Genomic DNA, 116,717 nt, shown 5'->3' with positions numbered 1-116,717 from the left:
GTCAATATTTTTGCCCACATGGTTGAAGCCTACGCTGGGTAAATACAGGCTGAAGTGTGGTATGTATGACTGTAGATGAATACAAATAACACCATAAAAAACACATACCAGGCCTAATAGGGAGTCTGATCTATACTGGTTCCCTCAGAGGACTGATTTTTTCCCCTTTTCTTTTCCCTTTTATTATTTTTTAGTCTTCATTTTTAAACACCCTTAGAATTCAATTAACACTCAAGATTTTGCCTTTTAATAGGCTTAAAGGACCATACTGGCATACAGTATATGGCATTGTCTATTCTGTTCACAACTTTGGACATATTAAAGACTTTTTTTGTTGTTAAGGTCTTTTTTCTCCAAAGTCATAAAAATGTTACCGAATTTACTTGAATAATTGACTCATGTTGGCTAAACATCTCTGCGCGATAATACTGCGTTTTAATGCTGGCGTGAATTGGATTTAATAAATCAATCTTTCCTCCAGGGACAATTTTTAGATAGACTTTCAAAATAAATCACATGCTTTTTTATATGTTTTACTTCAAGAAAGTTTCAAGTTGCTGTTCAAGTTGATTTCCATATCGTTCAGTGGCTTCCTTCCTTGGAAATCAAACAATCCAACGAGCTTTGGAAAAAATGGTCAGAGTGAATGCCATGAGTCATAGTCAAAGGGCTAAGCAGTGTCATCATCACCCATCAGGTATGGTCCTGGGAACCACATGAACCCTATTCTGGGCAAAGTAGCAGATCTACAAGTGCAGCAATGCATCGCAACACAACACGCTGTAAGGTTGTAGATCTTATTTTCGGCAAAGAGATTTTATGTAGATGTAAAATGAAGGGGTACAGAACCCTTGGATAGTCGGTACTGATCCCTATATGTATGAAGTTTCCTGTGTTTACATGGCTGCTAGACCATTTCTCTATAGTAGCCTTTTTTTATTCAACTCTACAGCATACTGTATTTCAGATTAGGGCCCTATAAGACTACCCTACAGTGTATTTTATTTATTTAACCAATAAAAGCCACATTGAGACTAAAGTTTATTTTATGTGTGAGAACTGGCCAAGAGAAGAGGCAAATAATGTTACACAGCTCTGCCAGTAACAACAAATACAGGACAACAATATAACAACAGGTATATACCTGCAGTGTTATATTCAGCCAGGGACACAACACACACAAAGTAAAATGATTAATTGGGTGTCCCTTTGGAGGTTTATGTTTGGCTATAGTGCACTGGGAATGGCTTTTCCCTGGTCAAAATGAAGGATGGTACTGAGGACCAATACTCTTAGTAGACTGAGACCCAACTAGCATTCTCCTTTGTCTTAAAAGCCAAATTCTCTGTTTACTAATAAAAATAAACGATGTCCAATGTGCTTTTTTTTAAAAGAAAAATAACGATGATACAGTAGTATCACAGTTTGGTAACTTTTAGGACAGTGGTTCTCAACCTTTTCAGGCCGTGACCAAACAAAATAAATAATAATCATATGAGGCATTACATTTTGTTTGACTTGGTTCGACAGATAACTATTGTGAAAATAGGCTTTTCAAAATGTTTGTCTTTCTCTTATTATTTGACAATCATGTTTGATAATTTTTTTTTATTATAGTAGGCTATAGTTAGTTGATTACCTTTGATGCAGTAATGATCTCTTTCTTTCATTATTATTATTATTTTTTGGCATTAAAAATGTCTTAAAAGTCTCACCCGAAGTCCAGGCCCTTAGGGATTTTTCGCAAATTTGTCTAACAGCGCCAAATTGTGCACAGATGTAACCCAGGGCATGCATTGGGTCTAATAATTTAGCTAGGCTGGCCGAGTCAGTGACCTTGGGAAACTTTGTGGCAGCTGCTGAAAGTTGGGGTACCAAAATAACAACCTATATAAGGCAACATTTTCTAGATTTCACTATACTTTAAGTAGCATGTGCACGTGTCAAACTAGGGGGTTTTGCAAGAAAAACACTCATTGGGCTATAAACAGCCAGGTCATCACATTTGGGCAAGTGGCTATGGCCGAACCCTATGGTTGAACCAGACTACATTTTTACATCAGAAAGTTAGACTACTATGATAAAACAATACTATCTTGCCGAGTGACAGATCCTGATTTGTTTAATATGTATGTTTTGACCATTTGACTGCACTTGAATGGCTGCCGCAAAGAGACTTCATGTATGGTTGACTTGACTTGTAGTTAAGCCTATTAAAACTGAGCACATATTTCTTTGAACCAAAAGAGCTCACCATTATTCACAGTCGGGGTAAATGGGAACAGCAATGCTGCCCTCTTCTGGCACAACAGGGAATGGACAGTCCTCTTTTGTACCAATGTTGGTGCTACTGCTGAAATCTGTGCTCACCAGCAACTTCTTGCACAACACAAGAACACTACCAACCTATATTAACTTGTGAGAAATCATGCCCATCCAGGTGTGTGTGTGTGTGTGTGTGTGTGTGTGTGTGTGTGTGAGAGAGAGAGAGAGAGAGAGAGAGAGAGAGAGTGAGAGTGTGTGTGTGTGTGTGTGTGTGTGTGTGTGTGTGTGTGTGTGTGTGTGTGTGTGTGTGTGTGTGTGTGTGGCTATATTTATATTATCTTGACATGTAGGCTGGCTGTGGGACAATGGGTTCTAACTCCTAATCTTATAAAAGCTTCAGTACATCCACTCTTTGGATTTGGTGGGTGATAGTATAAAACAGTTTTGTGTGGGTTTTCTCTAATATGTTGTAATGCATGCATTTCATTATTTGTGACTGATCCACACCATACTCAGTCACTACAGTCCTCCCCATGCCCTTGGGACACATTGTGCATGTGCTCCTCCCTCCTTCGCTAGCTCACGCACTCACTCACTCACTCTCTCTCTCTCTCTCTCTCTCTCTCTCTCTCTCTCTCTCTCACACACACACACACACACACACACACACACACACACACACACACACACACACACACACACACACACACACACACACACACACACACACACAGGTCATCATGGGTCACAACTTACTTGACATCAAAGGCAGAGCACCAGAACAATGCTTGGTTTTGATTTCCATGTAAATACTTACTGTTCCATTCCTACATAACAGAGCAAGTCAGTCAAAACAGTTTAACCAATCATTACAAAACACTCCTTGGCCACTAGGGCCTAGTAAACCAAATCGCCTGCGGTCCCCAGGCTTGGCCTAACCACCCAAGTAGGCTATATACTGTAGGCATGCATGTTTGATGCTTCACAATGCAAACATATTTGATTTAAAACACCATGCTTATTGAGAATGAGAATCCAGTCTATGAGTTTACACAGACAGGACCAGAGAAAGGCCTGCACATAAGACAAATCTTGTTTATCATGCATGGAAGCCCACCTGCCCCAGCCCAGTGTGTCTGCGGTGGCATGCACAGGAGGCGATCTAATTAGCTTTTTCTTAAAGGTTGTGTTTATTAGTATCCATCATCGCTGTCGTTACATCAATTAATACTGTTGACGGCGGAGGAGGAATTGTCACTGGGGTGGGCATGGCTAGAACAACCCCCACCCCTTCAGGGGAAGAAGAACCTCCTCTCTTTGGCATTAAAAGACCTGTCATCCCTGCCTCGCGCCCCCGCCCCAGCCCAGCGGTGTCAATTAAATTTGATTGACTGAGTAAAAGAAGCACACAAATAAGCCAAAACAACAGACACAAAAATCTATACACGACTCCCCCAACTGTCAAATCAAGCGCTCGTCTCGTCCGTTTTAGTGGCGTGCGCTGCCCGCCAGCACCACCACGCGCCCCGCTCGCCTCGCACCCTAAACGCTTCCTTCCCCTCACAGCATGCACCAATTAGCCGGCTCCCGCGCCTTCCTTCCAAGGTGTGTGGACGAGAGAGGCACCCTGGGTATTGACTCAGACTGTTGTCCAATAAATGAGGTCTAATTTATCAGTTTAACTTCAACCCCCCGTCCCCGTCCCCCCTCCATCCCACTAAGGAAAGGAAAGGAAAGGAAAGGAGGAAGAGGAAGATAGTGGAGCAGAGAGAAAAAGAATAGCTCTTGTTTTTTGTTACATGAACTGGGGGAGTGGATGGTGCTGTGGTGGGTGGAAAATGTCTGCGGGCAGGGGTGACTATAGGAAGTGTGTGTGTGTGTGTGTGTGTGTATGTGTGCGCGCGCTTCTGCATTCCTTAACCCTTACATACCATGTCCTCACATCTCTCAGTGTTGTTTTGCTAATTGTCAGGCAATAAGACCATGTTTCATATTCCAGACTATGATTGAGGGACACTATTAGTGCGAGACCCATTAGGTTCCGCAGGGAGAACCCATGGGCTGTGAGAGAAGCATCAAAGGCCAATTTGCTACACAAACACCATAAATCCTGCCCTGTTAAGTGACTGTTTTTGATACTGTGAAGCTCAGAGAAATAAATATATCGTCCATTATGTATTGTCCATTAAATAACCAGAAGACACAATTCACAGATGAAATCAATCTAGATGTCAGGGGAGTTTCTCACTCAGACCGGATGTAACCTATACATCAGGACAATTTTTACTTCTAATATTAGAAAATAGTAAACAAACCCCAAAAGAAACTAAACAATATATGTCATAGACTTATGTGATATGGGAAAAGCAGGATCTAGCAGTACTTGTTATAATTTTACAGATGGATCCTAAATGACTGACTGATTAAATGACTAGACTGTAGCTCCAATAAGGATTTCCCCCATACAAAAATTGCATTTTGAAAAGCTTCATATGCCAATACAAACTGCAGTTTTATTAGGTTATGGCAGATGGCTAGATGACATTAATTCACATCCGTGACATTCTGCAAAACTGGACAAATCAACACTCAAAAGGCAAGAAATAGAATTAATGAAAAATGAATGTGAAGAGCAGCATGCACTATGGATTACAAGCACAATCTGGGATATTGAACATAAATTAGGGATATATTCTAGTGTTTGATTGGTAGATGGGAAATATGATATTTGGAACTTTCTATCAAAATATAGGTGTGTTTTACTCCAATGTCAATCTGCGAACCCTTGAGAGATTACTCAAACATAACCAAATCTATTACAGCCACAAAATACTGTTTCAAACTTGTGTGTTTAGTGTTAGTCCATCATTCAACTATAGAGAACATGTCCCCGGTGATCCTGCACATTTGTTTTAATTTGTATCACTGATTGGGTCTTTAAAGCCAACTATGGATACTATTATTAGCACTATTATTACTATTAACTGGGGTGACATTTTGTCAAATTCCACATGCCTCCTTATGACACATATAACTAAAGCTCCGCTCATATTGCCACTGACAGCTGTCAACAACCCCATCTCCCCTGGGTCTCTGACCAATTTTAGAGCTGTTTTGACAGCACTTTGATCTTTTCCAAATGGTTGTAGTATTAAGACTTTACACAAAACATGAAGCTATAACATCGACTAAGACATCACTCCAAGCCTCTGACTTAGCTCACAATGTGTTGTATCAATCACCAAGTTGATACGATAAGCAATGTCATGCACATTAGTTTAACGGGAAATTTTAATTTACTGACATTTTATGTCCTGCCTTCTAAGATTTGAGTTGAGACAAGATATCTGTGTTGCAATTAACTATCAGACATTTAAACACAAGTATCCAGTGAAATGAAAACATTTTGTACACGGAGAACAAAGTTACAGTTTATTTTAGTTCTGCGTTGATCAACAAAATGTTTAAATAATTAAAGGATATTAAAGAGAACATTGTGTTTGCTCAATGTTGAGCTCTGTCTGTCTCGGTACAGTATATGTAGGTTATTAAGAAACAAGACTAAAAGAAAGATATCACTAAGGTCAGACAATCATGATACAACTATTGCAATAGTAGTGTAATAACTTGTCTTTGTTTGTTTTTTTGCATTGAGAGTAAACATCCAAGTGGCTGGGTATACTGATGTCAATCAATCCTATAAGGCCAGGCACCGAAAAGTCGATCACAATCTCATGTAAATCAGGTATTTTTGGTTAAAAAACAAAAACAAAAAATGTAACAAAACAAAATCACCTCTGTTGAAAATCCCATGATTTGAAACAGGAAATATTCTATTTCCTATGGCTATAAAACTGATATTAATTCAAACAAAGACTGCATTCCAAGTAAATCTCAACAGACATTAATCATACTGATCTGTAAGGCTGAGACACACATTCTCCAGGCAATGTGGAGGGGCAATTTCACCAATAATACATTTCTGACTAAGTATTCTATCAATCAATCAAGACAATATTTAATGTCACCCATAATGTCTTTATCCCCGTTTGTCAGTATCAAACTCCTAAAATCAACTGTTATCACTTACATTTCCAGTCTTACATGTCAATTTTTACATTCCTCAAGATTCTGAGATATACGTACCATGACCCAAAATATTGGGTTAGGGTCATTGCACTGCAGAGATCCTAAAACCTTGAACTTATGGAATAAATGCTTAAGATTGCCCTGTGTAAAATTGAAATGTCTTTCAAATATTACAGATCTCAATTGCCTCAAAAGATGCACCATCACTCATGAACTATGGACACAAAACCAATGGCAGTGTTTAAACACAAGAGTAGACCGCACAAAGGCGCACATAGTACCCTTACTCATCCAAACTTCTGACTTCTGAATTTAGCAGACTACTGAACAGTTACATTGAACACCACATGCAGTCATTTAAAAGTAAATGCTATAAATTGTGCTTGGTTATTGGACTAGTTTAAGGGACAAACAATATTTTAACTGTGTGTGTGCATGCATGTTTTATATTGTGTGTTTTGAAGCTGTTTTCTATGATATCGGTATATACCAGTAAGGTACAGCAACTATTCTTGAAGAGATTGTCATTTTAAAAAAGCCTACCGGTAATTTGTGAACATGAGTCATGTCATTAAAACAACTTCATTATGTGAATAGGAACGTGCATATCACAAAATTAGAGGTAAAATAACTAAGATGCTAAGCATGGCATTTAAAGAAAAACTTTGTTAACTTGTGGTTACATCATGCTGATGTACAAACGGTCGACAGTTGGGGCCAGGTACCGAACTTGAAATAGTGGTGAGCAGCCAAGTGACCACATACACCGATATAATATCATTTGTCATTTGACAAAAATCTAAAAACATTTGTATAACTCTTCTCAGGGGTCAATAGGCTAACAACACAGTTCCACTGACAGGACAGAGTGCACATTCTCTGGATTCTCAATCTGTATTTTCTGTCAGCTTGCTGGTCAACTACAGTCCTTTGTTAATAGAAGGTGCATCCCACAACCTCCCAATCTCACTTAATAGTCACAACACCCAACTAAATTCTACTTAATGCCAAACAAATACTGCATAGATAATAACCAAGAGAATAAAAAATAGTGGAATACAATATAAAAACTAAACAAAAAAAACTTTAAATACTGTTAAACATATACAGTGGTTTCAAATACATTTGCTGTGCTGGTGAACATAACCACGTTATTTGTAAACGTTCCAATTCTATAATTGTGTGCATAAAACATAAATACTAATATTTTACAATTTCATCTTTAGTGTTGAGTGGACAATGTCCAAAATGTGTGGTTACAGTATGTTACAGCATCCTGACCAAAACCTTGACTTTTTCTACCTTTAGACATATAAAATCTACCACAGTGGTTCTCAACCTGTAGGCCGGGGCCCACTGGTTGGCCATGGGGATATTGCAAGTGGGCCCAAAAATAATCAGCAAAACACCAAGATTTGAATGTAATGTAAAAAAAAGGAAAGAAAAGTAGAGAACCACTGGTCTATCACAAAAAAGATATTGCATGCAACATGTAATTTCTGATTACATGCGCTGATAATTCTATTCTCCTATATTATGATCATGGGTCTAATGATTTATACCAATATCTACTGTACAAGCTCATAACATGTCACGCTGCGATGAATTGTGTACTTGTAGTGAGCTTGTAAGAGTGGCTATATATTTCGGGTGCTTGGTACAGCACACATTATAAGTATAACTTAGGCTCAAGTCAAAACTATGTGTAAATGTATGTATATGAATAAGAACATCAATTTGTTTTCCTATTCAAAGTTCTGTTCTGGAGATATGGTTTCTGTAGGACTGGACTGACAAGCAAATGGAAACAAACCATCATAACATCCATAAGATAATCTGCTTAAATGTCTCAAAGTGGTATGAAATACACATTCTCATTCACCTCTTACAGTTAACATCATATCAAATACATCATGCCAACGATAACATAGAAACAACAGCCTAGAAACATGTTTCAGCCCCACATTGTATGAAAACACTGTAAACAGTTATTATACATGAGCAACATTTGGAGGGGAAAAGTCTTCCTATTGATTAACACTAAATTGAGCAGGGACCAGATGGATGATAAAAAGCCAATTTATTGCAATCTGCTAGTTACCAGTTAAAATTCCCAGACTGGCTGAGGAAGTCTGGGTTGTAAAACTGAAATTTGAAAACAGAGTGGACAATAAATAATAGAATGTTAGTTGGTCATAACTTTAGGTAGAATTAGCGAACTGCATTGTCTCTCAATGTTGCTCATGTATCTAAACCTTAATAAGCTGAATATTATAAAACCCACTGCTACAGTTTTGTTCCCTGCCCTTGAGTAGGCACTTATTCTGAACTAAACGTTAGTGGTCTTGTTCTTGCCCTTGGGACTGCCTTTACTTTCTGTTGACTTCCTGCCAGGCGAGTTTTGAGTGCTTCCGGACACGGAATGTTTAGTTGCAGGTGTTCCACCAACAGAATGTTTAACAGCAGTGGCTGACTGATTGCTACCACTGCTGTTGTTGTTGTTGTTGTTGTTGTGGTTTGTGTTGCCACTCAATGTTTCCATAATGGATCTAAATGTTCCAAATGGTCGTTTACCTTCAGAACCGCCTGCAGGAGTCCTCTCTTTCCCATGATGCCCCTTGGCTGGCTCTGCTTCCTGGTTGGAGCTCTTGTGGATCTGCTCGTCAAAGGTGACTCTCAATTTAAGATTCTGGGATGTCTTCCTGCGAGATGAAGGGGACTTCAGGGCACTTTTGGGACTAGTGGCAACTTTCTGACCATTGCTGTGGTCATGAAACTCACCAGAACCATCTGCCGGTTTACCATCCATAGTCTCTGGATCACAAGACGTTGGAGAACGGTTGCACCCAGCAACGTCAATGGATTTGGAAGCCCCATGAGCAGTAGAGGAAGAGGAAGACGAGGGGAGGTGCTTTTTTGTCACCAAATTGAGATTATTTGTGACTGGCTCCTCCTCTGTGATTGGCAGGTGGGTAGGTCTATCAGGGCGTGTCGCACCTGCAGATGGGGCTCCAGGGTTTTTACCCTCTTCTGGTGGGTAAGTGTCTGAATCTGATTCACTGAGAGAGCGCTGCATGATTTGTTTGAGTCTTGCTAGTTTGAGCTCTCTCTTCTCGACTAGACCTACTCTGCGGCCTCCAGGGGGACCCCCAGGAGCCACAGAGCCACCGGGACCCTCTCTGGCTAGGCTGCCAGCTGTGGGCAGCCTATCTCTGGGACATAGTGTCTCCGACATGTCCTTTCCCAGGAGCTGCCGTATCACTGAGTCTGGAGCTACACACCCTTGTCGAACAACCCAGTGGCTGTCTCCAGGAGTGCCCTCTGCTGTCAGTGTCATCTCTGACCACGCCTCCATTGAGGGCTGATGGGAACTGAAGTCCAGAGAGGGAGAGAGAACATCTCTCTTATTTTCACAAATCAGTGTTGGCAGGTAAGTTGTCAATGACATGCACAATTGCACACCTACAGTACTTCCACTGGCACTTGATACTATTACTACCAATTATAAATGTAAAATTATTCGGATGGCATTTGCCTAAATAAACCTTGTTTTGACCAAGAATGCCATCTAGGACAAGGAATAGGAGATACAGGCGATTGAAGACACAGATAGAAGGGGTGTTTATGGTGACGACGATCGAAGATGGCGCGACCCAGTGTTATGACAACAACAGCTAGCAACCCGATGCTAACGTGAGTAGCATTGTGACTTGATCAATCGAAAGCGCTATAAAAGCGCAATTGCCATTGATCTACGGCAATGGCGTTGAGGGAATCACCTATGCCATCATGCATAGCGGGGGTTGCATTTCCTTTGTTTTCATCATAGTTGTCTTTCACGCCTCTGAGTGTGACTAGTCTTTGTTTGATGATCTCTGACTGGGACCAAAAGGAAAACAACTAGCATGATGATCTCTGACTGGGACCAGAAGGAAAACTAGCATAAACACAACAGTTTTTACAAAATCTCATTGCTTATATACACCTTTCTTTGAGATTTACATTAGATAATAAAAAATCTGATCTTTTCTCCCCGTTTCCGATGTTTTGAAAATCATGTGATCTGAGCCGATTTCCGATCACCCGATCCGATCGGGACAACCCTAATATCGACAACTTTCGCTGTTTGATTTGTCCTAATCTCTCAAGAAGAGATTCTGCAAATTGAAAGGAAACAAGCAGCAGATTGGATTTGTCCTAATGTTGGTGCTAAATAACACTTAAAGTCACTGCCAGTGACTTTAAGCCGCTTTAGCTCTGAGCAGATCCACATGGGCACGCATGCAACTCCAGGACGCACGCAGATTTTTGGCAGAGAAAATTGGATCGCCTTGTCTTTTTTTGTTTGTTTTTTTCTTCATGGGACCCCAAGGCGGCTGGGCCCCGGTACAGCGCACCGGTTGCAATGTCGATATTTATGACACTGGCTGAGATATTATCGCAGCAAATTGTAGGTTGTGATTTTAATACCTTTGTGGTGTTTATTTATGATAATAACTGGACAGAATTGGCTAATTTCTTACATTCTTTCACAGATTTTACTGTAAGAGAGAGATAAGAATCTGCGTATTCTGTGAAGAATTTCCCTTTAATAGGACAATGACGTTTTTGTTTGAATTAAAACAGTTTTGGCATTTGGGAAAGTAAACTTTCTCAGCTAATGACACCATTTTGATAAGTAGTCTTTCACCCTGGGACCAGGGCTTAATAATACTGTATACTATAAACATACTCCATGGGAAGACCACTCCCATTTGGGGTTCTGATCTGCAGTGTAAGAAACCAGTGTTTTGTGAAGGTAGGCCAGAGGGGATGTGTGCTGTGCATGTGTGTGTTTGTTACCTGGGTGACCTGTTGGGTGTTCCTTCAGTCTTATTGGGATCCAGTAAACTCTGCAGTTGGTTCTGTAGAGCCAGCCTCTCTGTGGCTTGTCTGCAGGTGGGACAACACGCATGTGTTTATCGTTTTCAGCTTGTAGGTCAGCTATTTTACCTATATTTATATTTATCTCCGAAATGTTTTGAAAATGTACAAATCTACATTTTTTGAAAGTGGTAAACTCTTGTCCCTCTTCTGGGACTGGTACACGCTTCTCTCTCAGAAACATTGTCTATGCACTTTGGATATATTAGGGTTTTATGGCCACAGTGATAGTAAACCTACCATGCCATGTGTATTTTCGGCATATACAGTAGGTAACAATGTAATAGAACAAGTGAAAGAATAAACAAATCACACATTTGTAAAAAATAACGATCTACAAACAACGCATTGTGATGCGACACATTGTGAACTTTTAGATCTGCTATTTTTGATACTTTACTACAACTAAGTTTACATAGGGCAGACATGGTTAACAGTAATAGTGTCAGTGTGTGTGTGTGTGTGTGTGGGGTCGGGGGGACTCACTCATTGAGCTGCTTGGTAAGTTTGACCACCTGCGAGGCCAGAGACATGCAGGTTTCAACAACAACCAGGTAACGTGCACAAGTGGTGTGACCCTGCCGCTCGGCACTCTGGGAAGACCTCTCTCCCTGCTGGTTCTGCACTGTAACATTAGAGCCGTACTCTACCAGGGTCTGGAACGGACACACACACACACGGACACACACACACACGGACACACACACACACACACACACACACACACACACACACACACACACACACACACACACACACACACACACACACACACACACACACACACACACACACACACACACACACACACACACACACACACACACACACACACACACACACACACACACACACACACACACACACACAGTTTAGAACAGGGCTACTGTAGAATCACAATGTTTTGCTCAAGATCAGGTAGTCCGCACACTAATCTGACCACAGCAGCTGGACATACTTCCTGTCTGGCAGCTATTCAATAGTCTTATTCGCACTACAGTGCCAGCCAAGGCTCACTCATTATCCATTGTATTTAACTTTTATATTTCTGTCACTGCACTGTACACAGTAAAAATCCAACCAAATGGACCCATGAGCTCCCCACTGTCCCAGTTACACATACACACATAAATTAGCCCTAAGGGCTCTGAGAGTAAGACAGAGTTACGACATTGAGGGGGCAGAAAACCCCCTCAATGTATTCAGGTACTCGCGCGAGCCCATAAGCTCCAATGCATTCCGTAAACTTCCGGTTGTCCCTTTTCAATAGAAGTTTATGTAGAAGAGCCTGGCCCCATGAAGTGAACGGAGTTGTCGTAATTCTGTCTTACTCTATGGCTCTGGTCCTGTGGAGGTGAAGTATCGTCATTCCAGACATTTGATTGGTGGCCAGGTTGGCCCATGAGTAATCTCTCAAGAACAGATTTCGAGCTGCACTACTGATTCAGATTTCAAATTTAAATGGATACAAACAGCAGAAGGCGTTTTTTCCTTTTTTTTTGTAAACGGGTTCTCAGATTGGCCCACAGGAAACAGGCATGACTGATAACATCGGGCCCTCCAGACAGCCCAAAATAAAACACACCAGGCCTTTCACAGAACCCTGAGGTGTTAAAATGAATGCAGTTCTGTTGTAATATATTGTGTATTATTTGTGTGGTATATTGTATAAATCTGAATGCATTTAAGGCAGAATGCTGCTAACAATAGGAAATGCTGCTCACACGAGCTGTGGGTAAGAAAATATTGCATGGTTTCCATTTATACTGCAGCCACTGAGATGGAGACTTGAGTCTTACAGTATGAACCTCACTCTCCATATAACCACCTATTAGAGATCTGTGGATGAAGTTTTTTGTCACCCGCAACCGTAAATTAATTATCCGCCCGCTATCCAACCGCAACCCAAAAGGTTGAGTGCACCACTCAACCTCAAATAAACAAAACTACTTCTTCAAAACTACTTCTTCTACCTGTAAACAGGTGAGGTGTCCATACTGGGCTGCTACGTGAACTGCAGTGTTCCCATGCTGGTCTACTTCATCCAAAGAGATGGCCTGCTCCTGCATGAACTGCAGCAGCCACAGCAACACCTTTTCCTGGAGAGAGCAAGAGATGGAAATCACACACACAGACCTCATTAAAGTGTGTGTAACTAATTTAGTTAACCACTTACAATACATGTAACCACTCAAACCATAGTATATACATACATATTTTCACTGTTTTTCCTATAATGACATCTGCAAGCTGCCGCAATTCTTAGGGAAGAAAAGTATGCTGGTTACCTGCCCGTATCTGCCAGCATAGTGGATCAGACTGGGGTGTTCCCTGGTACAGCTGAGCTCTGCTATGGCCTCCGTTTCACTCACCATCCACCTCACACACTCCAAATGGCCATTCTGAAAGACATGTTTTTCAAGATTTCTCCAGCTTAATTGTTAAGTTTTAAATGACAACCTAGATTGTCTGCTGTCCCAATACAATGTATTGTTGTCTATTGCTCCTTTTGCCCTACCTTGACCCCCAGGCCTGCAGGAGTGAGTTGCTGGCTGTTGCGTTCATTGAGGCCGTCCTCCCCCATCAGGGAGGTGAGGTGCTGGAGACAATCGGCATGGCCCTGGGAGGCTGCGATATGGAGCAGGTTGTTCCCATCCTCGTCCCTGATCAACTCCAGGTTGTCTGCTGCTAGATGTGGCTACAGAATATAGTAGAGTAGAGTGCCCATTAACTGGCTTATGGCCAGCCTAATTAACAGTGGATTGTGCCTTCTGCCTGCACTATTCATATGTTTAATTCGCCATTTTAATGCCAATAGAAAAAGCTGTGATATACACACTACATCTCATTTTCACACGGCAATCCTATAGTATTAGACACTCAGTCCTGAAGGTGGCGGTAACGTCACCATTATGGCGATTTTGACCAAATGTCACACGATGTCACTTCCAGTTTAAGGAACAATAACATCCGGTACTAGCTTTGGACTGTGCAGCACTATCAGATGTCCAGGATGCTAAGTGATCATTGTTTTTTTTTATAACTAAGTCAAATTAAGCTCTAATCAAGCCCAAAATATCGCATTTTACGCAGCGATGCACATAAAGACCACGTGCGTGCGTGATCGACCGTGCACGCGCAGATTTCGGCTGGTTTTAGGTAGATTACATCGGCCGTTAGCCAAACAAGCTAAAAGTTGCTACATTTTGTTATATTAAGCTCCCAATTACAGGGGATTAAGATCTAAGACAGATTCTACAAATGTGTTCTATTTTTTATTTATTTTTAGAAAAAACCTATGTAGCTATATTAGTGGTCCTCAAAACCTTTTATGTCAAGGACCCCTAAAATTATATCTATTTGGTAGCTAACAGAGCCTCTCTTATGAAGGGCACATTCACCAGGAGCAAGATTTGTCCCTCTGTGATGATGTCACACTCACCAGCAGCGAGATCTGTCCCTCTCTGATGATGTTGATGATGTTCTGGTTTCTCTTTGTCTCCTCGTCCACCTCTCCTCCTCCTCCTCCTCCTCCTCCTCCTGCTCCGTAGCCCCTGGAGACTCCTAGTGCAGGGGGCCTGCCCTTGGAGCTGTCCTGCCTGCTCAGACTGCCGCCTGGCAGAGGGAACTTCATCCCCTGGAGCTGACCACCTGGAGCCTCCACACCAGGCCTCTGGCTCTGGGAGTCTGAGTAGACTCTCGCTGACAGCAGCTTATCTGGAAATGAATCGGCATTAGGTAAATATATGGCTACAGCTGGGTGATATACTGTATCAAATTATTATTTGAACGTTTATTTATTATAAACGTTAACTTTTACTGAATACGAAAAACATTGATATTAAAAATGGAAAAAGCTATCAAATAACAGACAGAAAAGAGATGCCTAGACTACAAAAAGTGCACCTCGCAGCACAAGTCCTTGCCAGGTCAGGTAGGTTATTGTGGGCCAGTATGTTCAGAATGCATCGGCCTCCTGGTCGTGCTATAACAGGCATGTGTGACTTTCACGGCAATTCGGATGATTTGAGGCAGTTTTGTAAAAAGTCAGCCTCTTGGTGGTGCTGTGATAGGCTAATGTGAAAAGGGTGGCATTTCTTCCTCAGCGTAGTGGAAATGTGCATGCAAGGTTTCACGACAATCGGACGCAGCATTCAAGATTTGAGGCATTTTGTTCGAAGCGAACCACCCCTGCAAACTTTATGCATTATCTTTCTTAGCCAATCAGAATTGAATATGACAAATCAGACAGATCCCTCTTGATCACATGACTATAGAGATACTGAGTACCGATTTGGACACAATCTGTAGGAGTCAAAGACATTGTTTTACAAAAGTCGGCCTCGTGGAGCTATTACAGGCCGATCTGAAGAATTTCTGTTCTGGCATCCAGGGAATGTGTGAGGTTTCATGCAGATCTGGCCAACGGAGCCAGAGGTTAGCTGTTCACAGACGGACTAACGGACTGACGGATAGACAGGGTGCTAAACATAGTCTCTGCCACGTGGAGAAAAAAATACCTGAAAATATCAAAACATCGGACTGATTCAACTTTGTGTTATGCTGATAACTATTAGTGTTATGAAACATACCTGCATCAGAGAAGGAGGAGAGAGAGGAGGAGCAGCTGAGGTGTCCAGGGGAGTGGTGGTCAGGGAGGTAGGCTCCTCCTGCACCCGGGGAGCGGTGGAGGTGATGGTGGTGGAAGTCTGGGTCCATGGATTTAGACTTCCTCAGGTCTGACCACTTCACTGGCGACAGCACACAGTACTACAGGGAAGTACAACACACATGTATCGTATGCTGCATAACCACACATCTAAAAGACAAGCTACCCTGGCCTAGGTACTGACAGGGATACTACATACACTATATTATAACAGTACAGTACTACAGAATGAACAGGAATATGGTGGTATAGAGGGTATGCACGCGACATCATCATTATACCCGGGTGTTATGCGGGAACGCTTACTGAGAGGCAAAAAACGACTTTCTGACCTTGACCCATACATCCAAACAGAAAAGTCCTGCCACTCACTTTGCCACAAAATTTGCCACTGACTTTATGCATGTGCAGGTAGATAAAAGGAAAATGAGAGAGGGGAGAGCGAGAGATTTGTAAATGCCACAGAATTACACAACTTACTGTAGAACCAGTTCAGATGAGACGGCATAATTATGGTTGGGCACATAATTGAATTGAATGACTCTTATTTGAAACTACCACTAACAAACACGAGAGGTCCAACATAGTTGTCAGATCTTAGCAAGTGCAGGTAGTGGTTTCAAGGAAGGATGTGTGTGTCATGACTCATGACTCATAGACCTCCTCACCTGTGTCTGGGCACTGAGAGGCTCGTTGTGGGGAAGGGCTGAGCTCTTCAGGCTCCCTCGTGGGTTCCTCTCCAGGGTGCCTCCTCCCAGGTTACTCCCAGTGATGGAGCGCTTGTCGTGGGGCACGCGGGGCAGCGTGGACATCTGCTGGCTGGATTTAATATAAGGCACATCCAGGATCTCATCCATGTCCAGATCGTAGTGCTCAAGCTCTCCAAACAGAGCCTGAGGGTTGATGCCTCCTCCTCCTCCCCCACCAACACCCAAGCCCCTTGCCTTCCCCCCCTGACCGTCAGAAGAGGTTGAAGGCTGGGGTGGTTTATCCGTGCCCGAGTCCTCTTTGCTGTCTTCCCCCTGCTCTGCCGGTGCCTGCCCCTGTCCTTGCCCCTGTCCCTGCCCCTGGACTTTGCCATCCGAGTCGGTGTCATTGGTCTCTGGCTGGTGTTTCAGAGGGGAGACCCTCTTCACCGGGCGGAACTTGCTGTGGACATCAGCGAGGCCTGTGGGTTTGATGCCTCCTCCAGAGTGAGACGAGACACCACGGCTCCAGTTGATGGCTGGCACTGGGTGAAGCCAGGGGAGAAGTTAAGACATTTATATTTCCCTTTTTATTTAATGTACAGTATTTGAGGGTAATTCTGGTACATAGGCCATGCAGTAGAAGGAGACAGGGAAGAGGGACACAGATCATGTGGTGAACACATTATCTGACTGTCACCAGGACACCTGAACTTTAGTGTCATTTAATTTAAACTAATCCACTTCAAGCTAGTCAACGGCACTCTAATTTGTGTGCACAAGGATTAATTACTGCATATACACACCAACATAAGATTAAGCTATGCACAGCTTTAGTTCAGCGTAAATATAACTTCATCCTTAGTGGCAAGAACACTAAATACAGAGGGGGAAATTAGGTCGATATAGCTGATCTACAAGCTCATGTTGCGATGCATTGTGATGTTATAGATCAACATTTTTTCTTTATAAAATAGTGCTTACAAATGGTTCATCGGACTAATCAATTTAGATTATTAAAGAAAATCAAGTAGAATGTATTTTTGCATCAATTTGCCGATATATTTAAAACTTAAGTAAATAAGAAAATTGCTTCTCAATTATTTGATTAATTGACAAAGTAATCGATAAGAAAAGAATGGATATCTACAGCCATACTGAATAACACCATAGAAGGAGGCTTCAAGGGAGCTATACCTGGTCTCTCTTCTCCCTGGACATCACTCCTCCTTGACAGCTCTGGAATGCTCTTTAGGGACGTCACAGAATACTGCAGAGAGCAACAGAGAAAGTAAGGCTAATGAATAGCTCAGTTCAAATGAAAGTTCTCTTTTTCCTTTCCAATCTAGGTGCTGCCAAATTCGTATAGTCTCCCTCACTGCCAACACCTTCGTCTTGGAGAGGGTGGTTCTCAACCTTCAGGCCATGACCCTCCAAAAATTATCATATTTGAACTGGGGACCCCCAACCCTGATAAGCACTTGGAATGTAGTAGTTGAGGCATTACATTTTGTTTCACTCGGTTCTACAGACAAATATTGTGAGAATAACCGATCTACAAGCACAACAATGCCTCACACTGCGAGGCGTTGTGAGCTTGTAGTAGATCAGCTTTTTCACATATTTGCCTCTTTCTTGTATTATTTGACAAGTTGGCCAGTTCTTACAGTATAGTTTGATAGATTCATTTTAAATTATCACTTCACTGTCATCTATTCTTGTGTTGCACCGATTATTGTGAATTATGTTGCGTGAAGCATATTTACCAATTTCCTGTGGGCAGATTTGACCAAAGGTTGGTTCAATTCATGCTGCATGTATTTTTCTTTAGGTCACTGTAATTAATACTGACCACTGCATCATCAGAGAAGTCAATCTCATCAAGGTCCAGGTATTCAGGAGCTTCCATCTTCACACACCATCATCAGCCACAGGACTGTATGTACTGTACAAAACATACACGACATTACTGATATATAGTAGTCAGTAAAACACAGGACTGTCACATTCAATAGCCTTTTCTTACTAAATAAATATGTTGTGTCATACTGATACAATAGTGACACACATTGTGATTCTATTTTCAGGCTAATTTAAGTATGCTGTGGCTTGCCATAAAGAACAGATCTACAAGCTCACAACACATTTGTGTTATTCGTAGATCTGTTCTTTTAACAAGTGAAACTGTTGCACGATGGAGCAATGAGCATACATTAGAGTGGATTGTCCCTATAGCAACCGATAAATTAAACACAAAACTATCCGCTTTCTGATCCTGGATGTAGAAAACCAGACCAATGCTGTACAAACTACTTAATCCTCTACAAACGGCTTAATCTCTAGATCAAAGCCAACACAAAATTCTAGGATAATCTGGTATAATTAGACAGCAGTGTGACACTTTAAAAGGAGCATTTGACCACCCTAACATACAAACACAGTAGAGGGACCTTTCTTTTTATTTAACAAGTATGTATATTTAACATTACAAGTCCAGTATGTTTTAAAACATTCCAAACACAGTGCAGCTGTTTCAACCACTAAATAGCATAGTTACCCTTGAATGGTTACAGTAGGCTATTTGCTAAAATGGCTGGTAGTGTACTATACACACTTGCCAACTATAGCTGAAGATTTTCCAGTAGTTGGCTGGCGACTAGTGTTATTTCCCACCCTATGCCTGTGCTCAAAACAAAAGGATGGGTTCTCTTGCCTTGTAACCCAAACATAAGACATGTTTTTAACTCCCTGAGTGATTGAGCTCTCGATACAATGGCAACAGCTGGACAGGAGTTTCTAATGTTAGGGTTGAAGCTTCCAGAGCTTTATTTAGGATTGTAGTGTTTTCAAACACTGATCCCGTGCTTAGAATGTTACCCAAAAAAAAGGCTGTTTTCCATTTCAGCTTCAATAATTTATATCAATCAGCCCCTACTGCACAACTAAATTAACCATTGTACTCAATTGCTGTAATCTACCTCCTAGCAATTTGTAATCTTATAACAATGGATAACTGTACAACTATACAAATAACTTCAAATGTTTAGGCCAATCAAAGCTCTGTGTTCAGTTTTGTTCGATGGCAAAGTTGATAAATATGTAGGGTAGCCAAAGAGAGAAAGCGTGTGTGTACGTGTAGTGTGTGTAAGACAGTTTGAATGTCTAATAATTTTAAAAGCTAGCCTACTGCAAGCTACCGGTAACTACAAAAGCATACCTGTAGTGAAACTACCGGTAACTTGGTGGAGAATGGAAAAAGAGCTGTCATCCGAATGAGTAAGCCTGACTGTTCTGCTGAGTCCATTGGGTCTAGTCAGCAATTTAACCAGTGACTGTCATTATAGTACTTTAATTAAATAAATAAAAACTATATAATATAGGCCTATATCATACCAAAAATTGACTAAATGTACAGATAAATAATATCCAATGTCATGGTATATAATATTTCACATTTGATTAACTAATCAAAATTGCAGAAGTGTAGGCCTACGTGACTTGCATGTCATCATGAATTACTTTGATCTGTGTTCACACAGAAACAAGTTACACCAAAAGTGTTCCAAAACATTTGCACAACATAAGCAGATACAATAACCATAGGCTGCCTTCAAGTATTTCTACCTTGCAAGTTTGCCAGCTACTGTACTGTAGAATCATATACCTTCACAGGAAACGGTACATTTGGATGTAGCCAGTTTAGCCATCATTTGCTTAGGTCTAGCAAAAAGCAAAAGCTGGCTGGCTAATTACTTGAGCTAGATGGCTGATCATGGCATCCCAATAAGCTAGCTAGTTAGCTTGCTGGCTAGCTATAATCAGGCACTTGGAAAATTAGGTCAAAACAGACATGGTTCAGGTAAAACCGTTCTACAACACATTGAGCACACCACAAGACGCACAGACACAGACACGCACACAAAGACTTACTTTTCCTGAAAACAATTGGAGGACTTTAATCTATCGTACCTTATTGAAGATGGTGAGATGAGGAAAGTAATAGCTTGATAAACTGAGAGCAAGCTAAAGCGCTAGCTAGAATCCTTGGATCCAGCTGTTTTTTTCCCTTCTTGCTGTCTTGAAGCACAAAGGCTTTGACATATGGGGAGTTGCTGAGAGAGCGGAAGTGGGTCGGTCCGTTACATAGGTCCGTTATCCTTAGAATAAAACGCACGAACGTTACTTACACCAAGGGCTATTCGAACAATTCGTTTTTTCTATCTTAAGATATTCAGGGGGGGGGGACCAAAAAACATTTCAATGTGGACAATCTTTTTTCGTATGTACATGCATACGATTTACTTATGAACTAACATTTAACTAATTTGAGTAATTAGTTAAGTAAATAAATTGTAATTAAAAAAAATATATATATATATATATATATATAGTAGAGAACCATTTTTTTACATTTAACAATATAAAGTTATATTTTGAATAGCGTGACAGGCCAACCAACACCAACGGCAGCTGTATATTATTCGACCAATGAAATAAGATCTTTCATATTGCCAATCGTACCATACTTTCATCGTGTCAGCAAAAAGAAAAAAAGTTGCACTGCATACGGACAGTGTTCCATAATTATAGCCTTCTGAATGCCTGTGGGTAAGATTGCTTGCAACATTAAGATTTTAAAGACAACAGTGCCATCTAGTGGTCACATCGAAAACGCCGGGTGCTCTTATCAGAGCCATAGAGTAAGACAGTTACAACATTGAGGGAGCAGAAAACAGCCCAGTCACGTGGATCATGTACTTGCGCGAGCCCATAGACTCCATTGCATTCCATAAACTTCCGGTGTCCCTATTCATCAATAGAAGTATGTAGAAGAGCCACTATTGGACTGGTCCCATGAAGTGATCGTAACTCAGTCTTAATCGATGGTTCTGGCTCTTATCATACATCATCTGAATTTGCTACATAAACAAAAGTTTCCTGGTTTTAATGGGTTAAGAAATCCATAGTATAAAGTGACAGACAAAGAAAAAGGCATCCAAGGCGCTCTGATCACATTAAAAATCCTTTATTGCTGGGGATTCTCACAAATACAATTCTTCAAATGGATCTGTGCAGTTCTATGACTGAATGTACAAATCGAACAATTTTAACATCTTTGGGACCTCGATCTACTGTGAAAGTCTGCGTTTTCATTTCAATTTACTTTTCTCCCATGAACTGTCAAGCCTCAGCTTTGTCCCATTGAGCATACAAAGCATCAACCTGTTCCTTGAAGGAGTCAACCATATCCTTGATCGGCTGGATCTGGTGTTCCGCTGTCAATGCCGACATGCCATGCATTTGTCTTTTCTGATTCTCTGTGAATTTCTGTTGATTGGAAGGGGTACAAGATCTCAGCTTAGACAAAGATAAGTTATAAAACCATGATTAAATACGCCATTTTGCAATGTTCAAATTTAACTTCCTACATGTAAACCATTTGATAATCATTTCAGCAATGCTTGTAATTTTCTTTAAAATAAATCTCACTGACCATGTTAAGTATAAATTAAGGCTTAAGTGGTTAAGGTAGAAGTTAATTAAATAATATTTGTTGTCCAAGTAACAAGTCAATGAACGTAAAAGAAAGATAGTATCATACTGAAAAGCCAGTCACTGGGGATCTCTTTGGTGTGAACAGATCTACACCATCTAGTCCAGTGGTACTGGAGTGGGGGTCTGGGGTCCCCAAATTATTTGATAAGCATCACTATCAGCTTTTTCTGATTTCACAATTGCCATTTTGAACATCATACTTATGGGGGCCCCTGGCACAACATTTTCAGATGGGGTGCATAATGCATATTAATTTGGGGGATGGGGGTCCTCAACATGAAAATGTTTGAAAACAACTGAAATGGTCTAGATCTGTGTACCATCTAGTCCAGTGCTACTCAACTGTGGGCTTAATATATCTGCAGCCCGTCGTTATTTAATTTGATTGTTTTGAACAAGATTGTAGGCATTTTATCGTTAGATCCAAGAGAAAGTGATATGGCCTTATGTCAGCCGAGTAAATACTGACATTTTTAGCTTGCGGCCCTTGGACTTTTGCAATTTTGCAGAGTGCCCTCTGAGCCATCTAAAGTTGAGTAGCCCTGATCTAGTCTAACGGTTCAGATAGTGTCGGTTCAGATAGTGTCAAGTCATTAAGTTAGCTATAGTTCACATATAGTTGTACTGTACCTCCAAAAGGGCCACGTGTTCGGCAGCAGCGGATAAAATAGTGGACAGGTTGTTACGCACTGTTAGTCTCTCTTCAGTGGTCTCAATCTGCACCAGGTGGTACCTAGGGTACAGATTAAGTCTAAAATCAGAGTTGGGTGTAAACACACCAAAATTAACTACCTTTGAAATATAATATACTGCAATTGCAAACATCTCCTCCACAACAATGATCAGTATTTAAAAAATAAAAACAGAAATCCTATTGCTAATGTATACACACACCACAACATCCACAATGACACAGAAGCTTTCCCGGTTTTAGAGGTACAGACTTTCCTAATCTTAAAGGGTTAAATGCAATAGGTTGACAGTAAATAGTGAGAAAACACCAACTGTTGCTTTGTGGCTTTCAGTTTCTGGACAGCTTCATCATGGCCACTTGTAAGCATTTTCTGCAGGAGTTCCTCCTGGTGTTCAATAGACTCCTTCTCCACTGTCAATTTCTGCTCCTCATATTCCATCTCCTACACACACACACACACACACACACGATTGATATTAAATCAAAGTGAGACCCAAAGAAACAATTTAACCAGACAGCGATGCATCAGAACAAACAGCACGGTTTTGACTTCCTTGTTCCCACAGAGGACCCACTCTCACACACCAGGGTGACAGACAGCTACGAGACCATTTAGGCCAGGGCCTTCACAACATTATACACTCGCACACACTTTACCTGCATGTCATGTTCCAACTGTTTATCGTGTTTGCCGTTGTTCTCTCTCAGTAGCTTCAACTCCTTCCTCTTGTGTAGGATTTGGCCTTCCGTCTGAGACAACCACATTTAACATGATTAATATCTGGCTGGTACAACCACATTTAAACTTAACAGATTGAAACAAGTTTTGATTTAACACAATTTAAACCATTTTGGACTGAGGACAATTCTAAAAACACCTTCTAAATCCTGACCCAAGTTCTGAAAAAACACTTTTATAGCATCAATTTTTGAATACTGTACATAACATTTTCAGACCATGTCCCAATATATGATTTGTAAAACGTTGTGAAAGGAGAACCGCCCAAACTTGCATCGGCCTACCCCTGTACTAGACAGGGATAAAAGTATGTGTAAGAGAAAAATAAATCAAATTAATAACATCCATTTTTGGGTTGGTAAAAAAGGTGTTTTCCCAAAGTTGCCTTTACCGAATGAGTGTGCCAATCCATGCGTCATGGATGGAAGCAGCTTTTGAAGTTCTGTTGTATTATATTGCTAGTCTGGTCAATCAATTCAAATACATATATCTTGAACTTACAGTCACATGGTGCATATAAGTGTGTTAAAGTTAAAAAGCCCAGAGGAAGACAATTATAGGCATGTAGCCTTCAGTAGTCCATTATGCACCTTGCTTAAGATTGCAAGCGAGAATAAAAGTAAATTAGGCTACAAGAGAGACAACCCATTGGTTTGGCAACTAAAATTGGATACAGGATAGGTGGGCACAATAGGACATCTGGGCACCTCGACATCTGGCATTTTATCAAAAATGAAAGAAAATATTTAATGTAATAAATTAATGTAAACACGCCTGGTACATTGTCAGACTTTAATTTGATCCTTCAACTTATAGTTTGTGCCCCAAAATATATATATTTCTTATGGTATATTTCCAGCCCAAATACTGTACAGTAAATTGCCATTGAATATTGTTCACACTGTCGGCCGTTTGTAAACTGCAGGAGGAGCACCCTCCACTAAACCTCCATGTTCTGTAGCTCCGCCTCCCCCGATTTACAAGACCACAACGCATCACGGATGCAATGCACTGTAGGCTTGTCCTGTTCCCTGCTGTGCAGCGAAGCGAGAAATGGCAGCTCAACACAGCAGACATACAGCGGTGAATGGGTCACAAACGAGAGCTTGCCGCATACACAACAGTAGAACATCAAGTGATCTGTGCAAAACATCCAGCGTAATCGTTAATTTGTTCACTGCAATGACATGTGTTGAAACCTGTACGTGTAGTGAAACAGATACACGGCCCAGTGTTCACATCAAACATCACCACTCAACGTAACTCAGCAGAGGCTGCAAAAGTGTACTAGTTTCCTCATGCAGATCGGCTACTTTCGGCGTTTGATAACTTTGATTTGTCCTAATGTTTGTTGTTCGTAGACCAGGGCAGGCCGTGTGGTTGCTTGAGCCCTGAGCAGCACGCATGCAACTAGGAGTCCGTGCACACGGGCACTCGCTCATTATTAATTAAGCGGCGGAGACAAAATTATTATTATTATTATTATTATAAGGATCGATAGGCACTTTGTTGCCCCCCTGAACCCCTCATATCACTTCACCAGCATAACAAGCATGCTGTGTTGTGACTGCTTCGGTCATGTCATTCACACCACGGCCATCTACTGTACACGTACATACCCCCTTAATATTAATTGCGGAACTACACCAATCTCATTAATGCACCCTACAAACCCTCCCGAGAGCTCAGATCAGCAGACGCAGGTAAGCTGGAAGTAGCCTCCCTAAACACACCGGGACAACGCTCCACACGCCCCAAACTCTTCTGGCTCCAAAACTATGGAATGCATTTCCCATTGCAATCAGAACGGCAGCTTCGCTCTCAATCTTCCGCCAGTCTGAAAACACACCTCTTCAGACTCCATCTTAGACCATAGCACTTTGCCGTAGTACTTGCTTTATGTAGCGTGTGACATGTCAAACTATGGTGTTCATGATTCTGAATTTCAATTAGTTTTGCACAAAACACTCCTTGGGCTAAAAACTGCCATAGCCACTTTTATGTACGTATTATTTGTGCAAAACTAAATGCTTGGAATGGGTACAGAATCATGGGGGAAAACTAGTTTAACACTCACAGGCTACTTAAAGCAAAATGAAATTTTGACATTTTGCCTTATAGGATATCACATATAAACCCCTATAAAAGAAATTGCTCAATACCAACAGCCGGTCGGCAAGTGGATTCATGAATGTATGTATATAGACAATATTTTAGGCCAATTAAAATAACTATACATCAAATTTCCCACTCCACACCCCCAGCTGCCAGACTACTAGTTAAAATAGTATTACTTCTCTTCCTCACTCTTGGTGGTTTAATATTTACCACGTAATAACTTGATTACCTCCTCATTAGTCCCCTAGTATAAATTAATAACTTTGCACCAGATTACCTCCTCATTAGTCGCCTGTAGACTGAGCTTCTTGTTGGCCATTTTCTCACTCTCTCTCTCCACGTCAGCGATCATTTTCTTCAGTGGCAACTAAACATATGACAGAATGACTAGATAAATATGTAGCATACAATAAATCTAAACATGCATCATACAAACTACACATCTTGGCTTACTACAATTATGCAATCTATGAATGCCATATAGTCTGTAACTACACCTCCCGAAAGCCAAGTGAGGAAGCTCAATATTACTTTATTTGTAGTAAAAACTAAAAAAATAACACAAATGTAAAGGCCGTTCAATAGCACAGGTAAAAAAGACAAAAACGATAGGTGGCTTTTACCAGACAATCAATATGGATTCAGATCCATAAGTTACATACCTGGATCTGTGCTTTGTACTTGACCATAGCACCGGGTTGATCCATGGATGTGGTCTGTATCTCAAAATCATGTCCACAGGCATTCTCTGCAGATGCTGGGATCAACTTTAGCTTACGGGCCATCTTATGGTACTCTGCCACTCTCAAGAGAACCTGTGATGGGGAAGCAATTTTGACCTTAAACAATAACATTAACACCAGTAAGACGCCCTGAGGGAGAGAAGCGATCTCACCCTAAAGGGCAAGGTTGCACTGAAACAGAGCTTCTTAATACGGCTCAGTTGAGAAGCGTTGAGATTACCTAATATGGTGTCAGTGAGGTCAGATGAAGAGTTACTGGCAGTCTGATTTGTGATGGAAGACTATGCAGCTCTTTCATTGCTCTATATATTTAATTACTGTGTGTTGCATTGCATTCGTTTTTGAGATGGGAAACGTAAAAAGACCTTGTGCTGAATGTCTGGTATTGTAGGTGTGTTCATCAGAGCTGATCTTCAGTCTGCAATACAGGACAGCCGGAACTTTAGATGCAATAATACCTCTGACAAAAGACAGCAGGGAAATATGAAGTCTGTCCTCCATCAGTGGCCATCCCAAAGTGGCATGTGTTGTGATCTTCATATATGGCGATTATAGTCGGCTCCACATACGGAGCTCCATGTGTTGTACCAACTTGGGTCAATTGCAAGTGTGACTCGCGTCGCGGCAACCACGACTGTCACAATTTGTCCATATATTTACATTCCCCCGTTTTTCATTGACCAAAAAATGCAATGAATGAGGGTGTAGAGGGTTTGATGAGGTCAGATCGACATCGTTGTGATCTTCATATATGGAGACAGACATATGGAGCAGACAGACATATGAAGGCGTGATGCACGGGCAATCATATATGGAGGCTTGATTGATGGAACCTACGGTTGAAATCAGTCAATTCATTAATTGATAGTTAGTTGACAATCTTACTTATTAAGCGGCATTTTTTTATTTTAATCTGATTATCTTAATTTCCCTCAATGTCAAACAAATTACATTTTGCTGCTACTATAAATGCGCCACGTCTGTGTGCGTGCATGCGCGTGTGTACGGTTGTAATGCACATAACTCGAGAACCGTTTGCCCCAGACTTCAAATAAGCCCAAGTGCCGACTTCAAATTCGACACATGTTCCACACCCCCACAGGGAGTGCAGTGCCCGGCCTCGAGTCAGTGGCATACACTGTTGTCCAGAAACACCACAAGGCTCTGGTCACCTGTCCTCTCACCTGTGCAATTCCTCTCACCTGTGCAAGTCCTCTCACCTGTGCAATTTCTAGCCTCAGCCAATTGATTGCCATGGCAACCCCACACCTGCCAATTGATTATTTAACCAGTCCACTTTTCACAGTCAGTTTGCACTCTTCAGACACAGGCACATACAGATCTCCATGTGGGACACCGACAGTTAAAATGGTCCACATGTGCGTTCCATTGAATTTGCGATTGTTAATTGTTCAGTTTAATTGAATAATTTAACAGCAATGAAACAATTAACTATTAACATCGCTAATATACATTGCTGTGCAGCACCACAACGGCATTGAGTTTTGTATCTAAATGAGCACTGAGGATTTCACCGTGTGTACTCTTGCGTGTATACGCACCTGTTCCTTTATCTTGGCCAGACCCATCTCTTCCTGCCACGTGTGTTGCTCTGCCTCCTCTTGAGTCTTGCCGAGGATGGAGATTTCCTTCTGGAGCTCCATCTTCTCCCGGTTGAGCCTCTCCACATCAGCTGGAGTGTAATTCTGATTATCCAGGAGGTGCTGCAGTCTGGCCCCCTCGTGGGTCAGAGAATCAAGATGGTGGCCTGTGAAGGTAGAGTGGGAAGGATGGCTAAGACACACCATCTTACTGTTTCAGTAGGTGGGGACGGAACTAATTATTTAAACTACAGTTCTTTTGCTTGCAGACTAGGGTACACATCCAGTTATCAAATGAACCCTAGTGTCAGTATATTCTTGCCATTATCATGGGTGAACATTTGGCAGAAATGGCTTATCTACCATCCCAACACAATGCAATTTGAGCTTGTGTCAAGCAACAGGCTAGGTACAAATGGAAGCTAATTTACCAACAGCCTGCAGCTCTTCAGCCAGTCTGGAGTCCTCCCTTTCTATACTAGTCATGAAGGTCTTAAGCTCACTAAGGTAGGTGAGCATTTTCTGGAGTTCTGTCTGGAGCTGATCCTTCTCGAGTCTCATCTTCATGAGCGGATCCTGGTGGTGAGAGTTCTGATTAATCTCTAAAATCTCTGTAAATGTTCTGCACAAAGTTAGGAGTCACTGTTTGCACCAAAAGCATGTACTGAGCATCAGTCTGAAATCATGGGTGCTACACACATGACATTCTTACAAAAGGCATGGATTGAGATGTTACTCTTTTGTGCCATCTCTGGCACCTACATTTCCCAGCGGGATCAATAAGGTATCCGTCAGTGGCATCATCAAAAGTAGTCTCAAGTCTACAACATGCAAATGAGATCCAAGGCACTCTGTTGCAGTAAAATTTAAAAAGACTATTTTAATGGCTTCAGCTCAGCAAAAACCTTCAATTTCTATGAATATGTCCCGAGGTCTATTATGTAAAATTTGGCTTAGGATATTTATATACAATTTCTAACGGCACTGGTGGAGCACTGTAAAGGTGCGTGAATTCAAAATACCAACCAAATGTTTCTCCTTCTCCAGCTGATCCACCTGTTCAGTCAGTGATGTGAATGTTTGCTCCATTAACATCAGCTGGGCCTCATCCACACTGTATGCCTTTTCTAATGACACAAGCAGACAAAACTGCAATCAATGTTTTCTTAGAATTGACCTCTGTACAACAAACTGTCAAGTTCACTAAAATAACTGTTCAAATAATTGCATGTTTCTTCTTAAAGATGTGCAACATCCCCCAAATACTTACTAAGTTCTGACAGGATTAGACAATCCTCCTCTTCAAATGAGTCTGCTCCCTGCATGAACTTGGTGTATGTGTCAGCAACCATGTCTACACACAGCTATGAAAGACATTCAGAGAACAAAAATGAGTGATCTTGTCATTTAGAACTAAAAAACATCCATCTAACAGATATTTAAAGCTATAAAAATATGTTTGATTACTTGTATTGTATTACATTAATGGTTACCTTGCTACACTCAACAAATTCTCCAGTTTCTTCAGAAAAATCCTTGAGCATGTCCTCACTCTCAAGACCACAGGAGATCTGACAGAAATAGAACATTTTAAATGTTATCGAGATCTGACATAGACAGCACATTTTAAATGTTATTCATGCCAGTACATATTCTTAGTTGTGTGACTGTGTTGCACTGAGAATAAAAGCAGCTCTTCTGCAATGCATTGTCGAGATCTGACAATCATTCAAAAATGACACCAGCCCAAAATAAAAGTCACCCAATGGTATGTAGTTGGGAGTTTCTAGTGTGTAATGTAATCCAATACATCTTACAAATACTGCAGGCAATCCTTTTCTTTGTGACGTCGAGGGTAAAATGGCCTCTGTCAGAACGTACAGGTTTGTGAATGCCATGCAATTCAGCATAGCACGCTGCCATTGTTATGCAGCATATTTTGCTTTGCAGTCGCTATTGTGCGGGAGGGAGACAGCTCACTCCTTAGCTACAACACTGGAAAAACTATTTTCTAGTTGAGAACACCCACGATTACTTGCAAAAGTCTTCAGCAATTAGTTGCAGATAAATTACTACATTGCTGGCAACCAGTTTAATAAGCGATTTGATTATGACCAATCATTGAACTCCTAGCGACACCAGTGCACATTTAAGCAATATTACACCACTTCAGTGATGCTGGCGGAACTCGACTTCGTCTCGTTCCTGACCGCATCACTGTCGTGGCAATAATCTTATAATTTTAATGACAGATGTAGTCACTACGACCCAAGAAACTAGTTAGCCTAGCCACCGAGTTTGCTAGCGCTTTGGGAAAACAGAGCGGCTGAATTCTTTGTTTTGATTAGGTGGTGAATGGTGCTGGTTTGATTTCAACAAATCAGATTGCTTCCTCGAAACGACCTGTTGTAGAATTAAGTATATAGCCAGCCTTACTTTGACCGTGTCAATGAGCCAGATGAGAGCTCCCAGCAGCTGAGGCCATGTGTGCGGAGCTCCAACAGAATACATGGAGCTCTTGGACAGAGGAATGGTATACCTTAAACCACAAAGAGACAAAGACGGTCAGCAGAACGGTATATATTAAACCACAGAGAGAAAGATGGTCAGAGCAGAGTTCAAGCAAATCTGGCAAGCCGCCCATTAGATTTTGAGTTACAGAATATTGTATGCAACCGGAAATCTTGGCCAAAGGCCTTGAATCAGTAGGGTTCAATCGTATTAGTAAAAATAATAAAATCTAAACACTCCCTTTAATACTGGTATATAGGCAAACTTTTAAAAAATTGTATAAAATGTTTTTATACATGTGTAGAAGTATGATGGTATTATTCAATTACCCTAGGTCTCTCAGCAAACGAGGTACCTCCTCCTCCACTTTGGATTTGGGAAGCACAAAGGTTGGGTCCAGTTGTTGAAAAAGGAACTCAAACACTTTGAGGAAATCCTTGGTAGAGGGAGACTGGAACGTTTTGGTGGACACCTCTCCATATGAGTTTTCTGAGAGGAACTAGAAATAAAAAGACAATCAAGATACACAGAACCAAAGAAATCTTAAGGCTGAAAAGGCTTGAATGTACAGGTCCAAGACATGGTCTTAGGCCCTAGGAAGTAAAGTCACTTCCAGAAGAGGCTAGGCCAAGTCTTTCTCAGCTTCCTTGACCCCAGGAAGAATAGAGGCAGTGACTAATGGGGGATTTAAAATAAACTTCCTCTTGAATGAGCAAAAGGAGGTTAGTTTTTCCCCACACAGGGGACCCAGGAATCCTAAGTGTTAAAAAGAATGGTCCCAGGACCATTGGTGGAAAGTAATAATACATTTCTACTTGCATAGTATTTCCACATTTGTTCTTAGTTTCTAGTTACTTGGCAGAATAAAAATACAAAACATTAACCATATTTTCAGTAATTAAAACTCAGTAAACAAACAGGACAGGATAACAATTTTATTAAAGCAGGGAAGAGAACTCTGATATGATATGAATGTTCTGTTTAAAGTGGTGGAAAGACAGGGAAATCCTAATACTGAACACGGTACCCATCAAGTATGACCACTATCAGAATACAGAGTTTAAAACTCTGTACACAAACCTTTAACAAAAACATCCTCCCTCCACCAATGGAGGTAATGAAGGGTCCATAGTACCTCACACAGCTTCCTGACGCACTGCTGCACGTAGGACTTGTCGTGCAGAGGTCTGGGGTCCTTCATTTTGTCGGCAGTTGCTCCAAACATGCTGTTGCGTCCTCCGATGCTGCTTTTACGGTTTAGACCTACTCCACTAGCCCTGTAGCGATCAAAGTCATATTAAAACATTCTAATGGATAAGTAGGTGCAAATCCAAAATGTTATCATTGAATATTATAGTCTAGTATAATTTCTTCTTTTGTGAGTTACATACCGAGCGCCAAAGAAGGTGGTTTTCTTCTCCGAGGTCCCAGACTGGGGTTTTCCGAGGTTGAGCTTTCCATAAGAGGGTTGTGCACTACTGTAAATAAATTAAACCCCAACTGATGAATTGAAAACACATTTGTGAGCAGGGGCTAAAATAAATACCTAAATGGGAGCAATGTAAATTATGTTGACACGATCCATTTCGAACGCTTCTAAAGAAATCAAAATTAAAACACAATGTAAATGTCCATACACCGTTTTAACTGGGCACATAAATTAAAGTTGATATGTAGCCGCAATTTGCAACTCTAGATTTTTTTTACAATGGGCTGAAAAATATTCCACAACTATTATTCTGCTCCCCCTCACATCTTGTTTTATGGCACGTTGAAAAAATCCAAGATGGCGGCTCGGAATAATAGTTGTGGAATATTTTGGACAGAAAGTAGCTCATAACTTTTTTTATGGGGACTTTTATGATAAACAAGCGACACCAGATTGAAAGAGGATAATTCAAGCTTGGACTGCAGCTGCAATGTTGGTGAGTTTAACGTCATTTAAGACCAGGAGATCACAAACCAAAAAACATGCATAGGAAGTTGATGGAGGTTATTGCAACTCTGGATTCAGCCCATTGTAAAAAAATCTAGAGTTGCAAATTGCGGCTAGTTGATATGTAGCAGCATCCTAGTAACTTTCCAGCTGCTTAGTGCTTAATGTCTGACACAACTCCATGAATATGGCAAATACAAATGCTTGTAACTTCACTGATGACGTAGGCACCACCATTGTTAAGGTTCCTTCGGGTATGGGACATTATGCACAAAAAGACAAATAGAAATAATGTTAAGCTGTGAATCATTTTCTTACTACTAGAAACTTTTGAGGACCCCCAGGGCCAAACCCACCTCTGTGGTGTGGCATACATGCTCTGCCTGCTTGGATCAGCCACCCTCAAAGGCTTCTCTGACATTCTGCTGCTAGAGACCTGAGTTTTCTTCTTTCTGGAAGAAGTGATTCTAGCATCATTAAGACTGGTGTCTGTCACAACAATTATTACATAATCTCCTAATCGCAATTATTTGAGATAAACAATTATTTTTGCATTAACAGTTTCCATGTTGAACATTTTTCAAAATTAGAAATGGTTGATCTGTTTTTCCTTATTTTGTACATTACATATGAAGATCGATTTGTTTTACAACAATAGAAATGGAATACCGATTTATAACAATCATGAACACTCAAATATGGGACCCTTAGTCTCCTGGGACTGTATGGCGGTAACATAATGAATGTTAATAGTTTAAAAAAATTAAGGAATGGTTGATCTACAAGCTTACAACACGTCACAAATGATGCGCTAGCGAGCTAGCGCACTTGAACTTCCTTCCAACTCAACATTGATACTATTACTGGACTTGTTGAAGTTCGAGGAAATATTAGTTAATGTGCCATTTCTACGGCAGCCATAATAGTGACTAAACACAACATACCAGATGTTACCAAAAACACTCATTGGACCAAAAACGACCATAGCCACTTGCCCAAATGTGCTGACATCACATTTGTGATGACGGATAGGCCTATGGCCGTTTTAGCCCAAGTCACATATTATGCCAATTGTGGAAATTGCTCAATATATGCAAGTTAGCATGTGGGCAGTTTCTACATGCTGGGGACCCATACTAAACATAACGTAAAACCTTGGTGTACTCAACATGCCTGGTTTCACATTCTGGCAAGTGGACTGTTATCTTAGCCCTGAAGCATGGCCGTCATAATGAGAATGAGCGTCACGTGTGAAGTTGAACCATGGTGGCTACTGGCTAATGTTAGCTAAGAAGACAGTAACACGGTCTGAAAATGCTATGATAGCAACGCAGTTCATTTATCATTAGCTTATGTTAGGCCTACTTACCGGTCCATTATTTCTTGTAAGTGAATATAGTTTTTTTTTTAACCGCGTGGCTCAACAAACTTGCCAGCTCAAGCCCACTGATGTGTTGCTCCCTGTGTGTGCGTTTAAAATACACCGCCTTGTTGGATTGAAGGGCGGTGCATTTCTTCTTCTTCTTCTTCTCTGAGTTTTACTGGCAGATCGCACCAATATAAAGGTGCATACCGCCACCTACTGTACTTTGTACTTGGATTTACTATATACAATTTACTAACCAATCATATGACATAACAATAATAATACATTATTCACATTCAAGCAAACTTTATTGATACCTGACAGCCAAGCCAATATACATGCTCTGCAGATATTATACTTTACAAGTACAGGCCTTCATGAAAATACATCTTGCACTATATACAGATTTCTCCTTATAGACTGACGTCCACATTCCAACCCTGATTTATGCTTCTGCAACAAAATGTTGTGCAAAATATGTCACTCAACAAAAATTAAATAAGGTATTTTGTGTCCTCCTAGGTAGGTGGTTGATTTAGGTTCGCACTGGCACAATTAGAAAACAATCCTTATAATGACACAATTACAGTAAACAAAATATTGTGTTTAAGCACCATTACTGAAATGCAACCAATGCAAAATATTTTAAATCTGAAAACTGTTAATGTTTATCTTCATGAAATTCACCAAATCTGGAAATGGCCTTTCTCTACACTTGAATACATTACATAGACATCAAAACAGTATATGTTTGACAATACACAAAGGCTTCTTGATTGAATACTTTATCTCTTTCTCCATTTTCTCATCTCCCCTCTAACGCCCCCTTTTACTGTAGGCCTATCTTTGTTTATTACTGTCACTCAATGTGTGTGTGTGTGTGTGTGTGTGTGTGTGTGTGTGTGTGTGTGTGTGTGTGTGTGTGTGTGTGTGTGTGTGTGTGTGCGTGTGCGTGCGTGCGTGCGTGCGTGCAAGCGACGTGCGTCTCTCTCTCTCTCTCTCTCTCTCTCTCTCTCTCTCTCTTTTTTTATTATTATATACCAACGTGTGCAGGGACCTTAACTCAAGAGTCACACTCAGAGTTAAATTAACACTCAAGATTTTACAGTGCATGCAGTGCTTGTGTAAAAACAGCCTTTGAGTGTCAACATGTTTAGCATAATTTCTCCTCTGCTCCACTGCGTTGGTTTATTTCAGGCTCAGTAGCTGTGAGAAAACAGAAAAACAGTTAAATCAGCAATGGACAGAATAATAATAATAATTTGTTTAGTACATTTCATGACATTAGGATATCATAATTTCCTCAAATTGCTGATCTACAAGCTCTTTTTGTATTTAAAGGGGGGGGGACAGACCAATTATAGAGCCCTGGGGGACTCCGGTTAAAGTTAAGTTGTTAATTATGGATGTTTTTGCTGATTTTACTTGTCTTCATTGTACAGAACTTTGGTCAAAATGTGTTGTTAAATAATGCTTTGTAAAGAAATCGACTTGACTTCAGGTCACCCTAAGGTCTTAAACCCCTCTGTTCCAAAGGTAACATTCAGTAGCTACTAGCTATACTGTAGCTACTAGCTACCCATTGCTCTGGGTAGCTGTGTAATATGTGTGTGCTGTTGAATTCAGTATCAGTGCCATGCCATGTGTAGTGGTGACTGGGGGGGTCGAGTCATCCCTTTGTTGTCTACAGCAGAAAGGAAACAGAAATGTAATAGAGATACAGAGGAGAAGCAAGTCTTACCTGGTGATACTGCAGCCAGAGACATGTGCTGCTGTGCCAGTGTACTGTACATCGCAACGTACTACGTTGTTGTTATAGTTGGACTCTGGAACCTGCTGATTTGGGTTTACCGTCAACTGATAAGACAAACACATAGTTTTTATATTGAAATCTATTGCCTACCACTGGCAATATGAGAATACAAACATAATTAGCTTGTCCACAAATTACATCATTCCTTAGTCAAAGGGCATGGTAATAGGTCCTATATATACTGAGCATGTCATAACAGGACAATCAACAAAAATAGGTAAATATTTGCCAAAAATAGCAGATCTAAATTCTCACAATGCGTAGATTTTAAGCAAAGAGATTTGGTATGCACTATGCAGACAAAAGGGGGACTGCTATAAGAACAGCAGTACAGTATATATTTATACTGTACTGTATACAGTCATTTAATCCTGGAGCCGAGCCTGCTTTGCTGTCCGTATGTAGCATTATGCAGAAGCGGGGATTAAACCCGGGGCTCCCACTCGCCAGACCAACGCGCAACCTACCGTGCCAATAGGGCTGCAGCCGATTGGCAGGGCTGTTGCGAGCTGGGTCTTGGCTGGGGGCTACATGTACAAAGTGCAAATAAAACAATATAAGGACTTTAAAGTGTTTAAAAAATTGGCCAGACAAAAGGGTTATCGGCATATAAATGTCATTGTACTAATTAAATTATATCTGTTCTTACGGCTACTGTTTTCGCTCAATATAAATACTGACAAATAAATAAGTCAGTGTGTCCAAAAACGTAGTTACTGCACTTTGGCTTTTAGGGGTTAGGGTATGTTAATAGGTCCTATTCTGGGCATGTCATAACAGGCAAACAATCAGCAAAAATGGACAAATAACAGATATAAAATCTCACAATGCCTCACAGTGTGCCACATTGTGAGATTGTAGATTGGCTATTTTCAGCAAAGCAAAAAAGGAGAGGAGTGGGGACCCAGTATACTGTAGACCCCTGGGGGACAGCAGTGAAAAGGTACATAGGATTTACATGGTTCAATGAAGTATACAGTATACTGTATGACCTTGAGTATGTATTTTCCTGGTGAGACATCGGTGATATCAATCCACTGGCAGTCAATGTCAGCATTGTAGGTATCATAGCAACCAGGACTCAGACCCTGGACAGAAACAATCATCATCATCATCATCATCATCATCATCATCATCATCATCATCATCATCATCATCATCATCATCATCAGATCAGATCAGATCAGATCTGATCTGTGTCTGTGTCTGTGTCTGTGTCTGTGTCTGTGTCTGTGTCTGTGTCTGTGTCTGTGTATAGGGAATCCCCTCTGGCAAAGAGAGATATTAGGCTTCTGGGCTTCTGGCAGGATTTTCATAGGTTACTGTACATGTGTATTATCCAAACCTGTGTGTGAGAGGTGCAGGCGTAGCGGCGGTAGTATCCAGGGTCGCAAGACGTGTCCTCCAAGCAGAAGCTAGCTTTGTGTCCCTCAGCAACCCGACTCTGGGTGCTTGCATCCAACAGCTCATACAGACTGAATTGATCCATACTGTGGAAGTGACTGACGTACAAGCACAGCATATGTAATTGTCATTTAGGGCTGTCCTCGACTAAACAAATTATTAGTCAATTAAAAGTGAGGGGCGCTCTTATCATTGTACAACACATACTTTGTGTAGGACGAAAATAGCCGATTTGCTTTGCTCTTATCATCGCACATCATGACGTAACATGTCGATTTGTCAGTTCACATATGACATAAATTCTCCATTCATTGTCAATGGCATTTAATGTTTGTGTTGTTGTGTTGTTGATTTCACAATGCCTACTGGCTACTGGCCTGCAGATTGATAGAATTAAAGGGTTATACATAAGTTTACACTATAGGGGCTCCATCTTGTGCCACCCTTATCCCTTATCCTTAATTTTCTTATTTGCCATTTCTTACTATTTTGAAAACCATTTTTAAATAGTTCAACTAGCCGATCTACATCGAGACGTTGTGAGCTTGTAGATCGGCTATTTGACCTATTTTAAAAGGTTTTTTAAATAGTAAAAATGGCAAATAAGTTTAGCGATATGTGCAGATAATTTAAGCAAGAAATATTTCGGCATAGGAAAAAAGCATAATAAATCACTAATGGTCTAACAAAGTTTTAACTTATTCTGATTAATATATATAAGATGATCAGAGGCATTATACATGACCATTTGTGTAGTGTGACTATAGTCTACTGCCGTATTACTGCACAATAATATAATGTCATGTAAAAGTATTTCCATTGTTTGTCTCAAAATGATTAAAGTCTCTGTGACTTACTGATGGCAGCTGTGCCATTCCCAAGCATAGCGAGGTCTACTGGGGAGGAAGTCCGCTGTTCCCTGATTCTTCACTCTCTGAGGAAACCTCAAGAGGACCCTGGTATCATAGTCTTGAGCATAACTTGCTGAACTGTATAGGACCGGAGAGGAGAGGAGAGGAGAGGAGAGGAGAGGAGAGGAGAGGAGAGGAGAGGAGAGGAGAGGAGAGGAGAGGAGAGGAGAGGAGAGGAGAGGAGAGGAGAGGAGAGGAGATTAGTAATGGATTGCAGAAGAGTTATTGGTCAAGTTATTGGACAAGGAATAGTTACATCGGGTCGTGCATATTGATAATTATCATAAATCTCATTGTACAATTTTGCTTCCTGCATGGATTAAATTAAAATTGCAAAGTACTCAGTCATCAATGCAAATGGTGCAGTTATGAATCGTGTGGTCACAGTAGCTTTGTGTTCAATAATAAAATACAATATATTCCCATACAATTAACATGAATGTATAGTGCAAAAGAAAACGAGGATGTGTAAGCCTGTGGGTGGAGTTAGGATATAGCAAAGCTGTGGCAGGATTTTAGTTTTTGTTTTGTGATGTATATATGAGCGCTCTTCTAATAGTATATTCAACACAACTCATTAGTATTGCACTGTATTCTTTAGTAGTGTATACAGAGAGAGTAGTACTGTATACCTGGCCAGGCAGTTCTCCTCTGAAGCACAGCGCAGGTTGTACATGGGGAGTCTCTGGATGTATGTAGAGATCTGGACGTAGTAGGGGTCAGGGTACAGGTCAGGGAGACCTCCTACACTCAGGAGAAGGACACATATATCCTTCAGCCAACATGACAGTTGAGAGAGAACAAACTAAAGGATCCCATCCAACTTTAATGACACTTACAGATCCACCCAGGCACTCAGAGGCTGACCAAGCCAGACCAAAGTGGTCTGAGCTGACTGTCATTGCGATCCTCATTCTCTTTAGTGGGGCTAGAATAAATAAAATAATAATAATAATAATAATTAAGGAGGTTAGTGTGGAATCAGTGGGTTCCTCAAGCTATTTTGTGGTTCCACATGGGAAAGCCCATTAACTTTTCACATAGAGATTTCCTAAATTATTTATATGAATTATTGCTAAGCCAGGGTGACCCGCTGGCCAAGTGGTCCAGGCGCGTGCCACATATACGCTCTGGCCTGACAATGTGTCGCATGTTCGAGTCCCGTTCATGACGACCTTTGCTGCATGTCTCTCCCCCTCTCTCCCTCCCACTTTCCTGTCTGTCTTCACTGATGACTATCAATAAAACTTTAAAGATAAAAATTATTGTTAAGCCTGGAACCAAGACATCCAGGCTCCTGGTAAATTATCATCATAAAATATTTGATTCTGTGTCAAAAAATAGTTTAATATTTAATTATATTATATAGTTCTACTATATTTAATAAATATCCTATTTTGCGGTTTTCAATTTTATTTTGACACAGATTCAAATGTTTTATGGTCATAAAAGTTTCATGAAATCTGTCCATTAGATGCATGCATGTGGACATTTTGGCTTTTCTCTTCACAGATGAGTAAGGCTGGGATTGAGGCTAACATTTTAGCCTAATTGTGGATTTGTGGTGCTATAGGAAAAGACATGGCATCACTACTGGCAGCAGATAGGCTACAATTCATCCACTGGGGAGCATGAATGCACTCATGGTAATCCAACCATTAGACTTATTATCTATCTTGTGTAAGTGGACATTTTGGTCTGTGGGTGGCACTAGACCAAAGTCAGTAGATTTCATCACTTGCAGAACACAAAGGTGCACACACAGTAGCCTACATTTCATGTGTGACCGGTGTCAAAATAGGTTCCTTTTTTATTTTTCTGTTATTCTTTATTTGTTTTGCATATATATAATATTGTATATCCGCTCAGTGACTTATGATGATCCTTCCTTATTAATATACCTACCACTGTCGATTGGATATGTGAGCAGAGACTTCCGGTTCCGCCGGACTAATGATGAACTGAAACTACTGAAGCTAAAAATAACTCAAATAATTAATGGTTGTATGTCTTATAAAGTAATAACGATAAAGAATATTCTATTGCCAAAGTATTGCGTGACAGATCCCATCAGGCAGAACAGGCAGTTGTCTAGGGCATCATGAGGGGAGGGGGGGCATCCACCAAGCAAAAAAACCCCACAGGCTTTAGAACACAAGGGGGCCATGGTCATTTTTCAAGGGGGCATCACGAAAAATCCTGCCTATGGCACAAAATTGCTCAGGGCCGGTACTGAGATTCAGCCTTGGTCACACATGCATGGCAACCCAGCCAAGTTTTCGAGATATCTTGTTTGGGAGACACAAGTTTGGGAGACACAAGGTTGCTGATCTGATCTGGAGTATAGGGGATGAGGAAACTGGCTTTTATTACCGGACAGGCGGACGCAGTAGCTCTAGACTGGATCAGAGCTCTGAGTAGCTCATAGAATTTAGAAACAGGCTTTCCACAGGTAGGCCTATACTGTCTAAAGCCTGCATGGTATTGCAAGGTTAGGGACCAGGGTTCTGTCATTGTCATCCATCTATATCTGTCAATCTACAATTTAATTGTAATACTTGCGTCAGTCTGGCAACTCCACAGTAAGCCATTTTTGTTGAGCAAAGTATTTACAATGTTGCAAATTACATGATTATTGCTGATGGGGAGATATGGGGAAATAGAGAACCTTATGCAACAGGTGTTGTAAAAGTGCAACACCTAGTGGCGTGCACAGACATTTAGAGGGGCAGGTGCTCAAGTGAAAAAGGACACTTTGTGCAGCGTGTGGAACCGGACGGTTGTCTTAATAGTGTGAGATTTATAGATTTTGGGGCATAAATAATATATTAGAAGCTTTTTTTATGTCACTATGGTCCAGTGGTACACTGTACTTTTTTCCCCTTTTTTTCAAAAGGGCACATTGCTGTCCAGAGGGCAAGGGCAGGTGGTGCTGTAGCACCCCCTAGTGTCTATCTGTGCACGCCACTAAATGCTGTCTACTGTCTGCCCCTTTTATTCTACTTCAGTATAAGCAAATTGTGATTAGTTTAAAAAGTGTTTGAGATTGGGGACAACATTGATTGCTGCCCCCATGCTAAATTCAAAAAAATATTAATAAAGTGAATGTGTTTTTCCAAACACTATGGAGCAAGCAGGACAACATGAGTGAGTAACATTTTTGACTAAATTGTCACTCTCAATTTGATGGAATTTCATCTAATCCATATGCATGTAGATATATGGCACAATCATAATCCACCTAAATTACAAAATCTAAAGTTAGGTAAATTGTGATGCATATCATCTTGACTGTATAACGGAAAATCTTTACCAAAAACTATTTTGAAGAGTGAATTAAATAGCCTAATGTGACAATTTCTGACAAAGAGTGTCAAAGTAGTAAAAACTTGCCAGTGCCTCAAATATATGAGTCACTAACACAGCACGGTGTTAAAGAACAATGCCACAACAATCTCATTTGACTATAGGCTACATGAAAATATTATAGAGTAGGTTAACAAAAACATGTAATCTTTTGAAATCGTGTGACTCAGCAAGCATGAAAGCACAGTGGTCTACGCTCATTTTATCACATGGGAAAAAAGAGAATAACATAAACTATGGGACGGGTAGTAAGCTACATTTACACGTTATAATGCGAGAATGGAATTCCCCCTACCAGCTTGGTGATAGCTGGTGCCTTGACCAGGTCTGGCTCTTGCAGCGGGCCTCGGTCTGTGGTAGGAGTTGTAGTAGTTGTAATAAGGATAATAATTCGACGCTTTATAGGGGTTGTATGGATCATCTCCGACCATCATGTCCTCCCGCCTAACAGCTGCAGGGTTGTCCTCAGCGCGGGGAGCTGCTGGTCGGTTTGGGCGCTGCTGACGCGCGGCGCGTAATTGCGCACCGCCGCTGCTAGCTGGGAGCCTCGGGGAGCCTCGAGAAGAAGGGGCCGCCAAGGTGTCGTTATTGTTGCTTACGACGACGACGGGATTCCGTTGATGGGCCGGGTCGCTATGTCTCCGGTTTGACGGCTGGTACTGAGAACCACCGCGGCTCCGAATGCTGAAGACCTGACCGTTATGTTGCCATGTTAAGCCCTGCCTCAGCGCACCTGTCCGGGAGCCGTCCTGACAGCGACCCTTATCTAAGAAACTACAAAGAAAGCATAGCTGTGTGATGGACAACAAAATTGCGTCGAATGACAGCCCCTTCATTCCTAAAGATGAGATTAAAAATAAATTAAACTATAACTAATGGTATAGGAAAAATATTCTATCCACTTGCACAGTTGCTGCTCACATATAGGCCTACTTTTCACAACTAAGGGTTCTATATATTGAAGTAAGAGGTCACTACATCTAACTTGCTGATGGAAAGTGGAGAGGAGGCAGAGGAGGAGTTCCAGTTTTAAACGGATTCCAAGTTACACAAACCACTGTGGGAAGATGATCTACTGTGAGATTAGATTTAATTTAGTGTCATCAATGTGAAACTTTTAATTTGACCATCATTCCCATTTTATTGAACTGCCATTTGTTTTATAGCCATGCTGAATATACGTTTACCAGAACAACACACAACCTTTTCTTTAATAGCCATGTTAATTCGGCATTTTCATGTAATTTATAAACAGATAGTTTTAGAATGGAATAAAATAGAATGGTATAAAAATAACTTGTTTTCTTTAAGCCTTATATTGTTTTCTTTCACTTTAGCTCACTATACAGTAGCTGCTCCTTTCTCCACACCAGGAGGTGTAATTTGTGACATTCTTTTGGTCACTCAGCTGTCTTGTTGTGACCTAGCTAATTATCTCTTTTGCAGTAGTATAGGTCTCTCATTTTAAACTCAGATGGATTTGTATGGTATAGTCCACAGTAGCCTATCCATGGTGTACTATTACACACTGTGTAGGCTATAGGTATAGTTATACTGCACTATAATGCAAGTTTTTTTTATACAAGATGCATATAGACTTGTTTCTACCCCCTCTCCATATTATGTTAAATTATAATTTAAAATATTTATTATTATCATTATTATTATTATCAATATTATTTGTTTTTGACAGTGGATGCTTCATGCTTGCAATCATTGTTCAATTGTAGTCAAGGTCAAAGTTGTCAGTAGTGTAGTGCTTAGATCTTTTCAGACCATCAGCAGACTGGCAACGTTTTGCTACCTTGTTTGCTTAGTTAGTCATTGGAAAGAGTTAGTGCTGTACATGTGGTCAGCCAGTTGTGTCCTCTTAGAGTTCTGCAATCCTGTCAAACACTCTGTCTACCTTACAACACGTACACTTAAAACACAGCTTTATATATTTAACAAGGACATTAGTATTCTGAAGTTGAAAACTGGTTAAATGGATTCGCTCAGTAAACTCCTTGTTATAAAGACAGTCCAGGCTTTTGTTTTATTTTATGAGTGGAACGCGTTCCCTCCTGCTCCCCATGTTTCATATTCCCGTCTCCCTGCTGAGACCTCAGGATGCTTTAAAAGGCACTTACCGACTGAGAGGTTTCCTCCAGTTGTGCTTCGTGCCACCCACGTGGCACAAAGCACACATAAACATGTTGCTTATCTGAATGTCTAACCCATCTATATGCTCATCACCTGCTTCAAACAGTATATGCCTAGGCACATTTATTGATTTATATGCTTCTTATAGCACTAATAAAAGGGGAAAATGCATGCATTGTATGCTCTTGTTTTATTTCACACATGCGCACACACACCTTACACACCTCGCACGCACGCACGCGCACACACACACACACACACACACACACACACACACACACACACACACATGCTTCTCAGCTTTCCTTTTAAAATTATACTGCGAGCTGCTTCAAACAAGTTACTTGTTTAAGTCGCTTAAAAATATTTTCAAGCTAGTCATTTAACAGTTATAGTTCATCTAAATTACCTGCCCAGGCCTAGAATGTCAACATGCACGTGCATACATAAAACCATGCAGGAAGCAACATTTTCAAATTCTGTCCAATGTATTTGTTTTATGAAACGGAACATAATCATAGCAATACAGTACCAGATATAGACAACTCACTTGTAACTAAGTCACTCTGAATAAGTAATGTCTACTAAAAACCTATAATTGTATAAAAATACTGCCTTAAGCAAGTCATATTGAAAAAAAAATGTGTCAATGACATAATATTGTGAAAGGCATAGAAAGAAAATATAATATATCATCATTACTGTTTGTGTTCTATAGTTGTCATGCATGCTGTTCCAAACGTACAGGTCAGGTTATATAATGATGCCGTGGTGATCCTGAATTTGATAAAGCAATGGCATTAGGACATCAGCTAACATTAACTGCTCTATCACTATTCCTTATCCAGCAGTGTAACGTTAGGCAGTAAAAAGGGGGGGAAAAGGTTTTGGGGTTTTCTAGTGGGTCAGTTTTTTGCATGAAACAATCCAGTATTTTTTATTGTTACATCTCATGCATGCATATGTCTCTGAGTAAGAGAGTAAGAGTAAGAGTATAGTAAAATTCTTTGGCTTTGGTTCCTCCCTTTTGTAGCAGCAAAAATAGCGTGATAAGTGTGTGTGTGTGTGTGTGTGTGTGTGTGTGTGTGTGTGTGTGTGTGTGTGTGTGTGTGTGTGTGTGTGTGTGTGTGTGTGTGTGTGTGTGTGTGTGTGTGTGTGTGTGTGTGTGTGTGTGTTTGTGTGTTTGTGTGTCTGTGGGTGGTAGACAGGTGTCAATCTTTCATAGCCTGCGGGGACTAGCATTTCCAGAGCTAATTGTTCTTCCTGGTCTTCTCATTGATGCGTGTTGCATATTTCTTGTGTGTCTTTTCCTGTCATCCTCACAGGTGAGATAGGGTCCGGGATATATTGTAATCAAACAATGTCACCTGAGCATGAATCTGGATGGACTGTGTCGGGGACTGTATCCATAGAAATGAACCCATTTCATGCTGGTGCTGATCAGTAGCCGGTATAGCTACTGTATACTGTATGCACTGTATGCCTGGCAACACCTAGGTAACAACATGTGTATGCACTTTACCGTTGCTGCCAGCCTCATGCAGCCAGCCCCTACTGCCTGCCACTAGGTAACAACATGTGTACACATTTTACCACCCTGTCCCTGCCAGCCACTACTGCCTGCCACTAGGAAAATGGCGATCAGGCCGAACAAAAGCTCATTTTTATAACATCTGTGTAAACATCAAAGGCAGGCTGTTCCCAATGAGATGCAGGTGTCAGGGGTTGATCTGAGGTTTTTCTTTAGAGGCTCCATAATGAGGGCCCCGCTGCCTGCAGGGGCCCTCACTCCAACAGGAACACATAAAGACTCATGGAAACTGTAGACACAGTAGCACTGCGTTTACCTTTATCATCATCAGCAGCAGCTGCAAGATTTAATAAAAGAGAAATGGAGAAAATTAGATTTGAAGTTAGGTACTTGCTATGTTGCAACTAATGCATGCATGCACACTGCATGCTTGCATGCAGTGTGCAAGCTTGTGTTCGCACACACGAATGCGCACGAAAACCAGAAACATGTTCATTGTGTGGGAGTGAGAGAGAGATTGAGAGTATGCTTTGTTGTCTTGCTTGTCTTGCATACCAACCCTGCCTGTAAAAAGGGACTAAACAACACTTGGTTGGTACAGTCATATACTTGTTGTGTAAATCAAACACAAACAGTACATCTACTAGTGATATTCTAGCAGCTTGTTTGGCCTTGTGTCTAATCAGACACATCATGGTTAGACTGGCTTGGCATTTCCCAGTATACAGTAGCTGATGTAACTATCCTCTGTTCTTTTTCCAGAACTAAAAACATATACAGTGTAGTAGCTGTTGCAAAAAGTCCACAGTGAGTCAATATCTTCTAATTAAAAGAAAGGGAAAGCCTTAGGTTAGGCTTTTATAGCGGAATTGGGTAAGCATCCCCTACAACAGTTGGTAAGCATCCCCTTCAACATTAATATCCAGTTGGTAAGCATCCCCTTCAACATTAATATCCAGTTGGTAAGCATCCCCTTCAACATTAATATCCAGTTGGTAAGCATCCCCTTCAACATTAATATCCAGTTGGTAAGCATCCCTTCAACATTAATATCCAGTTGCTGATTTGAATTTGCTGACTACTAGCTGTAGAGCCAATGGACAGGACATCCCGTAATGCTAGTATTTGATGTCATGCTTATAGCCGGCAATCTAATGCTCATTTGATCAACCAGATTGTCAATGAGCTTGTGAGTGAGTGAGTGAGTGAGTGAGTGAGTGAGTGAGGGCAGTTACAGCCAGTCATTTGAAAATTTGTATAAATAGTTGAATGTGTGTGTTTCCTTGCTGTAAATACTATAGTATAGATTAGAACACAGCATCTACGCAGCAACTGACCCCACATAAGCCTTGACCACTGTCCTCTAGGGGAAGCACTGATCACTGTGTGTGTGTGTGTGTGTGTGTGTGTGTGTGTGTGTGTGTGTGTGTGTGTGTGTGTGTGTGTGTGTGTGTGTGTGTGTGTGTGTGTGTGTGTGTGTGTGTGTGTGTGTGTGTGCGCGTGCGTGCGACACACTGTCATTGAACATATTTAAAACGGTTTTACAATTCAGCTGCGCCCTTGTTAGTCCAAATTATTAAAGTCATTCCTCACCTTAAAAAGGGACTAGTGATAAACATACAGGTGGAAAACACACTAATCACATCCCCAGACCTGGCCTTGTGCTGTTGGTACCTAAGGGAATTTGGGCAGGTAGCTGAAGGTAGCCTGGGCCCCTCAGGCATCTCCATTCTGAACCTCCAACCCAGTGAAACTCCATCCGGGCTTGCTGTACTCTGGTCAAACTGCCTATAAAACGATACAACCCCTCAGAATCAGAACCATGTGATTCTGCATCATGCGGATTCTGGTAGAGTGATGGCTCAAACCCCTGGGAAACAACCAACATACATATAATGTAGTCTAAAAAAGGAGGATATTTTCTTGCAACCAATAAAGATGGGTCTTTGCAACCCAAAAATGGTTCCCGACCCACAGTTTGGGAACCACTGACTTAAACCCTATATGCTGTACTTTGTTCAAGTTTGTTGACCAGGGTCCCCCAGCTGTCAGCTCTTTTTGGACTCCTTTTTCACATCCACGACCACACTAAAACTCTTTACTGAAAAGGCCTATTTCCATCTGAATTACATAAGGCACTGGGAAAGACTGTTGTTACATGTTGTCACCGGTTCATGCAAGCTGTCCTTTCCAGACCATATATTGATGTGATAAAGATGGCCTAGTCTTTCCAGTCTGTCCACAGAACCACCTCCTTCCCCTGGTGCGAGAAAAAATAAGAAGAAAAGAAAAAAAGAGAACCCTGACTTTGTGCTACGTGGCTCCAGCAGCACATGAGGACTTCTATACCAGAGCATCAAACAAAAGAAGACGTGTGTGGGGGAGACGGGATAGAGACAGAGCCAGAGAGGTGTGTAGACTTTACTGTAAGAAAGAACAAAGAACTTTCCTTGCAGAGTCCAGCAGCCTATAAAACTGGTTAAGAAGGAACATATACACCAGTTTGACGTTTCTACACTAAAATAGTGTCCGACATATACAGTTCAGGGGTAGATTAAGGTAGAGCTCAGTCTTTCTCCTGTAAGAGAGTGTCAGTTTATGTCTGTGGGGAATGGGAAATGATTTCTTATTTCTTATCCAAAACTTTAAAGAGAAGTGGAAGATGAAGATCTGTGTATGTGTGTCTATATTCCTTATAATTCCGCCCCATGTGGGTCAATACATCATCATCAGACGTCTTCACCATACGTCATCATCACGGCACCGCTCACTTCACACTGGGTGTGATTTAGTTTTGATCGATTGAATTTGGTAAATGATGCATTTACAATACAGCATCTTTATCCATAGCACTTTATGCAATGTACATTACATTCACCCATTCGCACACACATTCACACACTGACGATAGAGGAAACCATAAAAGGCACCAGCTTATCGGTAGCAGTTTGAGGGTTCAGTGTCTTGCTCAAGGACACTTCAAGTCTCTTTTGACTGGCTCTTTCCTACTGTTAACCTCTAGCCTTTAGTCTTAATATTTCTAGATATAATGATACTTTAGTTTGAACATATCCAGATCTATGCAACATTCTCACATTGGGACCACTCCTGTAGAATAAGAGTGCTCAATATGACAACACAATGACTGTTGCAGAAAGGGAAAATGTGAATGAGTTACATGATCACACACACACAAACACACACACACACACACACACACACACACACACACACACACACACACACACACATGCGCCCATGTGTCTGCGTGTGTAATCCTTGACCTGTTCTGGTCCACATATCAAACAGGTTTGAGTAGAGCTCAGGACACATTTCATATCTCGCATCTATCCTGAACATTTCTCTTACGTTGACCACCGGTCGATGTCGACGTGACAGAAATCACACATGTGGAGATTGTCTACTCCATGGCCAAGTTCTCTCTTTCACGTTGAAAAAAATAATTACAGCTAGGCTAGGGTTTTGGCAGGAACTACTCTAGCACACCACACTGAACATAAAAACTGTTGTCTCTTAGCACAATGGTATTGAAACCATATCCCTTGTGACCAACAGTTTCTAAAGAATTGCGCTTATAATGGTGTTTTATATTTAGACTAGGCTACTAACTATTGTAACTAATGTGGTTATTTTATTCGCTACTTTAAGGTTGCACTACAGGAACTTGGAAGTCATTCTACAGATTTTTCTAAAATATAACAGGCATTTGTGTGCAAATATAGCTGCTATAGTTGACCTTTTGGCTTCTGTCTGACCTTAGCTAGAGAGAGAGAGAGAGACGTGTCACACATACAGTATTTAGATGCAGGACTAAAGGCCTCGACATAATCCGTTTTGTTCCTTGCGTGGGGGAGTCAAACGGACACAAACAACGCAGTGGTAGATGAGAAATACACATAGTGGTGGTAATAGTATAATGTAATGTCATAGAATAATGTAGGCCAGTGATACTCAACCTCAGGCCCGCGGGACCATTATGACTGGCCCACCAATGAAAATCTAAAAAAAAGAAGAAAAACAAATCTGGAAAATGAAATAAAAATAAATAAATCTGAATGAAGTTATCTTTAATTACATTATTATAAGTAATACTATTAGAGAACGAAAATAAAAGCTTGGGGGGGGGGGGGGGAGATGCAATGCAAATGAAAGACATATACTGTGTATCCCTATTCCCTGACATAATTTTATAGCTAAACGGACAGAATTCTATTTTATTTGAATGATGAAACCCAGCTGCCATTAATAGTTGGAAATGGAAATGAAAATTGCGGAAATTGCGGAAATGGAAATTGCGGAAATTGCGGAAATTGTAATTGCGGAAATTGCGGAAATGGTGGAAATGGAAATTGCAGAAATTGCGGAAATTGAGGAAATGCGGAAATGGAAATTGCGGAAATTGCGGAAATGGTGGAAATGGAAATTGCGGAAATGGTGGAAATTGCGGAAATGGAAATTGAGGAAATTGCGGAAATTGCTCTTCACTTATAGCTATCTATTTTCAGGTAGATTGTTTTATTTTACTCAGTCAGCCATATCACTACTCATCAAGGTCATAGCTGGGTAATCTATTTTCAGGCAAATTGTGTTTATTGTATTTTATTTTACTCAGCCATAACAATTTATTTTCTGTTAACCAACTTGCTGGCTGGCAGGAAAGCAGACAGCTACTCATAGACAGGCAGACAGACAGACAGCTACTCATGGAGAATTGGACAGGCAGACAGACAGCTACTCATGGAGAATTGGACAGGCAGGCAGACAGCTACTCATGGACAATTGGACAGGCAGGAAGGCAGACAGCTACTCATAGACAGACAGACAGCTACTCATGGACAATTGGACAGGCAGGAAGGCAGACAGCTACTCATAGACAGACAGACAGCTACTCATAGACAATTGGGCAGGCAGGCAGACAGCTACTCATAGACAGACAGACAGCTATTCATGGACAATTGGACAGGCAGGAAGGCAGACAGCTACTCATAGACAGGCAGACAGACAGCTACTCATGGACAATTAGGCAGGCAGGCAGACAGCTACTCATAGACAGGCAGACAGACAGCTACTCATGGACAATTAGGCAGGCAGGCAGACAGCTACTCAGACAGCCAGACAGACAGCTACTCATGGACAATTGGACAGGCAGGCAGGCAGACAGACAGCTACTCATAGACAGGCAGGCAGACAGCTACTCATAGACAGGCAGACAGTAAGACAGCTACTCATTGACAGACAGACAAATAACTACTCATGGACAGACAGACAGACAGACAGACAGACAGACAGACAGACAGACAGACAGACAGGCAGGCAGGCAGGCAGGCAGGCAGGCAGGCAGTGAAATGATATATTTTAATACCAATTTATAAAAGGAGCCATAATTTTATTTTAAAATTAGTTATCATTTTACAAGCACACTTGTTCAAGTGGACTAGTGAAGTCAGAGCTAGCTCTCTACTGCCCCTTGCTGTTCTCCAACAGAAAAGCACATGGAATTATCCGGAATACATTTTCCATTTATATTTTAAACATTCAGCTGACCCTTTTTCCTGAGAAGCTTGTACAGCGACAGTAGAATAAAACTAGCGCTTATGTTTTGACATCCCTGGCCGGCCCAGTAGCCTACTTCAAATGTCAGCATGTCAGGCTGGTTCAAACCTCAAACAAATCAATGACTCAAGCATTCCTGAGCAGGATGTGACAGACCAAACCCTTTCCTCTTTGTCAGTCTCTGGACTTGTTTAAATATATTGATTAAATAACAAAATAGTTTCTGGATACCACCACTGTAGAGTTAAATGCCTAATTTGGAAAATTGAATACATGTAAGTTTCAAATGTAACACAACAAAGAGACGTGTAAATTGAGAAATCTGTTTATTATAAGAAACCAAACCGAGAAAGCATAGAAACCTACATGGGGGCCACAGAACGAAAAGTGCTCGGCTCCCAATATATTACTATACACAGCTACTCTGACTAGCATATGTACATGTCTGACACAATGCTGTAGATGAGACAGAATATCACACAGGGTGGAGTCATCTGGAGCAGGGATGTGTTTAGAAATATAATAGTTTTAAAATAAGCAGGAAGACAGGAAAGCTCCATTACAAATGAAAGAGCTCCAGCATGTCCAAACAACCTGAATTCCTGTAAAGAAGAAAAGTCACATGATTCAAGAGCAGACATGTTAAGAGAAAAAAAGCAGTATATAAATTCTGATAGATAATCAATAGTTATCACACTAAATCTGCATTCGCACACTGAGATTATAACTAATACACAGTCTAAAAGACCAGCCTTTCTCTCTCTCTCTCTGCATCTCTAATGAAACCAGAAAATTAAGGCACTAGGCTCACGATTGCAAAGGACTCTGGGAGACTGAGTTTAGTGGTTTCCTTATTACATCCAATTATTTTCTCTCCCCTTAAAACCCCCCACCCCCTCTTCAGTCTCTCCTTCTCTCCTGTTTTGGCTTTTTGCACAGCCAAGCAAAACTGGGCACCTCAATGCTTAGCGACTGCAGTCTCAAATATTTCCCAGTGCTCAAAGGAATGTCACTTATAAAATAATCTAATGTCTCTCCCAGACTCCCACATACCTAATACCTATCCATGCATACAAAAACATGCATCTACATTCTCACATACACCACGCATATCTAGAAGGGTTAGGATACAGTACAGATAACACAAACAAAATGCTACTGTATTATGACAACAATAACAGAAACAATGTAAAACACAATTCCGTCTTTGGACTCCCCTAATAAAATTGCCTCTCCTAGTCTCACACATGACAATGTCAATGGATGCCATTCCAATGCTCACTGGGAGGAACACAAGGTGATCAGAAAATGCCCTCCGAAAAACTGTGGGAGCAAACAATTGTTCTAAAAGAGAACACACAATACAAATATGGCACATTGACATTAACAAAATATATTTAACATAAAATGGGACACAGAATGATAAAATATAAAAAAAAAGGTCAAATGTGCTTTAACATTTTGTGATTATGAGGGAGATGACATCGGGGCGATCAGAGGGCAAGAATAGGCAGGTAATAGGCTGAAATGACACAGCTGGCTGAAACTGAATGAAGATAGTTCTTCTCAATACTATAATCATCATCATCATCCCCATTATCTTCTCTCTACTCCACTGTCTCTCCATATACTGTCGCACAAGTGTTGCGCGTTGAACATGAACAAGTGAACAAGCTCACAGTGTAGGCCTGCAATTTTCAATATGCGACACTGTTGTGCGACAGATCATACATTTGGATTTAGTATTAGCTGTATCCAGAGCAGAAGTCCCACATGCTGCTTCAATACTGCCATGGTAAACTTACTTTAACGTCCTTTATTTTACATGAAAGTGCACAGATGAAGAACTATATATATATTTGTTTTACATTTTACCCTGCACCATGACCCCAACTGAAATATGTGTGCGTGTGTTTTGTTTTTTATCTCAGCCACACTGAAGGCCAGGGACGGAGATGATGTTTTTGCCCATGTGTGTGTGCATGCATGCATGTGAATCCTGAGCTAATCTTAACCAACTGCTGGACTAATCAGCAGCAAACCACAGAAGATACGGCCCTCACATTGACCTCACTGCACTATACTTGAACCATAGGTTGTACAATGGTTTTTTCACTGATTATTTTAATGACACCACCGTTTTTGACCCAAAAAGGTCTGGATTTGAATCAAATATTGATTGGCCTCTAAACAAGTTAGAGACAAAACCAACGTCGCTTAGACCCATAGGGAGTGCCACAAATGTGACAAATGTCACTGTTGCAGAGACATAATTTTATTTTATTTTTTACACATTATAGGTATACATAATCACAGGAGTGGTGTCAATCAGAGCCATAGAGTAAGACAGGCCCCATGAAGTGAACAGAGTTGTCGTAACTCTGTGGCTCTGGTGTCAATGAGTTGGGGGGGGGGGGGGGGTTAGAAGAACTGTATGTTATTTCCCCCCATGACTTCCTTTGGCCTGGGCGGCTGCAAACCCAAGACTTACACAGCGCTGTGTATAGTAGGCCACCGTCCCGATGAAGATATGCGCTCTGTGGAAAACTCTTTTGTAGTTTGTTTTGTTTTTTCAGTTCACTGTGCCCTTGCTTAAATTATAAATACCGTAGTAATGTCTTTCTCAAACTCATTAGCAGATCATTACTTACAACGGTCAGTGTGGAGAATAATATGGAACCTTCTCTAGATAAATAATATAAAAGGTTAATACAGTTTACCAGGCAGATAAATGGTGCCTCGGTCATTGACTGGTGAGTGCAGGTTATGCAGTAAGTGGGACTTCTCCAATGGTTATTTCTCTTTGGCGTTTATTCCACCCACCTCAACAGTCCCTAGTGGCTCAGTGGCCCTCATCACAGAGGGCCCTGTTCTTACACAGTAGTTCTGCTGTGGCCCCTATATAGACACAGATATTTGTCTATATATCTACAGGCCACTACATACATATTAAGTTAACATATCTATATACTGTATGTACAGGCCCCTGCATATATAAACAGAATCTATAGCTACAGTTATCTGCATAGATACAAAAACTGAATATTTAAAGGTAGGGTAAGTGATTTTCTTTGGTTAAAATAAGTGTTAAAAAGCTCTATATTGTGATAGTACTCATTGCTATAGAGTATTTGTTCAGTAACAGGAGTCTCTACTCTGTCTCTGCAGCTTTTTATTCAACTGAAAATGTATTTTCAGGTCGGGATACAAATTTGATCCAATCAGTATAAATAAATCAGTCGTGATACAGATTAAACAAGTGGGATTGTAAGTGATGACACAAAGCAGACTAAATGGGAACTGGAACACTATACAAATTAAGATATGTGACAACCAGGTATAGTGTGGTGACCACTGACCACCGCAGAGACGGGTGACAGCCGGAATGTAGACGGCACCCGGGTGAACAGTATGGGTTAGTGCCCCAGCCTGTGTCCTCCGTGAGGAGGAAGCCCAACAAACCCTCGGTGAGGCCTTTAAGAGGGCCACTAAAGCCCAAAGCGGAGCCTGCAGCACCACCTCAGTGCTCAGGTGGAGTCTGCGGAACCATTACGGCTTAGGAATCCACCACTCCTGAATGAAGTGTCTGGTGCTGGGACTCTGGTGCAACGCACAGGTCCTGGGCCTGGTGAGAGCAGGAGTGGACCTGGTGAGACGTAGGAGGGGCCCGGACAGGAGTCAACCCACAGAGCCTAGTCCCTCCATGCACCAGAAGCATACCTCCCAGCCCTGGCAGAGTATTTCTGGAGTAGTACCAACGGATTGTGTGGCCCTGGTCTTTCCCTAATGGGACTGATCGAGGGTAGCTACTGGGACGTAAGTCGGGACTGGGCCGCCTGAGTGAGGGGTATGATGTTCGAGAGAAACCTCGATGACCTTGGGATACATCACTGAGGATACGTCCCAGGTGCATCCATGCAATGTTTTTGTTATTAAAGCTGATAAATGACAACTTTCTCCTGATTGGCTGAAATATTGTCACCTACCTGAAAATGTTCTGTTTATTAAAGAAGGACATGGAGACCCCTGTTACTGAACAAACAGCACTATTGCAATGATTAGTGCCTTCACCTTTCAACAAAAAAAACATTTTTTTTAACCAAACTAATTCACTTACCCTACCTTTAAACATTTACAGGCCCCTACAAAGACAAACAGTTGACACACCTATCTATATTTCTGACCTGAAACAGTACACAAATGAAGAGATACCTTGACATTAATCGAAGTTTTTTTCTTTATTTTTTTTGTTTAGTTTTGTTCTTTATTTATTATTTGGCCAGGCACTATTGATAGCTGTGAGCCTGTGACCACTGATTTCAATGAACAATGCTAGAATATTAAGAAGATGTTGACTGGAAACTTAAGCCAACACCATTATTGTGGCAAATGAGACAAATTGTCAAGGTATCACTTTGAAATCTGTCTCTATTTCTGACTCTCATCACATCAACAGAGCAAGAACTACACTGCAACACCATCCAATTGTTCTACAGTAAACAAAGTGCTGAATTGTTATTTTTTCTTTGGTATAAACAGTCCTGACAGCAAAGAAAATAAATGTTTAGGGCATATTTAACCAAATTACCCACAGCCAAGTGGAGTTCACTAGGCTACATACACACAAGCATTTTAGCACCATAGAAGAAATAATCTGTGTCTATACTACATGCCTGAAAATTCATATCACATTTGACAGCACTTTGACAACTAGTGTGGAAGGTATGTATAAATCATCAGTCATGATTTTGTTTTAGACTAACTTGTTGTAGCCCAACTGATTTTCTGCCTGTGATTCCCATAGGTTTCAATGCAGATTCTTACCACTGTGATGTGATGCTCACCTTTCATATCCATAACAATGACCAAGAAAATAAAAAATACAAATAAAATAGAATATCTAAAACAAAAACAGTTAGCTCCAGTGTGGGTGAATATGAACATGGATATGTGAAACAGACACATAGGTAAACACAGTGCTTTACAACAACAAACCACAGGGATAAGAGAAACAGACAAAGGCTGTCCAGTTGTTGGCATGTTCAAAGGTTCAACCAGAAGCAACTATATAATAAGATACAAAAGTCTTAAGTCAAGAAGAGAAACTGCAGAACAGAGCTCAACACACAGTTCAGAAAGAAACAGGAAAGAGAGTGTAACGTCTTGTTTCACTGAATGAGACAGAAGAGATTGTTTTTAAAAGACTGGATAGTCCGAGTCTCCCAGTAGAGTCGACCGGCATCAGCTATCCACCTCCATTTTGTTTATCAGGTTGAGCTGTTGAAATGCTATTTAAATGTTAATATCCTCACCACCTGACTCTGTTCACATCAGTCAGTCGGTCATCTCACAACAATCCAGAGATTGAACAACCCCCCCCAAGTGGGACATTCCCAGAGGCCTTGGCTCACTGGTTGACATGGGGCCTCAGAGCTTGGTAAAGCCCCTCGAAGGTTGGTCGCTCTGTGATGTCACGAGCCCAGCAACGCATCATCAGCTCAAAAAGAGAGGGAGGGCAGAGGGGAGGGGCATACAGGAAGATCTGAAGGAAAGCAGAATGAAGCAGACAGAGTTATTTGATTTCTTTATACACAGGTAGGAATCAGGCATGTTTTAATAACAAGATCATATTGAACACATGACTAGTCAAATGATGGCACTAAAAACTAAAACACACAATTCTCATTAATGTTAGCAATCAAATCTAAAACAAATGACTGTTGTTACTGTAAGCCAAAAATGTAAGTGTACAAGACAATGAAAAATACTTTTGGTCATGCTTGTGATTTACCTGCACCTTGCAAAAGATGAAAAAAAGAAACACATTATATTATAATAATATCTCTGAACAAATAACTATTACTACATTCCCTTTATCTTGGATCATCACACACACTCACACCAGCGAGACTTATTGTCATGACTTCTGTGCACTTTTTTGGGCTAGTACCTGGATATGTTTCTTGGTGCGTACTGCGGGCAGACGTCTCTACGTTACTTTAGCCAGCATGAGACAGATAAAATGAACTACTCACCAATGTCGCAGAGGTTCCATGTTTAACGTAATTCCAAAGTGTGTACGTTGTTTAGTCACATGGATGCGTGGTTTTCATATCGTAAATATTTTGGCTAAAAGCTTGTGTTTAATCCATGTGTGTTAGATTAGCGCTTCGAACGGCAGCAGCATCATAACAACTTTCACATTCAACAACTGTCATGGCAGCTTGGTTACAACCAAAACTGACTTCCTCTGGTACTAGCGTCAGTATACAATAGTGCTTCATTTTGTTTGATCTGCCGCACAACATTTATTTTGACCATGCATGCACATCTGTGCACCAGTTATGTGCACCCCTGCCTATAACCAACAATAACAGAAAATGGTATGAGGACAGAGCATAATTTCAAGCTTAAAACTTTGGGAACCCCTATAGAGACTATACAGGGCCCCTATGTACCTGCCCATGCACCCCTTGCTATGTGGGGGTGTTTATTTCAACTTGCCTGCCTGCCCTGGTTCCTGAAGAACTCTCCAGTGTTCTCTATGACCTGTTCATCTGACAGCAGACTGTACGGCTGCTCCTTGCACAGGGTGAAGATCTCCCACAGAGTCACTCCAAATGCCCACACGTCACTAGCTGTGGTGAACTTTCCCTGGGGGGTAAAACAGACATTGAGATCTTTATTAAATCACTTTCCACTACAGCCACCCATCTTGGACCCCCACCCCAGAATCTGAAATGGAAATATAATTAAATGTGTAAGCCTATATATTTGCAACGCAATTACTCTTATCCCTGAATTATACTTGGTTGAGTGCAGTATTGCACACCGAAAGCAGCTCACAACACATTGCGCTGACACGAGTCTAAAACAGAGCTGCTGTACAGTATGTACTGTATGTACCCCTATCCAGCTCTTACTGATTATAGTGTAGCCTATCTAGGTCTGTTGTAACAAATATCTTTCTTCAAAACTTAGATCATCTAAGCATTTTCTGAATTACTTAACACTTTCCCTCCCATTTACGAGTTAATTGATATAGAACAGCCTCCCTCCCGTTCACGAGTTATGTTTTCATTGTTTAATTTGCGTTTTTAATACGTTTTAAGGGTTTCCATCGGACAGAGTGGGATAGGTGTTACAGGTGGGATGGGCTCACAGGATCACACCATTTTAAGGCGGATTTTTATGAAAGAAACGATGATGTTGGTGCGGTGGTTCTCCAAAGGTTAGTGAAAAACTAGGCAGTCAAATGGGGATTGCGATGTTTTTATCCCGCAGTCAAACTGTTAGCCAATAAAAACAAATCTCTTTGCAGTGAGGTTATCTTCACAGAAGAAAACACATTACGGTAAATATGTGATGTCGCGTCTCGATAACTAATCACATTGGACGGACTTGTCTGTGTAAAACCAGGAAAAGTTTTATTGTAGGTGAAAAGTAATTTCTCACTACAACCTTAACAAGTGATTATTACTCGCTTCCTTCCACCTTTCCTCACCAATAGGATGCTCTCCCAGGCCATCCATCGTATAGGTAACACCGCTCGGCCCTGGATGCGGTAATAGTCACTGCTGTAAAGGTTCCGGCTCATTCCGAAGTCAGCGATCTTGATGGTGAGCCGGCGGTCCACCAGGCAGTTCCTGGTGGCCAGATCACGGTGGACAAAGTTCAGAGACGCCAGGTACTTCATCCCAGAGGAGATCTGCACCGACATGTGGAGCAGGTCTGATAGACTGCAGAGAGGGAGAGAGAGAAAGAGAGAGAGAGAGAAAGAGAGAGAGAGAGAGAGAGAGAGAGAGAGAGGGGTGGGGGGTGGAAGGGACAGAAAGGTGTTGTTAGCTTGGACATTTTTTTTCTTAAGTGATTGATTATCCCTTGCATAACAGTGACATACAGTATTAGAAAAAGGGTTGGGGCAAAATTATATTAATAGGTGCGTCGCAAAGTCGGTACAGCAACCACCTGGTTAAATAAAGATTGAATATATGGTTACATTGTGTGTACAGTATGTAAGGTGTACAGTATATGTACCTGACTGAAGGTATGTTGTTGGCATGTGTTAGCGTGCTCTCTATCTCGCGCTGGGACAGGAACATGTTAAGGTCACCGTTCTCCATGTACTCCGTCACCATGCACAGCGGGTCTGACGACACGCACACGCACAGCAGCTGGATGATGTTGGGGTCGTTGAGACGCGACATGATCTTTATCTCCTTAAGAAAGTCATTCCTGAGACAGACAGACAGACAGACAGGCAGACAGACAGACAGACAGACAGACAGACAAACAGACAGACAGAATGAAGAAACAATATCTCTATTGTTTGATTCTTGAACCAGCTCATTGGCCATGGCCAATCCTCATGCCAAAGACTATAACAATGGTACCCAATGCCCAAGTCCCTACCGACATACCGTATTGTACTAGTGTAACTCTTGATCTCGGCTCAGGAACTGTTCTCAAGGTCAAGGCTACATCCTATTAGAGTTAGACTACTGAATTTGGCACTTATGTTCAGTCAGTCAGTCAGTCAGTCAGTCAGTCAGTCGCACACACACACACACACACACACACACACACACACACACACACACACACACACACACACAATGTACCTGGCTTGGCTGGTGGCGTCCGCCCTCAGTTGTTTGACAGCCACTAGAACAGGTCTGCCGTCTCTGTCGGGAAGTGGGGAGCCCTCTCCAAGGAACTCTGGGAGACCCTCTGCCTCACACAGATGGACCTAGAACCCAGAGACGGAGAGTTGAACAATGCTGTTGAACAATTGCTTCTAGTCTCTGCACCCGTGTGAAATGAAGGGTGCTCTTATCATCATACATCATCTCATTCCGGCCAATCACAATTTGCGTCCTCACCTTTGTCTTCAATGTTTGTGCTTACACAAACACTCAAAGCTGGCAGGCCATTCTTTGTCAATGGCATTCAATGTTTGTGTTAACACAATGTGTGTGGTTTACACAAACTCTCAAAGCTGGAGATAGGAGGAGCTAGCGCCCCTCAAAAACAATCATATTTGTGTGAAGTGAGGGGCTCTTATCATAAGATGATAAGAGCGCCCACCAAAAAAGTGAATCTAGCAACAATAGGTGCAAAAGTTAATCAAAGTAATCGATTTAATCATTTATAAAAAATTGTAGTAATCGCTAAGGAAATAATCAATATTTTCAGCCCTAAAGTCTAGCTCCACCTCCTTTCCTCACCTCGCCAAACTGTCCCTCTCCCAGCTTCTCTCGGAACACCAGCTGTGTGCGTGGGAACTCTGCGGCAGAGATGTCCTTCCGGGTGAGCGAGTCCACGGTGAGAGCAGGAACGGCGTACATGTTGCTACCGGTAACACCCTGCAACCGCACGATGTCAGTCTCTGCGTAATGGGGGGCGTTGCTGTGGAAACACTGGTGTGGGGTGCACTGGGTGACATCGGGCTCAGCGTAGCCCCCTCCACATCCTGCCGGAGGTGGAGTATGGGAAAGACACAAAGCCATTACTTTCATGAAGTTTAATAACTTTATTATTATCTGAAGACCAGTGCTACTCAAAAAGGGGTCCAGGGACCCCCAGGGGTCCTTGAGGGCGTTCAAAAGTTGAACAAATTTAAAGTAGATCTGCTATTTTCAAAAAATCGTGAAAAGATTTGGAATATTTTGGAAACGTTTTAACAAGTCTTTACAGGTGGGGGTACTTGACAAGAAAACATTCGAGAATCACAGAAGTAGCTGGTAATCTTTTTCATTTAGTTTATATTGTTTATACATTTGTGCCTTTGATGAAAGGTTTTGGTCAGTTACAGTAACGTGTTTGTTTATATAGAAGAGTGTTATAGAAGAGTGTTCTTTACAGTAAAGTATATGATATTATACTGTACTGTCTACCAGTGGAAGTTAGTTACCGGTACTCATAATCACAGTAACAAACTCCCTCTGCTTTATTAAAGCGCACCATTATCTGTGCTTAAAGTGAAGAAACAGACTAAACTAGAGGATGAAGCCACACCTTTCAGCTCTTACCACTCAGCCAGCCTGAAGTCATGTGACAGGAAGTCAGCAGGAGCAGGTCATAGAAAGGGTTACCAAGTAGAAGGGCTGGAAAAGTAAACGTGAAAGGAATAGAGCGAGACAAGGACCGGAAAAGGCAGAGTATAAAGAATAGAAAAAATAAAAAGGATGGAGAGGGAGAAAACGGAGAGTACCGAGAGAAACACAGAAAGAATGAGAGGATACAAGAACACTGGAGGAGGAGGAAGAGTAGAGGACAACTGAGATAGAAAAAGGATAGAGTTAGCTAAATAGATAGAGGGGTTAATGGGTGGGAGAAGGAGACAGAAGTAAAAGATGCATATCAGGTCATGCACATACTTAACTATACTGTGTTTAACACAGCCTGACAAAGACAGCAGTAAAGCCTGAGGTATACTTTGTTGTATGGTGGTATCGTACACAACAAATAGCTGATATACTAGCTCACAAATTAAGCATGACAGCCTGGACACAACGTTTAGATTTGAACCCAGATGGCCTGGGAGAGTCTGTCTGACGTTTCCTCCTGAGAGACAACAGAGGTGGAGATGACTGACTGTACACACAGTAAACAAAACAAGCATGTAATCCATGGTAAACTGAGCTGAGGTAAACTGAGCCAAGCTTTCATTTTCTACTTGAAGTTCATGGACTGACTGGGCTGACCATCAGTGACTTGTACTAGCCACATACATACATACATACACACAGCGTTGTGTCATCAGGGGCATCAATATAGCTGGGGGGAGGAGCTTGGGTAAAGTTCAGAGTTCTCCCAACCGGAATAAACAGTGGGTGTTGGGTTTTCAAACACAGATGCTTTAAAATACTACTAATTTAAAAGTAGGCGACTAGGCGTCATGGCTTGCCAGATCACAGGCACAGATCCTTGTTGCCACTCGACAAGGAACTGAAAATGAAACAAGCTAGAGTCCGATTGGAATGTTTTCCTTAACTGCTGGACATGATCCAAGTCCAACACAACACAATGGCCTGATATATTCGCATGGTAAGAGACACCTTTCTATAGATATGATCACTGAAACTTAATATATAATATTTTAAAAAGCCATTAATTCATCAATGATGTTTATAGAACACGTTTTAGTGAATTTCAAATAGGCTACTGACACCATTCGTTTGGAAGTGGGGTATTATTATGCATGAGTTTATACACAAGCCAAACGATCTGGTTTCATAAAAAATACAGTTTAAAATGACAGTTTAAATACAGTTTAAAGCATGGCTTGGCAATGAATACGAGCTAAAGCAGTGTGTAAATCCTGCGTGATATGAAATAGTGAACGACCGCACTTTGCCAAACTATATCTATAGTGTCTTTGCCAGGCGCCAGTAACACAATGTTTTGTACATGGAGGGAGAGGGAGATCATGGAGAGGAAAACAGATCTCCAATTTCGGTGGCGCTTGCTTGTGCAACTTGACGCATGCAATAAAGTATAAAGAGATAAGGATACACTGACTATAAACCACTTGAACCCCAGGTCCTCAGCATAAACCAAAAATCTACAAACTCACAACACGTCGCAATGCGCTGTGAACTCATGGTAGCCCTGGACTGAAGTGTTTTACGCACATTCTCCATTTACAGTCCTTACGGCTTACGCCTACAGCCCTACACAGATGTTCAGATTACAAATATAAAGTGCTCACCCCAGGACCATAGATGTTACAATTCTGCTAGGGCGGGTATAAGTACCAGTATCTTCCGTATTGTTCAATAAAAAGCAAAGTTTAATCTGTTTTTGGCCATGTGCTTTCAACTATGCGCCCTTATCGGCTGGTGCATGCGGATACATTATAACTCTGATAAAATGGCCACCGATCGGATTAAAACGCTTTTTATTGAACAATGCGGACTTCTACCCACCCGAGGAGGATTGTAACATCCGTGGCTCTGGGGTGAGCACTTTATATTTGAAATCTGAACATGTATGTAGACGTTAACGTTGTGTAAAGTGTGTTGAAGTTCCGCCATGACAGACCAGCGCCATGTGAACCATGGCTAAATCGTCTCATATACTTAATAATAAGTCAACTTTCCGAGGGTGACTGAACGATTGCGTTCCAGATGTCCTTCTGATGGATTTTTCTTGGTTGTCAATATTTCTATCATCCAACAAATCGCTCTGAAAGTGATCCAAAGGATCGTACGCTATTATAACTCTATGGGGTAGACCATTTTCTTTACCCCAGGCTAAAACCTGATGTGACGTTTGTGGGTGTTCCTGTCTACCTTAGTGTCAGTGTATGGTTGCAGCTAAATGCCCTGTGAGAGGGCTTCAAATTGTCCACCAGGAGGCGTAGTATAGCAGTTCTGTTTCTTAATGAGCAGTTAAGATATTGTATTCCCTTAGTACTGCTCAGATATGTGCAATGTATTAGTGTGTTTTTCTGCACTGTCCCATAGCACTAAATGTGAGGTAATATACTAATATTGCAGATACCATGTGTGTCTGTGAGCAGCACAAAGGCCTGCACATTTCCTCTGCACCAATATAACAGAGAAAAAGGTATACAGTGATTGTACCTGTAGTGTAGAACGTTGTCGTTCTGGTCAGAATTGCCATTAAGAGTTAATTTACCTGAGGCCTCGGCGCTCTGTGACAGTTCTGGAAGTTTATTCCTGAGCGCCGCAGGGTTCTGGTATTGTGGGTCCAACAGGAACACTCTCTCATAGTGAGGGTCTGTCTGAGCCGAGCCTAGTCAGGGTCAGGGGATACATGTGGGAAGAATGGAAGTGCAGTAGCAATGAATGAGTGACACAATGCAGTAGGAATGCCTTACTCAGTGAACCAGTACCCAAAACACTCACTTTTGTGGAAGCCATTGAATACCATTGATCTTAATGGGTTGTATTGGTACCAGGTGCCTCTGGTCTTAATGGGTTGTACCTGGTACCAGGTACCTCTGGTCTTAATGGGTTGTACTTGGTACCAGGTGCCTCTGGTCTTAATGGGTTGTACCTGGTACCAGGTACCTCTGGTCTTAATGGGTTGTACCTGGTACCAGGTACCTCTGGTCTTAATGGGTTGTACCTGGTACCAGGTACCTCTGGTCTTAATGGGTTGTACTTGGTACCAGGTGCCTCTGGTCTTAATGGGTTGTACTTGGTACCAGGTGCCTCTGGTCTTAATGGGTTGTACTTGGTACCAGGTTCCTCTGGTCTTAATGGGTTGTACTTGGTACCAGGTGCCTCTGGTCTTAATGGGTTGTACCTGGTACCTGGTGTACGACATGGATTTCTAAACAAATTAGTTGAACGCAAAAAGCCATTCTCCTGATTGCTGCCTTCCGGCATGGCATGGAAAGGAGAGGAGTGGCATTTGCATTTCTTTCACCATAGTAAATGCTGCATTCGTGGTCTGGAAAGGGCAGTTGTTTTACAGACGGGTAAAAGGGCAGGGGCTGAAGCCCCCTTTGATGTCTACGTGTGCACGTCCCTGCCTGGTACCAGTGTAGTACCTGTGGGTCCAGAGCGGGGGGGCACAGGGGGGGTCTGGAGGATGATGGTATCACTGCAGGAGGACAGGCGAACCGTCACGTCCTCCTCTAGGATGCGACGAGGAGCCTGGAGGAGAAGAGAGAAGCACTTTGATTGATTCATGCATATACTGACTAACTGTACTATACAGCAGGCGTTCCCAAATGGTCCACGGTAGTGTTGATTTCACATTGATTTCACAACTATCAGAATATGTAACTCAGGTTACAGTTTAACTTAAAGTTTTACACCTGTCCAAAGTCATTTCTGTTGTGATGTAGTGATATAACAATATAAATAGCAGCCAGTCATTGACAGTCTGCGAGTCAGCTTGTGTATCTCGTCTTGTATTGGTACAATCGATGCACGACTACCGTGCAAGGGAACCCCTGCTGTATAGGACCATATTTGTAAGTATCTGTCTGAACACAAAAATGCTCAAGAGCGTATTGTCTCCACCAGGCCAAAGGCATGGGGAGAGTATGTTTTGCACTCCGTCCGTCCGTCTGTTACCAGCTAATCTCCGGCACCGTTAAATTTTGCACACACACTCCCTGGATGCCCCAGATTTTCCAGAACGGCCTGTTATAGTGCCACCAGGAGGCCGACTTTTGTTACACACTATCTCTATAGTAATGTGTTCAAGCCGGATCTGTCCGATATTTCATATTCCCTATTCTGGCCATGTCATAATAGGCGAACATTCAGCAATAATAAGTGAACGTTCTGCAAATAAAGGCAAACTCAGCACAAATAGCAGATTACAAGCTCACAACGCGACATGCTTGAAGATTGGCCATTTTTGTATCTGACGTACAATAACATGTAGGCCTATACAGGATTCAAGTGGTTAATGGCCTTACCTTCTCTAGAACTTTGCAGACATACTGGCACCACAGGATGAGAAAGATTATGACAACCAATAGCAGGATTATCGTCACCAGGCATCCAATCAGGATGGGCGTGTTTCCATCATCTGTCTGATCAGTTGCTGAGGGGCTAGTTGCTATGGAGACATGGGCGACAGGTTAGAGATGAAAAAAAGGAAGGAATGCATGGAAAACTTTCCCTGGATGTTAGAAAGCTATCAGTATATCAAGTGATTCTAATTATCAATGCTAATGATACTAACAAGGGTTAATATATAGGTTAACAACAAATGTTATGTAGTATCAACTTTATTCATTGTTAGCTATGGCAAATGCTTGGTTGAGAGGAAAAAACATGTGACTTCAATGAAGGTAACTCTTTTAAATATGGTAAATCTGTAAGCTCTTACCAGTCTTTGGTGTGGTTACAATGGGGCTGTTTTCACTTGACCACGTGGGAGTGGTTACTGGGGACATCTGTGTTGGACCTACGGTGTCCTCTGCAAGGCAAAAACAGTTGGCGAAGGCTAACCAAAATTAGAGATGCACAATATAATCGGTAGCGTATCGAAATCGGGCCATATCGGTCATAAAAATGCCATATCGGTACCGACATGACGCAATAATAATGTGACCGCCAATGGCTTTGTACTCGCAGAGCAGCCAGTCTACCTGTCTCTGTCTCTTTAAGAGCGTCAGCTGTTAGTGGGGAGGCAGGTTTACCATCTACTTTCACCAGCAAAACTCAAATAAAAAATGAAAGAATTCAGTATATCAAAAAGTTCAATATAAATAATTAAATATAATAGTGTAATATATCGGTATCAGTACCGGCCGATATGACCCTGCAAATAATCGGAGATCGGTCCTAATTTCAATATTGTGCATCCGGAATGTTTACTTAAAAGTTCATGAAAATAAGTCATTTGTGTGTCTCAGTTACTCGATGTGTACTTCTGTCCTGACTGTACCTGTACCTGACTGAAAGGAGATTTCGCTGAACATCATCCAGACATCAGCGAAGGAGAAGCGACAGCGCAGGGCTTTGGCCGCCCTGCGGTTTAGAGGCACTGTAACGTAGCGCGCACTGGGGTTCCGGTCGTCCAATACCGTGCGGAACTCCACTGGCTCCGCCTCCCAGCCCGCAATTAGGCGGGGCTTAAACCAACAGGAAACTGAGGAGAAGATCTTGACCCCTTTGGAGAACATGTTGTTACTGTGGACCTATGGGGAGGGAAGGAGGGGTGGGAGAGGATGGATAGATAGAGAGAATGAGGGTGTTTATCAATAATGATGATAAAATCAGTTAACAGATCAATTAATTATAACGGACACATTTTCATCAATCAATCCATTCATATGATTTGTTCTCTCTCTCTCTCTCTCTCTCTCTCTCTCTCTCTCTCTCTCTCTCTCCTACCTTCATGGAGGTAAAGTTCCTCTGTCTGTTGAAGACAAACTCCATCTCTACGTATCCCATGGTTCCTATGGAGTCATTCCTCCAGCCCAGGTAGTCGTAGCCGGGCCAGACGAAATATTCGCGCGTCAACAGGAAGTCATCTTGACCAATCACACCATCTGTCAGCTGGCCCAGCCCCCCAGACAGCTTCCTGTTGGCAGAGACAGACAGCCGTCAGTCATAGTATTAGCAATTATTTTATTATTTATTGCTTAACTTAACTTTATTTGTTTATTTAGACGGGACAATGCTAATTTACATCCGCAGTCCCCACACAAAACAAAACAGGCAGACAGTGGAATACATTACATTAGGAAACAAAGCATAGAAACACAAGAACAATGTACAAAGGCGGTGGTGGCTCAGGGGTGGCGGCGGTGGCCAGGGGTAGAGTGGCTGGATGGCAACCACAAGGTTGCCAGTTCGAACCCGGGCTCCCCCAGAGTTGGCGTCAAAGTGTCCTTGAGCAAGACACTGAACCCCTATTTGCTCCCGATTTGCTGGTTGGTGCCTTGCATGGTTTCCTCCGCCATCGGTGTGTGAATGTAATGCACAATCTATGTAAAGCGCCTTGAATAAAGGTGCTATATAAATGCACCATTTGCCATTAAAAGGCATAAATTGCATCTATATGGTTTAGCAGCCTTTTTATAGGGCAATAGAGGTTTGTAACGAGTGCAGTATTGCTTTCAAGACCATTTCTAATAGTGAAGGCAACATCCTCATGGCTAGGTTGTTTTATTACATGTCATGCAGATCAACAGAGCACATACTATGGCTGTACTCTGGTTCGTCTCCCTCTAATAGATTAAATCAATTGGTTCGAGTGTTGCACCCATAATGTACAGTATCTATGCATTATGTGTGTGTGTGTGTGTGTGTGTGTGTGTGTGTGTGTGTGTGTGTGTGTGTGTGTGTGTGTGTGTGTGTGCGTGTGCGCGCGATCCACCTCCTCTCGTTCACTCCATCGTATGTTGAGTCGTTGAGGCTGGCAATAGGGAATCCTGGAGGCATCATCAACTGGCCCTCTGGAGCACTATAGGAGATCAGCCCATCTAGAGAGAGAATTCAGAGATTACCTTCTAAATACACTGTATATGTTTGTGAACCCTGGCCTATACAACCCTTTAGCCAGTCATCGACACACCTCAGACTTAAGACATAATCAGCCCCATTAAGAATGTCATATGGTATGACTAAACCCATGCGGTAATACAGAATACCGATTACACCTGGGTCTGACCACCTCTTAAATTCTCAGCTGTGTTGCCATGTCTGTTTATTATAAGCGACTTTGGGCTTCTTTTTCTGTAAAGTTGCTTGTAAATATTGGTAGTTGTGGTTGCTTTTCTTGTTTCTAAAGTACTTATTTGGGCTTTTCTCCTAATCCTCACAAAGTGACATTGCCATGTCACAAGGAGATGAATGCATTTGCCCAACTAAGGACCCTAACCCATTAATCCTAAATGACAGGTTTGTGTTTTTAAATGTTTCAATAAAATGTTTCAAAACATATTCCACAATTGTCACTTTTTTTTCTCCAAGATTCCTTTTGAAAATAGCAGATCTACAAGCTCACAATGCATCACATCATGATCACGACGCATTGTGAGCTTGTAATTGGGCACCACGTTGGCACAAAGGGTGGTGACCAAAATCTACAGTATGAGATCCCCCACATTTGTATGTAAATTATATTCTGCACAGCACATTCTATACTCTTCTCGAAGAGTGAGGTTCTAAACTAAACGGGGCTGTCTGCCTGTCAAAGGCAACTGAAATGCTATTTATTTCCAACTCTCTCTTTGTGCAGTGCATGGGGATATATATTTATAATGATCATTATAACAATGTGTAAGAAAATATTTAAAAAGAAGGAAGAAATTTATATTTGTGGACAAACAAAATATTTTGGAAAATTTAATGTGGTGTCATTAAAATTAATCTTGATATGGCAGACTCACTATCTAGAAAATAAAAACATGGCACTTCATTTAGAAAAGGTTGCAGACCCCTGTTATAGGCGCTTCTTTTGGGACCTATTTACTTGTTTGTATGAGACATGGCAACAGCATGCGCCTGCTGCCAGCAGAGCTTTTTTCTGTGGTAAAAAGTTGAGATTAGAAACGGCTGTTCTTTCATTTCTCAACCTTCTTTAAAAATTAAAACATCTCCATAATCCTTGGGAAGTTTGCTTTCATTCGCTGTATCACACCCGATTAAATTCTACTCCAGTAAAACGCTACATGATACATTATGCTATTGTAATCCATATATCACGCGAAATTGTATGTTCGGGTTAGACGATTCTGGGAATATTACGCATGCGGATTGACAGCCTATATGCTGCGTATATACTCGCAGTTCCATTCCGATCTGAAAGGTATAGGTGCCATTTCAAAGGCTTAGTTATTCATTTATGAATCAAATGAACTAGAATAAAGATTTTTACAGCTGTTTTCCAATGCTTAGAACAGAAAAATTGTATAGCCTACAGCTGCTAAAAACACAGCTTCTAGCTGCCAAATTAAAAAAACATCTACTGTATATTCAAGGAGAATTTGTAAGTAACTGTGTGTGTGTGTGTGTGTGTGTGTGTGTGTGTGTGTGTGTGTGTGTGTGTGTGTGTGTGTGTGTGTGTGTGTGTGTGTGTGTGTGTGTGTGCGTGCGTGCGTGCCTGTGTGTGCGTGCGACCGTGCGTGCATGTACCTTCCCAGGGACATCCGTACAGCTCAACTCTCATACAGACAGTGGTGGAGAGCTTGGTGACAGGAATCAGTCTGACATAGCGGGTGATGACTGGAGGGTGCAGGTCTTTATGGACTGAAGCATAGGCATTGATGTTGGCATCCATTACCTTAGATTGTCAGGTAAAAAAGGATAGAATATGTAGAATATGTAGTTTTCACATACACACACACACGACTGTCGACTAAAACTAGACTAAAACTAAAACTTTTCAAATGACTAAAATTAAATTACTTTTATTCAAAATACTGTGACTAAACTAAATCCAAATGTGCTATCAAAATTAACACAATTAGCTAACATATAGCCTATTTATGTGATACAGTATGTGCTCTTAGTTTTAACTCCATCCTTCATTCAAGCTTATAATAGAATTAGAATAGTATTATCATTCATACAGTAAGTGCAACATTTACCTAGTTGTGTGTACATTTGGCCAAGACTGAGATTAACTACTGTTTTTTGTCTTTTCTTTTTTGAGTTTGTCTTGTCTTGTTTAAAAAAAAAGACTGAGATTACTGTGTATATTGTACTACACTATAGTTTGAGATACAAACTTCAATATCACAGTGAGTAGTGGGAGAACAGTGTAATAACAATAGAACCAAAACATAATCTTGAAAACAATCTTCTATCTAAAAGCAGAGAGAGTAAGTGAGTGAGTGAGTGAGTGAGTGAGTGAGTGAGTGAGTAATGCTGCGTTCACACTGGCAGATACAAAAGATGTAAAAATACAAAGCTACATATTTGTAGCTGAAGTTGAAACCAACTGAACTGTTTTGTAGCTTTGTAGCAAATGTCAGATCTTTTTATCTTCATGTTGCTGGCTTCCATTGAAAAAGAATGCCAGTAGCCTGTATCTTTGTAGCTGCCAAAGCGGTGCGTTTGGAAGTGAGGGCAACATCCTCATGGTTAGGTTGTTTTATTATATTTCATGCAGATCAACAGAGCCATTCTGTGGTTGTACTCTGGTTCATCTCCCTCTGACCCTGACATGATTGATGGTTCCGTCTTCTAACTAACATCCTCAACACCTGACCTTTGGCAGAACAAAGCCATGCTCTCCCTGTGTATGCTTGCTAGCTTCAAAGTGCCATTGTTCAAGGCATTTAACCCCCAACAGCTCATTTGGACCGACTCGGTCAGCCTACAACAGGAAACGAAGGCGGCAACTGTTGACACGCATGAGATGGTGTTTAATGGTGGCCTAATGGCGTTGCCAGTGGATGCTGAGGTCACCAGGAAGTGCCCTATAAGTAATTTCTTGTGGTAGAAGTTTGAATGACCAGAAATGGCTCATAATGAAATATTAATACACAAAAAGCCAAATACTTTTCTTTCCGTCCTTCCTCTTTCACCTATTCTTTTCTCAACTTAAATGTTTATCAGATTAACACATTTCCTCCTTCACTTTTTCCTCTCTTTCTTCTTACCAGTTTTAACTACATGAGCAATAGAGCATCCCTATTCTGGGGATGACAAAATAGGGTAACGTTAGGCAAAAATGTTTGATCTACAAGCTCACAATGCGTTGCAATACGATGTAATGTGAACTTGTAGCTCAGATATTTTTAGCAAAGATATTTTTTGTGGAGAGAGGAATGAGGGGGCTGAGGAAAGACCCCTGGGAATGCTGGTCAACAGTATACTATAGGGCAGTGATCTTCAATGTTTTTCAGGCCAAAAAACCCCTAGCTGAGAGAGAGAGAGAGAGAGAGAGAGAGAGAGATGAAGCTGGGACCCCCACTATAATCGCATAAAATCCTGTTGCAAATTTATATTTTTCATAGATAGCTTCATAGACTTTGACAGCACTATCAAGTTGGATTCAACTACTTAAACCCTCAAACAAAGCCGAAATTAGCTACAAATTCCTTGCAGTACTATGCATTGTGACTTTGTGAGCTTGTAGATTTTTGTATAACGTATTCCACAGAAAAGGGATGCTACATCATGCTAGGGTTCAAGTTGTTAATGTAAAAATAATTATCACACAAAGATTTGTTGCAACTCTGAGGACCCTCTATGGGTCCCGGACCCTCTGTTGAAGAGCAATAGAGTTTAAGTGGTTAGAGTTCTTACATGTTGCAGATTTACATCGCAGTTATGAGCATGTTTTAAATACATGAATGTGACAGAAGTTTCTATATTTCTTACAGTTATGAGCATGTTTTAAATACATGAGTGTGACAGAAGTTTCTATATTTCAAAAGCAAATCTCTTTGGGACATCATCTAATTCTCCATCCCTTCCTCATCCCTCTCCTCTCACCTTGTTGCCCAGTCTATTTTTCCAGGACTTCCAGGTCAGACCATCTCTGCTGTAGTTGAGGCGGTAGGCACGTGCAAACTCATTCCCTGAGCTTCTGGCGAATCGCCCCTGGGTCCCCACTATTGTCAGGAAGGTCAGCCTTCCCAGATCCACCTACAGGGACACATGTTTGATTGATTGAAGTATTTATTAACAGTTTGCAGAATGGGTACATTTCACATGAAAGCACAACTCAATACAAAGACTGTTACCCACTGCGGCTATGCCCGATAACAGGCTCGACAAGCCAAAAGCTTATTGATACTCTGGTCTCGATAAATGCCGAACCGGGACCCGATTTTCGGGCTCCATCCCTACCCAGGGAGCAGTTAGGGAGGGTTTAAGTGTCTTGCTCCGAGCCACTTTAATACTATGCCATGCCTAGACTAGGCAGCCTGGAGGCGAACCTTCTGATTCAGTGCCTCTCCACCCATTGGATGATTTGATGAGCTATGTTATGATGTGCTATGATATGTTTTTTGACAGGATAATGTTTTTCCATAAATGAATGCCCTACTTTGTCGCACAAGATAAAATAGTGTAGCATCTACAATCTGGTAAATCTGGCAATTTAGTAGTGAAAAATGCCAATCCATGCTACAGTATTTTCATTATTTCAGATTTCTTTTTAAAGTGGAAATAGTTAAGCGTGTCCCTAGGTTTTTACAAATATTTATCTAATGAAAAGTATTAGCAAAAGTATGTAACTAAATAATAACTGCATTGTATCCATTGGAACACAGCTCCTTTATTATATTACCTAAAAAGTAACTTTTTTGGACACGTCCGACACAGACAGCGACGATATATGATATGATTGTTCATGCTGTACTATATACTATATGAAATATATATATATATCGCTGTATGCAGGTCTGTACTAGTTTAGTTTAGTTTAGTTTATATGTAAATGATAACAATATGGTAAAATATAAGAAATACAGAAAGCAAATATACAATAGGAAACAAGATTAGAAGTGCCAAAAAAAACAAAGGGGCTTATCAAGTGGCCTTCCTATAGAAGCTACCAGTTGAGCTTAAATAACAGAAATTAAGATATCAATAATATTGGTAAACCTAAGGATTATAAATAATAATAATAATTAAAACATAAAAAATATTCTAATAATAAATATCAAATAATAACATGACTATGGCGTATAGACAGAGGTGTATAGACAGAGGCACAGAGCATATACAATACAAAGATTGAAAAGGTACAAACCTGTAAATATTGACTGTCTGATGTGTCTGAAGGGCACCAGGCTCCATCTCCCTCCTCGCGGTTGAACCTGGACACATTAACTGGTTCAGACTGTACGATGTGTGGGCACGTCATAACTAATCCAACTGACGGCTTGCTAGGACATGTGTACAAGTCCTAGCGCATTTTCATTGATATCAACCGAGAGAAAATATTCAGATTTTTTTTCATTTTTTTTTAGTTGGCCTGTCCTTCTGCACCATACTCCTTGCTCTTTCGCGCATGCGTGTTGTCGTTCACATCCCCGTTTACCGTTCACAAAGAAAGGCTCGGCGCGCATTATCTAGGGAGCTCTCTGTGGTTTTGACCAGATGGATATACTGAGGTCTTCATTTCTGACTTCAACATGCCTCTCGTTCAAAATATGAAGCGAGTGATCATCAGCGACTTTTATCTTAGCGAGGTAAGCAAGCCGATTGTGTTGAGTGATTCTCAAACTTTTTCATAGGACCCCCAAAATTAATATGAACTTGGCCACGGACCCCCATCGGAAAATATGTTGTGCCAGGGACCCCATACAAGATTCCAAATCTTTCCATTTTTTCCCAAGATGTGATTGAAAATAGCTGATCTAGTAGATCTGCTCATTTCAAATAGCTGATGTAAATTAACTAATTTTGTTGGAACCCAATTGGAACCCCCTCAAGGACCCCCGGGGAACCCCTGACCCCTCTTTGAGAACCAACGCAGACTGCTTAATAGCTGATCTACAAGCTCACAACACACCGCAGACAAAACACATTGTGAGCTTGTAGATCTGCTATTGTGGGCCGTGCTCGGCACATGAAGGAGCATAAATGAGGCTTAAGACAAACACATTAGGTACCATACTTGGACTGACCTGGCATACTGAGGGCCCGTGGTCTCATACCATTGACTGGATGCTGTGATGTCATCATCTTTGATCCGGCCATCCTCCATGCCCAAGACATAGCGACAGTGTACTGCAACACACACATGCACGCGTGATGTAATCTCTACATTGTTGCTGCCAGACAGAAACCTATATTATACCTACATACAACTACAACTTCTTCCGTTTCCCGTAAATTAATTCCCTACTTCATCATACAAGAGTGTCACACAAAAGTAGTGAAAAGAGCAGATGTACAAGCTCACGACGCATCGCATCGTGACGCGTTGTGAGCCAATTTAAAATGTTTTAAAACAATAATAAAAAAGGAAATGTTTTGGACATAGAGCACCGAAGTCTGACGTCCCTGTCAGTAGACGGCGCTAGTTTGTGTACTTTTTATTTGCATTGAAATCCCCACCGATCATCCCGGCCTTTTCACTCATGGATATGAAGCATCGACTGAAGGTGGAATTGTACAAATATACCCAAAGAGTAACACAATTAGCGCTAGAAACGAGTCAAACAACCCAGAGACTACATTCGCACAACAGAAACTGACATGTTAATTAAGTTTTTTTTATATATATATTTAATGTTTCGTGGTTACTACGAGTCGAGTCACTGCCAGTTGAGCTTACGTCAACGAGGTAATGTGTTGCTGGGCATGACGTATATTAGCAGCGACATTGCTTTCATACCCTTGTAGTTTCAAAGGCTTTTGCGGCCACATTAATTCCATTTTCTCCAGAAACTGGCTGTATCAAATATGAATGGACATCATTAACGACGCACAGCCACCCCCCTGACAGAAAGACCGGGATGATCGGTTTATTTTTCAAACACAGCTCTTATATGAAGCGACCTAAAATCCCCCTATGGGGATTTCAATGCAAATTAAAAAATACATGAACCTGTGGACTGGCGCCCTCTACTGAAAGTGATGTCAGACTTCGGTGCTCTATACGCTACAACGTTTCCAACCGACAACGATGTGTGTGTGTGTGTGTGTGTGTGTGTGTACCAGGGTCTATCTGTCCATAGGCTGCTGTGACGTGGAGGATCAGCAGCAGGAAGAGGTGCATGATGGTCCGCCGATCACACCAACACACACGCTACATCTCTGAGGGAGGGAGAGAGAGAGAGAGAGAGAGAGAGACAAAAAACAGGAGGAAATGGAAGAGGATTAATATAATTGTCAACAAGGCCACAGACGATAAGAATAAGAAAGACAGACTAAAGCTCCGTTCACACTGAAGAAGCAGAAGCCAGCTTTAGCTTCGTGGTCCCATGTTATCTCTATGCAGAACAGCTTCTGCGTTTAAAAGCTGGAGTGTATAGCTTTTTTTGTTTTTGCGTTTTTTTTTTCTCAATGCCTGGGCTGACAGCGAAATAGACTGGCTAGTAGACAGACAGAAGGGTACCCCGATAACAGCCAGACACTACAGGAGACAGGCACCCAGACAAAGCAAAACTAGACAGACTGTGGCTGACAAACAGATGGACTAAAAGACAAAGACACACAGAACCAGGTGGCTATAAGTAGCTAATGATCAACACGATGTCTCCAATCGACTCATTGTTTGATTGAATCTCATAATTTAAAGTAGTTTGGTGTAACTGCATTACATTACATGTGCATGCTGCTCTTTTATAAGCCCCATGGCTAATAAAAACAAAACGGATTAATGGCATTTTCAGTCGTGCTTTTGTTGCCTAGTTAGACAATTAAAGGACAATTTTGAACCAGAATCCTCTTTGTACGGTGTGGATAATAAAACACTATCAGAACACTCTCAGTAGCAAGATTGAAGGATCTATTTAGTTCCTAATTATCAAGGATTTAGCTGGGGACACCTGGAACCCACTCAAAGACCTCTGACCTCTGACCCCACATTGAGAACCATAGTATTAGGCCTATTAGCACCTGTGCTGGAAATTGCTCTCCAATAAAGTGCCTTAATTGCAGAGTCGAACGTAATCGACGCAAGTATGCATACTCAACGGAGGGTGAGAGAAATTTCTCCGTTGCGTAGTTTACGTGATCTGTCTTGTTCCATCGGGTTGAGATCTGATCCCGAGCCTACGCAACCATATTGCTTGCATTGCGTACCTTGCGTCGAGGACACCCTGCCGCCCACCTGGAGGCAGCAGAGAGCAAGGTTTTGTTTCCTGCTCTGCTCCTACCCCCGAAGCAAGAGGGAAGCCACTCCGTTGTAAAAATAAACACGAACAGGCATGGCTATCTCACATTATTTCACTGGACGCCAACATGAAAGTTAAACAGGACGACGTTGTACAAGCTATGATATAATGATAATTGTATATAATTTATAGTCTCCTACATACTTCCATTTGGTGACAATGTGATGTTTAGAGACGCGACCAACATGTACTATTACAAATGCTGTTTGGTTTGTTGTGAGTGAAACAAGCGAACAGGTCTATGAAAACAAACCCAAAAGAAGTAACCAGGTTCACCACTTGAGCCTGATTACATCAGCTATTTTAAAAAAGAATCATGAAAGCAAGTCCAAATAAGCAACTACACTACAGAAATAATCCCAAACTAAAGCAACGGGCAACTATGGATATTAAGCTATATGTACAGCCCAAAGTTGCTTATATTAAGCATAACTGGCAACACTGCAAACAAGCGCTGTCAATATATCATTTATACGTTTCATCCTAATCAAGGCAATAAAAAGCATGTCATCTTGCACCATGAATGACCTACCACCTGTTGAATCAGAATTCAGGACGCCGTCAGAAGATGTCATGATAGTCATCTCCAGTCATAAGACATGATGAAGAGCACTGGCTTTTGTTAAATAATATATAACGTTAAATTTTAAGTGAAAAAAACGATTACTTGTAACAGAGTATTTCTCCATAATAAAGATGGCTAGCCAAAGCTACTGTAGATGGCTAACTAGCCATAGCTGCTGTCACCATAGCATAGTTATAAATAATATACTCTAAGTTGTCACCTGTATTAATGATTGTTGTTGGTCCATCTGCTTGATCTTCTTCCTCAGGAGTTCTCCATCACAGTTTATGATGGCAACAACAACGGGGGGAAAAAGACCAGATCTATTCACTTCCTGAAAATGCAGCATTGCTTTTTGGGACATAGTGTCACAGCTGTCATCTTGTGGACGAGTAGATGCTTGCTCATTACACTGATAATAAAGAAAACGCAAGACAACGCAAGGACATATGTATGTATACAATAACCTTGCGTTTTTTGTGTCGTTTGACTCCCCCACACAAGGAACAAAACGGACTATGTAGAGGCCTTAAGACCACTGTGGGTTGTTTTGTGACAGACAGTGTGTGTGAGCAAGTGTGCGTGAGTCATTTCTCCATGTTATTGCTTTAGAGCCGAGAAGTTTATAAAAGTTGAACTCAAACACAGGCCTACTCGGAGCTGTTATGCAATACAGAACTAAAGGAAGCACACACACACACACACACACACACACACAAATAAACGTTACCCTCGCCTATTCCCAGCCATGAACAATGAAACCTAGGCCTAGCTGTACTCTTTTCCGATCCACACTGGATCGGTACTCTTCTCCGAACACCTGTGATTCTCGAAAATAATTTATACTTTGGTGTACGACAGTGTCACAGTAAAACATTACTTGAAACTTGAAAATCTGTTCATTTCGGTGAGCAAAGCTGTCGGATGACTAGTATAAATTAGGCTTAAGTGTAAAACGCTTTAAGCCTGTGTCTCTTCCCTCTATCTCCATCATTCATCAATCTGAGGTCAACATCCCCCAACTATCTGTCTCTCTCCAGACTGTCTGCAACTGGCTTTCTGATTCAGCATGCACAACCAGTGTTGCCATGTCTGCTTATTATAAAGCGACTTTGGACTCTGGCTTGTTTTCTTTGGAAGTTGTGGGTTGGCTTGTTTCTAAAGTGTTGTTGCTTATGTGGGCTTGCTTTAGTTGAACTACTTTAAAACTATATACACTGGCTATTAAATAGCATATTAAGTTCACAACATCTGCCACATGGTGTGAGCTTATAGATCTGCGATTTTCAAAAAGAATTGTGAACCACTGCACTGAAACAATTTTACAACCTGCTGTATTCACTTATTTGGGACTGTTTAATTAATCTCTCAAAACAGATTATGATAACATCAGCACCACTGCCCAAAACTTGTAGTGTTGTTGTTAGTAGGAATAAATACAGAAGCAGCCAGGAGGAAGTGGACTTAGAAAGGGGAGGAGCCAAACTAAGTCCCTGTTTTTCTCTCAGTTTTTTTTTAACCAAATGAATCCCATTTTTCTTATTTTTTTAATAGACCTGGTTGCTTGTTTCTCCTACAAAATCTGGCAACATTGCACAGAACATCATCAACTCACTAGAGAACACAGCTGGACAGGAGAGACGGGGTAGACTATAAGACAGTGGTGGGAAAAGTACTCCCATTTCTTACTTAAGCAAAAGTATCAATACTACAATGTAGAAGAAATACTGTAAGTATGTCAGTAAGTTCAGAATTAAACATTTACTCGAGTAAAAGCACAAAAGTATTGGTATCAAAATGTACTTAAAGTACCATAAGTAGAAAGTGCTTGTTATGCAGATATATAAGCTCACTTGTAGATCGGCTCTTTTCAAATGGCAGAAATGTATATAGGGCTGAAGTGGTTAATGTATGTTTTTTAATAATAATCAAAATCTACAAAGTAACTACCGGTAGTAACTTAAACATTTTCAAATAATTGTAGTGTTGTATTTGCCTCTGCAATGTAGTGGAGTAGAAGTACTGAAAATGTAAAATACTCCATACTCCAGTAAGAAGAAAAACACAAAGTCACACCTGTGTGAACTGAGTGGTGCACCGTGCATATATACATTTATTGTTACAGTTACTGTGCTCTGTACTGTACTGTACTTTGATTATTTTTGGAAAAAATCTTTGCGAAATGACAGAGTTACCGTGTGGGCCCTGTGGGCGTTCCCGGAACAACCAGAACCCCATTAACGTGCGCAGGGGGCCGGCCCGGTTCCGGCGAGCCTTCCCTCGTGTAACAGCTTACACAGTCATTGATATAGGTTGTTGTTTTGGGTTTTTTGGAGAGTTTGAGAAACAGAGAAAGAGCAAGATATTAAATCTCAGAGACAAAGGGAAGAGAGAGAGGGGAAGAGAGACAGTTCAAGAGAGAGGGAGAGGGATACCTAGAATGACAGTTGCTTTTCGTGCAGCTGTTTTATGTAATGTAAATGTTTTTTTAGTCAGAGAAGCACTGAAAGAGAAAGAATGAGTGAAACGGGGGAGTAAGAGAGGCAGAGAAAGAGATATGGGGGGAGGGAGAGAGAGAGACTTTAAGAGCAGCACCAGAGAGCGAGCAGGAGCTTTATGTAATGTGTTGGCTTCTGTAGGGGCCTGCTCAGATTCCTCTACTGTTGCTCATCTTTCTCTACTATCACATGACTAGGGAGAGGGGGGGGGGGGGGGGTATGAAAGAGGGGGAGAGAAATGGAGAGCTGAAGATCACAGAGAGAGTGAAAAGAGGAGGGAGAGAAATGGGGAGAGATAAATAGAAGATATAGGAGAGGCTATAAAAGAGTGAAAGAGCTGAGGCTGCATGCTACTTTTGAATGTTGCATAAGCCTAGTTCTTATTACTGTATTCAAGTAGGCATTTCATTCAGGTATCCTAGTGTTCTAGCTCAGAGCAATGAAGATCAATGGCAGGAAAATTTACATTTGAAGTTTACTATGAAAACCTGCAAAACCTGTCCGTCCGTCTGTCAGGTCAAGCGACCATATATGGCCGTCAGCCCATTACGCCTCATGACACGTCACGCCACCATATGGTTGACCATATATGGCCATCTCCATATATGAATATCACGACACTGACCTCATCAAATCCTGGATAGCCATACATGGAGAAGGCTGGATCATCACCTAGATCTGCATATATGGAGCCAGCCAGCAACTCTACATCTGACATCAAATTGCCGAACCGGCTCTAAAATAGGAGTATGAATCGGCCCTTAGATCTCCATATATGGAGCTGATCTGTTATGGCAATCCATATGTTGATCCCGCCCCACCCGTCCTTCCTCTTCGATGTCTCCCTTTTGACTGATACCTGTCCATTCAACAGGCCCGAAAATTAAGGCCCGGCCCTACCTGGGCCCTCATCAAACCCTGTACACTCAAGACACTGCCCCCGGTGCCACCCTTAGATATATGGAGCTGACCTGTTCTGACATTCAATATGTTGATTCTGAACTCATCAAACCCTGTACACTCAAGACACTGCCCCCGGTGCCACCCTTAGATATATGGAGCTGACCTGTTCTGACATTCAATATGTTGATTCTGAACTCATCAAACCCTGTACACTCAAGACACGTTCCATATGGCCAGTACAGAATTCATTCTACATGTTGATCTGACCCCACATGCCAAAGCGCCAGCCCAGCAGTCTTCCGTCACCCAGGCAGATGCATGCACGCGACCTCGTCGTTTCTTGACCTCAGGGCGTCTTACTGGTACTTTAGTCAAATCATAGAAATTGAACAGCCGTGCCTTAATTTCAGATGAGCAGATAACTGTTGCAAATTGAGCAATGATATAGCACCTCCCATTTGGTGGACATTTTCAGTGGTTTGTTGGTTTTCTTTGGAGTTTAAAGTTGCAATCCATAGATTTAAGTTCTTCCTGGGATTCAAAAGGACACAAACCATTTCTACTACTAAGCTAAGATGAATGCAGGGATCTGGTAGGGTAGATTTGGGTGAATTGGGTCTAAATTGCTCCTTTGAAGAGTAGGTAGACCACTTCCAGTAGTTATATTAGTAAAGAAAAAAAAGGGGAAAAAATAAGTAAAATAACGAGGCTTGCAGTGACAGCCTCAGCCTCAGGCTCAGAGCCTGAGTTTTGTCCCATGTAGTTGTAATTTTTGTACTCTTTTCCCTTTTCTCTATGCTCTGCTATCACCTGACTGACCCCCCCCCCCCCCCCCTCCCCCGTCTCAGGGGTCGAGAGGGAGAGAAACAAAAACAAGCATCTAAAAAACAGACCCAGGGAGAGAAGTCCCTATACCCTCCCTCCCCTCACCAGACCAAACATGAGCCAAAAGCCTCAACATTCCAAACATTCAACGCAACCCAAATCCCATTCTCTCTCGCGTGCACTCTTTCGCTCATATACACAGGAATCCACATGCCTTACGCACGCACTCTGCTCTCTCTCTCTCATATTCGGAAAGCAGCATTACTGCCTGTTCTCTACATAACACACAGCACGCACGCACGCACTCTGGTTGGGAGGTCAATGAGGCTGAGTTCAAGAACTTAACTGACACCAGAACAGAACATTGAAGAGTAGTGTGTGCTGTACATAATTTACTGTAGATGACACAGACAGAACCAACATTAACACATGATGCAAGCTGCTGGGGTAAATAATGACAAACATTAGACAGTTTATGGCTACTTTCAGGCAGATGTTTTAACCGTCTGGGTAATTGCCTGGCCTTGGCCAAGTTGACTATAGTTTGCTGGCTGGTTGATTGGCTTAGAAGCTAGCTTACTGTCTGTTTTTGTAGTTCATTGTCTTGCTCCCTGCATGACTCATCGGTTTTATTGCAGCCTGCAAGCTGGCTGGCTGGTTTCCTGAAGACACTTTTTGTCCACCAGATAACTTAATTTCATGACTGCTTTACTGGCTTGTTAGTTTACATTGGTGGATGTAGTCTGACTGTCCCACTGCCTCCCAGACTCCCAGACCGTCTTGGTAAATGTCTTGTCTGACTGGTTCTCTCACACAGGCTGTGGCTGCATAGCAGGCCATCTGATTACACAACACAATAAACAATGTAAGACTCAAGTGCTCTGCAAGCCCGCCCGCACACACACACACACACACACACACACACACACACACACACACACAAAAGTCAAAGTCAAAGTCAAAGTCATACAATTTGTCACACACGTTACCGCAGTGAAATTTGTTCTCTGCATTTGACCCATCTCTTGGAGCGGTGAGGCGCAGCCAAGGAGCGGTGAGCTGCAGCGTGCGCCGCGCTCGGGAATCATTTGATTAGTAGATTTGACCCCCAATCCAACCCTTTGATGCCGAGTGTCAAGCAGGGAGGCACTGGGTCCCATTTTTACAGTCTTTGGTATGACCCGGCCGGGGATCGAACCCCGACCTCCCAGTTGAGCCACAGCCTCCCAACTGAGCCACACACACACACACACACACACACACACACACACACACACACACACACACACACACACACACACACACACACACACACACACACACACACACACACACACACACACACACACACACACACAATGAAGGAGAATCCACACATCAGAGAAACTGTTTACACAAGCATGGTACAATACATAAGCATGCTCTTTCAAAGGGCTTTATTAGCATCTCTCTCTCACACACACACACACACACAGTACAGATCCTGACAGAATCCATTGAGCCAGAGTGTCCACACTCCACAGCAAGCTGTTCTAGACTGTCATTCAAGATAACGCACAGTTCAGTGACTAAGGTGACAGGTCATCAGTTCAGTAACTTGGGACAACTGTAGGAATGTAACGGTGTAATCATTTTTCAGTATACCACCATGGTATGAAACAACCACAGTACTGATATATCCTACACATTTCCGTGCAATATATATATATATATATATATATTCACTTGCGACTTGTTGCGACTCGCGCGAGTCATGAAAGTAAACTATAATAACAGTAACATTTTCTGATTAACGTTACTCTCTTTTACTTACACAAATGTTATTGGCATGTACGGTGTATGTGGACAGTGTCCACTACAGTATATGCATGCCGATTATAATGTGTGGCCTACCTATCCGCTCCTATATACAGCTTTTGTCCCAATCACATAAATTCAGTTGTTCATGAGATGATGTCTGATGATGTATAATGATAAGAGGGCCCCTCACTTCACACTGACACAGGTGTGATTTTTTTAATTGGAATCCTAAAAAGTAACTTTTTTTTCCAATTTCAAATACATTTATTTATATTAAGACATAAAAAAGACAAACATTTTTATAAAAGTCATTAGGCTATTAATATAGACTGAAGTAATTAAAGTCATGTTTGCATTGCTTGGAATTGTAACAGCTGAAATCAATAATATATCAGTATTCCCCGGGCGCCAGTTGCCCATATATGCTCTATGGAGGGATTCACCAGAGTAATACAATAACAAGGTTTGAAAAAGAGCTTCAAACATCCGAAGAATCTGGGGTGTGCTTGATGCAACTTGTCAGGCCCTTTAACAGCCACTCACTCACTAGTCAAAAACATTCTAGTCAAGGTCAACAAAATCAAAACACACAATGTAGGATTTTTAACCAAGGAAATGTTGTATTCTCATTTTACCAGTTGAGTGCGAAGCCAAAATGCACACAGGATAAACACCTACTTTTATTGATGAGGAGTTTGATGTGTACATATGTGAATCTTTCTCAACCCAATGCTTTGCTCTTTTTACACAGACGATTTACAGACATTAGAGATGTTTACAGACTTTATATGATTCCCATAAGTAAATCCAATCTGCGCTGAAATGCTGAATGTGAACGTGTCACTTCAAAGTTCAGACAAGGTCTGTCCTCGTAAAGAATACAGACACTGAAGCACAATACTGTAATGTGTAGGGCAGTTATGTGTGGTTGCAGGGTATACTATACACCTATGACACCACACACACACGCACACGCACACGCACACGCGTGCGCGTGCGCACACACACCGTATATGCCCACAAATGTTTAGCTGCAGGGTATACTATCCACGTCCTATAACATACTGTAAAGGGCTGTCACGAATCTCACGATCATGACATTTTGCCAATTTAATGTAGTTTTTGACATTGAACATTGGAAATTTGGAACATATATTCTAATAATCACAATTCCATTGAACTTTTAGGCTTTGTAAACTAATTTTGCACTGGATATCTGTCAGCATGCATAGTATAGTCATATAGGGCCTGATTCACAACGGCGTTTACGGTGATAACATGACGTGAAGCTAGCGGAAAGGCATTTACGTGGATTTCCCACATTAATTTGGAATTCATGGAAATGGCCGTGAACTTGACGCTCACGTACGTTGGTCGGAAACTCCGTCAATTCCCACGGGACGTCTTTAGGTGGCGGAGACGGCCCAGACGGGAGACATTTGCGGAAGCATACACGTGAGATTTATTCAGAAGGCTTTAGTCTTCATGCTGAATCAATAAATTGTTCCCAAATCTCAGATAAAATATGTAGGCATGTGTCCCCATGACATATTGGTCGATCAGCACAAAATAAATGATAGCCTATATAATAAAAGCTGAGTGCACTTGTATGCCTAAATGCATGCATTTCCCCATACAGAAACTGCCCCTGCAAGCCCGACACCTTTTTATTTATTCATTAGGATATTACTATAGCATGCGCGATTGCGCTTCTCACTTGACAGCTTTCTACTCGCAGTGCAACGGTTGTGAGCTTGTAGATCGGCTCTCGCGCATGTTAAAAAACAAACTCACAATTATAATAAGAACACATAGGCTTATCTGCATTCTGCACTACGAATAAACATTGTTTAGTGTAGTAATGCCTGCAGTAGGCGGCAGGCCTATTGAAATTGTTTTGTTACGGAGCTCCTTGAGTCAGTTGACTGTCGGTCGGTGTGTGTGTGTGTGTGTGTGTGTGTGTGTGTGTGCAGTGTGTGTGTGTGTGTGTGTGTGTGTGTGTGGGGTGGGCAGACAGCAGCGTGCTGCCGATCCGATTCACATTGGAAAATGAATGGGCTATATAGCCCTGTATAAAAAATAGAAGACCACATTAGCCTGGGAGGCGGCCTTTTTTCCGACAGCATTCTAGCCGACGGGGCAACGGTCCGCTCCGCAGCTCCACATGCGCTGCTCCCGTGCTTGCAAATATGAAGGACAGACTTTATAATCATGTATTGATATTGATCACATGCATGGATGCCACACACAGAATAGTTTAACTCACTGGCTAAACTCACTGGATTATAATTTCTTAAATTCTTCAGACAAGAGGATCCCAATTATTCACTTATGAATGTACTAGAATTTCGTGCGCGCTACGCGCGCACTCATCCCAGAGCGACTTTGCCACGCACTATGGGAAGAAATAAATGGCGGGAGTTGACTCCACATGTAGTAACGAATGGGTTATTGGAAATGTACCATTGTTTTGTCCTGAATATTTCCACAGCCTAAGTACTAAAGGATTGTGACTGTGGGACAGACATACAGTCTGACATACAATAGGCTACACGTGTGCACAGTGAATAAACAATGACCTATATGCCCAGAGTTCTTAAATTAACATAGTTGGATTTTAACAGAAAGACAATGCCATAAATCAGTCAAAGTAAGTGACAGACTCAACAGTAGCACACAGCATGCAAGGCAGCGATGCATGCATGCAAACATGTTTGTCCAGCTGAGATTTAGTGTCTCCATCTCTCTGTGGAAGAGGTTGCACATGACCTGTACGGCCACACTGAGGCGCTCCAACACAAACACAGACACAAAACAACACCACGCTGTTTGTCCAGTTGACCCAAATCAACACCAATACCTAGCCTGTTTGTCCAAAACACAGTATCTGCTGGCCACGTGTCTACTTCGCCACAACCTAATGTTAGTAACAAATGTAGGGGAGAGCCGCCAAGGTTGTAACGCTTCACGGTTGTAACATGGACGTTATATCTTGATTGGTCAACGCCACCATGACGCCATCGCGTCAGTATGTGTACAGCAACGTACTCTACGTGGCCAGGAGTTTGAAGTTTGAAGTGTTTACCTTCAAAATGCGTCTAATTTTACACCTGGAGTATATGTGTGGTACAATTTTTGTCTTTGGTGTTGGTGAATAAAAATCCACATGGATGTGTTCATGCTTATGTTCTTCATTAGTTTGCATCGTGTTTAGACGGAATTCACGTTCATTCTGGTCTGTAAGCAACTGCAAAGAAAACTTGCAAAAGCGGGTCATTTGTAACATGTGTTACAAATGGTCCGCTTCCATTCAATGCCATTATATGTAATATTTACATATTTGACATATTGGCCAATATTATATGTTCTGAAATGGTATTGTATCGTGTAGTGTATTCTGAAATTAGTTTAGGGTTGTATAACGTTGTACAACTCAATCAATCAAACGTTTGTTTAATCAATGTATTGCCCCATTGAAAAAAAAGAAATGGCCAAACTGGTACTGGTACACCCGATACTATTTAATATTTCCCTTATGTTTGATACATTTTCTTATCACATCCATGGTATGAAAACAATGCTAAGGAGTTGCTTCAATGAAATGTAATAGCTTTAAGCTGAAAACGATATGTTTAATGGTGTTTTTTAGCGTTGTTACATTTATCATGCATGCCGTTACAATTATTCCGATATGCGCAGCAAATGTAACACTGAAACAGCGTCCACGTTCGGTTTAATAACTCCCGAGCTGTTGTGTGTATTGCGTGGTTAAAAGGCCGTGTGTTTGTGTTGTAAACAACTCATGTTATGTCTGCGCACACTGTATGTTGCTATGGCTGCTGACGTTAGCATGTGTGCTATCAGGCAAAAGCTGAGATAGATATGCAACTACTACTGGGGAAAATGCCATACAAAACACAACACCTAATTTCGGAATGTTATTGTGACCTATTGAGCACAATCAGACCATCATGATTTGCTTGCTGGACCTATAATTAATTTATTAGCATTAAATGTCCACTCGCCCATCCAAAAGAAAAGCAAGATGGCTGCGACAGATTGTGAGCGCGACGGACTACGGAGGCCAGGAGGAACAGAGCTGGTGACGTAAGAGGCAGGCAGTGTTGCCAGGTTTGCGAATTGTAAGCGAGTTGCAGTGTATGCAAGTAGCGTGGTTAAATTCCTTGTTTCTCGGCGTGTTGTGGCACCCGTTTATCTGCTGGCTCGATCGTGATTTTCATAAAAGTAATATTTGCAGAGTAAATAAGAAACTTGAAGGGCTAAAAAATAGGCTATGTCAGTTGGGGGAGGGTGGCGAATTTATTTTGCATATAGAGATGTGTGGTGAAAGTGTGGTTCGGTCGGAGATAGAGCATGAAGAATGAGTATGGGTACACCTTTTCACTTGTATATATGATAGGCTTGTACTGTTCTTTATCGCGCAAGCCATGCCCCCCTCCCTCTCTCCTCTCTCTCTCTCTCTCTCTCTCTCTCTCTCTCTCTCTCTCTCTCTCAAAAGACGACTTTTGCATTGACATATATCCGATATTTTAAATATCGGATAGGATAGCCTATGTTTTACCTCTGACTGCAAAGTGCAAAGGTATGAGTTGGTCCCGAACTTAATTAAATAAATTATAATTATATTGTTTCAGCAGCGGAGCACGCACCGTTGTGGACATATTAATAGAGTGCGGGCTATATTCATGCATTGACCGCGGCTGTGAAGCCGCATAGTCTGCGGCTGCAAAGCCTTTTTTCTTTTTTTGACAGACCAAACTGCTGTCTGCTGAGTCATGCTTGAAGCCTTTTATGGTGCGATATGGGGCGTGGATCAATGCAAATGAGGTTGTCGGGTGCTTTTCCGATCACTTTGCACCCACTGCATTCAGTATGACATACACCTGCGATACGCCAGCGCACCTGTGGTACACACCGCTCTCTGAATAACACGTCATCTCAACGTAGCTTGATCGGACGGATAAATACGATATCTGTTTCCGCCACAGTGTAACGGTGGCGGATTTCTTTTTAATGAATCAGGCCCATAGTGTCCCTGGCCTTGCAGGGTAGCCTATACATCTACAGTATAATGCATCTACAGACACAAAAAGATATCAACACACATGTATGCATATACACAGAGGGGCGTAGCACCATATTCTGGGCCCTCGGAAAAGCAATCACTGTGGGTCCCCCACATACATTTTATTTAGTGTTTTTATGTGTAATCCAGGCTTTTGAGGCCCCCCACACCCTAGGGCCCTAGTGTGTCACACTTTCCCCCCAGTCCAACGCCCCTGCATACACAGTTTACACACACAAATAAACACAAGGCATGTAGCATCGCTCTTATCCAGAGCGGCATAAAGTGCAAAGTGTAATGAACATTTACTGCATGTGCGTGCATGCATGCACCTAGATTCAGGTATGTAGAGAATGGTTCATCTGTCAATGTATGGTGTTTATTTGAAGATATTCGGTATGTCTATCCAGGGGCTCCATGATACAACTGTATGATCAGGCCAAATTGATCTATGCTTGTGACGTGATTAAGACCATATAGCCTACACAACAAGTCTAGTTTCGCCAACAACCAAGTTGACTTGACTTAGCAGGGTAAAACAGAGAATTAAGACACTTCAATGACTTTACTGAAACCAAACAAAATAAACAGTATTTATTGAAATTATATTACTGTAAGCAAGCCATATTGAAGATGATTGAACAGTACAGGAAACTGAGGAAAGGCTAGATATTGTCTGAGTTCAGAGGAGAGAGCCATGTTTAGCGACACTGACTCTGCTAACAATCAGTTAACAGATAATGTTTTTCTAATGACACAATGAGACACAGATTATGGCTTGGCAGCAGTGTAACTGTAAATATTCACAAACGAACACAAAAGCAGCACTCACTCTGTCATTTAAATTATTCAATAATCCTTGTTCTCACTGTAGTCACAGCTACTATTATGCAGCTATTGGCTATTCTTTGTCCCTCAGACTCCCTCTTTGCAAGTAGCCCATTACATTTGAAGCCCAAGTCACTCTGTATTTTGGCAAATAATGCCCAGTCTTAACTAAAATGTGATTTTACTGCACTGGCTGTTTATGACAGACATGAGTTTTGAATAATTTCGGATGCTGTAAATTCTACTTGTTGTTGCAACCATTTAAGTAAAACATACACATATTTTGAATTATCGTCTACTGAATGTTTATTGACATGGAATTGCAATGAAATATGATCTTCTCATAATTGGAGCTTTCATTTGAATACAGGATTGTAAAATGGTACAACTGAAAGAAGCTGTTGTGGATTGGGTGGGTATTATTGACAGGGTTGACATGACAATTACTGATACAATCTCTATAGGCTCTTCTGCCTCCAGTACTTTATGTCTCTGTATCTACAGTATATATGGCTCTGTCCCTACTAGGATCATAATATGTTAAACGGCATTCCACCGCACATTATCCTTTTAGTTATGGTTTGTTCTGGTAGTACCAGAACAAACCATAACTACGGTAGGGCTGGCTGTGAGACTATTCCCCTTTATTAGTTACCAATATGTATTCTAGAGGCACAGTGAAAGGTTAAAATGCAGATCATCACTTTTTCCCTCTACCACCCTCTCTGTCATCCATACATATTGTCTATATATCATAGTGTTTCTGTGATTATGCAGACCCACTGAATCAATCAAATCACCATTTTGATAATAAAACTATTTATTCACCACACCGACCGGTCCTAATTCCTAAATATGAAGCAATCAGTAGTTGCTCCTTTAGCCTCTCTCTGTGTTGGGGATCCAATTGACCTATTTGCTATTTGCATACCCACAACCCTGCAGTTTCAGGTTACATTGCTTCCCTTCGAGCTCACTCCTGGACACAACACATAACAGTGACTAGTCTAGTCCTTAAACTGGTTACAATGTGATTATGTCACCCATCTGCAATTCTGCATAAGCTATGGCCAATGTCATGCAGGGATGACCACAGATGTAGTTTAATTTAATTCGGACTATAAACCCTTTGGGTTTTTGTATCTCACATTCGCAAATAGGTTACAAATTATGAATCAACAAATCAGTAATCAAATCATTAATTAATGAAATGCACAGCGGTCATGCAAAAATAGTGAAAATAGTAGACATACAACCTCACAGTCACAACAGATCGCCTATAGCTCTTTGTGAGCTTGTTGTAGATCTGCTATTTTCACTAGACTATATTTAGCATTTATTTTTTATTTCTTGAAATTTTCTCAGAAAATATCAGGTATACAAGCTCAGTCAAAACAGCTAAGTTATCTAATGTAGAGCAACTTATAAGCGAGGCAAAAAAAAAAAAAAAAAGCATTGCCCTGAACTCTCTGTGGCTCAAAACACAATTATTAAACTAATTTACATAAACGTCACACAAGTGATTGTTCGTTGGGTCAAGTCACCTGTCAACCACATGACGTTGAAGCAGCCAGAAATGAATAGGCATCAATTGGGCCTACTATAGCCCTCATAGCTACCGTTATCCCAACAGCCTGGAGTAACTTCATTTGACTGGTAAATGTGGCAACCTTGCCTGTTCGAGACTAGACTCTAGTAGTAAACAGTACCAACTATTGATCTAACAGGAAATTGTGTTTTTGCTTGCCTCTCTCGTTAGCATATTTAAAAAGTATGACATGCGAGGAAAAAGGTGTCAGGCTGAACTTAACTGAAAGTTCTTAAAGACAACATAGGCTGTCGTCCTTTCAGAATTCACGTGATTAATTTAACGGCAGCGGTGCGTAAAATGTGTTGTCTCTTTTATGAAGGTCTAGTCTAGATAGGATTCTGTTCACCTATTATTTCCATCTAGGCCTACAGCAATTCTCACAGTGCTGTCATCGCTGTCACGAGATGTAAATGCCAGTCTTCCAAAATTCCTCCAAATATTACAACGTCCGCCGAATCGCCGATGCTCGTGCGTAAAAAGCTGGCTCCATTCTGGTTCGCAACAAAGAGGCCAACAAAAACAGCGATGGGGAAACTTTTGTCTATTCCACACAACTTCACACTCTTAGATTATGAAACGGCGACAACATCCAGCTATTTACCTGGTCGCAGTTTCTCCACAAGATCCCGACGACAAGGTTATTTCTTTTCCCTTTGTCTTCGGAGACACGCGGCGATTAAACAACTCAGATCATTATCAAGAAAATTGATATCGGTTGGGGTATTGTAGCAACAATGCATCGGAAGAAGATTTGCACACTCCAAAAAAAGTTTCTATGTACGTTTTACATCACATCCCGCTTCCGCCGAGAATGAGGAGGAGGAGGAGTGAAGGAAGGGAAAGGGAGGAAGGGGCAACTTGAGCCCATGTGTGAGCTAGCGTGCCGAAGTGAGATCACGGCGTTCTTGAGGTGCTTGGTGCGGTCCTGTAATGTAGTAGGCTGGTTACATTACACATTCACTAGCAGGGGTTTTCAGGCCAAGCAAGGACCCCTTACAAAAAAACAGAAAACTATTATATTGTGTAATGTGCTTGTGCAACACAATTTAATTTCATTATATTTTTGGAAAGAAAATATTTAACATGCATAATTTTATGAAACCATGTATATATTTATTTTTTGAGAAACCCTTCCATGCAGCTTGAAAATATACTTTCAAAGCTATAGCTCACCACATTTAGCTGATCTCACGTGACCTGTCTGTTTTGACCATTGAGAGATTTGTTTATGGAATTATAATTATTCCAATCCACAGGTTTTTCTTTTCATTGCTGTAGGCCTAATATAAATTTGGAACCTCAATATCTACGCTGTTTAAGCTTTAGCTCCGAGATGAGCTCTTCTCGGAGCTATAAACAGATGTGAGGTTACAAACGGAGATGCTTTAATATGGGATGGCTGCAAGTTCTGCTGCAGCTTTGATGGCTTCATAAATGTTGTGTCAAGATGTTTAAATTAAATGTTTGTTTGCTAAGCATATTATCTTTGCAAATGTGTTGGATTGATGTTATTGTGTATTTTTACTATTTTCAGACATTTACATTGTAAAGACAAAACAACAACAACAACAACGTTAATCACAAAGATTTGGCAGCCCCATTCTAGTAACCATTGGGGAGTGGGAACCCCTTAAGGGTCCCAGACCTCCTGTTGAGAACATGAGGTCCTTCCTTGCCATACTGTTAATTATTCAATAACTCAATCAATGTAATCTCTGTAGTGTTCAATTTCCTAAAAAAAATAGTTTATTTACACAAGTTGGTAGGCTATGTGAATAAGACCTTCTGACCTTCTGAATCCATCATACATAATTATGATACATGGTTTGCTATGCCTTGGTGTCTGTCATGTAGCCTACAAAAAGTATGTGGTTTTGTGACGGGACTCACGGGAAATCTTTTTTGCAGAGCATTCACCCAGGTGTCTGTGGTTTTGGGGTTATTATTCTCAATATTCTGTGAGGTTAGGGATAGGTTAAGGTTAATATTTTGTCATAGTTTTTGTGAGGTTAAGGTTAGGCTTAGTTAGGGTTTAGGCATAACCTGGGCGAAAGCTCTGCAAAAAAGGCAGTCCCTTTGGTGATGTGTGCCACAGCTTGCATTATGTGAGTGCATGCCTATGTGTACCAGCAGAGAGCAATAGAGGCTAACAGTAACCCAGTTGATATCCAGGCCAGGGTTCAGCACTAGTCAACTCACAGAGGTTGTTGTTTTCCTCACACTTTTGGTGGTGTAAACTGTAAAGTAACTATAGGAAGGTATAATGTACTATTTAAGTACAATTTTGAGGTACTTTGACTTTACTGAAGTATTTCAAAATATCAATTGTTTTACTTCTACTCATCAGAGGCAAATATTGTACTTTTACTCCACTACAATTATTTAAAAACTTTAGTATGAGAAAAATGAGAGTACTTTTACCACCACTGCATTTCACTCCATTCAAACCATAGCATCAACCTAACCTCTAGAGCTCTCTCTTCTACATCCCACCACCTCACCTCCACATTCTTTGCCCTGCCAGTGACCGGGCTCGGTCCATCCGTCTGTCCCAAACAACAGTATACAGTAATACAAATTAATGGCACGATTGCCATGGCATTTTCTGTGATTGGTGACGCCTGGCCTTTCCTCTAGTGCCACCCTTAGGCCATAAATGTTACACAAATTGACACAATATATGTCAAAACTATGCTACAGTGCTATATGGCATTGCATGTCAGTCCAGCCAGTTTGGGGATTTTACTGTAGACTTGTCTTGTTTTTAAAGATCAGGGTCAGTGGGGAGAGAGAGACCTACGCAGTATGCTCGCACACAGTATAAGGCCAGAGTGAGTCATGCAGGGCTCCAGAGACACGGTTCTTCACAATAACAATTAACACAGCTTTTATTATTTTGTTTCTCACACATTCATCAACTGGGTCACTTTCTGGGTCATCCGCATTAGCCGAACCCCCCCTGGCTTTGGCAGAACTCCCCAGTCCCCACCCCTATACCCCAGTGAGTGTGTGTCCATTACGTAACGTAACCAATCACAAGTCTCTATGGTGAGACCGAGACGTGTACTCTTAAACAAAGCTGTCACGCATGGATCATATAGATAGTGCTGGCCCTTACACAATGCAGGCACACAATGCACACACTTCTCCAAATCACATGATGAAATACATAGGCTACAATACCAAACATCTTGTTAGTGGAATGTTTTTTTTAGGACACTAACAGAGTAGAGATGTAGTTTGACCGAGTTTGATCTAGTGTGGGGCACTGGCCTGGGGCAGATTAAGTCAGTATTCCAAATCTTTGACTTGGTGGTACAAGCACCAAATTTGGCACACACATGCTTGGGAACCTACAGTATACTCTCGCGGAAATAGTCCATGGGCCACTGGGGTTGATATAGGTATAGATTCTGGTGGCAAATTCTAATGATGATTTTTATGTTCCCACATGCCCATGGTATCATTTAAGCCCTGGTAGCACTACCAACTTGGTAGCTTTCTACCTGTTACCACCACTTTTTTATGAGAAATAACCAATTAATTTTTATTAATCTTCATATCATATCCTTATAATGCAATTTAATATATTAAACTATGCCTGTAATTGATGGGGACTGAATTCTAAAACATTGTAATGCCAAAAAATGGTACTTGAATATAGAATAAAGGCATATAAGAGTAATTATTCAAAAAATAGGTAAAATTAGTAGTTTCGTTTTTTCCTTTGGTCATAAAAGGGGCTATATTTTCCGCAATATTACACTTAGAGACTTGCATTTAGCATTACGGTGTACCCATAAGACACCCTGATGTTGAAATATAACAATTATTAAACAAAACGTAGGTAATTATGGCATAGAATGAGCACCCCCCCAACCCCGGAAATTACCCTGCAGAAAGTTACAAGTTGCTGTACATTAATAGTTGTTATTCACAACATCATGAAATCTTATGTGCACATTTTAATGCCAATTGCAAATAATAACTTTCTAATAACACTGTCTAATAACACTTTCTAATAACACTTTCTAGTAACAACACTTTCAAAACCACGTGACTTCCATTGTAAAAGCATTGAGGCGGCCATGAAACACGGACGAAACAGAGCATGTTGATATGTGTGAATGAGGCCTGTGTCCGTCTTCCTCAATCCTTTTAGCCTCAATAGAAATTTATATTTGTACGTCTCTAAATGTTTTGATGAATTGAACAAGGTGGACCCTCTTGTAAACAAGTGTAATGCTTTATTGGGTCGTCCACTCACAGTCTTTGTATTGACTTGTACTGAAATGCAAACTGTTAATAAATATTTCAATCAATCAATCAATCAATCAATCAATCAATCAATAAATACATTTTCAATGGAAGTCACATGGTTTGACCAAACATTTGACCAATCTGTGTTCTACCAATCTGTGTTTGATGGGCGGAACACAGCACAGCCATCAAACACAAATGTTTGGTTCATGTGAGTCCAATTGGAATTGCATTGTGGCGGCCATTAAACACAGACCGAACACAGAAAATGCGTTTGATATGTGTGTATGATATAGCTGCATAATCCTAATCAAATAGGACAAATTGGAAGTTATAAACTAAAGACATTCCACTACAATTCCACTGTAATTTACATCAAGTGATCCCAAAAATGCAAACCTGTTAGATTTCATGGACTTCACAATAAAGTCCCTGTGTTACTCATTGCTTCTGTATTTATCAGCTATTGCAGAAATGGTGTGGTTGGTGGTGTTACAGCCAAGGTCAGGAGTGACCATAGTTGCGGCACACTTTTGAAGAAGATCATGTTGAGAAGGGAAATTCCACACTATGTTGATATTTTTTTGCCACACTTGTATTTTTGAAGTAATTAACCACATAACATAACATAACCCCGTTCCTATTCTGGGGCAAACATTTAGCAAAAATAGCAGTTCTGCAAGCTCACAACACGTTGCATTGTGACTGAGGCGGTGAGTTAATAGATCAGCTATGTTCAAAGATATTTATTAGTACAATAGACTAGAGCCCTAGAGAGCCCTGCTCACTGCCTCTAAACCAATCACGTGAATGAAGGTGCATGCATTTTGTCATTATGGTCCCACTTTCTGGGACAAACAGGTGACCTGTCAAAACTGTGTCATCTTTTAAATGCTTACAGTAAGAGCAACCTATTCTCTGTGGGCCAGGCCTTTGAAGTCAGTTAGTTAGTGTGTGTGTGTGTGTGTGTGTGTGTGTGTGTGTGTGTGTGTGTGTGTGTGTGTGTGTGTGTGTGTGTGTGTGTGTGTGTGCGCGCGTGCGTGCGTGTGTGTGTGTGTGTGTAATTCACTCTGTAGGTTACTTGCATTGGTTGCTACTCTGTACAGTGTAAAATAGCGTGTGTAACTGTAAGGTAATACGACAAATTGTGATTAATGTGTGACCACATCCTCTTGGGAAATAGCATGTTTCAAAACCAATGTCACTCATTTCTTGTCTTCTTCATTCTCTGTGAATACCAATGCTAGGTATAAATCTTTTTTGTGTGCTTGTTCTGCCTTTATTGATAGATTGAAAGTAGGTTGACAGGAAATAGGGAGAGAGAAGGGGGTGACACGCAGCAAAGGTCGTCGGGATCGGGAGTCGAACCCGCTGTCAAACTGGATTAACAGACTAGGTGCGCCCGCCTGCCCGGACCGCTTGGCTGGCTGGGGCCAAATTCCTTAGAAATTCAATATCAGGCAAATCTATACAGTATTATGGTTACAGATAAAAGCGCTGTATCTTCAGATGAAAATAATAATAAAATGTATAATTGTATATATTTTTGAGCAAGGCAAACAAAATGGCATTCCACTCAGCACATACAGTAGAGCTTTGTATACAGACAACAGAAGGCCTCCAGTACAGTCAGTGCTATGATGTCAATATTGTGGCCCGTCCAGTACCCTTTGTCGGAGTACTTGAAGGTCTATGACGTGACGTTAGTCATCAATGAATTACGTCACATGTAGCGTAAACGCCATGCGTTTCAACCAATCAGTGAAACCAATTAACACACACACACACACACACACACACACACACACACACACACACACACACACACGCACACACACACAGATTTGTTGATAGATTCACTGAAATAAACATCAACATATTTGAAGTGAATTAATAAGATGCAATGACTCATTCAACATCCCCCCAAAGCTTCACTCTTTAGCTTTTACTTCTAATCTACAGTATGCATAATGTATTCTAAATATTCCTTGGGGGGGGGGGGGGGGTTCTGTTCCCTATGGTTTTCATTCTCTGACTGTAGCTCACCCACATTGGAGACAAGTTATAACCGGCAACAGTGACGAAATGTTTTTCTAATCGTCATGGGGGCCCACCCATGCCGCCCGAGGAGTTAAGGTGCCAGACTTGGATGGTTAGAGTGGCGCGATTACATACAAAGTCAATGCAAGACGAGAATTGCGGGCGCAGTGCGGCCGCGGCGCGACCTGGTGCGGTACAAACGGGACGAACCTAGGCGAATATATATTCAGGTCCAATTCCTCATGGGGGCCGAGATCCCTGGTCCAATTCCTCATGGGGGCCCTGGCCCCCCGGCCCCCACAGACTCTACGTCACTGACCGGCAACCCAGTTCATGAACAACAATTGATCTTGAAACATGATATGTACGTGCACATATACATGTACAGGTACCAGTAGTGCATTCGTAACACACAATGTATATGATAAGGAAATGACTAAAAATGACAGTCACGTCTTTTTTCTAGTGCGTTTAGCTTTTTTTCATACCATAATTTTGGAAAGATATGATTTATGCAGTTATAGTTTATTAACAGTTTATTTACTGTTTTCTATGATGTATTATATTCTTCAAATTACCAAGTCCCTGTGGTGCAAAACATGATACAATAGCAAATGCAAGGAGAACATTTTACATCTACTTTATAAATATGAGCCAATCACACATTTTGGATCACAAGATAATTTCTTTTGAAAATTGGACTAGCCAACAAAAACTTTGTAAAGCACCTGTCCGACTTTGCATAATAATAAGCTTAATTTAGGACTTCCGTCTGTGCATAGCATACATTCCACGCTTTCATAATTCAGTCACAAGTCAGTAAGGAAGAGATCTCTTATTTCATGCTGTCAATGACATCACATCAGATTGCACTAACGTTGTGTGTGTGTGTGTGTGTGTGTGTGTGTGTGTGTGTGTGTGTGTGTGTGTGTGTGTGTGTGTGTGTGTGTGTGTGTGCGTGCGTGCGTGCGTGCGTGTGTGTGTGTGCGTGCGTGCGTGCGTGTGTGTGTGCACATGCGTGGGTGTGGTCACATGTGTCTCATATTCTGCTTTCTGTGTGTCAGTAGACTACACAGCAAAAGTGATTTAGTGTATGTGGGTGCTCACTCGATGTTGTCTCTAAGCTCTGCTTAAATCTAAAAACCTGTCTCAGCATGTGAAAACTGTTCCTCGATACTGACACAAAAAAACCTATACAAGCCTTCTTTGGACCATGCCTTTTAGTCACCCCTTCAAAGAAACCACAATGGGGATTGAACAAAGCTCAAGTCACACTCCTACAGTATTAGGCTATACCTATACTTAATAATCCTGGGTGGGGGACATTCAGACGCAGTGAATCATGCTAGTAAAATATCATTAACATTCCACACTTTTTTTTTCTCAAACCATCCTATTTATTCAAGGATGGTTATGTTTGCTGAGCCTACATAGCCTGGTTAACCACTCCCCCTTGAAATCACATTTGAGCCAACATGCCTGTACTACTGACTACTGACAGCACCCTGCTGGCTCCATCACATTTGCACAGTTGGGAGCAGCCCATTGCTTTGCTACCATGTGCTTATTATACCCTGGCCTAACATGACGGGTTGCACACCAAAGATCTACAAATGAGTTTATGAGCTTGTAGAACGCCATTATACAATGGAGTATAGCCTACCTACAAGACTACACCCGGTTTTCCTAGAAAACCACAGTCCTGGCCTCTGCATGGCTACTGAGGCAGCAGCTGAACAAGTAATGTGGGATTAACTGCTTTCATGAAGGGAACCTATAGCCCTGTTCAGATATAGTTTTCGATTTAGAAAATGAATGCTTGCCAACCACATTTTCCCCAACCAGCCTGGAGATCTAATATAATGACCTTCTGGGTCACCTGAGCTGCTGTTTCTGCAACACAGGGGTTCACATTAATTTCCAAAGTGCATTCAACACGTTTTCAACAACATTTCAGAAATATTGACTGTAAAAACTATGTGTAATCTATGCAGATATTAGAAAGGAGGGGCTCGTGGGGGGGGGGGGGGGGGGGGGGGTATGGAAGCTCTCCCCCCTATAATCTCTGATACTGGATATCAATCAGCATCATTAATAACTAGCTTTGTACGTACCATTTCTGACGTGTTGTCTACTCACATGTTTTATTAAAACTGTCAAATGGTGATTCAATCAAGATGAATAAAATAGATAAAAAAAAGACATGTTCCTTCACAGGTCACACACAGACATACCTGTAGTACATATACTGTACATACAGTAGTACATACCATGAATGCTTGCCACAGGTAGGACTGCATACCACAGTAGCACGGAACACGTACCGGACGTGTCTCAGGGATGACAAAGGTAGGTGCAGTTTCCAGAAGTCATAACTGTGATTGTGTGAAACTCTGTCTTCTCTCTCTGTGGAGGATTATGCAACTTCACAACTTCACATAGCAAAAAGGTGTAGTCGCATGCAGATATCATAACTTATTGAACTGGGATGTGTGAAAATTTGTTTGATTGATTTATAATTAAAAAATTGTATTAGCATTTTTAAGACCTACATACAAAGACATGACTTATGGTCATGAAGTGTGGGTCATGACCGAAACAATAAGGTCGCGAATACTAGCGGCATACAGGGGAAAGAAATGTCAGCCTCAGATCCCTGGGGGACCCCAATCAACCAAATACAAGTACATTAACAGTATTTCTAAGCAACATGCGCCTATTCCCATGCAAATCATGGGTGACAGATGGTATAATACAATCACTTTAATTCAGCTGATACTCTTTGAGGTAAATTAGCTTATGGCTAACTCTGGCCCATTTACGTGGATGTGAAAACTGACATACAAACTGCCATGCTGAAGGCCAAAACAACTAACTCCTTTTCTTATCTCTCCCTCAAAAAGCCTAATCATTCTGTACTGCTGAATGCTTTTAATGCTAATGCAGGAATAGAAACTTATTCTGTGTTTACGCTTCTTGAAGGTCACCCTGGATAAGAGCGTGAGAGCTCCTGACGCACCATGACTTACTTAAAACAATTTTGTGTCTTTGCACATGAGTGTAGTGTGAGTGTACTGTAAGTGTGTATGTGTGTTTACTACTGAGAAGATTATGTGGATAGAGTTTCAAATACGTAAATGCTTGGAAATACTAAATAATGGCACACCAAGAGGAAGCTGACTACAGTAATGTCAAGATTCAGTGTGTGTGTGTGTGTGTGTGTGTGTGTGTGTGTGTGTGTGTGTGTGCGTGCGTGCGTGCGTGCGTGCGTGCGTGCGTGCGTGCGTGCGTGCGTGCGTGTGTGTGTAGGTGGTTCGGGCATCTGGTCAGGTCCTCGAGGCACGTCCAACTGGAAGTAGACCCCGGGAAAGACCAAGGCACAGTTGGAGGAAATCGACTGGCCTTGGAACGTCTCGGGATCCCCCAGGAGGAAGTCACTAATTTTGCTCTGGAGAGGGAAGTCTGGAACACTCTGGTGGAGCTGTTGCCCCCGCGACACGACTACGGATAAGCGGTTGAAGATGGATGGATGGATGGATGGATGTATACAAAGACAGAAGCAAACAGAAATAAACCACAGATATATTGTACATACCTAGGTTCAAACATACAATAACAGATAATACCGTAACAGATAAGAGTAGGCTATAAATAAATAAATAGCTTGAAGACATGCGTATTTATGCATTTGTTGTTATTTCAATTCCCCTATGTGTATACAGAAATTGCACTCACTGCCACAACATGTGGAGGACCACGATACCCCTCCCAGTTCCACTCCCCGTTGAACAGGTCCCCCGACCAACCTGTAAGGCTTGCCAATGTACCACCAGAAATAAGTGATAGAGGAATCAAACCCCAGCTACACTAGCGATCCGGCATGTTCCCAACGGCCTTTGCTGTGTGTCACTCCCGTTTCCTAGCTGTCTAACACACCTCACTTCACTATCAATAAAGGCATAAAAAGCTCCATGATGGTAGTATCTCAAGACAGACTCAGAGCTCTACATAAAAACTATTGCCAATGGGTTCCCAGATTGCCATGGCGGTGGCATGGAAATGTACCCATGCACCACCTGGATGCCAAACCAGTCATTCTCAAAGGAAATCATGGCAGGATGTACACGTATAGTTGATTTTCTGTAATGTGGGTTTTCGATAGTCATTTACTGCACGTCATGCCTTGCTGTATCTTAGATCACACATAATCACGTAACCAAAGTTATGACTCTGGTGTGCCCATGCAGATGTGTGAGAACGAGATTATCATTGATAATCTATTGTTCACTGTTGAAGTTTTCTGAGAAATGTGACTCTCACATTTACAATTACTCCTTTCACACACATATCACATTTAACTATTAACTCCATTCATAAGTTAACACACACTCCTGTCCTGATGTGAGATCAAACAATATTGTTTTCTCTCTTGCAGAATTTCCTCCTTCCTTTTACACCCTTTCACCTCCTATCCAGCTAGCCTTTTCCACTCCTGTCACTCTCTCTCTCGTTCTTTCTCTTCCTTTCTGTATATGAACTGGTCCATGCTTCCGGCCAACAGTGACTCAGACTGTTGGAATGCTTTCTGAAACAGAGGGACAGAGAAAGGGCTGGAGAAGAGAGGAGAGGGTGTGGAGAGGAGAGCATATGACAGAGGAGAGGGGTGGAGGCATCGCAGGGGGGGCACATTTATGGTATCTCATGAGGATGTTTGAACATGCAGAAGTGATATACTGTGTGTATGTGTATTAGAGTTGAGAGCGTTTGAGAAGTTCTGGAATGGCTTTTTAACCACATAAAACATTGTGTCTCTGCTCTGAGCGTGTCATAATATTGTTGACCATCTTACAATAAATGCACCACGTCTCTGTACGTGTGTACGTCTGTAAGGCCACATGCATAACTCAAGAACTGTTCGCCCCCACCGACTTCCATTTCACACACACGTTCCACACCACCACAGGGAGTGCAGCGCCCGGCCTTGAGTTGGTCGGATCCACGGTTGTCCAGAATCACCACAAATGGCTCTGGTCAGGCTCTGCCAGTGGACCTAATGAGCTTTCAGGCCTATATTCATAGTCTAGTTTTCGGTGAATAGGTGACCACTGTGACCACTTATCGGTTTCTGAACTGCCCACAGCCCTCCTATGAGACACAGACTGAGTAGTCTGTGTCCCACTTCACCACTAAAAGTGATGAAGTGGTCCTTTAAGTCCCTTCATCTGTAGACTTCTCAGCCTCTGCCTCAGCCAATTGATTACCATGGCAACCTAGTATTCCATATACTAGGTTCCCAACTTGCATCGTTCCCAAGTAGGCAGGTGGCCGACGTTCACAGGTCTAGTTCAGTGAAAATAGGCAAGCATTCAGCAAAAAATAGATGATCTACATCTCACGACGAACGTGTATTTTACTATTTTTAACAGATTACTTTAGGCCCACAGGTTAGGGCAGGAATAGAAACTTATTCTGTGTTTACACTTCTTGAAGGTCACCCTGGATAAGAGCATGAGAGCTCCTGACGCACGATCACTTATTTAAAACAATTTTGTGTCTTTGCACATGAGTGTTAGTGTGGGTGTAAGTGTATCTATGTGACTGTGTGTTTACTACTGAGAAGATTATGTGGATAGAGTTTCAAATACGTAAATGCTTGAAAATACTAAATAATGGCTCTAGCACGCCAGGAGGAAGCTGACTACAGTAATTACATGGCAAGATTCAGATTCAGTGTGTGTGTGTGTGTGTGTGTGTGTGTGTGTGTGTGTGTGTCTGTGCGCATGCACGTGTGCGTGCGTGCGGGTATGTGTAAAGTCACAGCTTCCTGTTTCAAGGACAAACAACAACGCTGAGGAAGGCTGCACCTGGCTGAAACGCGTCCGTTGTCTCGTCAGAGAAAACGTGAAAACATTTTTCTTGTGTGCTGGCATTTCCTGGCATTTCCTTCTTTCAAACAAGGTTGTAGGCTTACAATGTCAAAACTAAAAATTACAATAATTTCTTTTGGAAATAAATGTGCATTATATTGATACATTGTGAAGTATATACTGTACTGAATTTTTTTATTGTATGAATTCATTATTCATCTACTTCTGATAGTTTCTGATAGTATGTTGGCTATGTTATCACCCATACCGATATATACATAGGCTACATGTACACACATGTCTGTGACAATGCCTTAATCTCTTATGTAATATCTAGATTGGATCCTTGAATAATGACTCTCAAATCCTCATGTGTGCTTGCATTCCTTCATGCAAACACACACTCACCACCGGCCCCACAACCCCCCCCCCCCCCCACACAAACATACACAGACCCATGATCATAAATCCTATCTATTCTTCATCATTCATCATACCCGCTATTAGCAACCTTCCGAAACCTGAAATGTTACAGCATCCGCATCACGCAGGACTCCCCTGTTGTCATCTTTTCCGGAGTCACCATGTTCATGTAGTGATGAAGAGGCTCATAAATTATGTCATGGTAACCCAAACATAAACATCCGCCTCAAACGGCATCCCCAAAAGCCCTGAGGTCATGTGATGGGGAAAGATATTACAAGGCACTCTTCCCATTGTAAAAAAAGCTTAAAAGGCTAGTTAATCTTTGAATACAGTCAACACACATATTTCGGGCAAACCTTTTGTATTGTTGATTGATTGAATACTTTATAAATCAGAAATGAAAACATGCACATGGTACAGTAAGAGATTAAGGCTAAAAGAACATGGCTTCATTACCCTGAAGATTAATAATCAATCTATAGCTAAAATCAGGATTGTCCCGCAAACCCAATCGGATCAGGTGATCGGAAATTGGGACCGATCACATAATTTTCAAATGATCTGAATCGGATCGGGAGCCAAAAAAACGTGATCGGGACATCCATAGTATGAATATTATATCCATATCATGATATTGGACTGGAAATTGTCTGTGATTTAGGATATTGTACTATTGTGATATGGCACAAGTGTTCTATAAAACATAAATATCGGTATCGGCAGATGCTCAAAATCAAATGATCGGTACATTCCTAGCTATAATAAATCAATATTTAATACATATATTTTTATATTGAGAAGAGTGCCTTCACTGCCATGGCATATGTTTGTTTTTGTATTTATTGAACCCTTTATTGAACCAAACAGCCCTTTCTAACAAATTATGTTTATTAGACTTTTTGTCTGTTGTCTGTAGTGCTTTCATCTCTCTAACAGAGGGGATGGGGGTTAATACTCACATATATGCATGTTTTTTTCTATGCCCCTCTCACATTCATTGATGTGCAATGTTTAGGTTGAGGTAATGCGTTGATAAACCATGAGATAATGTGTGTGTATGAACAAGGATCATGTCTGAACATGATGAATATTAATCATTAAAATAACAAAAGGAGTAACAAATCCCCCAGGGGTAGCTTTAAAGAGTTGTCCAGTTGCAAGATGTACTCTACAACTCATCTGCAGCTGCTGATAATGACTAACCATCTATGCTGATAATGACTAACCATCTATTAGCATATTAGCAAATTTACAGACTAAAGTCTGTACATTTATTGTCATCTTACAGTTATCCTTAAATTGATGTATTATTATTATTATTCTAGCATTATTCTAGCATTATTATTATTCGTCATCAATTTGAGGGAGCAGTTGTTCCTATTTATAAAATGTTATATATATATATATATATATATATATATATATATATCTACTATACAAGTGAAAAGGTGTACCCATACTCATTCTTCATGCTCTATCTCCGACCGAACCACACTTTCACCACACATCTCTATATGCAAAATAAATTCGGCACGCTCCCCGAACTGACATAGCCTATTTTTTAGCCGTTCAAGTGTCTTATTTGCTCGGCAAATATTACTTTTATGAAAATCATGATCGAGCCAGCAGATAAACGGGTGCCACAACACGCCGAGAAACAAGGAATTTAACCACGCTACTTGCATACACTGCAACTCGCTTACAATTCGCAAACCTGGCAACACCCTGCCTCATACGTCACCAGCTCTGTTCTGTCCGTTTTTGATGGGCGAGTGGACATTTAATGCAAATAAATTAATTATAGGTCCAGCAAGCAAATCATGATGGTCTGTTTGTGCTCAATAGGTCACAATAACATTCCGAAATTAGGTGTTGGGCTTTGTATGACATTTTCCCCAGTAGTAGTTGCATAATCTATCTCAGCTTTGGCTTGATAGCACACATGCTAACAGTGGTGAACACAACGTTAGCAGCATTTGATGACAGGTTGCCTTAGCAGCGTACAGTGTGCGCAGACCTAACGTCAGTTGTTTACCACAGAAACACACAATGTAACATTATAAACTCATGTAACCTTGCGTGTCTTGATTGCCCCTTTTTTATTTGACCAAGACAGACCATGCTAACGGTGTTAGCGCGTTAGCATCACACAGCTTATGACAATCCAAACGTTTTTAATGTGAGATGTTCTGGTGAGTTGGTGATCACAGAGGATTTTAATGCAAATAAATTAATTATAGGTCCAGCAAGCAAATCATGGTCTGTTTGTGCTCAATAGGTCACAATAACATTCCGAAATTAGGTGTTGTGCTTTCTATGACATTTTGGCCAGTAGTACTTTCATATCTGTCTCAGCTTTGGCTTGATGATAGCACATGCTAACAGTGGTGAACACAACGTTAGCAGCATTTGATGACAGGTTGCCATAGCAGCGTACAGTGTGCGCAGACCTAACGTCAGTTGTTTACCACAAAAACACACGATGTAACTTTATAAACTCATGTAACCTAACCTTGCGTGTCTTGATTGCCCGTTTTTTAAGACACACCATGCTAACGGTGTTAGCGCGTTAGCATCACACAGCTTATGACAATCCAAACGTTTTTAATGTGAGATGTTCTGGTGAGTTGATGATCACAGAGGATTGTGTATTATATCAACCTGGGATTTTATAATAGGCTATAAATTGCATTTTACATTTATTTTTGTCTCATGAAAAGCGTTAATGACCTGACAATGACAAAACAATTATCTTATTTCAATTGAAGTGAAAAACCATTTATTTTATTTCAATTTAAGTTCGTTAGCATCACACAGCTTACAGGCTCAGTGTTGCATGTAGAATACTTTCAAACATGACAATCCAAACGTTTTTAATGAGAGATGTTCTGGTGAGTTGGTGATCACAGAGGATTGTGTATTCTATCAACCTGGGATTTTATAATAGGCTATACATTGCATTTCACATTTATTTTTGACTCATGAAAAGCGTTAATGACCTGACAATGAAAAACCATTTCTTTTATTTCAATTGAAGTTTGCTTTGGACCAACACAACTACACACACTACAACTCGCTTTTCCAATAACCCATCCGTTACTACAGTGGCGGAACAACATTGGGCCGGGCCGGGGGGTGAGACAGCACGACCGGGCCTCAACGAACCTGACTCCCAACAGCGTCCCCCCCCCCCCCCCCCCCAAACGGGGAAAAAATAATTTATGCTAACAGTTGCTGCTAATTTGAGCAGGCGTACATGAACGAGAGAGGAGTTATATGTGTGAGGAGCTGATCACAGTCACAGATAGAGAGGAAAAGTGTTATATTTTGCCTATTATTTCTGCTATATATTATTGATCGCGTCTGTGTCTGTCTGTGACATTGCGCAGCAGTGCACACACACGAGAGAGAGAGATAGAGAGAGAGAGAGAGACGTAGAGAGAGAGAGGTGCTGCGTGTTAAAAAAAAATAGGCTACTACTCATCTTTGTGTTCTGTTTCAACAATATTGGACAAAGTTTGAGCCACAAACACATTGCTCTCTCTCTCTCTTCTCCTTTTCTATAAATTAAATAGGCCTATTCATGATTCTGCTTATAGAGAAGTAGCCTATGTTAGTTTGTTTTATGGACTTGAGAGCTACTTTCAAATCCCTTTCTCACAATCTACAACACAACGTTATCATTGTCATTGTGCTATAATAATAACTAATAACCCATCCGATGTGGAGTCAACTCCCGCCATTTCCTTCTTCCCATAGTGCGTGGCGAAGTAACTCTGGGATTGAGTGGCCGCGTAGCGGCCACGAAATTCTAGTATAATATATATATATATACACACACACAGTCACACACACACACACACACACACACACACACACACACACACACACGTAATTGTTATTATTATTATTATTATATTTTCATTTTGTACGATGCCAGATGTGTGGGCATCTTGCATTAGGTTACTGGGTCTATACCTATTATTATTATATACTAAATATTTTATAGGCGTCGGGCGACACTAATTAATTGTGGTTATATGAAAAGGCAGAAAACATGAATGGCATTATATATGAAAAGGCAGAAAACATGAATTGCATTTTAGAGATATTTTTATTTCTCATTAAATTAGTAGGCTACAATAAATAATAATACAATAAATAACAAATAATTGAATAAATAAATAAAATATTCTTCATGATTCAACAAACAATTGTGTCAGTTTCAAGTTCGACTATGCTTTGTGAGTTCTAAAAAGTAGTTTGCTTTGCTATTTGCCTGAGGACAAATTTCTACTTCTATTTGTGAGCACACAAACATATACAATTCAAGTGTTTACAGTTTCTTCTTTTCAAGTATTAGGCTAGCAGTAAATATGCATTCGGTTCAGTTCAGTTCAGTTCAGTTCAGTTCAGTTCAGTTCAGTTCAGTTCAGTCCTTCAAGTGTTCTTTCCACACCCAAGGTGAGCTAGTAAACATGTCTTGAGACTCTTGACATGCAGCTCGTTTCCCATGGGACGCCGGGCAGTGGGCACGGAGCGCAGCTCCACTCCGTACTAGTCCAGAGGAGGACACAGTCCATTCCAAAAACTCAGCACGGTTCTTCCGTGGCAATTGCGGATTTTCCAGTCCTTTTATTTAGTTACTATCGCTACCCAGTTTGTGATAGACCAGGAGGGCCACCACGTAGCCGTTTCTGGTGCTCTGCTGATACATGCGGCTCATCTCCGTCTCCAGACCGGGATTGGGGCAGGTGGTGTTGAGCAGAAACTGATCCCATGATGACGAGCGGAGACTGGACAGATCATCACAGTTCGGTGATGGGAGTGAAAGACCCTCGGAAGCGCCAGCAGCATCAGTTAGATGCCGCGCGTGTTCCTCTGCAGACTGGAAGGGGAGAACCTGGTAGTCGCTTGCCGGGCTGTCGCCACTACCCACCGGCGTGTCGATGCAGGGCTCCTCGTTGTAGATCTGCAAGGCCACCACGAGACACAGGACGATCAGCCAGCGCTTGACTGGGCTCCTCTCGACAGGTGGAAGGTGCATGCGGACTTTAGCTGGGTACATCACCCGGCCGGTACAGCGCTTCCTCGGCCGGATAGGAGCGTAGGAGCGCGCGGCGGTCGCCTGAGCTGGTATCCGCTCGAAGGTGAAGATTTCTGGCTCTCTACTCCGCGTAGCCATCATTCTGGGTACAGCGAAGTGTTCTGCCTGGGTTGTCTGAATAGACAGAGTCATGCTGTTTGATCTCGAGTACATTTTTAGCAGTTTTGTTCGAGTTTCTTTCGTCTTTTCCCCTGTAGCCGTGTTGTTCAGTTATATCTGAATGTAGTTGTATGGTGCGAGACCAAGGTTTATATCTAGTTTAAAGGTTTTAGGTACGCCCCTATGCTTGGTTAGCCACTCCCTGACAGTGAGCCAACGCTGCAACGCAACATTGCTCAACGATGAAAAGTACATTAAATTTTGCATTATTTCTAAAGACATGACTTCATCCTCGAGGCCTGCTAGACAGGATGAAGATAGTCTAGTATTTCCCATGACAGATCGAGTCAGCAACATTATGCGAATTAAATAAGCCTACTACAATAGACTATTAAAAAGTATTAAATTATTCCATACATTTTTTATGGATTGACAACATAATCGGAATGTGTTATGATTTTAGGATAGTGATAATACATTACTATAATGCAGAGCAACCCTGAATTTGATTTGGGAACAGATCTGATTCATATCATATGTTAAATTAAATTAAATTATATGAGCTAGTGGTTAGACCGTTTGTGGTTATAGGTATAGCAGCTTTATTGGATAATTAAAATTCCAATATTAAATGTCATTAAATGTAAATGTAACCAGCTTTCCACATGAATTAGGCTTATGCATGCATACATGTAATAATACTTCCTAAAGATGATAAGGAAATTATACTTAAATATGATGATATACTGTATGACTAACAAAAAGTGAGATGAAAGATAATGCAACCATGTTGCGTGCGTGCGTTTGACGTGCGTGCGCTTGTGTGTGTGTGTGTGTGTGTGTGTGTGTGTGTGTGTGTGTGTGTGTGTGTCAGTGTGTGTGTGTGTGTGTGTGTGTGTGTGTATGTGTGTGTGTGTGTGTGTGTGTAAAAGACTGACAGGTGCATAAAACAGAAACGATAAGGAAGAGCGTGCCAGACGCAGCCAGAGGGACCTATAGTGTTGAGCAAGTGAATCAGGAAGTATACTCTTTATTTATACCTGCTTTATAAAGTACTTGGTATCCAAAATATAGTAGTTTACTTGTATATTATATTAGGACTTCTGCTATATGCCTGCAACCTTCCTGGAAAAGGTGATGTACAATACAACCTGTTTAGCCAGCTCCTTGACACAATTCACCCTGTACTACCTCAGGAAGTACAGGGTTTAACATTTCAGTCATTTGATTTCTGTGGAAGTCTTAACAAGTCTTAGCCTGCCAAGAAAACATCCTTTCTGCGATAGCTGTTAGCTAAATATTCTTCTAAAGGTGAGAATAAAAACCTTCAACCAATGCAAGATGCTATTGCTAGCTTACTATAGATTGTTTACACAAAGTGTTATGAATGGTTTGGTCAAGTTATTCTTCTGTAACCTTTATCAAAGGCTAAAATCTAAACATAAGTCTAATTCAGGCCAAGAGTTTCACACTCAAATTGACTCAATTGTTTATCTGGTTCCTATAAAACATGTTGGTACATTATCCCTATACTGGCCTATACCTTGCTTGAGTTAGTGCTTCAGTACTGTGTATAAATGCTACTCCCCCTGAAGCACCAGCACTATCGTCACCCTTACACCTATGAAATTAACACCATTTACTTTTCATTGTTACTTGTATATTAATATTGAACCCCTTTCTACCTTTACATCTACAATCAGATCCATATTACAGTAGGCCTATAATACTCATTGCAACCTAAATCTACTGTATATCATGGCTGGACAAATGCACATCAAATCCTATTCTTGTGATAAAAAGTGCTATGCACGTTTATCTTTGCCCTGCACAAGGTCTATGATTCCCAAGTTTACAAGTTGAGAATATATCATTTACACAAGTTGGAAACCGTAACAAGTGAACAAGCACTGAATTGAGACCATGATATCTTTGCCCAATATTAGATTTTATCCACGGGAATAATAACAAGTGTAAAAAATAATAATAATGAGTGTGACACTTTTATGGCCAAATCAATCAACTCAGTGCACAAGAGCTCCAGCCAAGACAGACCCCCCTCCCACAGACAGAGCCTGCAAGGGATGAATGTCAACATAAACAGTGGAACAAAATTAAAATACAGCTAGAAGGATGGATGTGTCTTTCTGCAAGGAAACACACCATGCAGCACAATCATATCTGATGATAGATAGATGACAGATAGAGGGGAAAGCATATAGGGCGGCCTATATAAAAATATATTTTATCTTTAATCACTATTCATTTATAGTCTAAATTAAACCTTAGTTCTACAAAGCCAGTATGATTATTGGTGAAATAAAGTGCAAGGCATGCCATGTGTAGAATTTCCAGTGCAAATGTAGCCCCCAATAAGGGCATACGCTCACAGTGACTGGTGCTATAGCAGCGTGAGCTGAGCCGTGTGGAGTACACTATATGCACGTGGCAGCATGAGCTGCACTTTGATTGGTCTGCCTTTGTGGGGGTACAGATATAGAGATAATACTGTTAACTGTTCTAGATCAGTGGTTCTCAACCTTTTCTCAACGCCTCACAACTCTTTTGTAATTATGTAATTTACCTCTCCCGCATATACGAAAATAACTGCAGCACATATTTGTCGGGAGTGTGGATGTTCCTTTTCATTTCACACAGTGTTTGGTTAGCCTGTGGCAGCAGGAATGTTATTGGCGTGTTGGTCTGAAACCTGGAGCTGGTTTCCCTTCCGGCTTATAGGTATGATATGTTTGCTCAAGCACACGCCAAGGATGCCCTGGGTATGTGTCACATCTCTAAGATTATACTGTAAAGACACAGACACTAAACCGCCCACATAACCAACACCCAGCACTGGGAACCTTGACAGTGTGTCTGGGTGGTTGGCGGTTGGTAGTACTGTGAAGAGCAGTGGGAGAATCTTGACACAACATTCATCAGAGCAATGCAGGCGGTCTACTGTAGTACTGATTGCCATATATGGGAATCTTTGGGTTTGGCCGCTCTCTGAACCCAACCTGAGTGAACTGAAATTAGTTTAATATTCTAGCGTACCCCCTTCTGACTTTCTATAAATTAGCCAAGTGTTATTCTAGAATGCTATATCTGGATCCAATGCTCTAGTATTCTAGTGTATTATTGATAATCATTATCATTATAATGTCCATTTGACATAATAGATTTGTGTGTATATAGCCCCATATTATTACAATTAGTTTGATTTAGCTTCAGTCATTTCTTTTCTGGAATTAGCCTTTCCATCTCATTATACGTATCCTATTGCAATGACTCAAACATAATATTATTCCATGTCTGACCATTGGCTGACAGTAACTGACCTAACCTCCTGCAGTCTGTTGGGTGTTTGAAGTTATTCATTTGACGGTCAGTGTTGTTCTAGTCATATGGAAAGGGAGCGGGAAGCTTGTTTCCTCTCAGCCAGCCCAGTTCACCCCCAGTATTACAGTATGTGTGCTCAAATGTATGTGTGTGTGTGTGTGTGTGTGTGTGTGTGTGTGTGTGTGTGTGTGTGTGTGTGTGTGTGTGTGTCTGTGCGTCTGTGCGTGTGTGTTTTTGTGTGTGTGTGTGTGTGTGTGTGTCTGTGCTTTTTGTTTACACAGTTTTTCTTGTAATTCTTGTCTATACCCTGAACCACATAGTCGTCTGTAAAAGCTGTCCGGGCTGCCAGCCGTTGCTTTGATTAGTTGTTTGAAGTTTCCAGGATGAAGTGGACACACACACACACACACACACACGCACACGCCATTGGTTGAAATAATCACATGGCTGCCAGGCAGCCGGGTCATTGTGGCGATGATGTGATAATATGTTCATTGTTGTGAGATAATTCTCATCAATGTGCCCTTTGGTTGGTTAAACTGGCTTGTCGCCATGCAAACCAGCCTACGTGCAGAACCAGAACAGACAATGACTGTTGTAGTACACATGCGCTCAGGGGTCAGTACGGTGCCTGTACCCCACTCTTCCTTTACCTACAGTATACCCCACAGGAAGTTTTCTCTCCATTTTATATATGGGAACATTTTCATTAGAATCCTGCCCTGCAGACATGGCTCAACCAGTTGTAAGTGTTGAGTTTTCATGCCACTTCTCTGCCCCCTCCTTTGTGTGTGTCTCATGTACTCTGATTTACTGTGTATATGTACTGTACTTTAGCAGCAACATTACAGTAATATCCTTCATTAAATGTAGCCATACTGGATGTCATTCAGCAGCAATAGTAGCATTGCATTTCAGAAGTCTTGCATATCCTACATTCGAGACTAACACTGCAGCAACAGAGTGGTGAGCAAATAAAATCAGGAACTTCTATGATAATGTTCTATGATTAAATGTTGAGAGTGGGGCACTAGCGGAGAGAAAAGTTTCCTCTGTCCTATTTCATCATCGCTTTCATCACTTTCCTTTCGAACTGTGATTGCTGCAATGTTTCTAAGGGGAGGGTAATCTCACCCAATCCCTGTTATGGCAGAGTTGGGGAGAGGGTGCATGGGTTCATCCTGTGAGCGGACCATAGACTGTAGACATGCTGCTTTTCACAACTAGCCCGATCCAGACCAAAAGTAAACTCAAGCTTTTGGCATGAGTAACTTGGCTGTCATACTGGAACAACCGTCGCTGCCTGGTAGCCTACTACTGTTCAGCAGAGCATGTTTAGTTTTCTCTTCTTTTACAATAATCCCTGGGGGTAATAGAGGAAGTCCAGTTGTCTTTGAACTGGCCTGATGATGGTGCTGGTGGTGAGCACCTATATGTACAGTAGCAGACACAACAACAAGATGCTAAAACTTGAAGAACAAAGAAGATAGCACATTTTCTGTTCTCATTTCCAATTTTGTCCAATCTGTATGTTAATACAATATAACGTATACAATTGGGGTGGTTGTACAGTATTTTGTCTCCCTGCCCTTCTATTGTCAAAAGTCATGTCTCATCTTTCACCTGATGGTCAAGATTCAATTTATCCCCATAGCAAGCAGGCCAGCTCTATTAGCTCAATTGTAAAACTGTCAGCACTAGAAGAGGAAAGTTACATAGTGCTGCTTTAAGAGTTTAAAATGGAAGCCCTTAAGGCTCACTTCAAAGTCTTCAAGCACACTTGTCTTGAAAGTGGCTTGAAATGAGCCTAAGGGTTCTATTTATGTTCCACTCCACAGGACCCTCAAGAACCTATACCAAAAAACAAAGGTTTGGTTCGGAGGTATGTGAATGCACCTTGATGTGAACAGGTTCACCTTGATGTCCTGAGGTGCTGGTCGTGTCTCTGTCCACCTCTTGACCAAACCTCAACTCCACCTGATGAATTGAAAATGGAGGACCCTGATGTAAACAAGTCTTAGTGCTTTTTCTGGTTTTATCCTCGTATAGTTTTTGTATTGATCTGTACTTTCGTTGAAATGTACCCATTCTACATACTGTGAATAAAATGTTCAATCAATCAATCAATCAAACCTTGGCCTTTCAGAACCCGACTAGGCCACTTTGCCAGTTATTGGCTCTGTAACTATAACTGAACTAACACAGTTTAAACCATTTGGAAGCCTCTCTTAGCCTGGAATCCAGACATAATATTGCTCCTTTTATCTTTTGGATTCTTTCCACTTACAAAAGTCAAACAATCAGTCTGGATTCCAGGCATGTGCAGCCAAATACCGTACAATTGGACGGAAACCACCGTTGATTCCAGGTGCGTAGCTACGGGTGGGCCCGGGTGGGCCACCCATCGAATGTTTTTTCTTTTCTTTTAATAAATACATAATAGGTTTCATAAAGTCGGTTCATTTTCACTAATAATGTGCCTAGACTAGTTTTTTGTAGAAGAGGCAAACTTATTGTTTATGCCATTTGCTTTGATATCATACTGTTGATTATCGTGTATTAATCTAGTAAATTAATACTATTACACTAAAAAGGATAAAGATGAAGGCAAAACAGACCTTTTTATAGTACAATAATGTTTCAAGTTTACACATAAAAAACAAATTACACAACACAAACACTTTATTTTAAGAACACACCCAAATCAAATCATATTATGGGGTGCATGTTCAATCAATTATTCCATAAAAGCAAACGGCATAAACAATATTAGTTACAAAGTCTACAAAAAGAAAACGTACAAGTTAGCGTTCTCTTGTATCATACCATACTACTATACATATATGTTACCCATCAGACTATCCAGGCATCCAGCATATCCACCTTGGAGGAGTGTCGGTAGGCCAATTACAGGCAGGTGGGGCGCTACCATGCCTGTGCTCGGAAACAAACGGAATTCACGCGTCTTAGACTATAGGATACGAGTTGTTGTTGTTACGTCCACTTCCTGCCTAAGTCCATGAGACTGCTGCTACAGATCTAGCCATGTGGAGATGTTTACGTTTTGTTTAATCATCTTTCTCGTCCCGGGCCATAGCACGCCGAAAGATCTGATAAACTAAAAATAGACTCTCGAGGAGGAGGTTGCGATGACAATACTGTGGATTATGCTTTTCTAAATCTTCCGAAGTTCCGACACCTCAGCAACAAGGTATTTGGAATGGAAGCTTGTTTTGTGATTTCCACTTAGTTTCAAACAAAAGGATATTTATTTCTGTAGCTTTTGAATGAAGACATGTGACTGTGTGTGACAGTATTTGAAGCGTTTCAGTGAGTCTGTCTGTCTTGTTAACTAAAGGTAAAAATAATAACTGCCTGGCTGTCACTCTGGGGGCAATAACTGAAATATGGCAAATAAATAACAGATTTTATTTGCGTGGCCACCACACGTCCGCGCGAGGCCCATCTAGAATCGCATGCTGCGCCATTGGTTGAGTCAATACATTTCTTTCACACATTTCATGAAAGGTCACACAAAGAAATAATGGTATACTGACGAAAAATGGAAACTTGTAAGAGTTATTGGCGTCAAATAGGATGCAAAAGACTCATTGTTATAGGACAAACCTTAAAGCTGACAACAGCTAGCCTGTTCTTAGCATGCCTGTTCATGTATTCTGTCTATAACCTATAATGAACTTGGTTGAGACATGTCATTGGACCATTTAAGCTGGAATGTTTCCAAAAGGAAAGGGAGTTACACACAAGAACATCAAAGAGAGCATTCAACCTTAACCTGTTGATTGACAGCTGTGACTTCCAACTCTGTGTGTAGCCTGGGATGATTAGTCAAACTGATGTTTCAACAAGTGTCTTACTCACTTAAGCAGGTAAAACACACCACCCTATATGACCAATGACTGCAGCTTTGTGATTTGACTTTAAAACACAGAATCAGATCTAAATCGTTTGTATCGCCAGCAGGGGGGCAGTCAGACAGATATTTTGTGAAGCTACTAAGGAAATCGGGAATTCCTGAAAGTTCATATAATGGCCTGTTGTGGCGCTGTCATTGGGCCCAAAAAAACCCATAGCCCCATATAAGTCCATGTATTTGGGCCCAACTTCACCTAGACTGTATTACCTTAATAAACATGGTCATGAATACTTTCTGCTTCCAGTCACTATAAAGTCTCATTTCTAATGTCATAATATTCTTTTTGGAAAATTATGGTCCCATTTATAAAATAAAATACCATAAAGTCGCGTATGTTTTGAGGGGCGTGGCTACCGTTACAGTCTATGATCGGGATTCCCCACCCACTCGAGTCAAAATAAAAACCAACAGAGAAGAAGCCTCGTTGTCTGGGCCAGCCAATGGCCAGCTGGGCCAAAACGGATCTAGAAAGATGGCGATGTACAATTCAAGGACTGACAGGCTTCATTTTACGTTCATGTTAGACCCGCGGAACGCTTTGTCCATATTTTTTACAGTCTATGATCGCCAGATATGTTTGCCAGTGGCGTGCACAGATAGACACTAGGGGGTGCACTACCTGCCCTTTCCCTCTGGACAGCAATGTACCCTTTTGAAAAAACAAACAAACAGTGTACAGTATGTGGACCATGGTGACATTGATCAATTCTTGATTTAAAAAAAAGCTTCTAATATATTATTTATACACCAAAATCTATAAATCTCACACTATTAAGGAAACTGGCTGGTTCCACGCGCTACACAAGGTGCCCTTTTTTCACTTGAGCACCTGCCCCTCTAAATGTCTGTGGCTGTGCACGCTACTGATGTTTGCACAATCAAGGAAGAATTGTCTCGAGGAAGCTGGTGCATTACAGCAAAACAATGCAACTGTTTGAAGTATGAGAGGCTCACATATATAGCTCATTTGGTATAGGCTGAGTCTCCATGTACTGATTTCAAGACACCTATTACTTCTCTAATTGACACTTTCTTTTTTGTGTTCATGCACAGACGAAGCAACAGACAAGTCAACAGAAGCTCAGTAATAGTCTGTACCTGCAGCCAGGGATGGATGACATCATTTTGCAACATAGTAATTTTGTTTTGTAGCTTTTAAGCCATTAAAACCGAGAAAGCACTTCGTGCCGCGTTATGAGCTTGTATTGTATGAGCTGCTATTTTTTTCCAACTCAAATCTTTGCTTCTCCCTGGAACGAAATATTTTGAGATGGGGGTCCGTCGCCAAATTTGACATGAAAAGGTTTGAGAACCACTGACATAGAAACATGTTTTTCAGAAAACAGAACATTTGTATAATCTGTTTTAGGTCCAAACCACACCAGTTGCAACAAAACAGTTTTAAGGTCAACCACACCAATGCAACTCCTTGCAACTGCCATTGGGGATAATGGTTGCAAGTATAGTGGTGTGGCGAATCATGGGTGCGGTTTGGGCTTTAATGGGTTAACATGATGTCATGTTTTCGACTCACCTGCCTCATTACCTCCCCCCTCTCTCTCCCTGTGCCATCTCTCTCTGTAGAACTGATACTGTATTATAAGGATGTGCATGTCGCTCTATAGTGAGATCATGCGGGGTGTCTGGTGGTCTGACT

General features: G+C 41.3%; 5 protein-coding genes across 8 annotated transcripts; all 5 read right to left on the bottom strand.

Moving 5' to 3' along the window:
• Positions 1-4,735: 4,735 nt before the first annotated feature.
• Positions 4,736-20,734, bottom strand: sncaip (synuclein, alpha interacting protein). 2 transcript variants are annotated; one of them, XM_080766541.1, is made up of 12 exons: positions 20,602-20,734; positions 18,485-18,577; positions 17,830-17,902; positions 16,615-17,177; positions 15,870-16,047; positions 14,720-14,994; positions 13,796-13,975; positions 13,566-13,679; positions 13,251-13,376; positions 11,764-11,933; positions 11,197-11,286; positions 4,736-9,725 (listed from the first exon to the last, which is right to left on the bottom strand). In XM_080766541.1, the coding sequence occupies exons 2-12, from the start codon at positions 18,539-18,541 to the stop codon at positions 8,684-8,686; spliced, it is 2,868 nt and encodes a 955-aa protein (XP_080622667.1). In that variant the 5' UTR covers positions 18,542-18,577; positions 20,602-20,734; the 3' UTR covers positions 4,736-8,683. The 2 variants fall into 2 exon arrangements, with proteins under 2 accessions (XP_080622667.1, XP_080622666.1); XM_080766540.1 differs by having other exon boundaries at positions 20,563-20,710.
• A 1,079-nt stretch (positions 20,735-21,813) lies between these two features.
• On the bottom strand, positions 21,814-32,951 carry LOC308316957 (kinetochore protein NDC80 homolog; the record flags this gene model as incomplete). The annotated part of the gene is made up of 16 exons (XM_080765748.1): positions 21,814-21,960; positions 22,819-22,921; positions 23,194-23,324; positions 23,540-23,632; positions 26,017-26,106; positions 26,402-26,554; positions 28,045-28,250; positions 28,515-28,659; positions 29,110-29,210; positions 29,354-29,447; positions 29,577-29,654; positions 30,520-30,622; positions 30,924-31,093; positions 31,730-31,871; positions 31,986-32,072; positions 32,887-32,951. 16 exons carry the CDS (start codon positions 32,949-32,951, stop codon positions 21,814-21,816), a joined length of 1,908 nt encoding a protein of 635 aa, XP_080621874.1.
• A 1,292-nt stretch (positions 32,952-34,243) lies between these two features.
• Positions 34,244-42,314, bottom strand: lox (lysyl oxidase). Its single transcript, XM_080765189.1, has 7 exons — positions 41,686-42,314; positions 38,657-38,768; positions 37,971-38,102; positions 37,055-37,211; positions 36,702-36,797; positions 35,638-35,753; positions 34,244-35,102 (listed from the first exon to the last, which is right to left on the bottom strand). Exons 1-7 carry the CDS (start codon positions 42,224-42,226, stop codon positions 35,096-35,098), a joined length of 1,161 nt encoding a protein of 386 aa, XP_080621315.1. The 5' UTR covers positions 42,227-42,314; the 3' UTR covers positions 34,244-35,095.
• An 8,632-nt stretch (positions 42,315-50,946) lies between these two features.
• On the bottom strand, positions 50,947-90,785 carry ddr2l (discoidin domain receptor family, member 2, like). 3 transcript variants are annotated; one of them, XM_080766126.1, is made up of 20 exons: positions 90,587-90,785; positions 74,709-74,807; positions 73,673-73,775; positions 72,793-72,859; positions 71,529-71,681; positions 69,219-69,366; positions 67,459-67,564; positions 66,471-66,660; positions 66,022-66,274; positions 65,461-65,550; positions 65,045-65,187; positions 64,163-64,268; positions 63,283-63,399; positions 60,669-60,743; positions 59,865-60,109; positions 59,259-59,386; positions 58,675-58,872; positions 58,142-58,376; positions 57,142-57,291; positions 50,947-56,179 (listed from the first exon to the last, which is right to left on the bottom strand). In XM_080766126.1, exons 2-20 carry the CDS (start codon positions 74,767-74,769, stop codon positions 56,045-56,047), a joined length of 2,703 nt encoding a protein of 900 aa, XP_080622252.1. In that variant the 5' UTR covers positions 74,770-74,807; positions 90,587-90,785; the 3' UTR covers positions 50,947-56,044. The 3 variants fall into 3 exon arrangements, with proteins under 3 accessions (XP_080622252.1, XP_080622253.1, XP_080622254.1); XM_080766127.1 differs by having other exon boundaries at positions 66,028-66,274; XM_080766128.1 differs by lacking the exon at positions 60,669-60,743.
• A 16,214-nt stretch (positions 90,786-106,999) lies between these two features.
• ier3 (immediate early response 3) lies at positions 107,000-107,918 on the bottom strand. The gene has a single exon (XM_080766056.1). It carries the CDS (start codon positions 107,836-107,838, stop codon positions 107,218-107,220), a length of 621 nt encoding a protein of 206 aa, XP_080622182.1. The 5' UTR covers positions 107,839-107,918; the 3' UTR covers positions 107,000-107,217.
• Between the last annotated feature and the right edge of the window lie 8,799 nt (positions 107,919-116,717).

Source organism: Protomyctophum bolini, assembly GCF_963924005.1.
Source record: "Protomyctophum bolini genome assembly, chromosome: 6".
Taxonomy (NCBI): Eukaryota; Metazoa; Chordata; class Actinopteri; order Myctophiformes; family Myctophidae; genus Protomyctophum; species Protomyctophum bolini.
The sequence above is the reverse complement of the archived record's forward strand: the minus strand, read 5'-3'. Positions and strand labels throughout refer to the sequence as shown.

Bases quoted from the DNA above. Each gene is read 5' to 3' on its own strand.
- sncaip (XM_080766541.1), bottom strand. From the start codon at position 18,541: ATGGAAGCTCCTGAATACCTGGACCTTGATGAGATTGACTTCTCTGAT. The intron at 17,903-18,484 runs GTCAGTATTAAT...TGCTCTCTGCAG, and splicing joins ACTTCTCTGATGATGCAGTG to TATTCTGTGACGTCCCTAAA. The intron at 9,726-11,196 runs GTAACAAACACA...TCTGGACTTCAG, and splicing joins ACACCCAACAGGTCACCCAG to TTCCCATCAGCCCTCAATGG.
- lox (XM_080765189.1), bottom strand. From the start codon at position 42,226: ATGAAGGGGCTGTCATTCGACGCAATTTTGTTGTCCATCACACAGCTA. The intron at 38,769-41,685 runs GTAGGGGGAATT...TCCTGAGTGTAG, and splicing joins CACCAGCTATCACCAAGCTG to GAGGTCTCCCTGACCTGTAC. The intron at 37,212-37,970 runs GTAAGTCACAGA...CTTGTACGTCAG, and splicing joins GAATGGCACAGCTGCCATCA to TCACTTCCACAGTATGGATC.
- ddr2l (XM_080766126.1), bottom strand. From the start codon at position 74,769: ATGCACCTCTTCCTGCTGCTGATCCTCCACGTCACAGCAGCCTATGGA. The intron at 73,776-74,708 runs GTACACACACAC...TGTGTGTTGCAG, and splicing joins CTATGGACAGATAGACCCTG to TACACTGTCGCTATGTCTTG. The intron at 67,565-69,218 runs GTACATGCACGC...TTCTCTCTCTAG, and splicing joins GTACGGATGTCCCTGGGAAG to ATGGGCTGATCTCCTATAGT.
- ier3 (XM_080766056.1), bottom strand. From the start codon at position 107,838: ATGTACTCGAGATCAAACAGCATGACTCTGTCTATTCAGACAACCCAG.